Consider the following 144,179-nt stretch of genomic DNA (forward strand, 5'->3'; position numbering starts at 1 on the left):
GGTACCAGGGGGAGAGTTACCAGGGGAAGATGTACCCAGAAGGGGAGGTACCAGGGGGAGAGGCACCCAGAGGGAGAGACACCAAGGGGAGGTGCACCAGGGGGAGAGGCACCAGGAGGGGAGGTACCAGGGGGAGACGTACCCAGGAGGAGACGCACCAGGACCTGATCAGCGGGGAGACAACTCCCTGCAGACAGGTGCCCGTGGGACAGATGGTCTGCATTTTAGTCCAGCTTTGCCACCCACTGATACCTGCCCTTGAATAAGTCATTTGCCTTTTTTGGTTTTCTTTTTCCTCCACTCTAAAGTGATAGAATCAAATCTTCTAGACCTTTTCTGAGGTTACTTCTAGATCTAAAGTAGTACTGTTTTAGGGGCTCAGTGCTTGGGGGAGGGTACAGGGACGGAGTAGGAAAAAGATGCAGGCAGAGAAACCAAGAAAACAATAGGATAGTCTCCGGTGACTGTACAGTATGCACATGAGGGCATGACCTAGTTTTTAAGAAAAGGCTAGGGAGGCTTAGGGCCAGAAATGATGAACTGCAATTTTCAGGACATAAAGAAGGAAGAATTAATAAGAGGTGCCTTTTTAAATTGTTTAGCACTCCCTACATTTTTACCAGGCCAAAATTGTTCTGTTCTCGCCTGGACACCACTCTCCACTGGGGTTCCGTCTCCCTCTTATTTCACAAGCCCCTTCCTGCTTCTCTCTCCCCGTTCTAACTCTGATCCCTTCATTTCTTTTCATTTTTCATGACGATTCTTCCTCTGTGGCTCCTTTGCTTGCTCTCTCTTTCCCTCCCCTGTTCCTTCTCTCTCTGCTCCCTGACCTTTTTCATCAAAAGGAAGAAGTGGGTTACCAGCCACAGCCCTGCATTCCATTTCCTCAAGTGATTCAGATCCATAGAAAGTCAAAGTGGGTCCTGCAGGATGATGTCTTCACGTGCAAAGTTACTGCTTTATCACATGAATGATACATAGGGAATCATTTTATTCTTTTTCAGGGACTCACGTCATGACAAGTGACCATCATTAACCTCAGGCGAAGGACTCCTAGGGCAGGCCCAATGTGTCAGCTGGACAGCAAGCAACTGTGTCTGAAACAAGGAGGCCGCCCAGCAGAGCTGCAGCACTCTCGTGTCTTCACTGGGCCGGCAGAACCCCAGGAGGAGCCTGCCTGTGCTGTGTGGACACAGCTGGACTGAGCTGGCATTTTTCCAGCATGTAGCAAGTTGGGTGTGGGCCAGAGGTTCCTTGGGGAAAAACAGTTCCTCACAGGAAAATCATTTGGCAAAGGGACACACTGTGCTGAATCTGCTGTCTGTCACTTAGAAGCCGGGAAAGGAAGCATCAGGGCTCCCCCACACCCAGTTCCAACACTCAGTTTCTTCCCAGTCCTGATCCCACACTGGAAGATCAGAAATATCAGCACTTTCTATTTATGAAGAGAACCCAGCCTTGAAAGGAAAGCATTTTGGAATGCTGGACGATGGGAGGAGGGCAGATCACAACCTAGATCGACTCTAAATGAGCCAAATCAGGACAATGGGAGCATGAACAAAACTTCTAATCAGCCACGACCAAATAAAAAGAGACTTCCTGGAGAGTAACAGCCAGATGGGAAGTTAATATAGTTGAGACTATTAACAGTCCACCGATGCTCACAGCTTTTTTAACAAGCACACAGGGCCAGGTCTAGTACAATGAGGTAAGAAAAACGTAGGCAAATCTATTTTTCTAAAATTGCACACAGAATGACATAATGTAAGGACAGGTGGCTGCTGAAGTTCACCTAATAATGTCCTTTTTCTTGACCCTCTTCTATCCCTACTCAGCAGCCCAGCTTTCCTCTGCCTATCTATCAGTTTTTTTTATAACAGCTTTATTCAGATTCAATTCACATACCATTCATGTCACCCATTTGGGTGTACAATTCAATGGTTTTAATATATTCAGAGTTGTGCAACCCGTGCCACATTTTTTTGGAATAAAGTTGATACACAATGCTATATTGGTTTCAGATATACAACACAGTGACTTGATAATTATATACATTTCCTGGCTACATTCTGCCTAACACAATAATTAGTGAATAAACTAACCAACAGCCTCCACGAACATGAACCACGCAAACCATGCAAACTAAAACGGGGAAAAACTTAGTCTCCATATTCTCCAGTTGTTGCTTTGCTCTTCAGTTACCATATAAATTAAGAATATTCTTAGGATCTAAAAGGAATAAGCTCCATATCCCTTTTCAGTGTTCACATCTGTTGGGTGTATGCATGTCTAAATTAATTATTCAGAGATGAAGTGTGTTGTGGTGAAAAACTGTAGACTCTAAGTCAGGATTCTGTCTTCAGTTCTTCCACTATCTGTTGGTGTGATATCCTTAGTAAGGCCTTTCTGGCTTTGGATCTCTGTTTTTATTCATCTAAAAATAAGGAACTGAAGTACTTTCCCTCTGCAATCTCTTCCTGTTCTAACATTCTGTGATTCTAAGTTTACAGATAAATTTTGCATATATACATGCCTCTAGGCATACTGTTATTCTTGGAGCTATGCACAATTTGCATTTCATCAGAGAAATGTGCCTATAATCAGTGCTCAACTTACAACCCAAAGAATTTTTTTTGCCAACTTGTTTTATTATAGCGTCAACTTAGTATCTCAGTATGTTTTAGATCTCTAAATGCAGTGGGGGTTCATTGAATAATTGCAATGATCATCTAATTACCATACCTAAAAAAAAAACCCACACAGTTCCTTCCTCCAAGGTGGATGGTTCCAAAGATGGCTGCAACAATATGTCCCAGTCTACATGCTCTTTTGTAAAATGACCTTGCAGCACCTGATTGAAAGATAGAGTCTGTTCCCCCCCCTTTTGAAACTGAGCTGGCCCTTTAATCTGATTTGACTTGGAGATTGTACCAGATGTAATGGCATGTAGCTTTTGATACTAGGTCTTACAAAATCTGCATCTTCAGCCTTTACTTCTTGAGATGCTCCTTCTTGGAGCCTAGCTACCGTGTTGTGAGAAAGCTCAAGCCACCATGCTTAGGGGCCCAGGTGGAGGAAAACTGAGCCTCTGCTAAAAGCTCCAGTTGAGTTCTCAGCCATCATTCTTCACCAACTGCCAACTGCATGAGGCTATTACAGACCTTTCAGCCATCCCAGTGGCCAGGTAACATATAAAGCAGAAATGTTTGGAGCACACAGAAATTTTTTCAAACTTCTTATTGTTTTAAGCCACAAAATTTTGGGGAGGTTTGATGGGAGGCAATTTCTCCCCATAAAACAAAGAGTTTGATATTGGAGCAGAGCCCCATGCCTAATATATGTCAAGCTAGTCTTCCATCCATCTACTTCCTCATTCATTCAAATGAGTATTTATTGAACATCTATTATGCTAAATGTAAGGACTCAAAGAAGACAAAGTGCAGACATGACCGTGCCCTAGCAGAACCTATCATCTGCATGAGGAGACTGACATTAACAGGGAAATCTAATTACATGTTAAATTATCATAGTGATGGTACTACTGAGAACTGGCACAATGCACTCTAGAATGAGGTACATGATTAAAGAACTGACCTCATCAGGGAGGTTAGAAAAGGAAGTGAAGACTAAACTTAGGTCTCAAGGATGATTAAAAGTTAATTAGGCAGAGGGGTGAACAAGAGCCTTCCACACAGAGGGCTCAGCACCTGCTGTGGGCCCATGGCAGGGAGGAGGGTGGTGTGTTTAAGGTCTGAGTCCAGGGCTAAAAGATCATTGCTCTAGATGAGGCTGGAAACTGGTGGGGGCCAGAACTTGTAAGACACTGCAGTCCTCACAAGGGCAGATTTAACAAGGAGGTCAACAAACTAATCCCACTCTGATCAGATTGTCTCCTCAAACCCCAACAGGAAGGCAGCTGGGAGTAATGCAGTGAGAGCAACCTGGAATACACCACACCAACTCCACGTGCAGGGACACCCACAAGTACTTCAGCACTCAGCACATGTGGGCATTTTGCCCGTGCCCTTGTTCCTTGCTACATTTTACTGTATTATTTGTATAGCAAATGGAAAACAGCTCATGGAATACACTGCTGTATAATTTGTATTTTATCTCCAAAAGACTATGAAATCCTTTGGGTACAGGGGCTGTCTCATTCTTCTTCCACAGTATCTTCTAGCACAGTGCTGGGCACATAGCAAATGTTAATAAGTGTTTCCTAAAAATCTAAAATTTAAAAATCTAATAATTTAAAACAATAAATAGCCCCTATCAGTAGTGACCTCCTGGGAAAATTCTACAGCTTCACTTGGAAAGCCACTCCAGCAATAGTAACACTCTTAGGAAAGTCGTGCTGTAAAATGTCATTCCTTTCAAAATTCCTTTATGTACCCAGTTCTTGAGTTTAATCCTCAATAAGGACCAACATTGGCCCATCACATTTTCAAAGAATGCCTTGCGTACATTACTGGATCACCCCTAGCTCACTCTTCTTCCAGTGGAAAAAATAATCTTCTCACCTTTCCTCAAAGAAACCATTTCACTGCTCCCTGGATTCATTCCCAAACCTCCATCCATCCTAAAATTGTGGAGACCAGAAATCAAGTAGACCATGAAATAAGGTCAAAAATGCCTGAGGGACTTTGTGAACAGTCCTCAGAGTATAGGCAGGCTCTCTTTCTCAGTCTGCATATTTTCAGGCCAACTCATATGTGTGCATGTACACACACAAACACTGAAACTTTTTACCAGCTCAAAGAATAAACACTGTTTCATTAGGTGAGTTTCCCAATTTGGCCTGTTGTCTATTCTTCACCAGCCCAGTCTTACAATCTGATTCAACACATCAATCTTTTTTTTTAAGTAAAAATTTTCCCTCCATATTTTTGTAAATTATAGGAGTGAAATGAGCATCAGTATTTCAATTGGTATCCCCACTATCTTCTTCGCATGCAAAGGCACTACACAGACTGAAATAGTACCAAGAAATTCCATCACGCTAATATATCAAGATTTCAACAACAATAAATCAGTAGTCATTCTACAAATAATGAGGCTCTAACACCATAAACAGCTATCAGACATTTAAAAAAAAAACTTTTTTGGTATTTGCATGAAAATTGTCAATTTTTCCAACAAAAAATACTATTAAAATTCCACTTGCAATAATTTTTCATCTCATGTCAAAGAAATAAAAACCCCTCAGTTATTTTTATCATAGCCATTATATAACTCTGTATCATACCATTTAAATGAGATCATGTAAGTAGGATACTTTCTGAACTGTAAATACTCACAAGACATATGTACTATTTTTGTGGAGAAAAAATAGTAAGATTGGGTATATAATACAATTATAACCTAACTGTATAACTTCTGTCCTTAATTTGAATTAGACATTTTATTATACCAGCAAACCGTAGTTTCAGAAAAACAAATGACATATTTGCCTCTAAAAATCTATATTGGTTTAAATTAGTCTCAAAATTATTTAGCATGCAAATTTTTCACATTTTTAAGCCAACACATACCACCACATTTAACACAAAGTTTTACACGCATTATCGCAATCAGTTTTTGGAGTACACTGAAGAAAGAATAACTGAGTAATTTTTTTGTATGTGCTTGGAAGAATAAATCATTAGTTAAGTGATGATGTAGATGAACTCAAACAGCTCATGGAATACACTGCTGTATAATTGGTATTTCTAAGGATTTGCAACAATAAACCACTAGCAAAAATAGACACTTAACAAAATACACAAGATCTCAGTCACATAACTCAAATTTCTAAAGACCAGGAACATATGTTAAATAATCTAAGCACTGCAAAGGGGTCTTTTCGAACAAATTCAGAGTCCAAAATATATTTACTTTAATAATGCATATGCTTACTGCTCACCGAATTAAAGAGCAGTAGTAACTTATTTCTACAGAAAATGAAAATCTGCATAATAAATCTGCATAAAAAGAACTAAATATCCTACATGAACCCTTTAGGAGAGGTCTGAGTTCAATTTCGAGTTTAATGCCCGTTTAAATCGGTGATAATCACTAAAGAAACACACCGCAGCTGCCATCACAGGTTAAAAACATATTGCACAATACTCTGAGTGGTCTGGAGGAAAAAGAACTTCCCAAGGTCACTCCAACAGCCCAGAACGGAGCCTGGGCTATATTGTCTCCATGCAATCACCAAAATCCTCCCAAGTCACCCCGAATGAATACACACCTCGGCAGTTTCTGTTTGAAAGAGAAATCAAGGTGACTCTTGCAGGATTTCTCTAGTACCCAGCAGCTATGTAGAGGTGGTTTCATTTACAGCAGATGGACAGTTCGAAAATTAAGTACCAATTTTCTGTGTCAAGGTGAAAGACACCTAAGCTTTCATCATAACCAGCTATCTTTATAACACACACAACGTACACTAGAACCACGCAGAAGAAAACCAGCACCTATAAAACAAACAGTAAGTGTAGGACTCGGAGCCGAGTGCCAGCCTTCAGTGAACCAAAGAAGCGATCCCAAAGTGAGACCAAACTTTCTGCTCAAACTGTCCTTCTGAACAGGGCTTGGAGAGCTCTCCCAAGACCTAGACAGAGAAGAGTATTCAAAATAGGGGGAAGGAAAAGACACCCTTGGCTCTCAGCCTTATCAAACCAGGTGTCCACCCCAGAGGCTCTGGTTATTCAAAGTCAAGCTGCACGTCTGAAAGACGTTTCCCCACCCACCAAAGGTGCACCCAGAAATACTTTTAGTCTCCAGCTGAACGTCCCTGACCTAAATCTAAACCAGGTCTCCGCCGACTTGCGTCCACACTCGCAGACTAACTTCCCAGGGCGGTGCGGAGACTTCAGAGGCAGCGGGAGGAGGACGCGGCCTGCGCGCCGACCCCGGGAAATGTGCACGCACGGAGCAGCCGCCCGCCGCTCCCGCGCGTAGGGGGTGCGCTCGGCTCCCGGACCCCGGCACCGCGAGCTCGGCCGCCTCCCCAGCCTGCCGCCCCCCTCCCCGCGCCCGCCTCCTACCTGTCTGAGGATGAAGCTCGTGGAAGTGGTGCTGCCATGGGATCTTTTCAACCTGCTCCTCCGAGTTGTGGTACCTCGGGCCACCTGGACTCGACACACGGGGCCAGAGAGAAGCCGGTGAGGACGGCAGCGTGGAGCCGGGCGACCACCCCCGGGGGCCGGAGCGCGTCTCCGGACCGGCTTCCCGCGGCCCCCAGAGCCCGCACCCACATGGCCGCCGCGGTCCCAGGCTCCCCGTCCCCGACCACACTCCCAGCCTCGACGGCGGAGAAGATGCCCGGGAAGAGCAGCCCGCGAGCACCCACCACATCCATTAACAAAGACTGTCGGGGTGCGGGGTCTGAGTCCCCGGCAGGGAAAGGATGCGGGCTGGCGAGCGGGAGCCAGACACGGGCCGAAGTAGGAGGAGCAGAGGTGGGAGGGGAGGGGTGCGGGGGAGGGGCGGGGGGCGGGCCGCCAACGGACGGACGGGACCCCGCGCGCGCGCGCCGGGTACGAAGGCGGGGCGCTCCGGGGCCGCCGTGGAGAGGGGAGGCGGCGGGGCGGTCCCTGCGAGGTCGGGGAGTGCGGCCCGTCCGCCGTCCCACTCTTGGCGTAGAAGGACGTGGTTCACGGCCGTAGGGCCCGCCGGCGCGCGCTGGACGGAGGGCGGGTAGCCCCCGGAGGCACGGAAGCGGCCGGCGGGGAGGGCGCGGGACCACCCACCCGGCCGCGGGACTCGCACCGGCTGCCGGGCTCCCTGCTCGCGCGCTTCGAGTGCGCGACACCTTAAAGGGACCGAGGCGCTTCCCCGGTCTTTTTAATTCTCGGACAAGATAAATTCTTTAAGTTACATTAAGTATTATTAAGTCCATCACAAAATAGTTAGAATAAGGAAAAAATGGGAGTGTCCAAGTGTAACAGGATGAGGAATAAAAATTAGGAATTCTAGACATTGTGTGCTGAAGAATTCTTAACCTTTGCTTGGGGATTTAAGACAGGGTCAGCTGTCATATTGGACACACGTAGGCCCACTGCATTCCTCAGTTCATAGAAACTGAAAGCTTGATTAGTCTAACCCAGATGTTAATCCCAATTGGCAGTAAGAGATATCCAGGGTTCTGGGCCTGACTCCTGATGCCCCAAGTCCCTGGGCAAGATGCAAGACCACTGGGGAGTAGTGACTCAAGAACATGATGAGGAGGCTGGCAGTATCACATGTAAGTCAGGAGGAGAAAGGGTCCAGGCGGGTGTGCCTGATGATGAAATGTACAATGTGCTGGATACACCTTGGAGGGCCTGCGGGTGAGCAGAGAGCCAAAGGCTGCCCCAAGCTGAGTCAGTTACGTATACAAGAAGAGGACAGGCCACAGGGAGAATTCAACTGTAGGCTGGAGCTGTTTTGTAATAATAAGTATAAATTTATAACAGACATCACAGCAGTATTTATCACGTTCAGCATTTGGAAATGCTTGCTATTAGTATGAAAATAGCAGCACTGATCAGAAATTACTACTATTTGCTTGTGGTACAGTTATTAAAATTACAGTCTTCTCACAACTCTTCCCATTTTATTGTCGTCTCTGGGATGCAGTTAGAAAACTTCCTGGTTCTAATTCTCCAGTGCTATTTAGGCTTTTGTTCCTATAAAGCAAATTAAAATCAATAAACTGTTAGTGAGAAAGTACCTTATGCAGACAAACATGCCAGAAAACACAGAGGCAGTGACTATGTGGAGAGAACTGTGCTGTCAAGGAGTTTCTCCTTAGTAACTTCAACTTGGATGCAGCTTAATCCTGTCAAGATTCTGAAGTACTTCTCTTTGTTTCATAAATACTTATCACTTACTATGCACTATGCATATTATGTGCTATATACCATTCTAAGTTTGTTAAAATCTGTAACTTATTTAATCTTCATAAAAATTCAATGAGTTAAGACTCTACTAATTTTTGCATTCTACAAATGAGTAAACTGAGGGACAGAAAGAATAACCAATCTGCCCAATGTCACATAGCTAATCAGAGATGGAGATGGAATTTGAACCCAAGCATTCTGGCTTAACACTCAGTGCTATAAATCACAGTCTTCTAATGTTTCTCAAAAGATAGGAACTATATGTTAATTCTGTTGAATCCCTCTATTCCAATGTCCTATACCAGATCACAAAAGTTTTGAAGTGGAGGAAAGATATCAAGCCTAGCTGGATATCTGATTATACAAAGTATAACCAAAAGTAGCTGAAACTTGGCTGGTTTTTGGAGAGATTGAGATACTGTGTCTCAAACTCAAATTAGACTCACTTTCTATTTCCTTGAAGTATCACAATTCTTTCTCCTACCTGCAAGCTGATTATTTTGAATGAAGTGGCATTTTCTTACCTGGTTGAAATGCCACTGTAAACAGTCATTTTAACAGAAACAATTAATTTGAGTGGATTCACAGAAAAGACAAGTTGGTGGTCAGTTTTATCATGATGATAGGTTACCCTGAGTAATTGTAGTCAGAACCTATTATTATTGCCAAACAGCTTTGCCTTTGTGTCATCCAGAAGAAAGAGAATTGAGTAGGACACTCAGTTGGGGATAGCTGCCTTCATCCCTTCTGAGACTATAAAAAGAGACTGTGCTCGTGTTAGTTGGAAGAGGAATCTGGAGACTCCTCAAGAAAGCATCCCCTCACGTTTAGACTCCAGCTCAAAGTATTGAAATGCCATAAAGGGCTGGAAAATTTAAGATCTATTTCTATTACTCCTGAAATCTCAAAGTGAAGTTCTTCAAAGTCCCACTTCTTTCTAAATGGTGCCCAAGAGAAAAAAGGAGAGATTCTCCTCAGTCTCCAGCTTAGGTGACCTCTTTCTGTACTACCCATCCCAGTCACACTGGAGGATCCAATCGTTGATGGGTTATGGTGGAAGGAGAAAGGAAAAGGGTTTAGGACTTACAACTTCAGTCAGGTGAGGATGAGAGGGACACAGTCAGAAGCATGCCCCTGTGTGTGAGTGCTGAGTTGAATTTTATAGGCTTCTCTAAAACTCATCAACATCCTCTACTTGCAGAGAAGACAATGTGCTCACTTGGGTTATAGTAAAAGAGGGACAGTTAGAAGGTTTTCTACATGTCATAACATTCTGGCTACCTTCTTTTAGTTTTTTGATCAATATATATTGATAAATTTAATTGATGACTTCTTTTTCTCTGCCGGAATTCTTGTACGAGTTACATATATGTTTTTTACACTTCCTAACACTTCCCTCACTCTTGGGCAATCTGTTTCCCACGACCACTTCCCCTCCCCTGCTCCTCTGCAAGGTCTAGCTGAGGGTGAGGGCTGGTAATCACCAGTACTTCCTTCCTGAAGCATCTTCTCTTGGCTTCCATGGGAGTTTCTCCTCTCCCATTTCTGGGGCATTCCTGCTGTTCCTTTGGAAATGCCTCCTCTCCCAGCTGATCCTTGAAAGTTAGGGATTCAGCTCAAGCTTATCTTTTTCTACTTTCTACATTTCCTTTGGATGAATTCATTCATTTTTGGCTTTAATTATAGCTTTGTCCAGCTCCATATCTTTTTTTTTTGGTATCATTGATATACAATTACATGAGCAACATTATGGTTACTAGACTCCCCCCATTATCAAATCCCCACCACATACCTCATTACAGTCACTGTCCATCAGCGTAGTAAGATGCTATAGAGTCACTATTTGTCTTCTCTGTGTTGTACAGTCCTCCCTGTGCCCCCCCACTACCTTATGTCTGCTAATTGTAATGCCCCTTTTTACCCCATTTCCCTCCCTTCCCCCCTACCCTCCCATGTCCCTTTCCCTTTGGTAACTGTTAGTCCATTCTTGGGTTCTGTGAGTCTGCTGCTGCTTTGTTCCTTCAGTTTTGCTTTGTTGTTATACTGCACAAATGAGTGAAATCAATTGGTACTTGTCTTTTTCTGCCTGGCTTATTTCACTGAGCATAATACCCTCTAGCTCCATCCATATTGTTGCAAATGGTAGGATTTGTTTTCCTCTTATGGCTGAATAACATTCCATTGTGTGTATGTATCACATCTTCTTTATCCATTCATCTCCTGTTGGACACTTAGGTTGCTTCCATTTCTTGGCTATTGTAAATAGTGCTGTGATAAACATAGGGGTGCATACATCTTTTTCAAATGGGACTCCTGCATTCTTAGGGTAAATTCCTAGGAGTGGAATTCCTGGGTCAAATGATATTTCTATTTTTAGTGTTTTGAGGAACCTCCATACTGCTTTCCACAATAGTTGAACTAATTTACATTCCCACCAGCAGTGTAGGAGGGTTCCCCTTTCTCCACATGCTCGCCAGCATTTGTTGTTGTTTGTCTTTTGAATGTTGGCCATCCTAAATGGAGTAAGGTGATATCTCAGTGGGTTTTAATTTGCATTTCTCTGATGATTAGCAATGTGGAGCATCTTCTCATGTGCCTGTTGGCCACCTGAATTTCTTCTTTGGAGAACTGTCTGTTCAGATCCTCTGCCCATTTTTTAATTGGATTATTTGCTTTTTGTTTGTTGAGGTGCATGAGCTCTTTATATATTTTGGATGTCAACCCCTTATTGGATATGCCATTTATGAATATATTCTCCCATACTGTAGGATATCTTTTTGTTCTACTGATGGTGTCCTTTGCTGTACAGAAGCTTTTTAGTTTGATATAGTCCCACTTGTTCATTGTTGCTTTGTTTCCCTTGCCCAGGGAGATATGTTCATGAAGAAGTTGTTCATGTTTATGTCCAAGAGATTTTTGCCTGTTTTTTCCTAAGAGTTTTATGATTTCATGACTTACAATCAGGTCTTTGATCCATTTCTAATTTACTTTGTGTATGGAGTTAGACAGTAATCCAGTTTCATTTTCTTACATGTAGCTGTCCAGTTTTGCCAACACCAGCTGTTGAAGAGGCTATCATTTCCCCATTGTATATCCATGGCTTCTTTATCATATATTAATTGACCACATATGCTTGGGTAAATATCTGGACTCTCTATTCTGTTCCACTGGTCTATGGGTCTGTTCTTATGTCAGTACCAAATTGTCTTGATTACTGTGGCTTTGTAGTAGAGCTTGAAGTTGGGAAGTGAGATCCCCCCTGCTTTATTCTTCCTTCTCAGGATTGCTTTGGCTATTCGTGGTCTTTTGTGGTTCCATATGAATTTCATAACTATTTGTTCCAGTTTCATTGAAGAATGCTGTCAGTATTTTGATAGAGATTGCATTGAATCTGTACATTGCTTTAGGCTGGATGGCCATTTAATTCTTTCCTACCCAAGAGCATGGGATGAATTTTCATTTATTAGTGTCCTCTATAATTTCTCTTGAGCGATTTGTACCAGCTCAATCTCTTGAGTTCCATTTACATATTCTATATGCCCCAGAAAAAATAAGCACTGCCAAGGCTGAGCACATCACCCAACAGAGCCCCTGTCTAATTTTGTGTTGCCTGTGTCAGGGATCATGACATCCATGCATCAAGTCGCCCAGCCATCTGAATAAAATCCTCTTATATTCCACAAATTAATGAAGAGATCTTGTCAATTCAATATCCTTCAGTATTTCTTGAATAGTTTCCACATTCACTGCAAGTGTCAATTACCTTAATTCAGATCACTAGTATCCTTCTCTGAGCTTGTTATAACATAGTTCAGTTGATTCTTTACACAATAGCTCAGATGATCATTTAAAAATATTATCTAGTTATGTCATTCATTCTCTTACCTAAACCCCTCAGTGACTCTGCCTTGCCCTCAGTAACTCCTCGGCCTGCTTTACTGATCTTTCCTGTTCACCCACTGCCCCAGTCTTGACAACCCCTAACTGGTACTTGGGACTGTAGTCTGCAGGCCTGCAGGTCAATGTCCATTCTCCAAATCTTTTCATATGAAAATTCTGCATAGAAGTCTTCCTGTTTTGATTTTATTAACAATTCACTTTTCTGAACTGTTGTTTTTTCCATTTCTGTCAGTCTGATTGTTTCAACATCTTCTGTCCTGCTGTGATTATAGCAGTTACCAATGTATTGCAATTTGCTGTTTGCTTATTTTTACCTACATTGAACGCTATTTAAATCAACCTTCTTACAACTGCATAAGTGATGGAACCATTCACTAATACAGAGAATGAAGGAGGACAGATAGGGTAATTAGTTTAACACATTTATCTCTCCTTTCTCTAATCTCTCTATTATGTATCCAATGTGTTTTTTACTTGTTTTGCTTTTATATTAGCTTTTCATTATGTATAAATCTAAAGACAATATGATTTTTGTTGAGAAAAATTATCAAGTCAAGCCTTAAAGCCTACAAAGAATAAGAATTGTTTGGAATGGGAGTAATAAATTTCAGGGGGAAGAATAGTAAGAAATGTTCAGATATTACTTGATGGCCTGAATCAAATTTGATATAACATTTTTCCATAGGTCACAGGAAAAAAATTGAAAGTGTTGAGGCCTTAAAAACACCAGGGAGAAATCTATAAATATCCTTTAAATATAAAGTTCGAAGAGGAAAGTCAATGAGTATATGTGCTTGTTGTTCCCATGGGAGACCACTTCAATTTTTCTTAATTAGAAAATTCAAAAGAGAGTTTGTAATGTGGAATATCTTCATCTTTTTATTATTGTGATGTTAAGCAGTTCCTCTTGTGTTTCAGCTTGCACAGCTCATATTCCTAAATCTTAAATGCCTCAACTTTGAAAACTATTTTTACACATTGCATTGATCACTTATTATATGGATTATTTTCTGCTGGGTTGTATACATTCTTAAGATGCTCAAATAAGCCATTCGATCATTAAATTTCTATTGTGTTTATGTCTGATCTCACAAGTTAGATAATTGCTCCCTCGAAGTCTTCCTTGTAATTCTTTCATTTCTCCCATAGCAAATAAGGTAGTTCCAGACTCATAGCCAATAGTCGATAGATGCTTTTCATTAGTTGAGTACATTTGGATCTTTCTTCTATGTAATGTTTGCAATGCTAATCATCATCTGTGGCTCCATTTAATCATTCATATATAATTATATCAAAAGCAAGCTGCTTCCCCTGGTGATACCCACCTCTAGGACTGTGCCTCTTTCAAATTCATCCAGACTTGTAGGTCAGTTTAGGCTCAGGTAGGACACGCCTGAGCACAAACGCTTGCATGCATGTGCATGCACACATACACACAATTACTGGGTAGAGGAAGATGGAGGGTAAAACTTATGTTGTTTTCTTTAGGAGTAATATATGGTTGATTCCACATCCAGTGCTGTCCCTAATTCCTCCCTACCCACAAGTTTACCCCTCAGAGATACTGTGTGTGCATGGGTTTTAAATGTTTATCTTTTCAACAAATTTTTTGTAATACCTTCTATATTGTCTGCCTTCTGAGGCTCCCCTACTGGACACAGATAGTGGCACTCACTTGTGATAAGTGCCATATTAAAGTTAAATAAAGGGTTTCTGGAGCACATAAGAAGGAATAGCTACCTTGCATCTGGGTGGAAGGAATGGAAAGCCGATACAGAAAACACCCCTCTGGAGAAATAACTGTCAAAACCTGACCGATCAATAGGAGTCAACCCAGTGTTCTGTTTCCTATCGCTGTATTTCCCATGGTTCTAGGGCAGACGGGCCTCAGCAGGCTTTCCGGTTCAGGATCTCTGTTATGAGCTGAATGTTTGTGTCCTCTCAAATTTGGTATATTGAGTCCCTAGCCCACAAGGCGGTGGTATTTGGAGGTGGGGCCTTTGGGAGGTAATGAGGGTTAGGTGAGGTCATGAGGGTGGAGCTCTCTGACTGAGATTAGGGCCCTTGTAAGAAGAGCCCCCAGACAGCTTGCTCTCTCCCTCCCTCCGTGTGAGGACCCAGCCAGAAGGTAGCTGTCTACAGCCCAGGCAGAGAGTTCTTACTGAGACCCCACCCTGTTGGAAGCCTAATCAGGAACTTCTAGCCTCCAGACTGTAAGAAAATAAATTTGTTGCCTAAGACACCCAGTCTGCCGTATTTTCTTACAGCAGCCTGAGCTGATTCATATAGGTCTCTGTTGTTATTACCATCAGATGGTGTTTGAGGCTGGAGTCATCTCAAAACCTTCCTCACTCCCGTATTGGAGGGAGCTAGGGAGCCTCAAACAGTCTGGAAGCACTGGGCTCAATAGGCATTCCCTGTGTCTATGCATTTGCTCCATGTGGTCTGTCCAGAACGGTGGAGCTGAGTTATGTAGGGAAAGAGAAATCGAAGGTGAGGTCAGAGAGTTACAGGTGGACAGCAGACTGATCACCTGGGATCTCGAATGATATTTCACGAATTTTGGATTATACTCTGAGGGTTTTAGGCTGGGGAGTGACAAAGATCATTTTAACAGGGACACTGACTGCCGAGCTGAGAATAGACTGGGGGTAGGGAGTTGGGAGAATGGCAAGGATGGTATCATCCTGGAAGAGACCTCAGTGGCTCTGACCACGTGCCTAGAATACTGCAGGAGCAAAGGGGTTTCTGTTTCTTTGTTTCAGACCAAAGATGGGAAATATTTTAGCATACTTATTTGTTCAGGTGGAAAAATTAGCCTTAGATAAGAAAATACTTCCTTCACTGATATGGAAATAAAATATTTAAATGGCAAGATATGAAAATAATCATGTTGGTGAGTAAAAACAATCTGAGAAACTTCTAGTACAAAGGCCTGTTTGCAAGTTAAGAGGTGAACTCATGAACTGCATAAACAAGACATGGTAGGATGAGAGCTGTCCTCATTCCCCATCCAACACCTTTCAGGGATGTGACCAGGAATATGTCAAAGTTGGCAGCTTTCAGAAGTTATTCTAACCTGTTTCAGACTCTGCTGTAGATACTCACAAGTAGGCCAGGAGAATTTTCTTAATTCATATTAGCATTGTAATAAAAAGATCACATATTTGCTACCTTCTCCCCTTCCTGTTGTTTGGTCCATGGAAATAATTCTGCCACTCATCCTGGAGCTGCACAAGGGAGACACTGTTTAATAACATTAGCACTTATATTTTTGGTGACCTGTCCTTGCCACTTTCAATATAGGGACTTCCAATTAAAATCACAGTGTGTTTTCTCTGTATGGAATATTGTGCTTTGTATGGGACTCTGTGTCCAGTGAGAAGTAGCGTGGGACTTCATTTGTACCACAGTCACCTCTGTTCTGGAGGCAGCCCACTTAAATATTGAGATGTGCTCCAGGGGCAATTAACGTCAGTTTTACATGGTCACATAGCCTGTTTCACATCAAATCATTCCAGACATAATCTTCCAGTTTGCTGCAACTCTTAGTCATGTGCTTCCATTTAGTAACAAAAATAGAGAAATTTAATGTATTTATGGAGACTAATGAAAGATGCTAGGAGGCCTCAGTCTTGGGGTGGGGAGATTTTTAGAGGCCTAGAAACCACTTACAGTCTCAACCATTCTTCTTGCTTCATCCTGTTCTGATTTCTTTGAAAAGTGAAAAAGTTTTGGAAGAAGTATTTAATTCATTCTGAACCTACCAGGTATTTAATCATTCAGTATAAATGCAAGTCTGGGAGGTAGGATTTGAGCAGGAAAAGGAGGAGAGCTTGAATGTAGGGGCACTACTGGAAATCTGAGAGATGTGTTACCAGGCAGAAGTCACAGTGGATCGACCTCACCTCCTTCCTAAATAAGGACAAGCCTGTGTTGATACTAATATTAGTAGCTGAAGAGTTTCAGTCTTATGGTGAAAAATTATTAACAAAAAACAGAGACAGTTTTCAAGATACAATGCAACTTCCTAACATCCTTAAATGGAAGACAGTGTTTTTGTCATTTGGAATTTAGAGTTATTACTTAGAAGTTTTACAGAATGTTCAAAGACTCCCACTATTTCTGCACAGAATGGCTAGATCACTTCTAAGTAATGTACTTGATGTCACACTCTGATAATAAGACTTGGCCACAGCCTCTGCTGGGGAATATTCTACACCCTCCTGTGCTTGTCTGCTTCTGATCTGACCAGGCGCGTTCTGTTCCCCACTCACACATGAGGCAGCACCATGGTCATCCTGTGTTGCCTGCTGCAGTTAGAACTTTGAGTTCTATGCTCTAAGGGACTCACAGAGCTACTGTGAAAATATTCCATGTAACCTCAGACTGTAGTAATTAATTTGAATCTCTAATCTTTATTATCGGGATGTGGTTTGCAAGTGGGAATCCATGCCCTCCTTAGAAATATAAAGAGAGAGAGCCAGGGCTGTCGCTGCATCTGAATTATAGGAGTTCAGACAGTTCCAGGAGAGAAGCAAACCTCTACAGAAAGGATCCTAGAAGAGGGGTGTGAGGGGACAAGTATGACAGCCTCTGGCTTCCATCCCATAGATTTTAAAATTCAGTGCCTCTAGCAGTGTGACTGAAGAAGTTTCCTATTCTCTCATGAGAGCCATGTGAGGACTTAAACTCACAGAGGGAGCAAGAGTCCTTGTGGTACATAGTATTAGATCCAGTAGAATGTTTCAGAGAAAAACGTGCAAGTGTCCAAAGAAGGCAGGGGGCCAAATATGTACATAAGTCAGAATTAGGGGAAACTGATGGGTCCTGGAGCTTGAGGGCACTGAGGGGCGATTTCCAGAGTGGGGGACTGGCTAAGGAGGACCCACCTGACTTGAGGTCCCCAGCCCCACCTTCTCAGCCCAAGAAGGGGGAAAGGACCTCAGAATAATAACAACAATCAACACTTGTGTAGCACTTCCCACAACCTTCAAATTAGGTTATACTTTATTATTTAATAAAAAATAAATTCCTCTGTCTACTCATTGGCAAATAGTGATAGCAACTATGGGATGGAAGCCAGAGGCTGTTACTATGGGATGGAAGCTCTGGCTCTCTTTGTATTTCTAAGGAGGGCATGGATTCCCACTTGCAAACCACATCCTAATAATCAAGATTAAAGATTCAAATTAATTACTATAGTCTGAGGTTACATGGAATATCTTCACAGTAGCTCTGTGAGTCCCTTAGAGCATAGAACTCAAAGTTCTAACTGCAGCAGGCAACACAGGATAAGAATATGAGGTTACAGTGTAAGAATATGAGGTCAGAGATGTTCAATAACTTACCCAATACAGTTTCTTTATTTAGTGACAAAACTGTAAGTAGGACCCAAGCCTCTTTTTATGCTTTTTCCACTGTACCAAATAACTTTCTGTAGCCAGGCCATTGCCTCAGTGTTAAACTAATGTTTAGGAAGTGTTTCAAATTCAGCATATCTCTGCATATTAGTGACAGGAGTTATATTAATAAATTGAATAAACATGTCAAAGCCAGAGGCCCAGGCTTTCAATAAAGAAATATCTGTCTGTCCCTTTCCACCCGGCCTGTCAATTATACCCAACATTGAATTTCGCCTGCCATCTAGTGGAATTTTGACAAACCACATGTAAAAACTAAAGAATTGTTCCCTGCAGTAGATTAACCAATTTGTTTCTGAAATCAAAGTTTTTATCTTCACCTTACACTTTTAAGTGCAGAGTATATCTTATCTCAAATAGTAATTGTTCTGTCATCTTGAATTTTTTTACAATCTAGTTTTGATACCTAACATGTTATGTGATCCAGGAGAATTATATTTCATTTTTTTTCATCTGAATCTCTTTACTTTTCCACAAAATGAGGTTAAAACCTCTTCCAGCTATAAAGTTCAATAGTAGTATACTACATCTGGACTTAGTAACAGTCACTACATTTTATTTTTCTTGGTATTCATACTCTATTCCCATACCTAACTCTTCCCTGCCTTACTCAGATTATTCATATGGATCAGTGAGTTATTAGACCAGATTTATGTGAAAAATTAACAAATGATGTTTTAGAGATGATTAACTATGTCACATATATTATAGGGAAAAGGATAAAAAATACTGAGGGAACCAACTGAATCTACATTTGAAAGTAACTCCTATGACTAGAATATTTAAAAATTTTATTGAATTATCATATAAAATCTCATTTTATCTTCACAGTAGCTCTGTGAGGCCCTAAGAGCAGGTGTTGCTATCACTATTTGCTAGTGAGTAGACAAAGGAACAAAAGTAGTTGATCAATCTCACAAAGGCAGGAAGTTGTAGAAAATGTGTTAGACCTCAAGTTTGTGCTGTGGCCTGCAGAGCAACGTTAGGATCACCTTTGGAGCTTGTGAGAAATGCAGCATCTCAGGCCCCATCCTAGACCTTTGGAATCAGAGTCTGCACTCTCAAAGATCCCCAGGTGATTTGATGCCCATTTAATATTGAAAAGCACCAATCTAGCCCATGAACCACTTGTCAGACCAAGATGTCTTTCTAGGAAATTTAAGGTAGCAGTGTGGTTTTTGAAAAGTATCTGTTTGAATCTTAATAAAAGCTTAAATAAGGGAAAATACTGTTTTCCGTGAGAGGACAGATTTCAAAATAATCAAATCTAGTAAGATATTTAAAAGATTATCTTAGAAATATAATTGGTATGACTCTAGAGGAACAATACCAATTTTATTGTTTAGTGTATTTCTGTCACAGTGTATTATAACTAGCATAAGCTTTTTTTTAAAAAAGCTAGAATTTTCAAGACAAAAAGCACTCAGTTTGACTCAATCCCTTCAATTTACCGATGAACTAAATGAAGTCCATTAGAAAGTTATTTGGAGCTCCTGTCCACTGGTCTATTGCTCTTCAATCAATAAATTTTCTCTTTTGCACATATTGGTTATAATTTGTCTGGATGACTGTTCTTCAGAGCCTGTTCTGTAGAACACCAGTCCTACACATTGCTATGAAAAAATAAGTTTGAGACATAATGCATAACATAGCTCATTCTGAGTGGTGATGTCTGGACCCACCTGGATAATACAGGATGATCTCCCTATAGGTGAAGATCTATAGCCTTCATTATAGTTGTACAAATCCTTTGCCATAGAACAAAACATAACCCAGCTTCTAGGGATTAGGTTATAGACAACTATGGAGGGCCTGTCCACTTACCACAAATGCCAAATCTTTACAGAGGTCTTCTCTGATCACCCAATATTAGGAACTGCTTAACTACTTTCTCAGCCTAATTTTAATTCTTTATTAATGTCTTTTTTAAAAAATTGTTATATAGCTTACTGTAAGTTTAATAAGAACCAAGAACTAGGATCTCATCCTGGAATAATGTCTGGCACATAACAGGTGCTCAATAAATATAAGCTCTCTGAATTTTATTTAAGCCACTCAGTTTCTCAAGCTTATTGTTCATCACATTCAGGGCATATGCTTGTTTGAGAATCTAACAGTCAATGCAACAGGCCAGTTTTATGTTCTATATATATATATATATATATATATATATATTCATACATGTATACAAATTGTATGTGTGTGCACACACCCTCTAATTCCCTCCATTTATCCACTTCAAAATGTTTTATGTAACAGGAAACTTTTGCCATGACTGAGAGGTAAGGTTCAGGCACTCCAATAACTTATTTGCATTTGAAGATTGAGGGCTGTCCACTGAAGTTGAGTGTCGTCCTTATTTAGTTACAACCAAGCATTTTCCCAGGAGTAAAGCGGCTTCTTTTTTGAGCCAACATGTATCTTCTTTATCTTCCTTATATTGTATCCATTTATCCTGGAGCTTTTGAGCTACACGAAATATCCATAACCCCTCTATCACTCAGCAGCCCCACTGAGAAGAAGTACTAAACATTTTTCCATGTTGGCTTTCCCAAATTTGATTTCTGTAAGTCACTGCCCCAAATATTTAGTAGAAAAAACTGTATTCCATGCTTAACTTTAGAAAGCATTGTGTTAAAAGAATAAACGATGTCTTGGAACATATATCATCCTTACATTTTGTGACTCTCTAAGAGGGCTATTTATTTGTAGTATTTCCCAAATACTTCACCAGATACGATATATTTTTATATAGTACTATATCCCAGGATTAGTGTTCTAAGGAACATCATTTAGTAAATATTCCTATAGGATATTTAATTTTCAAATATAAGGATCTTCGAGGTTTCCAAATTTATTAACATAGGTTGTACATAGGCTGTTGGTAGCTCCAAAGACAACTTTAAAAACTTCCAGCTTTGGGGGGATATTTTATTATTGGAAATTGGTTTTGTTTTTATCATAATGTAATACAACTAAATTTCCATGGTTATAACACAATAACTTAATCCCTTCCTCTACTGCATGCCTCAAACTTGTGAGCTGTTTACTGTGTTCCACATAGTCACTTAGGAAACCAGGTTAATGGGAACCCACTGTCTCATCGGCATCACTGTCAGGTGTAGCAACAGGTGACAAGGATCTGAAAGCTTTACAACGTTTCTTAGGAAGTAATGCATGGTACCTATCCACAGGTAATCAGCCAGAATTCATTGCCTGAGTCCTTATAATCGCAGGGGTCAGGATGTTTGGGACCACCAGTGTCTCTGCCCCAGTGAATAAGGCTGTAGTACTGTTTGCTAAATTCTTTTTATGAAAAAGGATCTTTTTATGAGCAAAATTTCCATGGCATTAACAGATTGATACCCCCTGAATGTCATGAAAGATTAATATAAATATTGTAAGATGGTGAATATGGTTTGACACAGAATGAGGAGGCATTGAATGTAAAGGAAGATTAAGGTATTAGTGAGATATCATATGTAAGAGTGAGAGAAGAACTTCAGAAAGTCATGGCAGGGAATTAAAGAAACATTTCATATTCACTTAAAAATGGTAGCTATAGCTATGTAGTCTGGAAATGTGTCACGTGGTATGAAGAGTTAATAAAAGAATGCAGTCACTACCACGCTCAGATGATTAAGGTAAACGTGTCATTGAAAGCCACAGAAGGGAAGGTGATTATTTGAAATACTGAGCACTTTATATGTGCCTCTTCCTGACCTAAGCTTTATCCTCATGCATGGATTAAATGTATGGTTATCTTAATAGTGATTTTTTTTAAAGACCAGGAAATAAAATGGGAGAAGCAAGGAAAAGAGCAACAGCTAAGCATGTTTTTAAAAAATGTACTTTGCATTCATAAGTAATTATTTATAAGTAAAAGGAATTCATGGTTATAAAACTTTGAGAAACACTGAACAGTAACTTTTCCTCTTGGAGATGTATAGCACATACATTTATAGTACATAAAGTTTCTGAGAAGCCTTCCAAGAAAAGATCAGGTGACTATTGTATAGTCACATTTACCAGACTGCTTATCACAGAGCTACACAGAGTAAAGAAGAAACAGCTTGTCACAAACTACTCAGCCTAAAGGACTGCAGAAGGAGGTGCAGTCATTGGTTCTGGTTTTCCTACAGGTCTTGCTGGAGGTGCCAAGAAAGGCAGTCCCTAACTGCTCCTTATTTGGGCCTTTTCTTGTTAATGTTTGCAGTGGCCAACCTGGAGAGATGAATTAATGATTCATTTCCCTCCCCAAACAAAAAGACATGCTCACTGCTTGTTCTCAAAATGGTAAACTCCTAAAACACCATGTTCCTCATAATGATACAAACCCACTATGTGCCCGACATCCATCTAGGCTGAATCACATTTCCCCTGTGAAACTTGGGGTCAAGGGGAGCTGCCAGCAAATATGCTGATACTCATGCTCTTTATTATGTTGTAACAGTCTTTTGTCTCTGTTCTAAGAGTATCATTTGTTTTCTGCCAACATCCATGAATACTACAGGCTAACTTATTAGCTTTTAAGCAAAGTAAATTTAAATTCAGGATACAACAGTACAATGCGGTGGGTAATAAACTTGCAGCTCTTTCCAGAGGTTGATTAAGACTTCTTCCCAGGGCTATTAATTTCATTTGACAGAAGAGAAATATGAGTTATTAGATAATCAACTCAAAGTGCTATACTCTACCAAATTTACATGATCTTAATTAACATTTGAAGGCTTACTCTATTTCATTGACTGTTGAAAGCACTTTAAATGCATTAACTCACTGGATCCTAAAAGCCACTCCATGATGGAGGTACTTCACTTTACAGATGAGAAAACTAAGATACAGAGAGATTAATAAATATTCCACAGGTCACATAGTAAGTAGAGGGGCTGAAATTCCACCATGATTGTGGTGGGCACCACATACCAAATTTCCATCCATCACATTAAGAGAAAGGAGATACAGGAATTTTAGATGTAATCATAATAGAAACCATAACAATTATAACAAAAGTAAAAATAAAACACCTAAATGAAGAGAGATTTTTTGAAATATAAAAAAACCTAAGTTTCAAAGATGGCAGCATGAGAGGTGAGACAGGCCTCCTCCTAAAACAGCATATAATATGAAAATATAATTAATACAACTAATCCTGAAAGAGCAACAGGAAAGAGGGCTGTGCCAGACTGCATACACCTGGAGAAAAGCTCAGACCTCATGGAACAAGGTAAAGCACCAAAGCTGTGGTCCAGCGGGACTCAAGCCCTTCCCCCACCCCAGCTCACCGGCAGGAGGAAGAGAAATGGAGTGGGGAGGGAGTGGAAGCCTGGGACTGCTGAATACTTAGTTCTGGAGATCTGTGCTGGGAGCACAAACCTACATTGCATGGTGCTCTGGTGATTAGAGGGATTGGAAAGCTAAGACAGGCAGAATACCTGGAGACACTGAGATTCTAGCCATTTGTGGAAAAAAGGGATCCATATCTGGCTGCTCTGGGACAAAAGAAAGGCAGGCAGTCTGAGAAACTTTCTAACAGTGATAGGGCTGCTAAAGGGACAAGGACTTCACATAGCTAACTGCTCAGAAGAAAGGACAGGTAGACAATATTTTCTGGGTACACTCTGCCTAGCAGGTTAGGAACTTTCACAGTCTTCAGGTGCTCTAGTCCCCTGTCTGGCTAAGTAGCTCCAAGGCTCCCCACCATGATATGAAGCCTGCTGTGCCTTCCTACTATCCAGTCCGCACCTGGCTCACAAACCAGCAAACCCTGCCTGGCATCAGGCCAGCCAGAGAGAAGCCCTGTCTATAGCAGCTACAAATGCAAAGCATAGAGGCTTATACCTGTGGCCAACTGGTTCAGGCAGTGGAGACAGGCATAGCAGCCGGGAAGGGGAAACAGCTCTTTCCTCCACCCAGGCACCAACATGGCTCCCCTGTGACCTCTGACATTGCTCCAGGGGCTGGGCAGTGCCAGAGAGTAGAGCTTCTGGGCACTAGAGGGCGCCACATACAAATATGAAACATCAAAGGAACCTGGTTCAAAGCAAAATAATACATATACCAGAGATAAAGAGTCAAATGAAACCAAATTCATGAATCTTCCTGAAAGAGATTTCAAAATAAAAATCATGAACATGCTCATGGAGGTACAGAAAAATATTCAAGAACTAAGGGATGAATACCAGTCAGAGACCCAATCATTACAGAACACAGTATCAGAAATGAAACATACAATGGAAGGTTTTAAAAGCAGATTAGATATGGTGGAGATGATAAACGAAATAGAAGTAAGAGAATGGCAATACAAAGAAGCTGAGGCAAAGAGAGAAAAAAGGATCTCTAAGAATGAAAGAATATTGAGAGAACTGTGTGACTAATCCAAACGGAACAATATTCATATTATAGGGGTACTAGAAGAAGAAGAGAAAGAAAAGGGGACAGAAAGTATCTTTGAGGATGTAATTGCTGAAAACATCCCGAATCTGGGAAGGAGATAGTCTCTCAGGCCATGGAGGTGCACAGATCTCCCAACACAGGGGACCCAAGGAAGACAAAACCAAGACATATAATAATCAAAATGGTGAATATCAAGGATAAGGACAGACTATTAGAAGCAGCCAGAAAGAGAAATGAGTTCACATACAAAGGAAAGCCCATCAGGCTATCATCAGACTTTTCAGCAGAAACCTTACAGGCCAGAAGGGAGTGGCATGAAATATTTAATGCAATGAAGCAGAAGGGCCTCAAACCAAGAATATTTTATCTGGCAAGATTATCATTTAAATTTTGAGGAGGGATTCAACAGTTCCCAGTGAGGCAAAAGTTGAGAGAATTTAGCTCTCCAAAACTATTTCTACAGTGTATTTTAAAAGGACTTATCTAGATGGAAGTGTGCATAAGGCTAAATAACTGTCACCAGAGAAAATAAAACCACGGCAAAGGAAGAAGACCAACTAAAAAATACTAACCAAATGCAAAATTGAGTCAGTTCCCACAAAGTCAGTCAAGGAATACATAAAGAGCAAAGAACATGACACCTAACATATAAAGAGTGGAAGAGGAAATAAAAGAAGGGAGAGAAAAAAGAATAATCAGACTGTTTATAATAGCATAATAAGTGAGTTAAGATAGACTGCTGTATAGTAAAGAAGCAGCCCTTGAACCTTTGATAACCACAAATCCAAAGACTGCAATGGCAATATGTACATATCTATCAATAATCACCCTAAATGTAAATGGAGTAAAGGTACCAATCAAAAGACACAGAATGGATAAAAACAGCAAGACCCATCTATATGCTGCCTACAAGAGACTCAGTTCAAACCCAAAGACATACACAGACTAAAAATGAAGGGATGGAAAAAGATATTTCACACAAACAATAGGGAGAAAAAGCAGGAGTTGCAGTACTTGTATCAGACAAAATAGACTTCAAAACAAAGAAACTAACAAGAGACAAAGAAGGACAGACATTACATAATGATAAAGGGGTCAGTCCAACAAAAGGATATAACTATTATAAATATCTATGCACCCAACACAGAAGCACCTACATATGTGAAACAAATACTAACAGAATTAAAGGGGGAAATAGAATGCAATGCATTCATTTTAGGAGACTTCAACCCTCCACTCACTCTGAAGGACAGATCAACCAGAAAGAAAATAAGTAAGGACACAGAGGCACTGAACAACACATTAGAACAGATGGACCTAACAGACATCTACAGAACTCTACACCCAAAAGCAGCAGGATACACATTCTTCTCAAGTACACATGGAACATTTTCCAGAATAGACCACATTACTAGGCCACAAAAAGAGCCCTAGTAAATAAAAAAAGATTGAAATTCTACCAACCAACTTCTCAGATCACAAAGGTATAAAACTAGAAATAAATTGTACAAAGAAAACAAAAAGGCTCACAAACACATGGAGGCTTAACAACATGCTACTAAATAATCAATATATCACTGACCAAATTAAAACAGACATCAAGCAATATATGGAGACAAATGTAAACAACAGCACAATGCCACAACTTTTGTGGGATGCAGGGAAGGCAGTTCTAAGAGGAAAGTATATAGCAATCCAGGCCTACTTAAAGAAGGAAGAACAATCCCAAACGAATAGTCTAAATTCACAATTACTGAAACTGGAAAAAGAAGAACACATGAGGCCCAAAGTCAGTAGAAGGAGGGACATAATAAAGATCAGAGAAGAAACAAATAAAATTGAGAAGAATAAAACAATAGAAAAAATTAATGAATCCAAGAGCTGGTTCTCTGAGAAAATAAACAAAATAGATAAACCCCTAACCAGACGTATTAAGAAAAAAAGAGAATCTACACACATAAACAGAATCAGAAATGAGAAAGGAAATATGATGATGGATACCACAGAAATACAAAGCATTACTAGAGAATACTGTGAAAAATTTTATGCCTACAAACTGCATAACATAGAATAAATGGACAACTTTCTAGAAAAATACAACCTTCCAAGGCTGACCAAGGAAGAAACAGAAAATCTGAACAGATCAATTACCAGCAATGAAATTGAATTGGTAATCAAAAAACTACCCAAGAACAAAACCCCTGGACCACATAGATTCACCACTGAATTTAATCAAACATTCAGAGAAGACATAGTACCCATTCTCCTTAAAGTTTTTCAAAAAGGGGAAGAGGAGGAAATACTTCCAAACTCATTCTATGAAGCCTGAATCACTCTAATACCAAAACCATGCAAAAACACGACAAAAAAACCCCACTACAGACCAATATTCCTGATGAGCAAAGATGCAATAACACTTCACAAAATATTAGCAAACTGAATTCAAAAATACATCAAGAGGATCACACATCATGATCAAGTGTGATTCATCCCAGTGATGCAAGGATGGTACAACATTTGAAAATCCATCATCATCCACCACATCAACAAAAAGAAGGACAAAAACCACATGATCATCTCCATAGATGCTGAAAAAGCATTTGACAAAATTCAACATCCATTCATGATAAAAACTGTCAAGAAAATGGGCATAGAGGGCAAGTACCTCAACATAATAAATGCTGTATATGACAGACCCACAGCCTACATCATACTTAATGGTGAAAAGCTGAAAGCTTCTCCTCTAAGATCAGGAACAAGACAGGGATGCCCACTCTCTCTGATTTTATTCAACATAGTACTGGAGATCCTAGCCATGGCAAGCAGACAACACAAAAAAATTAAAGGCATCCAGATTGGTAAGGAAGAAGTCAAACTGTCACTATTTGCAGATGACATGATATTGTACATAAAATCCCTAAAGAATCCATTCCAAAACTACTAGAACTAATATCTGAATTCAGCAGAGTTGCAGGATACAAAATTAATACATGGAAATCTGTTGCATTCCTATACACTAACAATGAACTAGCAGAAAGAGAAATCAGGAAAACAATTCCATTCTCAATGGCATCAAAAAGAAAAAAATACCTAGAATAAACCTAACCAAGGAAGTGAAAGACCTATACCCTGAAAACTACAAGACACTCTTGAGAGAAATTAAAGAAGACACTAACAAATGGAAACTCATTCCATGATCTTGGGTAGGAAGAATTAATATTGTCAAAATGGCCATCCTGCCTAAAGCAATCTACAGATTCAATGTAATCCGTATCAAAATACGGAGAGCATTCTTCAATGTAACTGGAACAAATAGTTCTAAAATTCATATGGAACCACAAAAGACCACAAATAGCCAAAGCAATTCTGAGAAGGAAGAATAAAGCAGGGGGTATCTTGCTTCCCAACTTCAAACTTTATTACAAAGCCACAGTAATCAAGACAATTTGGTACTGACACAAGAACAGACCTGTAGACCAATTGAACTGAATAGAGAGTCCAGATATTAACCCAAGCATATATGGTCAATTAATATACAATAAAGGAGCCATGAATAAACAATGGGGAAATGACAGCCTCTTCAACAGCTGGTGTTGGCAAAACTGGAAAGCTTCAAGTAAGAGAATGAAACTGGATTATTGTCTAACCCCATACACAAAAGTAAACACAAAATGGATCAAAGACCAGAGTGTACATCATGAAATCATTAAACTCTTAGCATAAAACATAGGCAAACTCTCTTGAATATAAACATGAGCAACTTTGTGATGAATGTACCTCCCTGGGCAAGGAAAACAAAAACGAAAATGAACCAGTGGGACTATATCAAACTAAAATCTTCTGTACAACAAAGGACATCATCAGTAGAACAGAAATACATCATACAGTATGGGAGAATATATTCATAAATGACATATCCTATAAGGGGTTGACATCCAAAATATATTAAGAGTTTATGCACCTCAACAGCCAAAAAGCAAATAATGTGATTAAAAAATGGGCAGAGGATCTGAACAAACACTTCTCCAAAGAAGAAATTCAGATGGCCAACAGGCACATGAAAAGATGCTCCACATTGCTAATCATCAGAGAAATGCAAATTAAAACCACACTGAGATATCACCTTACCCCATTTAGGATCACCAACATTCAAAAGACAAACAACAATAAATGCTGGCAAGCATGTGGAGAAAGGGGAACCCTCCTACACTGCTGGTGGGAAGGTAAATTAGTTCAACCATTGTGGAAAGCAATATGTAGGTTCCTCAAAAATCTAAAAATAGAAATCCCATTTGACCCATAAATTACACTCCTAGGAATTTACCCTAAGAATGCTGGATCTCAGATTCAAAAAGACATATGCATCCCTATGTTTATTGCAGCACTTTTTACAATAGCCAAGAGATGTAAGCAACCTAAGTATCCTTCAGTAGATGAATGGATAAAGAAGATGTGGTACATATACACAATAGAATATTATTCAGCCATAAGAAGAAAACAAATCCTACCATTTGCAACAACATGGATGGAGCTAGAGGGTATTATACACAGTGAAATAAGCCAGGTGGAAAAAGACAATTACCAAATGATTTCACTCATTAGTGCAGTATAAGAACAAAGCAAAACTGAAGGAACAAAACAGCAGCAGACTCACAGAACCCAAGTATGGACTAGCAGTTACCAAAGGGAAAGGGATGGGGGAGGGTCAGTTGGAAGGGAGGGAGAAGAGGATTAAGGGGCATTATGATTAGCACACATAATGTAGGGTGGGGGCACAGGGAAGGCAGTATAGCACAGAGAACAAAAATAGTGACTCTATAGCATCTAAACTACGCTGGTGGACAGTGACTGTAATGGAGTATGTGGTGGGGACCTGATAATGGGAGAATCTAGTAACCACAATGTTGCCCGTATGATTGTATATTAATGATACCATAATAAAAATTAAAAAAATAAGAAAAATAAAAAAAAGTACACTGCCTGTTTTCTCTGAGAGTATTGGGTCTTATATTTACTAAACTGTCTTTAATCCACCTTGAGTTTATTTTTGCATATGGCATAAGACAGTGAGCTGGTTTCATTCTTTTGCATGTAGCCTCCCAGTTTTCTGAACACCATTTATTGAAGGAACTTTTCCCATTGTATATTCTTGCTTCCTTTGTCATATATTAATTGTCCATGTAAGCATGGGTTTATTTATGGGCAGTCTATTTTGTTCCATTGATCTATGTGTCCGTTCTTGTGCTTTTTAAAAAAAAGATGTAATACTATTGCATATTAATCAACTAGGGTATAGTGTAACATTTTTAACTGGTAAATCAAAAAAATCATTTTACTAGCTTAATTGGGGGTATTTGCTTTATTGTGGTGCTCTGGAACTGAACCCACAATATCTCTGAGGTATGCTTGTATTAGCTGCAGGTGTGTAGTATGATTTAATATTGTATACATTGTGAAATGATCACTACAATAACTGTAGTTAATATCTCACTGTACATAGTTGGAAAAGTTTTTTCTTTTGGTAAATTTTAAGATTTACTCTAATAGCATCTTTAAAATGCAATATAGTATTACCTATAGTCGCCATGCTGTACATTACATCCCTATACCTTATGTATTTTATAACTGGAAAATTGTACCTTTTGACCTCATTCATCCATTTTTGTCACTCTCCAATTCCGCCATCTGGCAACCATCAGTCTGTTCTCTGTATTTATCTATGAACTTGGATTGATTTATTTATATTCCATATATAAATCATATGGTATTTGTATTTCTCTGACTTATTTCACTTAGCATGATGCCCTCAAGGTCTATATTTTGTTGCAAATGGCAATATTTCTTTCTTTTTTATAGCTCAATAATATTCTATCATATACACACACACACACACACACACACAAACATATATATGCCACAACTTTATCCGTTCATAATGATCAATATACACATATTGTTCAATATATTGGCTATTATAAAAATGCTGAAGTGAACATGGAGTTGCATATATCTTCTCAAGTTAGTCTTTTCATTTTATTCAAATAAATACCCAGAGAAGAGTTGCTGGTTTATATGGTAGTTCTATTTTTAGTTTTTTGAGGAACATCCATTGTTTTCCATAGTGAATGCATCCATTTGCATTCCTATCAATAGTGCATAAATGTTCCCTTTTCTCCACATCCATGCCAACAATTGTTATTTAGCCATCCTAGTCGGCATTCTGACAGGTGTGAGATGCTATCTTACTGTAGTTTTTGACTTGCAATTCACTCGTGACTATATTAAGCATCTTTTCATGTACCTGTTGGCCATCTGTATGTCTTCTTTGGAGAAATGCCTATTTAGATCTCCTGCCCTGTTTTTAATCTTTATTGTTGTTTTGCTTTTGAGTTGTATGAGTTCTTTTATATTTGGATGTTAACTTTGTATCAGATACCTGATTTGCAAATATTTTCTCCCATTCTGTAGTTTGCTTTTTCATTTTGTTGATGGTTTCCTTTGCTGAGCAGAAGCTTTTAAGTTTGCTGTTGTATCATTTGTTTATTTTTGCTTTTGCTGCCTTTGCTTTTGGTGTCAGATCCAAGCATCATCACCAAGACTGGTGCCAAGAAGCTTATATGGTTTTTCTGAAAGTTTTAGGTTTTCAGTTCTTATATTCAAGTTCTTTAATCCACTTTGAGTTATTTTTGTATATAGCATAATATAGTGGTCCAGTTACATTCTTTTACTTGTGGCTGTCTAGTTTTCCCAATGCCATTAATGAAAAGACTGTCCTTTCTTTTGTATATTTTTGGCTCCTTTGTTCACATATACATGGGTTTATTTCTAGACTCTATTCTTTTCCATCTGTCTGCATGTTCATTTTGTGCCTGTACCATACTGTTTTGATTATTATAGCTTTGTAATATAATTTGAAACCAGGGAGCATGATGTCTGCAGCTTTTTTGTTCTCAGGATTGTTTTGGCCATTTTGGGTCTTTTGTGATGCCATATAAATTTTAGGATTGTTTGCTCTATTTTGTTGAAAAATGACACTGGAATTCTGATAGCGATTGTGTGGATCTATAGATTGCTTTGGGTAGTATGGACGTTATAACAATATTTATTCTTCCAACCATGAGCATGACATATCTTTCCATTTCTTTGTGCCTCTTTCAATTTATTTCATCAATGTTATAGGATTCAGTGTACAGCTCTTTCACCTTGTTTAAAATTATTCTTACCTATTTTATTCTTTTTGATGCAATTATAAATGGCACTGTTTTCTTAATTTCTCTTCTCTTTTCAATGTGCTTGTTTACACTAATAACAACCTAACAGGTTTCATATATTATTATATTCTGAAACTTTACTGAATTCATTGATTAGGTCTCACAACTTTTAGTGGAGTCTTTAAGTTTTCTATTTAAAATATCATGTGATTTGCAAATAGTGACAGTTTTACTTCCTCCTTACCAATTTGGATGACTGTTGTCCCTTTGTCTTTTCTAGCATGGGTGTGTTTCATTTCTTTTTCTTGCCCAATTTCTCTGGCTCAGATTTGTAATACTATATTGTATAAAAGTGGCAAGAATGGGCATCATTGTCTAATTCTGTTATTAAAGGAAAACTTTCAGATTTTCACCATTGAGTATGATGTTAGCTGTATGCTTGTCAGATATGATCTTTATTATGTTTGTATACTTCCTCTGTCTCTACTTTTTTGAGAGTTTTGATCATAAATGGATATTGAATTTTGTCAAATGATTTTTCTGCATCTGTTGAGAGGATCATATGACTTTTATTCTTCATTTTGTTAACATGATGTATTACATTGATTTGCAGATGTCAAATCATCCTTGCATCCTTGAAATAAATCTCACATGATTGTGTATGATCCTTTGGCTTGCTAATATTTCACTGAGGATTTTTGCATTTATATTCATCATGGATATTGGCCTGTAATGTTGTCTTGTGGTGCCTTTGGCTTTGGAATCAGGGTAATACTGGTCTTGTAAAATGAAGTTGGAAGTGTTCCCTTCTCTTCTATTTTCTGGAAGAGTTTAGGAAGGTAATATTAATTCTTCTTTGAATGTTTGTTAGAATTCACTAGTGAAGTCATCTGGTGACTTTTTGTTTGTTGGGAGGTTGTGATTATTGATTTAATCTACTTACTAGTAATTAGTCTGTTCAGATTTTCTATTTCTTCATTATTCACTTGGTAGGTCATATGTTACTAGGAATTTATCCATATCTTGCAGGTTGTCCAATGTATTGATGTATAATTATTCATAGTAGTCTCATAATCCTTTGAATTTCTGTGGTATCATTTGTAATGTCTCCTCTTTCTGATTTTATTGTCGAGATTTCTTGGTGAGTCTACCTAAAGGTTTGTCATTTTTTTGTTTTCAAAGCATCAGCTTTATACTTTTAATTGCCTTTTTAGTCTCTATTTCATTTATTCCACTCTGTTTTTTTATTTCCTTTCTTCTACTAACTTAGGGATTCATTTGTTCTTTTTCTAGTTCCTTTATATGTAATAGGTTTTTTGATGTATCTTGATAAGCATTTATTGCTATGAACTTCCTCTTAGAACAGTTTTTCTGCACCTCATATATATTTGGTATGTTTTATTTCCATTTTCATTTGTCTCAATTTTTAAATATTTTTTATTTCTTCTTTGATCACTGGTTGTTCAGAATGTTTAATCTCTGCGTATTTGTGAATCTTCCACTTTTCTTCTTATAATTGATTATTAGTTTCATACATTGTGGTTGAAGAAGATGCTTGATATGATTTAAGTCTTTTATATTTATTAAGACTTGTTTTGTGGTCTAACATGATCTATCTTGGAATATTTTCCATGTGCACTTGAGAAGAGTTGTATTGTGTTACTTTTGGATGGAATATTCTGTATATATCTGTTAAGTCCATCTTGTCTAACATATCATTCAAGGCCAGTTTTTCCTTATTGAACTTCTCTCTGGGTCATCCAATGACATAAGTTGGGTAATAAAATCACCTACTATTGTTGTATTACTTTTCTTCTTTTATGTCCATTAATATTTGCTTTATATATTCAGGTGTTCCTATATTGCATGCATAACTATTTACAAATGTTATATCCTCTTGTTGGATTGACCCCATTATCATTATGTAATGCCCTTGTCTCTTATTATGGTCTGTATCTTAAAGTCTATTTTGTCTGATATAAGTAGAGCTACCATAGCTTTTGGGTTCCATTTGCAAGGAATATCTTTTTCCATCCCTTTGATTTCAGTTGTGTGTCCTTACATCTGTAGTGAGGCTTTTGTAGACAGCATATTGATGCTTTTTTAAAATTCATTTAGCCATTGTATGCCTTTTGATTGGAGACTTTAGTCCATTTACATTTAATTGATGATAGGTATGTGCTTAGTGCCATTTTGTTTTCTGGCTTTTGCAGTTCCTCTGTTCTCTTTTTCATTCTCTTTATGGCTTGATAATTTTTTAATGGTATGCTTAGATTCCTTTCTCTTTATCTTTTGTATATTTACTATAGGTTTTTTGCTTTGTCATTGCCATGAGGCTCACATATAACAACTTAGGTTATTATCAACTTAAACTGTTTTAAACATTAACATATAAATATATATAAATGTTTTAAACATTAACACATATAACATATAAACATTATTATATATAAAATACAAACTGTAAGCATTATTATATATAAAATACAAACTGTAAGCATTATTATATATAAGATATAAACTGTTATTTATAAACAGCAACTTAAACCTGCTATAAACATTAGGTTTGAATGCATTCTAAAGCTCCACATTTTTACTTGCTCCTTCCCATGTTTTGTTTTTGATGTCACATTTTACATCTTTTATCTTGTGTATCTATGAAGTAACTATTGTAGTTGTTATTTTTTCTGCTTTTGTCTTTTAACCTTCAGTTTTGTTAGTAACAGGTTACTACCTTTACTATGTGTTTATTTTTACCAGTGTGATATATACTTTCATATGTTTTGTTACTAATTAGCACCATTTCTTTTCAGGTTAAAGGAAACCCTCTAACATTTCTTGTTAAGTCCAGATTAGAGGTGCTGAACAACTTCAGCTTTTGCTTATCAGAAAAGTTTTTTCTCTCTTCTTCAATTCTGAATTATAACTGCATTTTTTTGGTAGAATACTCTTGGTTGGAAGTTTTTTTTCTCTTAGCACTTTGAATATATTGTGTCATTCACTTCCAGGCTGAGAAATTTCTGCTGAAAATTCTGCTGATGATCTTATAGGTGGTCCCTTGGTATGTAAAAAGTTGTTTTTCTCATTGCTTTTAAGATTCTCCCCTTGTATTTAACTTTGACATTTTAATTATAGTGTGTCTTAGTGTGGATCTCTTTAGGTTCATCTAAATTGGAGCTTTCTTAGCTTCTTGGATCTGGATGTCTGTTTCCTTCCCTAGGTTAGGGAATTTTTATTTTCATTTAATATATTTTTTGCCCCTTTCTCTCTTTTCCTCTAATATTTCTATAATGAGAATGTTAGTTTGCTTGCTATTGTCCTATAAGTCCCTTAAACTATCTTCAACATTTTTAATCCTTTTTTCTATTTGCTGTTCTGATTTGGTGAGTACTTATGTCTTAAGTTCATTTGTCCTCTCTTTTACTTCATTAGGTCTGCTGTTGAACCCCTCTAGTGTATTTTTCAGTTCAGTTATTGTATTCTTGAGCTTTATCTGACTTTTATTTTATACTTTACTTCCTATCTCTGTTGAAGTTTTCACTGTGTTAATCAATTCTTCTACTGAGTTCTGTGAGCACATTTATGACCATTACTTTGAACTCTTTATAAGGTAAATTATTTATCTATATTTCATGCAGGATTTATTTTCCCCTTAAGATTTATTTATTCTTTTGTTTGGAACATATTCCTGTTGCTTCATTTTGCTTGACTCTCCGTGAGGTTTCTGTGTATTAGATGCAATAGTCACCTCTCCCAGTCTTGAAGTAGTGCCCCCATGTAGAAGATGAATATTTTTGTTCCACCCTGCCTTAGCTCTTGCTTGTCTCTCAAACCTTTCTGATTGTTCAAGCAGCTTCTTTTGTTTTTAATGGTTCCTAGTAGATGAGGGCGTGCCAAGTATTTCCCAAATGGAAGGATCTCAGCCAACATCTTGATTCAGGCTGATTCGAAGCCAGAACCTCAGGCAGCCACTTTTAAAGTATGCCAACATATACAATCCTGTGGAACTGCAGATAAACTGCAGCTGGCCTCCAGAACCAGGCACTCTGGAGGTGTCCCTGGGCAGCAGTCACAAAAATTACCACTCCAGATGAATTTTAATACACATCTAGGGGCCTTCCAGGATATCCTCTGGGGAGAGAGGCTGGCAGATGCCATCTTATGTTCCTCCTCTGCCTTGTTCAAGCAGACACCAATTTCATATTTTCAGCTGCACTCTAGAGTGCGATTACTTCCTAGAGGGGAGCTCTTGCATGCATATGGTGTCCTGGTGTTTGTGGCTGCCACCTAATGAACATCCCTTGATTGCCTGGCTCTGGAGGCTGGGGAGCTGCCATTCCTGGGTCCCATGGGACTGTAACAATTGGAGAGATCGTTCTTGTCAAACTACCACCACCTTCAGGGCACTGCAACAACAAAGAAAAACACCACCAGTTTATCTGGGAAACAAGCTATTTGCTTGTCCAGAAGTTTTGGTCTGAGGGATAGGCTTCAGGTCTGGCACACACCTAGAAATGTATGGAGGCTTTCTCAAGGAACATAGGCTGGTGGATGCCATGTTTGTGCTCTCCCTCTGCCTCATTCCAGCTAGAAAAATAACTATGATGTAGTTCAGACATTGATAATAGGTTAAACGATTGACAGATTATTGTGCATGTACAAATGTAAACACAAATATCCAGCATTTTGACAGAGTGAATATTCAGGTATAACCAATTTGTCCATAGCTACATTTTTTTCCTGAAATGATACCCCATTTACCTCTTTTTTTCTCCTTGAGAACTGAAAACTACATAGACTGTTCTCTTTCTCTATGCACTTATCAGCAATAAGCATTAACACTGGTGTAGATTCTCTAACTTCTGTTAACCTCTTTTAAAATGGTATATATTTTCAAACTTGTTATGAGCAACAATAAGAGCTTTTGTGGTAGTTAAAGATATTTTGGAATGAAAATTTGCCTCTCTACCAAATGATGTAGTTTTTCTATGGAATAAAGCATACAAATTCACCCTACACAGTTAGAAGTATTCAAGCATTTACCCTCTCTGAATACCAAACATTGTTTCCAAGACAAAATAATAAGTCATACATTTAATACATTCCCCAAAGTGCCCTACTCTACTCAGCACACACATGTGCACACACACACATCATGAAGCCTGTTTTTCTTGTGTTTCCTTTAGGGTATATTTAATCCACTTATGTATGGGTTGTCTTTCCTCTTGTATTTATTTTATACAATTTAAGTAGGTATGTATTCTAGTCTTTAAACAACATCAAAGGCACATAAGTCAAAATCTTTTCCCCTACCTAAAAACTATGAGATGAATTACTGTAAGATTTTAAAATCTGAGTCATTGACTGGACATACAGATCTTATGTGAGATGGATATGTATTTCCCTATCCAATTCTTTTGAACAGCTTCTGCTTTACATAGTTCAGTTCCACTTAGTTCATGAATCTTTGTATTTCTCTTAGATGAGCAGGTCCACAAATATCCTAATGCAAAAAATATAAGACACTTAATTATTAGAAGAGAATGTCTCCAATCTCCTCTTACATGTCAGTGTCTTAAAGGGATACTTTCCCCCCCTCCCAGCTAAATGGAAAGACACTAAATCAGTATGCTTTTGAGATTTTCAAAAGATTCCTCCAGATTGGTGGTAACTAACTTGGTTAGGAGTTTTCAATATTTGTCCTAGCATCTAGCATGAAGAGACCAAGTTAATTTTAGTATCCAAGTCAGTTACTAATGCTTCCTCCCATAAACATCTCTGTGTAAAACACAAGACAAAATATGGTCTATCTTTCCTTCCTATGAAGAGCTTTGTAGGAGGAGGGGTGCTCTTTGCAATTAGTGAATCTTTGCTAAAAAGGCAGGATTATTTAACATGACTCCTAATAAGGAAAGATCCTTCATGGTCTAGAACTTAAGTCTTGCTGCAGTAAATGATGCAATCAAATATTTGCTTTTATTCCAGTTGGCTTAAAAAATTAGCTTAGGAGAAAGTTGTCAAGCTTGAATTCAGAAAATTATTTCAGAAGGAAGTATGGATTCAGATAGAATACTTCAAAAAATTAGGGTACATGTTTTGTGATACAACTGGAACTAGATGAAGCACAGGAATTTAAGGAAGAATGTCTTTTAATGGTTGAAACTAGTCTTTCTGAGGTAACAAAGCATATATTACAACAAATATTAATGCATATTCCATTCTTTGTAATCTTCCATAAGATAATTCCTTTATTATCATTTACATCTCTTAATACTAGCACAGTGTTCTGAAGTTGCCAAGGATAAGTATATGTAACTGAGCAGAAAGACTGAAATCTACTCAGACTTCCAGAAGAGCTGCAGATGTAGAAAATGACAAAGTCCTTAAATATGAAGAGCCAAAATGTGCTAAAAATTATGTCCATTGCATAATCAGTGATGAAAAATATAAGCCTGTACTGTTATAAAGAAAATGGTTATATTGCCTGCTGTTGCTGTACAAAGAATTCCATAGCCAAACTTATAAATGGCTCTTCAATAATTTATTTTCCATTCTTAAACGTCTTTGAAGATAGCTGGTGCTCACAAATGCAATGTACTGGCAGTCCTGGGGTCTGTCTGTTGCACCTGAATGGGGACACTGCTAAGAGGGATGATCTTTTCCCCTTGATAAGGAAGACAAGAGTTCCGGGTCCAAAATTTTAATGCATCCATTCCTCTGCTGAATTTGCCACCAAGGCTTCAATTAGTGGTTCAGTACCAGATGAAAATAATTGGTTCATACTTGAGCCAAATCTGTAGAAACTGAAATCAGTTCGATTGTGTATATGATGAACTTTAAAAGGTGCTTGTTTTTTGTAGAAAGTATGGATTTTTAATGATATCTTACAATCCTTTAGAAATGTACTGCTGCTTAGCACACACAAAAAAAATAGTGCCACTTTTTCTTCAACTAGAAAGTAAGGTGTGTTTTGTAAAAATAAAGCATATTAGATCATTATTTTGCAGATCAATATTAACAAAGGTCCTGACGTAGCTGGTGCATAAATGTAGACTTACTTGCTGGCTGGAAAGTAGAAGAAATGTTACGACTTAACCATAAATCAGTGGAAAAATAAAACAGGCAATACTAAAACTTCATATATATCCAAGACATCATACTGTCTACAATTTAGCCCAAATTCTTAATCTGTAATGTTCCCTGATGACTTTATGAATAAGGCAATCCATGTTCCCATTCAGGAAGGATACATGGAAGGCTGCTTCTCATTTCACAAGAGCTGCACATAGCCAGATAAAGAGCTATGGTAGCTAATTAAATCTGCTCTGGATGAACATTTCCACATTCTGCTATGACCTTCATCCATTTAGAGGTGTATATACTACTGCTTTTGAAAGGACTACTGACTTATTCTCTTTGTGATCCATTGAGTAAAACCTACACAGTACATTCAACACCATATACTTTATTCCCTCTTGTATATCCATTTCATTTTTTCAATTGTCTATAAAAATGAAGCCTATTTCACTGAGCATAATACCCTCAGTGAAAATAAGCCAGGTGGAAAAAGACAAGTACCAAATGATTTCACTCATCTGTGGAGTGTAAGAACAAAGAAAAAACTGAAGGAACAAAACAGCAGCAGAATTACAGAACCCAAGAATGGACTAATAGTTACCAAAGGAAAAGGGACCTGGGAGGATGGGTGGGAAGGGAGGGATAAGGAGGAATAAGGGGCATTACGATTAGCACACATAACATAGTGGGATGGTGGGGGGACATGGGGAAGGCTGTACAACACAGAGAAGACAAGTAGTGACTCTATAGCATCTTACTATGCTTATGGAAAGTGACTGTAAAGGGGTATGTGGTGGGAACTTGATAATAGGGGGAGTCTAGTAACCACAGTGTTGTTCATTGTAATTGTATATTAATGATACCAAAAATAAAAAATGAAGCCTTTGGGTAGATTTTTAATCAAAACTGAGGTTTGCTTACTCTTTTCTGATTCTTTTATATCTAGTAAATCAACTAATCTACACAGGTTTTTTTCTATTTATAAAGAAAAAAGATATAAAAGGAAAAGCTACTGCTCTTTACAAAACTGTAACAGTCAAATATTTAAGCAAAACTGATATACTTGTTGACAAAGACACTCTGGAAAGCTTTCACTTCTTCACTTTAACCATGTATGGACCTAAGGAATCTACATTTACATAAAGCATTGATGAAATTTAGAGAATACAGAATTTTTATAACTACTATATTTCCTTTTAAAGAGCATGCTTTCCCCAGAACAAGTTTTTGTTTAATTTGTTTGGCTTTTCAGTGGCTGATCTTTTCTATTATATAACTGGTCATGTGAATACCTTTGCCTAATATCATTTATTAATGGGCTAACAGGTCTTATAGATGATGCAATACTTCCTTTATTATAATGTGAATGTATTAGGTTATCATTTTTAATACATTCATCTAAATAGATAGTTGAAAGAATTGTTAAGTCTCTCTTTTGGTGAATAAAAAAGAAATATTCACCAAAAAAAAATCAGTCTGAAAATTCCATTTTATTTTTTGAAAATCATCAATTTGATAGATTCATACTTTGAAAATGGGTGATTCTGTAACTGTTAAAGCTTACAGATAGAATGAATGCTGGTGAATCCCTGGCTACTGGAAATTCATCAAATTGTATTAGGGATTAGATGTGATAATTGATGAAAATTAGTGTGATCTTGGCACACAGTGAAAGTTCAATGGTTACCAGTGACAGCTGCAGAGTCTCTGTAAGACAGCATGGAATCAACATTCTGGGAGCAAAATAAGACTTGTTTTGAAGTTCTGATTTTCATAGTAAACAGATTGTTTTTATTTAGGTTGTATTTGTTTTGAGGGGCCTGGGAAGGGAGGGCTGATGGAAACTATTGAGGAAGTGGAATATTTACCCCAGGGGCCACACCAATGCCATACCTGATTATTAAAGAAAGTCTTTGTCCATTTAGGCAAAATAAAGCCAGGCATTCATTCCTATTTATGTACAAAGGTGCATGGCCCTAATAGCTAAAACACAGAGGTCTGAACCACTTCTGCAATTTTCTCAGAACTCAAATCTTGTCCATATTTACCTGATTTTTCTTCTGGTTTATTTAGTTTTACTGTGTTGAACACTTTTTCTACTATTCTCTTGTATTATTTAAATTGTATAAATTAAATTGAATTAAATTGAATTAAATTTTAGTCATCCTACAGGGCTTCCACACTAAAACATCTGGGGTTCACACTCTGATTTTGGGCAATGCGTGGCCAGCATGCCTACATGCAGCAGTATTGTTTTTATAATAATGCTATGTTCATTTCAAATTTCCATTTACTCCAGATTTATTTTTAAAATAACATTTTATCTTTATTGAGTTTTTAGATCTTACTCATTTTTAACTTAATTTCCTTTTCCCTTAAAAATTTTTTAATCTTCCCAAATATTTACCATTTTCAATTTTGTATAGCATTTCCAAGTCAATGATATATTACTTGTGATTTTTTAATAATTAACCTAGAAATAATGAAAAGTCAGAATTTTGCACACAATTGTACTAACTTTTTTTCAAAGGTGACAATTTCATCTTTTATCTCCTTTCGCTCTGAATTAAAAATATAAGGTAGGAGCTGCTTGATATTCAGAGGTTTTATTATTCATTGAAGTCTTAATTTACATTCAGCTCCTCAAAATGTGGAGGATGTATTAAAAATGATATTTGACTAGACGTGTCCAGAAATATTTAATTTACAACACCTCTTTGATAAAATGAAAACAAATAACATGTAAACTAATGTTACTGAAGCAATATATATTTTTTGGCATATACTTACTTATTTTGCTTTCTTTGATCTGCATGCACAGTATGAAATCATAAAAGCAACAAACATCACTACACCAACACTGAGTAAGACAATTTCTACCAGGCCAAGGAGATTTATTTTTCCAGTCACTTGTTTTCTGAACATTTCTGCCTTCTCATCACCAATGGTGGCAGTCTGTAATCAAGTTAATAATTAGCATTATTTTGGGTAGATCAGTGAAGCAACCTACTCAAAACCCTCTACTTATGTCTTGCTCTTTTCTCCAAACACTTATATAGACGTTAGTCATCTGTAGCTATAAGACAAGCCAAAGGAATTCCCCATGCGTGCCAAAGAAGGTAATAAATGCCAAATCAGAGTATTTTGAGAGTGAAATCTAATCCTCTTCCCTTTACACATTGTGTAGGACTATTCAGCATACTAGACTTCACTGATCTTCAGAATGGTCTTACTGAAATATTTCCTAATTTTCCAAAGGATGTATCCTAGTTGAACAGGGAAATGGAAAGGGTCAACAGTTTCATTCCTTCTAAGGCCTTATGTACTCTATTTCCTAACTCTGTGACTAATCAATTCCATGGTTTACATTAAAAATATCTTGTCAGGGAACAGAATAATAGACTGCTTGTGCCTACTTTAACCTGGCCCTTATGAGATTGGTTTGCTTTTATTAGCACTATAATATTCAGTAAGTCTAGAGTTATTTGGAAGTCACATACATATATAACTCTTTCTGAACACAGCACTGTGACAGAAAAAACGTTTCATAGGTGCATTTTGAAAGTAATCAAATAATTGAAACCTAACACAAACTTAATTTCTGTATGGTTTGGCTCTCTCAGGTATAATAATATATAAAACTCACCCATATGGCCAATAGAAACATAAATACAGGTACTATATATACATATTCAATTTTAAAACATCAAAACCTTTTTTTAATATACAAACAACTTTACTACTTTTAATGACTAATAGATAAAAATACTAACCTCATTAAGCCAAATAACAGGCACAATATAGTTCCGCTTTAGACCCTTTAATGCACTGTAATAAACATTGAAAAATTATGAAAATATATATTATTTATGTAACAGAAACTTCAGTAATTTCTAGTATAAATAAATGTTCAGAAAATTAATTACTCTGTAATTTAAGTTCCTTGATTTTTGTTTCCTGTAATTATTTTTCACTCTTATGAAACTTTGTGATATAGATTTCTAATCAGATTGACTCTTTCTAAGAACAGTTTTTCTAGCAACTGTTGTCATAGAAATATTTGGACACCTAGTAAAAATAAGATAACACCAAATACTCAAACTAAAAATTTCCAAAATATGTGTAAATACTATTTCAATAAACACTAGATGTAAATCTAAATTACAAATCAAAGCCATAAACATTTAATGACATTAAGCCAAAGAGAAGTTGAAAATTTTATGTTCTCTCCATTTCCCTTAATAGTTTTACTCACAGCCTTTTAAGAAAATAGTAAAGATAATGTAATGGTAACCCTGTTCAAGAGACTCACTCAATTTTTTTTGATGGCTTGACCAGTAAGTTGATCTGCAGTCGTTTTGCAAATTGTAATGTGAATCCAGTTATCTAAAAAGAGAACAATTGCTAACTTCTTTTTAGAACATTATTTCATAACATCCAAAACTTATTTTTGTTACACGGAAATCAAGGTAAAACTATATTACTAGACACCTATGAAATTTATTAAATAATTAGACAAATGAGTATACACACCTGCATATACACACACATGCAAAATTTCTTTGCCCAATCTAATGTCCAGGTTTTAGTTAATTATGATATTTACCTGAAATTGTTTTGGGGAATGAACAATACTGAAACATAAGAGCTCATATAATTTTATTCCTGAATGACGGTCAAACATATATTCAGTCGGAATCCACATATAGTGTCTCTTTATATAAGCAATACTCACAATTAAGTATAAAATAAGCTTAAAACAGTAATTTTTATCAGATTGTTTTAAGCCAATTAAAATAATTTCCATTATTGGTATTCCTGACCAATGAACTATTAAAATGGTTTTAATATTAAAAGTTCCATATGCTGAAAAATAAAATTGAACTACTTTGACACTTCTTTTCATATTAATTTAAATCCAATAAATGTGGCTGACAGTTAAAAAAATCAATAATATACTTGCTTACAGGTTCAACATCTAAGTATGTCCTATGTTCTTCTTCATTTGCATTTAAACCTTCAACAGTTTCTGCAATTTCAGGACTTGCATGGAGAAAATGAGGAAGTGAAATGTACACAGGTTTTCCTGAAAACAAGTTTTAAGAAACAATTGGGGATAAATTATTTTTCTTATTTCACATACCACTCAGAAAAAATTACCTTGAAAATAAAGCTTTTAAAATAAAATAATGCATAATAAAACTAATTGGTGGATGAGGAGAATTATAGAAAAAAGTAAAAAATTCTGCATCACCCTATTAACCTGTCAGTTGACATACTGTTCATTACTTAGGTGTTAATTTTCAGTATGTAAAATACAGTTGCTGAGCACAAAGTTTCAACCATATATGTTCATGTTTCAGGCAGTGATATGTCTATTGACTGAGAATTTGTTTTTCTTTCTTCATTCACACCCACTCCAAGATGGAGGTGAGAGAAATAAAACAGACTCCATTTTGTGCTTAAGTCAGTTCTTATTTCAGAGACATAGTGAAAAGTTATTTTTATTTACCATTTTCCAGAGAAGAAAAAGCTAGACAAATGGCAGCTGGATAAACTGGGATGCTCAAAGTATTCTGAGAGTTATTTTCATTTTACCCTAAATCTTAAAGGAGCACAGGAATTTTGCATAGCAAAAGGTATCTTTACCAAAAGGAAAATATTATGAAATGGGAGAAAACATTTGTAAATGACATATCCAATATCCAAAATATACAAGGAACTCATAGAACTCAAAAAACAAATAGCAAAAAATAAACCCTTATTTTTTTAATGGGCAAAGGACCTAAATAGACATTTTCCAAAGTAGTGGAGGGAAATAATTGGTATGGCTTTACCTAATAATAACTAAGTTTTGCAGTATTGAAATACAATTGGGACCTCAAAAACAATACAAAAAAAATTTTTTTTTCTACCACCATGCTTACCTGCTGTCCTTATTGTTGTGTCTCTCTAAATTTAAATTTTTGGTGGCAAGGGATCCTGGATAAAGGCTACATTTTAAACAATACTACAAATGATGTCATGGACTGTGATACTGAGAACATTTGCTCACCTTCTTTGCATTTGCTGATGTCTAGCATACCGTATAATGTACAATTATTTGAGATAACTTTTTCTGTACAGAAACAATGGTTGTCTGGATTTTGAAGTGGAGATGCAAAGGCCAGGGGTGGAAGAACAAATCTGAATACAGTGATTCCTTTCAGATTAATTTCATCTTCAAACACAGCATAGATTGACCTAAACACAGAGAAGAAAGAGTTGTATTCCAGGAAGTTGAACTATATTCTGGAGATTCCTTTTTTCTTATTTTGAGATTTATATTCTTGCTTTAACTTTTAAAAATCACATATTCTTGTTAGAATTTCATATGATTATTTAACTCTTAGGAAAAGAGTTCTTGTAGAAATTTTAAGGCATACCAGAACCCAACACCTGAATATAAACTATTCTTACCTTTGTTCTTGAAAAGCTTCCGAGAGCAATTTTTGCTTGTGGACTACCATGGAGTATTTTTACTGGAGACATTTTTCATTGTTTATTTCCTCTGTAGATTAAATGTTTGTATGACTTCCCTCTAATCCTTCATTTGTGCCCAGTTTAAATGAAATAAAATTAAAGTTCTATATTTTAAATCTTAATCCTGGAAAGAAAGGCTGCTGGCTCACTGGGGTTGTGTGCGTGTTTGATATTGATCTTGTACGCCTCTATCACTTACCAAGTGCCCACCATGACCTAAGCCCTGGGCTAGGCTCAATACATACTTCTTACAATCCTATATGAAGAAACACTGCTCTCTTAATTTTACAGGTAAGGAGATCCAGAGATACTAAATGCTTGCCCACACCACACTGTCAATAGGAACAGGGCTAGGATTCAAGTGTACTTGCATGGGCTCCAATGGCTGCGTGGTGCCTACTGGGCCTCTCAATTAGAAAAGACACTGTAGGGGCAGTGGAGCACGTCTTTAGCATGGTGCCGTGACAGTGGTATCTTTTCTGGACGTCTTTAGAAAGATTGGGCATGCCTTCTGGACTTGACTTTCATTAAACATACTGGTAGTTTAGTAAAAGAAAGGAAAAGTAGTTCTTGCTTAGAAATGACAAAGAAAATGATTTCCACTATGTAAAATATCCTTTTAAACCCTTCAATTTTTTAAAGAGCTAATAAACACATTATGAATTCCGTACTACATCTATTCTTAATGAATCAAGAAAAAGTTCCCTAAATTTACTTCATTTTTCTCAGATACTGTGATTATTAAGTATAAGCTTCTTGGTTGGTGTTTTGTCATTTGGGGAAAAAAATAATGCAGAACAATACAACCGTGTCTTTGTCTTACCTGCAAATGTCAGAGGAAAAGAATTGCAATACCCGGGTCTTCTCAACAAAAGGTGGAAATGAGGCTGCATCTGTTTAAAAATCAAGCCAGTGGTAAGGGATTAGATCTAATACGTGTCCTAAAATGTTCTAGAAACCTCTAATATTCCAGTACAGTCAACAGAAATATAATGCAAACTATACACACACACACACACACACACACACACACACATATATACATATAATTTTACAATCTTCTAGTAGCACATTTTTAAGTAAAAAGACAAGGAACATTTTATTTAAACCTGTATGTTCAAAATCTTTCAACATGTCATCAATTTAAAAATTGACAAAATCTAGTGTGTATTTTTCAGTTACCGCACATCTGAAATTGTACTAGCCACATTTCAAGTGGTAATAATTGTCATGTGGCTATCAATTACCATATTCAACAAGTCTGTATACTATACACATTTATTGATATTTAGTTTTGTATCAAGTTTTCTTACTCCTTAAAAATAAATGAAAATTAAAAAAAATAACAGCAAAATCACATTATTAAAACTGTGATTGTGTTTCCTCTTTGAAATCCTCCACCCCAGCAATCGAGCGGCACTTTTCTTACCATGAATTTCATGTGTAACTTCTGTTAGGTCCTCATTGTTTTCATTTTTTATAGTGATTCATTCATCTGCTCTAATAGCTGATTAATATTTTTAAAATCATTTATTAAGTTTTCTCACTAAATAGAATTTCCTGTAAATGGTTTGCAGGAAATACCTATCACACACAAAAAGGATTTTTTGAGTTTACTGTATTTCTACAGTGGTTATAATCCAGAGCACACACTGGATGTATTAAGAAATAATTAGATAACTCCTCCATTTGCTTCTCAAATTAATATCACCAAATTGAGCCACCACTGAGTATGTCTGTTCAAAATGGTAAGGTCCATCCTTTAATTATGCAGTCCAGGTTCTTTTTCTGGTAAGTGCTTCAACCTTGTCATCTTAGTACATTTCTCTTACACTTTTGAGATAAATGAGATACAATAGAAGATCACAGTGAACAATATCCAGTTCTCTGGATATCAAAGATCACAGTAATATCCAGTTCTCTCCTTACATTGAGAGAACTGGATATTAAAGTTCAGTTTGAACTCCCCAGTTAGGTCCCTGAATGGCAATTGTCTACAACTGCCTTCCCAACACCTTAACCAATATAGGAAAATATGCTGAAAAGCTGTAAAAATCATTATCTGAAATATCATCGAAGAGAATGCCATAATTATACCCAACAGTCATCACAGGCAATGACTACAAAATTGCTGACCCTGGCAGGGCTTTTTTTTTTAGCAATCAAATGCATATCAGTATCTCCATTTTATCTCTCTTCACAGTGACTGAAGAAAGTAGAAGTACTTTTAAATCATGATGAAAACACACCAGAATCCTTTCCATTTCATTAGTCCCTTCTCTGTAGTGCCGTAACTGAGAATCTCTCTCACAGGCATGACACCAAAGAGTCCTCAGCCCTGTCCAGTCTACCTCTGCTCCTCATTTGTTTTGCTTCTGTTTTCTTCTTAGATACTTTTAACTTCATGCCTGTTGCTCACGTATTCATATCATTGTCGTTCATGAATCCTTTATCTCTCTCTCCTAGAGCTTCTCTGCAACATAGCTTTGGACAGAATTGTTTAATAATGTTTTTTTCTGAAACCCACAAAGAACCCTTTACTATTTAAGGAGCAGCACAGTGTTTTTCTCTCAGTATCTAAGGACTGAAGTATTATGCTTATGTAATTACTGTAGTTAGTAGTATTGAGACACTTGACAATTTATTTGCAGAAGTGCTTTACTTAGAAAGGAATTTCTTCACCCACCCCATAGCTCTGAGTGCTACAGAGCAAACCTAACAGTGCTGTTGTGTTTTTCTGTAAGAAAATGACAGCATAATTAAATGAACATGCAAAACTTAACAATACCTTTGGAAAGACAAACATTCCCTGTGTTTCTGTTTTATTCCCTAATAACTTTGTATTTAACTTTTTTCACATTTATTATATTTCTTTCTGACAATGTATTTTCTCATTAACTTTGTAAACATCTCTTTTCCAGTAGTTGAAAAGTTCACCCCAGATTTTAATTACCTCATGATATTTGATTCCCATTGCTTATTAAAAATGCTAATTCTTAAACTAATAGGCATATGAGGCATATGTGTACTTGCTTTTCTTCAAGGAAAAGCCAGATCTAATTACACACTAAATCTAAGTTCACAGTTCTTTCTTTTTCCCCAATTCTAATTCAAAACGCTCATTTTAAATATTTTTTCATGGTTAGTAGACGTCTAACATTGTTAAAATCTTTTTGTTTTCTCCTCTTATTTTGACCATCTTATTTATAATAGTTGACTCTGTCTTGCAACTTTATTGATTCTACCTCAGCTTGAAACCACACTTGGAATTGTGTTTTACCTTTGGTAGTTACCTTGATTTTTTTTATTCTTTCAATTTCAAATTATTTGTATGGTATTTATAAGAGAAGTGAGCAGTAACTACTTTTTTTTAACTGTTTACTCCATTGCTAGGGAGACAGGTCATTAAAGTTTTTACAAAGCAAATGTTTCCGTGGTAATGTGGTAAAGGCTAATTCTAGATAATTAATCTTCAGAAATTTCATCACATCAAACAGACATTTACTAAGCCTATAAGAATAGATGCTCTGAATTATGCCATATGGATAAAAAGATAGGTAAACACATATCCTCAACCTTCAGAACGTTGTAGGTATGATGGTAGGTTTGTGGGAAAGAGGAAGGTGGGTTCATTGTGATTATTACCACAATCAAATGCCCTCACCTGTGCCATTAATCATGTCGCAGTAGCTTGGCCAGTAGGAGAGAGTCCTTAGGAACAAAAAGAAAGAAAATGAACACTCACATTTCAAGAGTACCTTTCTCATATAATTATGATTCATACTTCTGTCAAAATAATAAAGATCAGATGTGACAAATACCAAGTTTAAGAACTATTCCAAATCATTCAGACCCTGTTTTGTTTGAAGCTTTCATCTTGTTGGGATGAATTACATGCCTGATGCCATTAAGTGGCCAGATTATGCAATAGAAACTGCCAAATGTTGATTAGATACTATTGGGAATAGACACAGCTCTGAGAAAAGAAAACTGAGTACCTTTTTTCAGATATTTATATCTCTGCTTAGGGGAAAATTCTTTTCCAATGGAAGAAATGGATTATTTGGTAGTATGTTGGGTGCTCAGACTGAATAGGAGGAAATATTAAGTAGGTAACTGATGTAAGCTTAATACGAGGAAGAAGAGAAGAGTGGGGAGGAGAAAAGAAAAGAAGTAGATGTTTGATCAATAGCGAGTAGAAACATGTAAATGAATTTTTTCTTTTTCTCCCTTCTAACTCTTGTAAGAACTGGCATTAAAGTAGGACAGATCTTATTAATTTATAGTCTGGTGTCTAAATAAGATATATGGATGTGTATCTGGAAGTAACAAAAACAATTGTAGAAATATTTTTTCTGCATCCACAGCCACGTTTTGGAGATGAAAAAGGTTTTTTTCCTCTCCTAATATATCACCCACTGAGAGATGTCAACATAAGCTGTTGCTTCTTTTTGAAACAGTTTAAGCAGTTAATCATACTCAGTCTTGCCATGATCAGTTAAATTAACCCTATAATCTGAAATTATTCTGAAATTCTTACTCCAATTGGGAGCACTTAGCAACTTTCCCCAAAACCTCTCTATAATATTGAAATGGTGGAAAGGCTCATGTTCCTCAATATACAGTGATGTGATTTCCCCTGAAGTCAGCATGTGGAAGTGCTTGTTTTACTCCACTGTACTTTCCTATGAGAATATGTGACTGACTCTGCAGAGGAAGCACTACATGGTGGATATTTACTGTTGCATGGACTTTTTTAGATAGGGATCCAGTGTGAGGCAATGGTAACTTACATTAATAAAAAATTTTATACTCTTTGATTTTAATTACTGTACTCTTTTTTCAGGAAATAACTGGTGTAAAGCACATCTTTTAACTTTGAGCAGAAGAAAACAAGCTTCCTCTCCTGATGCTTATAGGGATTCTTCTGGTTTTACACATCTAAGTTATGTATATTTCAGATGAATAGGCAGGAGCTAGGAAAAAAGAAGAGATCACAGCTATTTGACTGTGTCTCATTCTATTGTCACTTCAAAGGAGTTGTTATGCTCTTTATTTTCAAGATTTTTTAATGTAAATTTTAGAACTGTGCTTGAAATACTGATTCCATTTTTGCTTTGATAATTTTTTTAGAAGCTCAGTTCTCAGTATAGAAATTATTTCAAGAAGTTTTGAAGGGGAAAGTCATGAAAGCTTTTGCATGGATCCATTAAGCTTCCATCTTTACAGATCTATTAAGTCATGTCACTGGAATGAACAATTATTATGTCATAAACTCAATTAAAAAAGTTAAAAAACTACCCTAAACTGTATTTTCCTATCTGCTAGATGATAAGTTGATGTGCTGATTTTCTTTACCTCTGTAGTTGTGTGGTTGTATGTGTGCACTGTGACACAGCGGAGAGGGAAACTGACCCTTTGAATCTGTATACAATAGAATCTGTAAATAAAGGCAGACCGAACCTTAAGTGGGACTGATACTCACCAGCTTAGTGTGACCGTTTGTCACAATTAAATGGTTAACACCTGGCAGAACACGACTCCAGGGTGGAGATACAGACAGGTCTGGTTCATAGACTGGTGCCTGTGCCTTTACAGGTACACAAACAGCACCCCTGCCTTTTTGTTCCCTGGTAACACACACACTCACTTTACCTGGATACTTACTTTTTACCTTTATAAGTGTCAATTATTGCAACTTTGCTTATGTCATCTTTTCCACTGAAAACTTTATAATATCCATCAGCAGTATCGTTGTACTGAAAAGATACATACAAGAAAAAATTACTTCGGGAACAAACCCTATTTTCCAAGTTAAAAATTATGCAATTACCTTTCACATCTCAAACACTGATTACTTGTAATCATTTTATATGGTTTGAGATATATATGCAATAAAGTTTTTTAATTATTGTCTTTAACATTTTTAAAAGATAGAATAAAAGAGGTGCCTAGCATTAAATGGTGGATGCTGAGACAAAGAAGAAAATATCAAAAGTTGACATGATCTAAACTCCAGTACTCTTTGTCATAATTAAGTTTGAAAGGCAATTTTGACCACTACTCCTATTATATTGAGGTGAAGAGATATTGAACAAAACCTATGAGAACAATGTCAGATTTCTAGAGATAGTCTAAATGTTATGAACTTTAATAAGTGGTTATTAAAAATTAGGTATACAAAACTAAAAACAGGATTAGCCAAGGACAGAATTATGAGTATTTGAGTTAAAAATAATCTTTGATTCCTTAAGGCTTTCTGCACTCATATTGAATATATAACCTTGCAATCCTAAACACCGTCTAGAAGTAAAGTAACAACAGTGAACTGGAGAATATAACTAATATCACATAGAGAGTTGAATGAAATCATAGTCAAAATTCCAATTCAAAGGTCAGTTTGGCCTATTTAAATTCCAAACATTAAGCTATAACTAAGTATATTGCCAAGTTTATGGTTTCCTTAATCTCCAAACCACCCTTCATGACACTGTAGACCAGTGGAAGTTATTATGAACAAAGTCCATTAAAATAGGACACTGCTGATTTACCAGTCTCTGTGTGCAAATTTATGCTTTTAAATTTACATTCAAACACATTTTGTAAGAGGTCTAAAGAAGGAGGAATGATAGGAGGAGTACATTTAACACAAAAAATATGGTATTAAACTTGATTCTTTGAAAAGGAAATCAAAACCAAAAATCATGTTCAAAAGCCTTACCAACTTAAAACCTCATTTAGACAATGGAAATCCAATTAAATCTCAATGTCTTAATATAAATTTAGTTGTTAAATTTAGATAAGTATATTTTCCCAACTCAGAATGCTGAAGCTGTGTGAGAGACTTAAAAAAAAATTAGAATGTATATTCCCAGATCAGAAAATAGCATCAATGCATTAAATTATAAAAGTATGAATTGTCAATGCCATTGTATTTATCCAATTAAAGTATAACAATATCGACATTCATATTTGGTACTCACAGGAAAAAAGAGACCAACTGTTGTAGCAACGGGGTATGGAACCAAACTCAAGAACGGATCCTTATAGCCCCACAATAGTTCTTTCAAAGTTCTATTTTGAAACAGAGAAGATTTTGACTTCTTTATAAGTGAATTGAGTAACACTTGAACAAATGCATTTGGATAGAGATGTGCTGCAGCCTACAAAAACAAAAAATGATTACTGTTTAAAACACCAATTGCAGTATCAGATTTTTAACAAATAAATGGATTAAATACTAGAAGTTTAATTAAAACATTTTTAATTGTAACTTTAAAATTACTACCAAATCTCGGCAAGGCTAAGTGTCATTTGACCCCTATGTGATTACATTTTTCTCTCTGCCTCAGTATCAGCCACAAGAAGATAGTATTCAAAGTCCAGTTTTTTTACTGGTATACTTTAAGTGGTCTTTGATTCTTACATGACTTTGTTACCTGTCCAAAAGACCATAATTCCATTCAGAAAAATGACACAGAACATGTTTGTAAAAATGACAAAATAAATAATACCTAATGACGGTTTTGGTCAAGAGATTAATTATAGTGGATTCTCGAGTATTTCAAAACAATTTTGTTGTCTACTCACTGCTACAGCCAGATTGAGAACGGTGAAACTGTCATTCTCTGTTCCAACTGACAGTGAAGGTTCAAAGATGGCGCCATTGGGCTGTAGGAAAGAGACTGTGTGGTTCTCAGAGTCATGGGTTATATTTTCCTTGGCTAAATAACGGACTCTGAAAAACAAGAGTAAATAAATTCAAAATAGTTGTCTCAAGTTGACATTAGATCTCAGATGCCATTCATTCATGCAACAGATACTTTCTGAGTACATACACTAAGTCAGAAATTATGGTAAACAATTGGTTTAAAATGATAAATAGGCTAATGCTAGGTCTCCAGCAAGTTAGGGGAGTCTTAAATTTGCATAGTGTTGGGGAAGGAATAGGAGGTATTATGGGAGTTTACACAGTCTATGGGAAAACAGATACAAATCCAGGCTTAGGATGGTCACAGTGGGGTTAAGGGTCAAGACACATTTTGGTAGTAATCCCACATAAGTGGTCTGAATGACAAACAGGGTAGTTAGGTAAGATAGGGTAGAATGTAGCATGTATAAGACGGGAAGAACATGGTGTATTTTTAGAAATGCAAATTGTTGAATTTGGTTGGACTAAGAGTGTAAGGAGAATGGTGGGAAATAAAGCTGCTGAAAAAAGCAAGATCTCATACCTAAAAGGGTTGCATCTATGCTCAAATATTTAGCTTTTATCCTGAAGGTAAGGAGGAGAGAGTAGAGAGCAGAGGAATATTAAAAGCACATTTTCTTACATTAGAAAGAATGCTCAAACAGCCTAGCCAGCACCAGCTTTAACATATTTTCTAGTTTCTTCATAAAAATTAAAGATAACTAATGGAGTATAATTTCCATTTTACAGACCAATTCCCCACCACTCTTTCCCCCATATATTGAATGTCGAACAGTTCTAAAGTCCTGGATCTGACATCTCTATGTTGCAAAGTACCGTTATTTAGGAATGTGGTGAAGGGTGTTTATTGTGGAGAAAAATCTTCTGAGTGTTAGACAGTCACTGAGATAAGGTCTACATCATTCATCGCACTATCATATATTTGAATGACTATTGAGTAAGTGAATAGTAACTAAGGTAAAGACTGAAAAATACGGGGCTGAAATGTAAAAAAAAATTACCCACCACATTTCACTCATGTATAAGAGTTTTTATTCCTGTAATGTAAATGCAATGTAGACTCCTCTAGGTAGGGAGGGATTGCGAGTGCTTGTATTCTCAGTGTTTGGTACATGGTGGGTTCTCAATACATTTTTTAAATTAATTAATTAATTAATGGCTCACATACTTTCAAAAGAGAATTTATAAGAAGATAGAAAGATATTTTTCTTTTAATACAATTTCATCAAAGCTTTATTACTTATTCTTGGAGTATTGTAGACAAAGAATATCAAAATCTCAAACACCAACCAGGACAGTCTGTTATTAGTCGATTACTACTTTATCTTAAGAGTAGTGTATTTTAAAATTATATTAAATTTTATTAACATTTAAAGTTGAAGTGCTTTCATTTTTCAGGAACATTTATATATATACATTATCTGTATATACATATATATACATATATATATATACACAAATATATATACATTTATGTATATATAATTGAAATAATATTAAAATAATTGTGAACCAAATTCTAGGACTTAAATTGTAGTTACAATATTTTACCAGTAGATGGCACTCATTAAAAGGAAAAAATATTTTAAAACGAGTCCTGTGTATATTTTTTATTTTTCTCAAGTCTTCTTAGTTCTTTTTTTTTTTGCTCTTAATAAATGGCAGGATGAGGATACAATAATATTGTAAATAATTAGTAGTTATAAGATTCTTAAAATTAGTTACATCACACGTGTTCTCATCATTTTTCAACTCATAAAATGAGAACTCTATTTCTCTACAAAAGACATCAAACAAGAAGAGCAAAATAACTGTGTTAGTTTTCTGACCAGTGATAATTAATATAGAGAAATATGGCATTGCATTTGTTCCTCGCAAACTATTCATAATTTAATTAACACTGCCCACCTACACGCCATCGGAAAATATTGTTTGTGCCTAAATAACTTGAAATAGTTAATCTTTTAAACTAAAGAGTTTATAAAGCCATTGGTGTGGCGCATCTGGCGTCAGGAGAAATTGTCAGCTATAGACAATTATGTTTTTTAATGTTCCATGCATCTAGTTTCAATCTAGCTCAGACCTTATAATTAAAAACTCTTTAAATAAGATACAGCTTTTTTGCATAATACAAAATCCAGATTGAATGCAAAAGAGAGATGTGACATCATAGAACCTCTGTCTGTAAAAAGATATTATATTCTTAGTTTTCATCCTTGTTTGCTTAAAAGCAATGTAAAGTATTCTATGCATATCGACTAGGATAGTATTTTTATACATCTTGAAAATGTCTACTGAATGTATAAATATTTCTGGCACATGCAATTTCATACTTAAAATGCAATTAAGTATAGCTAAAATATTTAAGTGACCTTTTCTCAGATTGATAATAAAACTTAACTGTGTTGATTGTAGAGAGAAAGCCATACACTTTAATTGACATTTATATATTAGTCCATTGGTGAGTTTCCTGTTTGTCTAAATAACTTTGTACTCTCATCCATTTCACTCCCAAACAACATGTCACCAACCATCAAATTTATTCCTGAAAATGAATTTGAAATCTAAGTTTGGAAATCTAAATTTTAAATGTCAGGCTTTTATATCATATATTTCAATATTAATCAATATGGGAAGTTCTTCCTTAAACTAGTTCCATTCCACAAGAACCTGTATAGTAAAAATACTTTATAAAATATAATCTTCTTAGTATTCTTTCATTCTTCTCCTGGAAACATCCTCCCAATCTGCCTACCACCCCTTCTCCAATCTATGCAGTGCCGATGGGACATTCAATCAAAATATCTTTTTAGCCCCAGAAAAGTGGCAAGCTACTAAGTGCTGTGAGAGTCTCTCTTCTGCACTTTTCAATCTTGGACAGATGGCATAAAGAAACTCAAGAGTTCATTTATTGCTGTGTAGATCAAATGTCAGCAAACTATAGTATAGCATAAGGGTCAGTCTCCTATTTTTATAAGTAGTTTTATTGGAAAGGAGCCATGCTCACTTGTTCATGTATTGGATTTGGCTGATTTCACACTACAATGGCAGAACTAAGAAATCAAATGACCCACAAACCTAAAATATTTACTCTCTGGCTCTGAAAGAAAAAGTGTGCTGACCATTGACCTAGATCATTAGAACTTCTGTAATTTAAATTTTTTTTATTGAAGTATAGTTGATATATAAAATATTACAATATATTCTAATATACAACATAATTATTCATCAATTATATACATTATTAGTCACTAGCGTAGTTACTATGTGTCAAAAGAAAGATGTTACAGAACTGTTGACTGTATTTTCTGTTTTACTTTCATACCCGTGACTAGTTTATATTATGATTGAGATTTTGTGCACCTTTATTCCATTCACCTATTTGACTCAACAATCCCAACCCTTCCCCATGGTAACCACCAGTCACTTCTCAGTATTTATGAGCCTATTGCTGTTTTCTTTGTTTTGTTTAGATTCCCCAAAAAGTGAGATCGTATAGTATTTGTATTTCACTCCCTGGCTTATCTCACTTAGCATAATACCCTCCAGGTCCATCCATATTGTCACAAATAGCAGGATTTCTTTTTTCTTTATGGATGAATAATATTGTGTATATGTGCCACATCTTCTTTATACATGCATCTATTGGTGGACAATGTGGTTGCATCTATATCTTGGCTATTGTACATAATGCAGCCATAAACAGGGGTGCATCTGTCTTTTCCAATCAGAGTTGGATAAATTCCTGCAAGTGGAATTACTGGGTCATATGTTATTCCTATTTTTAGTTTTTTGAGGAAACTCCGTACTTTTCCATCCTTGTTGCAAAAATGTATATTACCAACAGTGTAGGAGGGTTCCCTTTTCCCCACATCCTTGCCAACACTTGTGGTTTCTTGTCTTGAGTAGTGGCCATTCTGACTGGTGTGCAGTGATACCTTATTGCGGTTTTGATTTGCATTTCCCCAATGATTAGCTATATGGAGCATCTTTTCATGTGCCTTTTGGCCACCTGTATGTCTTCTTTGGAAAAAATGTCTATTCAGGTCCCCTGCCCATTTTTTAATAAGATTACTTGGTTTTTTTTGGGTGTTGAGTCATATGAGTTCCTTATATATTTTGGATGTTAACCCCTTATCAAATAAATCATTTATGAGTATATTCTCCCATATTGTAGGTTGCCTTTTTGTTTTGTTGATGGTTTCCTTTGCTGTACAGAAGAGTATATTGATTTTGTGTCCTGTGACTTTGCTGAATCCAGTTATTAGTTCTAATAGTTTTTTGGAGTCTTTTAGGTCTTCTCTATATAATGTCGTATCATCTGCAAATAGTGACAATTTTATTTCTTCCAATTTGGATGCCTTTTATCTACTTTTCTTGTCTGGCTGCCATATCTAGGACTTCCAGTACTATACTGAATAAAAGCACAGAGAGTGTGCACCCTCATCTTCAGTTCAGTGTACATTCCTGAACTTAGATGAAAAGCTTTCAGCTTTTCACCATTAAGTATGATGTTAGTTGTGGCTTTGTTATATATGGCTTTTATCATGTTGAGGTGCATACCCTCTATACTCATTTTGTTGAGAGTTTTTATCATGAATGTTGAATTTTGTCAAATTTTCAGCATCTATTGAGATGATCATGTTGTTTTTATCCTTTTGTTTATGTGATATATCACACTGATTGATTCATGAATATTGTACCATCCTTGCATCCCTGGAATGATGGATGATCCTTTTGATGTATATTTGAATTTTATTTGCTATTAATTTTGCTGAAGATTTCTGCATCTTTTTTCATCAGGGTTATTAATCTGTTATTGGGATTTGAGTCTTTGTCTGGTTTTGGGATTAGAGTGATGCTGGCCTCATAGAATGAGTTTGCAAGTATTTCCTCCTCTTCTACTTTTTGGAATACTTTAAGAAGGATGTTTATTAGCTCTTCTGTAAATGTTTGGCAGAATTCACCTGTGATGACATCTGGTCCTGAACTTGTTGGGAGTTTTTTAGTTACCAACTCAATTTTGTTACTAGTAATTGGTCTGTTTATAATTTGTTTCTTCCTGCATCAATGTTGGGAGATTGTACATTTCTAGGAATATGTCCATTTCTTCTCGGTTGTCCAATTTATTGCATATAATTTTTCATATTATTATCTTATAATTTGTATTTCCATGGTGTCAGTTGTAACTTCTTTTTCATTGCTGGTTGTTTATTTGTGTTTTCTTTTTTTCTTGATAAGTCTGGCTAGGGATTTGTCTATTTTGCTTATTTGTTTGAAGAACAAATTCTTGTTTTCATTTTTTTTTCCCTGTGGTTTTCTTATTCTCTATTTCTGCTCTGATTTTATTATGTCCCTCCTTTTACTAACTTTGGGCTTTGTTTGTTTTTTCCTTTTCTAATTCCTTTATTTGTGAGTATAGATCATTTATTGCAATTGTTCTTGTTTCTCGGGGTAGGCCTGTACTACTATGTACTTCCCTCTTAGAACTGCTTTTGCTCCATCACAAATATTTTGAACTGTTGTGTTTCTATTTGTCTCCATGTATTGTTTAATTTCCTCTCTGATTTGTGCATTGATCCATTGATTATCTAGAAGCATGATTTTTTAGCCTCCAAGTGTTTGTTTGTTTTCTTCATGTAATTGATTTCTAGTTTCATACCATTGTGATCTGAGAAGATGCTTGATATAATTCAATCTTTTTTAATCTATTGAGGTTCTCTGTGTCCTAATATGTGGTCTATTTTGGAGAACATTCCTTGTGCACTTGTATCCTGCTGCCTCTGTTGCCTTATTTATTTTCTGTCTGGAAAACCTGTCACTGATGTAAGTGGGGTGTTAAAATCCTCTAATGTGATTGTGTTTTTGTATATTTCTCCCTTTAGGTCTCTTAGTATTTGTTTTATTTATTCAGGTGCTTGTATGTTGGGTGTATCAATATTTACAACTGCTATATCCTCTTGTTGGACTGATCCCTTTATCATTATGTAATGTTCTTTGTCTCTTATTATTTTGTTTTGAAGTTTAGTTTGTCTGATAAAAGTACTGCTACTCCTGCTTTTTTCTCTTTTATTTGCATGAAATATCTTTTTCCATCCCTTCACTTTGTCTGTGTATGTCTTTAGTTCTGAGTCTCTTGTAAGCAGCATACAGATGGATCTGGTTTCTTTATCCATTCTCCCACCCTGTGTCTTTTGATTGGTGAATTCAGTCCATTTACATTTAAGGTAATTATTGATAGGTATGGACTTCTTGCCATTTCATTCATTGTTCTCTGATTCTTTTTGTAGTTCCTCTCTGTTCCTTTCTTCCTCTCTTACATTCTTCTCTTGTCATTTGATGGTTTTCTTAAGTGTTATGTTTGGATTCCTTTTAAAAAACGTTTAGTGTATCTATTTATGTTTGTGGTTACAAGGTTCATAGTTCCCTAAATATATAACAGTCTGTATTAAGTTGATGGTTGATCAATTTTGAACACATTCTCGAAGTACTAATTTTTTATTCTTTTTCCTCCTCCACACTTTGATGTGTAAGATGTCATAATATACATCGATTGTGTATCTCTTGACTAATTTTGCATATAGCTGATTTTACTACTTTTGTTTTTTGAACTTGATATTTGCTTTGTAAGTAATTGGTCTATTACCTTTATTGTAGGTTTATTTTCACTGATGAAAAATATTTAGACTTAAGAACATTCCACATAAAGAAGACCCTTCAACATATCCTATGAGGCCAGTTTAGTGGTGGTGAATTCTTTTAACCTTCATTTATCTGGGAACTTTTTAATCTCTCCTTCAATTCTGAAGATAACCTCACTGGGTAGAGAATTCTTGCTTGTAGGCTATTTCCTTTTAATACTTGAATATTTATACCATTCCCTTCTGGCTGGAAAATTTTGGCTGCAAAATCTGCAGTATTGCCTTATGGCATTTCTTTTATAGGTAACTGTCTGCCTCTCTCTGTTTTCAGTACCCTCTCTTTATCCTTAATCTTTGTCATTTCAATTATTATATGTCTTGCTGTTGTCTTCCTGGGGGTCATCTTGTAAGGGGCTCTGTGCACTTGTAAGCCCTGGATATCTATTTCCATACCCAGATTGGAGAACTTTTCAGCTATTATTTATTTAAAGATACATTCTGCTCCTTTCTCTCTCCTCCTATGGGACCCCTATTATGTGAATACTGTTTCATTTGGAGTTGTTACACAGCTCTGATTTTATTATGTCCCTCCTTTTACTAACTTTGGGCTTTGTTTGTTTTTTCCTTTTCTAATTCCTTTATTTGTAAGTTTAGATCATTTATTGCAATTCTTGTTTTTAGTAATTTTCTTTATTCTCTCTGTTCCTCAGTTTAGTTACTCTACTGATTTCTATTTTCCATCACACTGAGTCTTTCCTCTGCTTCTAGCAGTTTGCTATTCATTCCCTATATTATATTTTTCATTTCTTGTATTCTTTAGCTCTGAGTGGCTCTTTTTCATGTTTTCTGTCTCTTTGTTGATGTTCTCACTGAGATCAGCAATTTATTCTTTCCCCCAGTTCAGTGAGCATCTTTATGACTGTTACTTTGAATTCTTTATCAGGAAGATTGCTCATTTCTACTTCATTTAGCCCATTTTTCTAGTGTTTTATCTTGTTTTTTTGTTTGGAACATATTCCTCCACCTTCTCATTTTGTCTGGGTTTGTTTCTTCCTTTGTATTAGGTGATTAGCTATGCTTATGCCTCCTGGTCTTGAAAGTAATGCCTTTATGAGGTGGCCATCCTGTGGTGCCCAGAAGCTCAAGACTCTTTGCTCAGCAGCGTATGGTTCTGTTTTGCAGCTGAGCTGCAATTACTGTTGGTGGGCTGTTGGTGGGGTCGCCTTTCTGCCTGTCTGCCAGCAGTGGCTGATCCCCACAGCTCACCTCTGTCTTCCTGTGTGATGTGAAGCACTTCTGCTGGGATTCATTGTGGGTGGGGCCATCTTCTGACTGCTGAGGCCTCTGTTCAGAATGTGCTCCCCAACGAGTGATTTCATAATCACTCAACTTTTTGTTTAAAAATCTAATGTGTACAGGTCTTGGAATATGCGGGTTAATTAGGTTAAAGTGAGGAAAGTGCCTTAGGTTTTGCCCAGGCATGCTTGCTTTCTTAATACTCCTGCCACAGCTACTTAAGTACCTTAAAATAAAAAGGATTTACTTTGATTTTAAGAATATTCTAAAGGAATTACCAAGTACATAGAAATGGGGTAGACTGCTGTATATAAATATACATTATATATATATATATAAATTAATATATATATATATATATATATATATATATATATATATATATAAAATTAATATTTCAATCCGGGCAACTTCATGCATTGATCCATGTCATACCTTGTTGATCAAAGTTTCAGTGAACTCACTTTAGCTGCCATCAAATAGCCTGTGATTCTTCTGGAGGAAGGACATTCTTCTACACTTCCAATTTCAACTGAATTTAGGATCTAATCTATTGGGAGGCAGTTTCACCTCCAAACAAGGGAGACTTTCAAACTATGAACTATGAGCTTTTTCTGAAAGTAATTAGTTTTCCCATTAGTTAAAGCATCTTAGCAGCTGTAATGACTCCAGTTTAGTGACATTATGAAACAAGATAACTCCCAGTTGATTACAATTCCTTTAACATTATTATATAAATAGGAGTTTATTGTCTATAAACTTTAGCTATAAATGCAACTTCCGTTCTCCAACCCTCCCCTCACTGCCTCTCCAAGTAAATTAAGTATATCTAACTTGCCCCTTTTTATCCCTTAGAGAGATAGATTAAAGCCTTTAAGAATACATTTATATTAGCCGTCATATATCAGAGGAGGATGAGAACTAGATTCAGTACTATGTTTGTTTCCCTATATTCCAATATCCTCCAAAGTAAAAAAATACAACCCACTAAACAAACAAAAAAAATAACAGAAAACATGAGTTCCCAAGCGCTAACAATTATTATTCTCTTTCCTCATATGTATTCAGTTCACTCAAGTTATGATTTTTTAAACAATTATGCTTAGATTCTCATTAGGCCACATGTCAATTCTAGATTTTCACACATCATGGCTACAGCTTTCTTTTTTTCAAACAAAATATTCATAGACTTTTAATGACATAACTGTTTTTTTGGGGAATATCAATGAAAACCAAGTCTTCTTTCTCAGTTGTGAATAGTCATAGACGTGCGGAGAGACAGGAGGCTTGAGGATAATTTCTAGAAAAGAACAGACACCCAAGGCCCTCTGCAGTTTGTATATCATGTGCTACGGCAGCAGACACTCTCCTTATAACTACGGTTAATTCATTGTATTTTGAGTGTAAACTGTCAATCTAGAAACACTAATGCATGGAGAGGAAATCAATTCTATAATCACAGACTATCTAAAACAGATAACTAAGAATTACAAGAAATCATTATGAACATGAAATTTTGTGATAGGAGTTGACTATGGTTTATAACTAGTTATAATTATCCTTGAGGAAAAAAATCACACACTTGTATAACAAATGATGCAGGACTTAACTGTGTTCCCATATGAGTATCACAAATATATTTCTAATCTGTGGTTAAAGTTAATATTTTCAGCACCTCAATCTTCCCTTTTCTTACACTGATAGTTGGACAAGACACTGTCTATAATTTAAACAGGAGAAAATGTATATGAAAATCTAGCAGTTACCAGATCTGTGGGAACATGGACAAATTGCATAACAGCTGTTGCTCTCAGTGTTTTTAATTTATAAAGTGCAAAGTTCTAGCTAATCATTTCCCTCATGTTCTAGCAGTCTGAGATTCTATTCAAAAGGTTGTTAAACTATTAGGGTGCATAAGATAAAGGTATAGAATATTCAGTCTCAGTACTGGAAAAAATATGAGTATGAAACTACTAAATAAATATAAAAACCCATATGACCTAAAAATTAATTTGAATAGAAATCCTTTAGCAGGTACTGTAGTTATGTAAAATCAATATAATGCCATGGTTATCAAAATTTAGTCTGTATCAGAATCATCCATTTATAAAATGCATTTCTGGGCTCCAACCCAAGAGTCTCTGATTCATCTGGTATGGAGTGAGGACTGAGAACTGCATTTCAACCAAGTTCTCAGATGATTCTAATGCTTCTGGTCAGAAACCACACTTTGAGAACCACTGATCTAATGTGTACATTCAATTTTTAGGATTTAAAATACTCTGGTTTTTAAAATTCTGATAAATGTTTTTTCCATTCAGCATGCACATTTCAGTTTTTTTGAGAATTATGCTGCAAGTGTCATGACACCTGTAACTTCTTAAATGTAGGGCAGTTATTTGAGGCTGGTAAATTCATAATAAAATCTGTATTTCTTATAATTGCTAAATGCTTAGGTGAGGATTCTATATAGATAGGAACAAAATATTTCAGTGTATATTATTGGCAAGAAAAATGTAAATACATTTTAGTACAATGGCACTGTCAAGTGGAAATCTTTTCAGAAAAACATGGTAAAGGAAAGAGTGCCACTTATTTTGGGGGATTCACATACCTGTATGTGTAAGGACCTCGTTGCTTAACCCTGATGTTGCTGCTGTTTACCATCACTTCCTGTGGATTTTGCACATCAAAGATCCAAAACTGTCTGTAAACATCTGAGCCTGTTTTAACCCAGTTTTGAAAAGCAATTGTACCTTCTTCAAGGACAACTTCCTATGAAAAAGAAAAGTGGGTGTTATTTTTTTGTAGTAAATATGGGCACTTCTGGGAGTTTATAAGCTTAGTTAGCCAACAAAAGGACCAAGTTCAAGTACCTTGTTCATGAGAACCTTTGCAACCTTGTCAAATACTTGCAACAGAAATATTTTCAATAAAGTATTATAGCAAGCTCTTCTAGTTAACCTTTTGCAGATAGAATCAATTAAATACTGCAGACATGTCTGTTTATTTTAAGGCAAGCCATTGGCAAGCTTTAGAGAAACACTATTGCAATATTTCAATAGTTGGTAGCACAATTTATTAAGCAAATTTTATTAAAGCTGTTCCAAAAAGTTCCAACAGGTTGAACATTGACTTCTGCCCTCAGTGAGCTGGATTCACTAGGAAAAACAGAAAAACAGAGAAAAATGTAGTGGCATTGGAAGCTTTTACTTTTTTCTAAAAGTTGAATGTGTAAAGAGATCACCACTGAACATTTATTAAATAAAGAAAAACAAGCTTCTGGATGAAAAACAGAAATTTTTGACTTCTCCTTTTCAAAATTCTGCTCAATGTGGCTTCCCTAGATATTTGCAGTAACCCAATGGTGCATGTTTCCAAAATTTACCACCAGTCTAATTCATTATTATTGGGGTTACTACTTTTTAAATAAGAGGATGAGATAAGGAAGTTGTTCTACTCTTGCTTTTTGGAGTCCATTAAAAGTCATTGATGGCCCTTGTAGTGAAATGAGAGAATTAAAAAACCCTGTGTTAGAAATCTGTTCCCTCATTTTATGAGCTGTGGGACTGAATGGAAAGTCCCCGAACACCTCAGGGTCAATTTATTATCCGTAAAGTGAGGGAGTGATCATAGATGCTCTTGCTTCCTTCTGTGGTTTTCACTATCTGAGCTGAAAGTCTAGGAAGCTCGAGTAACTAGAGCAAACAAAGGTGATTTTGTAGCAGGTGGTATTTCCAATTAAGAACCTTGGGAAGAATGCCCAGAATGGAAAGCTCCAATTTTGTGCTAGAGGAAGAGGAAGGAAAGTGTTTCAAAGAAAATGAGCCTAAGAGACCCATGAATGCAGGAACAATCTGACCTATTTGTTTCCTTCACCCGGAAATGTCAATTCATGGAATGATGGATCAGGAAAGTACACTGAACATTATGACATTTTCTAGTAGCACAGGCTGTGGCTCTGAGAAACCACGTAGCTGGCCCAAGGGACCCCAGATAGTGGTAGAATCATGATGAGAATTCTAGTCTCCAACCCTTAGACTAGTCCTCTTTTACACCATGCCATTATTGTCTTTATTTTTCTTCTGTCACCTCTGCACTTAGTTGGTAGAAGTCAAATTAAATTTCATATCTGCAGAATACTCTATTTATTGCTCAATGTAGAAAATAAGGAAATTCCTTAGAGAAGAACAGGACACCACACTAAAATGCTATTACAAAACCCTATGCTGTTGCAATGCATTTACACTGGGAACACTGGAGCTGCTGAAGTGAGGTTAGAACCTATTATTTTGACAACCAGTTGACCTTGAAAAACTTATTTGTTCCCAAAGTCTTAATTTCCATATTAACAAGCCAAATCTTAAGACAAAGTTACCTATAGATGAAGGTATTGTGGTTATTTTTCTAAATGTAAAGGTGTTGGATGAGGGTATTGAAGATGAAATCTACACAGAAGCTGAAAGGTATTAATTTACCCATTTCAAGAGGCTTAATGAGGGAAAACACATAAACATGCAAATTATTACTCTGGCACTATTAAGAATCTTAAGAACTAACGCAATGTCAATTATCATGTATAAGGCACATATTTTATCCAATCTTAATGAAAGGAACTCAATAAATGTTATCAAATTGAAAAAGGACTGTGATAGACTATAATTGGCAGCATTGAAAACCTCCTTAACCCTAATACTTGCGCCTCTGATATCAAAAGACATTGTTAAGTGTATCATGCCTTACTTCTAAAGGCCATGAATCACTTTGCCTTATTTATTGATCTGGAGGTATTTTTTTTTTTTTTTCTATTTTTTCAATTTTTTATTTCAAGATAATTTTAGATGTACAGAAGTGTTGCAAAAATAAAAACAAGGTACAGTTCACAAATTTGTGTATCTTTGTTCAGGGGTCATACTATTCATTGTAACATTCCAATTTTATGGTGTAGCACAAAAGTTACATTTTTGAATACTGCTTTTATGTCTGGCTATTTTACTAAAGTCTTATATTTAAAATTTGCAGGGTTTTTTTGGGTCTTTTATGTGGACAGTAATATCACCTGCAGGTTGTTTTTTATCCCTGTTCTTATTTTAAAAATTATTTTTTCCTACTTTTTAAAATTAAGGTATTATTGATACACACTCTTACGAAGGTTTCACATGAAAAAACAATGTGGTTACTACATTTACTCATATAATTGGCCTATTCTTTTAATTTTTTTTTTTTTTTTTTTTTTTTTTTTTTTGAGAGGGCATCTCTCATATTTATTGATCAAATGGTTGTTAACAACAATAAAATTCAGTATAGGGGGGTCAATGCTCAATGTACAATCATTAATCCATCTCAAGCCTAATTCTCGTCAGTCTCCAATCTTCTGAAGCATAACGAACAAGTTCTTACATGGTGAACGAATTCTTACAGAGTGAATAAATTCTTACATGGTGAACAGTACAAGGGCAGTCATCACAGAAACTTTCGGTTTTGATCATGCAATATGACCTATAAACCATCAGGTCAAATATGAATATTCATTTGATTTTTGTACTTGATTTATATGTTGATCCCACATTTCTCCTATTATTATTATTATTTTTATTTTTAATAAAATGCTGAAGTGGTAGGTAGATGCAAGATAAAGGTAGAAAACATAGTTTAGTGCTGTAAGAAGGCAAATGTAGATGATCAGATGATCAGGTGTGTGCCTATGGACTAAGTATTAATCCAGGCTAGACAAGGGCAGCAAGACATCCACGGATGCAGAAGGTTTCTCTCAAAGCAGGGGGGGTGAGGTTCTGAGCCTCACCTCTGTTGATCCCCAAATTCTCACCTGATGGCCCCCCTGCGACTGTGCCTGTCTTAGGTTGTTCCTCCCTTGAGGAATCTTACCCGTCTCTGGCTAACCAGTCATCTTTGATCTGGAGGTATTTTTAAAAATGGGAAAGTTTATATACAAAGAGTTGAAATCCACAGAATTAGGTCATCAACACCACCTATTTTTTCAGAGGTAAAAATAGGTCCTAGGGAAAAGAGGTGTCTGATTCAATGTTATTTGACAATTTAGTAGCAGATAATGGAGAAATTAGGTCTTTTCACTCCAGTCTTATCTAGTTGCTGTACCACCATGATCTTTTCAGAGACAAAGAAGAAAATATTGAAACAGTCAAAATAGGAGTGCATTTCTTCTGATTCTAACACTATTATATGTACTAGAAAATAATATAACTACTCTTTGAGTACCAAGTTCCTCTAATACGTCACAAGTTCCTCTAATTTTAGGAGCAAAATATTTCGTGTCCTTTTTGAATTTAAAACTCATTTTTTTTGCACAATCTACATCTTTTTTTAATTGAAGTACATACAATAAAATGCACACTTAGTGTACAGCTCAATGCATTTTGACATGTGTAAACAATCACATAACCATCACCCAGAGTAAGATATCATATATTCTCACTGATTTCCCCCCACTTCACCTATTTCACCCGTCTCCTCATCCCCCTCCCCTATGGCAAACACCAGTCTGTTCTCTGTGTTTGTGAGTCTATTTTTGTTTTGTTTGTTCATTTGCTTTTTAGGATCCACATGTAAGTGAAATCATGATATTTGTCTTTCTCTGTCTTATTTCACTGAGCATAATGCCTTCTAGGTCCATCCATATTGTTGCTTTAAGTTGGATTTGGTCTATCTAGCCTATTTTGAAAATATGTCAAATTTGAAGTATAAAACTGATATTTATGTGCACAGAAAAAGTAATATGATTTAAGATCCTCTCACTTCACTGATGTGTACCTTAGTATCTGACTCTGACTTCATACAGAGTATCCAGTCTGAGTAATGATTGGATTACAACTGATAACTCTCACACTGCATGGTCTCTAGCTGGGTTGAAAGCCATTTACCTTGAAACTGTTATTTCATTACATTAATTTGAAAGTAAATGTTTAGAACAGTAATATCTTCTATGTAGTCACAGGCTCACTTGATTATTACTGTTTGAGGAAAACAGTACTCATCACCATGACTGGCAAATTTAATGTAATTATTAAAATGGTCTTGAAATCTTCCTATGTGTGGAGTACAGAGTGCAAATGGAGAAAATATTCAAGGATCCCATAAAGAACTAAGACACAGAATCACGTACAGCAGATTTTAAGCTATGAGTTAGATTCCCTTTCCCTACCCCCACCCTGACTAAGTATAGTGGCTTCTTCCCTCAAACCCTAAAAGAAAGTTATAGGAATGAAACTAGATGCTGTGAGTTAGATTCCCAGTTTGGTCAGTTGCTAACCATTTACACTGCAGCTGGTCATTTAATTTCTTTGAACCTTAGTTTCCTCATCCGTAATATAGAAATGATAATAACATTAGGTTGAACCATATGAAATTAGTATTTTGGAAAGTCAAAATAAGTTGAATATGGTTTGAAAATAAGTTGAATTATTCTCATAATTACATATATTAATAAATGTAAATACTTAGGACAGTGTTAGTACATAGCAAGTACTGAACAAATGTTAGCTACTATTATTATACAAGTCCTTTCTACCCTTTAGAGGGAGAACTCTAATATCATTTACTCTCCAGACCATTTTAACTGTTTTATTCATAGTATTTATTTAGTATCTAAGCCAGTCATATGGCAGTAACTCATGTAGTGTGCTATGACACTTCTTTTTCTGCTGTTTAATGATCTTTATTCTCATGCCAGTGAAATCAAAACGTCCTTAAAATAAGAAAATGTAGTTTTCATCCTCCCCACTCACTACTACAATTTGTTCTGTTTAGGACCCCATGTTAAAAAAAAATCTCATTTGTGTATGTATTATGTGTGTATATGTGTGTACACATGCTGAAAGAGAATGAATTAGAATAGTAGTGACAGATATGCTGAATCAAAAAATGACTTTAGATTATCAGGTCATTAAATAGAACTCAGAATAAAAATCTGGTGAAACAGATTGGATGTAATATGCTTCTGAAATCCAGGAAATTAGCTCCCAAAAATTTATGTGAGAACCTAAAATGTGAGGTTTTGTATTTGGCATGAAAAGTAAACTATGTTTATATTAAAATGGGCTGGAGGAAGAAAATTATATATGCTTACTTGCTATTTCTTGAAACATTTTTTAAGATTTTTAAGTGATTTTATTATTGCAGTTAAAATGCAAATGTATGTAGTATTTAATTAATTTTTACACTGCTCTTTTAATTTAAAATTTGTTTTGGGTTGTTTCATGTTTCATGTTCTCATATATTGTCATTAAACAAAAAAATTCTATAAATTATTTTATCATACTTGGAAATATTAAGGCATATATCATAAATATTATATATATTTCATTATTAAAATATGGATTAGTGATTCAAAATATGTACTATTTTAATAAATTACTATTTCAATTTATCTGAAAGCATTTCTTACATGCTACTAAAAGATCATTCTTTTCAAGAATGGGAGAAAAAAATGATGGCATATTTGAAAAAATTAGTCTTTCAATAGGAAAAAATCTTTAATTTCCTTCTTGGTGTTTTATAGTTAATATTGTAGGGAATTAAAACATTTAAAAGTATCTGTTAACAATATTCACGAAGCATTTATCAAGTGATAATAACAATGTGATAAATTATCTTTTGTAAATGGTAAAGAACTTTGACCTTTTGCCAAAGTGCTTTGCTAGTTTCCACATTTGTGGCAACTCATGCCATTGACTTTTAGTCTATCTAGCAGATTGCATAAAACTGCTGGCTCCACACAAATCTATTAGGAATCATGGTCAAAAATACTGGTAGAAAGTTTTCAGCTATAATCCACAAAAAGCATGAAGTCCCTAGAGAACATCCCTTGAAAATAAAGAGTAAAAAAGTGTATATTAGAAGTAGAGTTTCTGGACTATTTTAGACCACTTCAATTGCCAGGTGTCAGGGTCCCATCTTTTAGAACTGGAAGGCATCATGGCGTTCCAACTCTATACCTTATATATATGGGATGACTTTTCTGATCTTTTCCAATTAAGCACTTTCTTTTTTTTTAAGTGGTATTTATATACAGATAAAATTTTCACAGGTTACTGTTAGTCAATTAAATGAAGAAAGTAATCTTCAATGAGTTTCAATGGTAAACAAAAACTGACCAGTACTAAAACTTTCATAACTTGTAAAATAACAGCATTAACCTAGGTGCTTCTGAGCATTAATTGATCAAGTGCTCTGAAGACACATGGCCCTCTGGTATACATATAATTCAGAGATTTGACTCCCACTATATGCCAAACAGATACATATGCCAATCTCATTTTTAAAATAGTTTTGTAAAGAAAAAAGAAACAGTCTTATATAAACAAAGAAAATTTCCAACATCTTTATGTGACTAAAACTAACAAGGTCAAATGGCTGTATGGAAATCTGAGAGCAAATTCAGGCTTTGTCTTAAATGTATCACAGACCCTGACCATTGAAGGGATTTGGATGATGACTGTTAGTCTATGGCTATGTAGCAGGCACACAATGTAAGCTATCATTTAACGGATTTGGGAAGGCATTTGTCCCTCAAATTTCAGTTTTTGTGGCACCTCCTTTTTCTAGAGTCTAGATCCATACATACTCTTCCCTTTTGTCTTGTAAAAGATTGTACAAGTAAGCCTCATTTTACCATCAAGAAGGGGAAACACTCTGTTTCTTTATTTTATCCCCCATATTACCTTGCCCTACTAAAATCATGCTTTCAAAGTCATTAGTGACCATGTTCTATTACTTAATTTTTATCTGCCTGAGAACATTTAATTTCTCTTTCTTTGAGTTCTGGCCTCCCATTCACTTCAAAAATAGTTACACTCTTTTATTTCTTTACATAAAGTCATTGCTTTCTGTTTCTGCCCTCCTGCCTCTGAATTATGCACAAATACTGTAGTAATCTCTTTGCTTTTTTGTCTCTATATTCAAACTCTCTGGAAAGCAAATCTACTGTTTAGTTTTATCTGTAGTCTCTATAGTAATGACCAAATGAATCTGAGCTCTGACCTTTAAATACACACTGCTTGCTGATCATATCAAACCACCTATAAAACTTCTTTTATTCTCCTAAAGTAAGCATCTCAACTGGACATCTCACAGTTTGTAGTTTTACTCCTCTTTCCCAAGTGAGTCTCATATCCAGACTGCCAATGCACCCATCTCCCACCAGTTCTCCACCACCCCAGCCCACAGTGCCTTTTGCTATATAATATGCAGATTGCGCAGAGATCATTCTGAAAGGGAGTCTGAAATTCTCCTTGGAAGTGTCCATGTCCAAACAGTTTTTCCTTGAACTCTTTATACTGTAGAATCATAGTGTACAAGACTGCGTGTGTGTCATCCACTCTCCTCTTGGTTACATGTGTTGGCAAGTTGATTTTAAGTCTTGTGACTATAAAATAGGTACAATAATAGTACCTTCTCATTGATATTTGTGAAGAGTAAATGAATTAATATATATGAAGCTCTTAGTAGCACTAAATAAAAGCTAGCCACTTGCTATCAATCTCTAAATGAAGGTTTTGCTATATCTTACACTTCAGAAAACACACACCAACTACTATTGCCTCTCACATCATCCATTAAACATTCTTCTGCCTGATGACCTCTAAATCTTACCCTATGTTGTTTTTCTCATCTCTTTTGTTAATCCCATATCTTTGGCACATTCCCTATATCCTCCCTTCACTCTTCACAGCATTTGTTTGCAGTTCCACAATTGTTTTTCGTGATATTAATCAGTCCTTTGACACATTTATTGCAGCCCTTTTGGACAGTCAAAATTTGATCCAAAATGCAATTCAAGACTCACCTTCTTCCTGAAGTTATTGAACACTCTGAGAAGTTTCTCTTTCTAAATAGCATTTATTTTTTCCATATTATATACTCTAGATTCTAGTCTCACAGGTCTCTATATTTATTTTGAAATATGCTTTTCCCAGTTAAATCTTACACTTGTTGAGATAGTTTTTTTTACTCTCTCTGTTGCTAAGAAAAAGCAAATTTTTGACATGTCAAAATTTATCTTCTCATGGTGAACTATTATAAACTGAAAGATAAAAAAAAAAACTAACATAGATTATGGCATCTCACATACCACCTAATGGCCTACGTACTAATATTGTTGAATGAAGAAAGAGAAAAACAGATCACCAATATTCAGCTACTGACCATCAATTATGACTCTGAAAAGAATATATGTCGTTTAAAATGCTTTGCAGTGGGAGATTATATTTTTTATTCTGGAGGCTTTTCCAAAAGATAAGCCATAGTCTGTGTGTTAGCACAGACACTGATTCTGTTCTTTCTCCAAAGAAGCCCCAAAGGGAAAGCACAGTTTATAGAGCAGGAAGGGTGTTGAGCAATGGTCATCTCACACTGAACTCTACCTCACCATCACCTGTCTTCATTGGCTTCATTGAACTAGGTCAAAAATAATATTTAAAAAACTGGAAATTCCAAGAAAGGGGATTATATTCAGTTTTTGATATTTTTTCAGTTAAATGCATGAAATTTATAATCTTAATAGAAAAGATAAAAAAAGACTGTATCATCACTGAGCAAATATAGCATGCAAGTATAGGAACTATTACCTTGAGAATGTTCTGTTGTCTTAGCTTTTAAAGTATAATGGGGCAGTGAGATTATTCTTTTTACTAAAAAACTTTAATCATTTTAGCTAAAGAAAGAAACGCTGGAGAATAATAACTTCTTGTCATGACTAACTAGATGTGAAATTAATACTTACATTACTTTTCAACTAAGTCACTGCTCCAGTCATATAAAATGATATTTATTTATATTACTAGTAAGAGCAAGACATCTAACATGGATGCATGGATGAGAGAAACAAAGGTCTTGGCACTAACAGAGATTCCAGTGTGAATCAGTCAGTAAAGTCCGATTCATTTTATGATTTGACTTTGGTTGTTTTCCATTGTGAGCTATACTTATCAACCCTCTGATTAGCCCATTTTCATTTAACCAGGCTGAGCCAAGGCGAGCACTCAGATGTTTTATTTCACCAGCATTATGTTTAAAAAAAAATAGACATACATGCCTTCAGGCAGAGTACACACTCTCAAGTTCAGAATAGTCCCTGTTCTTTATTTTATCTTGTTCTTGGCAGATTCACTATTTTTCTTTAAACCCCGTCTCTGAGCTCCTGAAGCCATTTGAATGTGCCATCTTTGGTGTAGGACTTCAGCAGATCTGCTTCTCTTTATTCGAGTTCTTCCTCTCCCTTATCAATTACAGTTGGTGAGTGTGAAGCTGAGTAGAAGGAACTAGGGTGGGAGAGGAATTCTAGTTTTTTGTGCAAAGCCAGTCTATTGAATCACTCTAATTTTAGTTAAAACTACAGTCAACCTGTTTCATGTATATGTCCTATGTAACATTTCTGAAAATATTTTCTTAGAGTCAAATATAAAGCATCATAAATAGGGAATATTTATAACACAATCATATGTAGAAAGCAGTGAAGAGTCCCAGTTTTACCAAAGATTCTGCTTCATTTTTAAACACTATTATGTTTAAGTGAGACTGTATGTATGTGTATACATGCTTCACATACATACATATGTATTTTAAAAACATATACATGTTTTTACTTTTCTTAGTTGTACCAAAGTACAACTACTTTTCTAAATGTATCCTCATAAAATACACTTATTTATGTCTCATTCAAAAGCATATCAACACAATCTTCAGCCATAATTAAAAGCAATTATTTCTACTGACCAGCATACCTATAAGTAGTTTTTATTAGCATTTGGATATTTATACCTAAGATAGCAATACACTTGTGTAAAATATACATTCCACTTTTAACCTTTCTCTGTTGTGCAGAATTGTCATTCATAACCACCTTTGTATTGAAGACACAAAGTTGCAGGTTACCATGAATGGAAAGAAGGCACCCAAAGCAAAAAGAGAAAGACAGAATAGATCAGAATGACAAGAAATAACTGTTAGACTACTTTACCTTTTTAATTGTCTTCTCAATTATCATGTCCCCAACTGGCATTAGAATACCTCCAAACACAGCCAAGACTGCTCCAATGACAGCGCCGGCAATGAGCCCACAATTTCGATCACAGCCCATTTTTCGTGTTCAGGGAAAAAATTAAGATTCAACACCTGCTCTCTTTAAACTCTCAGGTCTGATTAAAGTGGTTCTTAAGAAGTCTGGGACTATTACTAGAAAGAGATCATAAAACAGAAGGTTAAATAACAGTTCAGAAAGATCAAAGTTCAAAGAAAACACCCAACTGAAACAGATAATTTTGCCAGTTATAAATAAACAAATGCTTTTCTTTTTGTTTTACAAAACTTTCTATGTCAGGTCCTCCCCACTTGTGCTTTTAACTACCTACCACTGGTAAAAATGAAAAGAAAAAAATGGCCATATAAAATATTTCTTCAATATTCTCCTCTCTAATTTATTCTCCTCTCTAATTTTCTTCCTGCAGGTAACTAACATCTTGAAATCTTATCTAGGAAGAACATGCTTACTTTATTTTCATCCTCATTTACTGCCCTTCAGTCTGGGACACTCAGATACATCCTCACACTTTGTCTGACTTTTCTACCCAAATGTCCACACCCTGCCTGGTGTTTACATCTGTAAACTGAGTGTGGGTGGACTGATGTCTTCTCCATCTAGGAAGAATAGTAAGAGATGTTTTCTTTACTATACCTTATTCATGAATAAACAGCAAAATATGGATTTTATAGGAGATGATCTGATGAGTCTCAGAAATTATCAATTCTTCTAATCATTTTGTAAGCTCTCTGTTAAAACAAAAAACATGGATAAATTGGGAAAATCTGTCAGAAAATGAGTACTAGAATACTCTCTGACAGCACCAATAGTCATTATTAAAAGAAACTCTCATTTTCATGGGTACTGAAATCATAACTGAATTGTTTTCTTATAAACAATGTTGAAAACACTGAAATATTTTAAATAAGTGTACTTTACTTTCAACTTCCTTCTTAATAATTGACTTCCGGAGAAGCTGCAGGTGCAAAGAATTGGAATATGTGTAATGTAGAGCATGCCTAGTTTTAATGATAGGCATTGCTTTGTTACTAGTCTCAAAGCTTTTTTTTTATTATTCAGCTGCAATATTGTTCATTTTATCACAGACAATTGATTCATGCCAATTCTGTCAAAATCAACTAGCTTTTGCCAGCATATAATTAACCTAGTCAATCTTATTTTTGGTATTTTTACATAGTATGTGGTTATTTCATTACCATTGGAAGAAAATGATGTGTAGAATGAGTGGATTCTGCTATAACCAAGTTAATAAGAATTTATTACAATATTTGAAGACATACTTATTTGAGCTACTTTGGTTGTAACAACATTTTTCTAAATGGGGTTGACCTGACACAGATAAAGCCTGATGTTGGACATGCTATGTGGCTTATGAACAAATATACTCAACTTCAAAATGCCCATGGCTGAGGAAAACATAAATGCCAGAAGAATGGAGGTCATAGACAAAAAAGAGTCACACAAAAATATTTTGTCACTACTGTAACTGTAGTAATAAAAATTGTAGTTTGTTATGGTCTCAGATTTTCCCAGTACAGCTTTGTTGCAAAAGAAGGACAACTCTTATGATTTTAATAGTACTTAGTTCCACTTGAGAAACCATTTAGGTTTTTAAGAATGTGACTTGCATAGCTAATGGTAAGAAATAAGGAAAATTATTGACAGTTCCCCAAAATGGAGAAAAATGAATACTACAAAATTTTTCTGGGGCAATTTTTATTTTTATTTTTTCTTTTTTGTGATTTTCTTTTACCTTATGCCTAGGATACTTCAACTGTAAAAAAGGATGCAACAAACTCATTCACCCTGAGGTCCTGGTGGCTAAGCTTGAATAGTCAATAGTGTCGCATGTTTCCCCAATGTAAAAAGAAAACATGTAAGACTAAACAAGTGACTTATTTTTCCTGTGGAATTCTATGTCTCGCTGAGCAAATGGGGTTGACTTTTTATTAACTGCATGAGGGGTGAGTGCAGAAACGCCTCTCTCTGCTTCTGGGATCACGTAACATGCTACCTCCTATGGCTTCAACCAGGATTGTCATAATACAACGGAATGAGTGATTTAAAGCTGATAATAAAGTCTGGATATTATCATGTAGAATTTCTGTTGCAAAGTATAATTGTACAGCTCCTTAAAATTTTCTCAAAACATAATCTTTTAAACCACCATTGTAATTGCTAAGTAGGGAATATCATTGCAGGGCTCTATATGCTATGAATAAACCAACAGATTCAGGGTAGTTTACTGAAGGCCCATTTCACAGACCATGCCCCAACTCTAATATATATACAGTTGTTACACTCAAGGTAGCAATAAAAAATACAGGGCTGCAACCTGGTGTCACTGACATAAACAGATTAGAAATTAACCCAAAAACTGATTTGCCTTCTCTTGCCAGGTGACTATGGGCAAGACACTTAATCTCTCTATACCTCAATTGTGAAATAAGATAACTTAGATGAGATCAGCAATTTTAATTTAAGCAGTTGAACTGGTTCTTCCCTCAGGTTCTTACATGGAAGATGAATAGGCACAGTGACTATGAGGGTAACAGTGGTGGGAACCCAGAGACCCTGATTCCTAACCTGGTCTCCCAACTGCCACCTGACACTCTCCTTTAGGAAGGTCTTGGAAAATCTCTGAAGAACTCTATGATTTTGCCAGTCCATTTGAAAATTGGGACAGGCAATCCCCAGTGCCATATTCCAGCTTTGTTTATGTAACATCAAGAATCTGCTTTAAGAAATACAATGCAGGGATTCAATCATCTCTTTTGGAAAGTTATTTTATATATGCTTCACTAAAATGTTTTCCATATCAATGTCATTTGTAACTCTGACAGATGGAATATAAAATATTTAAAAATTGCATTTTTTGTTGCTAACATAGATATATGTACATTAATTGTCCCTTTCCAGATCCAGTGCCATAATCTAGTGAACCTATTTGACATTTTCTAGTCATTCTCCTTTATTCAAGCAGCCCTGTGTACTATAGGGTAGAGTTTCTGCAAGTGGCAGAGTCTCAGGAATGCCCCCAGGAGGACATGGTCTCCAGTGGCCCCCCTCCAAACCTGAAATCTCATGATTATGACATCTAAGGACCCTGCCCCCAAAGACATCAAGTAATGAGCATGCCTCAGTACTGCTTGGGCTTTGTCTGCTTTGAAATTAAAACAGAAGTGAAATGGTGCACACATCCCTCTATGGAGTTAAATTCATCGAAAACAGAAGTGTCAAGTAATTCATTCTGTTGAATCACATGGTTAGACAGTTACTAGTCTAACACTGGCCTGGATGATATATAAGCAAAGATACAAGTATTAATCTAACATTACTTCACACATTACTGGTATTTTTGAGACAGAAATATTGAGATTATCTACTTTTTCAAATTTTCAACTGATTGATTCACTTTTGTTACCGTAATGTAAGTTCCAGTTTTTTTTCCCCTAACAGCAGGCAAGTTATTTGACATTACTTAGGACCATTTTTTATTAATCTTCAGTGCCTTGGCATCATGACTAAGCATTGCTTTCATAATCATACTTTATCCTTATGCTTCGTACTACAAAATTACAATAAGTTTTATTCACCTGAGGCAGAGGAGGGCCAAACACATTGTGCAACACCTGCACTGAGTACAGAAGAGAAATGTTCCGGTTACACGGCATATTCTATTCAGATTTTCCATTCATGCTTAGCTTCAGGAAAAAAATGTAGTTTGTTCCTACTTGTCTCTCAAATTTAGCTGAGCACGTAAAATGTGTGTCTTGCATACTGGGTTTTCTTACTAACATACCTCCTTACATATTAAAACAGGTAATTAATTTCACTTGCTAATTTTGGATTATATTTTATTCTTTATTGTTATTCCTCTTCATAAGAACTAGACAATGATACTTGTAATAATTGACTTTTTGTTTAAAGCACTTAAATTTAAAAAGCAAAGAATAATCACAGGCACAGGAAAGAACATTAATTTTTGAGACTTACATAAAGAAGGAAAATAAAAAGGCATATATTAAGATACCACTAATCATATAACCTTTGTTGAGTCTATAGGGAAATAAGCTATAATCTATCAGTTTATAGATTATAGATCCTATTCCTTTTGGAGAATTCACGAGTACATCTTATTCTCTTGGGCTATCTTAGAGGAAGAAGAATAGAAGTTTACTTTTTCTTTTTTTTTATTGCTTCAATGAAGTATTTCTAGAATGAACTTATAAGCATTATGCCTTTCCATATGTTGGATACCTGGTGGTACAACAAACTGAAACTGAGCCATAAGAAGCCTCTTCAATAAATAGGTCAGAAAATCAGAGAAAATTCCCCCCAAAATCTGAAATTATTCCCATGTGTGGATAAAGCTGTGTTCCCTGGGAAATGCTATGCAAATAATGCACAGCTGGCCCAAAGGTAAAATTTCTTTAGATGTAAACTACAAAACTTGGAAAAGTTTTAGATTACAAGAATACTTGTACCATAAATGAATGCCAGGACCTGGATGACATTTTCCTACTCACGAGGGAGTATTTCAAATTTCCTATTCTATCCCTAAGCCTTCCTTCTACTTTTAGACTAAAAAACCAGACCACACACCTCTCTTTTCTACCATACACACACTGTTATTCTTTTGATACTCAGTCTTCCTCACCTAATGAATATAGTCTCTGTCCACAAAACCCACTTTTCGAGTTTTGGTGGATTAAACAACAGGTTGAATATGGATGATGAAATTTAGCTTTCAAAATTAAGCTCCTTTCACACTCCTACACTTTATGTAGGTGTGTTTACAAAGCCCTGATCCCTTAGACATGAATAAGATGCAGATTTGAATCCAAGCTAGTTAAACTGGGTGTAAACCAGTCATTTGGACCTGGTTATGTTTCATGTGGAAACAGAAGGTCATTGGAACAGTACTTCACAAACTTCTGTTTAGAGATAGAATGCTCCTTTCAAATAAGGTTCATATGCAATCCCAATAGATAAAGGTAGTTAAAAGAAAAGATAATCTGATAAAAGGGGGCAGGAACTGTGGCCCTTTCCTCTTCCAGTCACACCACACTTGGGCTCTAAGTCATCCCCACAGAACCCAAGGGCACAGAAGAACATTTTTAAGTAACTAGATTAGGAGATCTCAAACATATTTTCTTACTGAAATTACCACAATCCTTTAAATTCATATGTGTATTTCTATCCTATCAAAATATAATAGAGAAATATTTTACAGACATCTATAATATAAAACAATTACACAGTTTACTAAGTCATACTTTTCAAATATTACCATTTACAAAAAAAAAAACAGCAGTAGACTCATAGACACTGAGAAGGGACTGGTAGTTACCATGGGGGAGGGGTTGGTGTAGGGGCTTAAAACAGGCAAAGGGGATACGGAGGCACAAAATCTCAATCATACACAAATTAGTCATGGGGATTAAAATAGAGCACAGAAGAATATATTCAATAATTCTGTAACGTCTTTCTATGTTGACACTACTTGGAGTGAGCATTTAGTAATGTAGATTACTGTCGAATCACTATGCTGTATACTTGAAACCAAAATAATATTGTATATCAACTATACTTCAACAAACAAACAAACAAATAAAACTTGTTTTGGAGGTAGTCTTAAAAAATTAAGACAATAAGTACATTAGACTTCATGTATTATACTAAGGATCTTTCTAGAAACAAATTTGGAGTACTTTTTGTAGTACTTGTTTACAGGGATTACTATAGGTTTGAAATGATAATTTTAGAGTCATATAACTTTAACAGGATTATCTAGAGCAATTCTCTGAAACCTAGATAGGAATGCCATTACCTTTATTCACCCCCAATTCTACTATAAATAGTAAGATACTGTATGATTTGCAACAGGTAAGATTCTGGGCTCCTAAGTTAAGTAACTGAGGTTCAGTTCTGGATCTTAATATTATAGTTTCTCTATGGATTGATTTTCTTTAAAATGGGTATATTACATATCAAATAAGTTTGCAAATGTCAAATAAAATTAAACAAAATAGTGTGAAAAATTCCTGTCATAGCAAATATTGTTATTTTGAAATGCTATTTGAAGTTTTGAACAACTATAGCTTAAAAGTAAAATGTTATTTCACATTGGCCAAGTAAAGTACTATTCTTTAAAAAAATCTAGTAAGGTAGTTTACATAAATTGAATGATTATTTGCAAAACACAGTAAAATCTAATGAGATTATTATTTGTTTTAGAATATCATGTAAATGGAAAGGCAGCTACTAGCTTTAGATCAATGCCACTGGTAAGTCTGAGCCATGACTTGGGCCAGTGAACTAAAACAACTTATGATTAAATCAGAATATAGTTACAAAATTAGTTCCTTCAAGAACAAAACTTCCACAAGACTCAAATGTGTCTGATTAAACATGGCCAAACATTTTCATAAAAAATGAGGTGTCAACTCTAACTTCCAAGGTAAAATCCAAGTTTTCAGTACCCTCTATCTAAGTACCTCTCTAGTTGTACTTTGATATTCTTCCCAGGCTAACCTGTTATCTGATCACTGTGTGTTTATTGTTCTGGTTTAATAATGATTCTGGTAAATGAAAACATTTCTACATATTTTTTCTCTCATAAAATCCAATCGACCACTGGATTCTACCTAACAAAAATTTTTTCAAATTTCATTTTGGTTATTTTGTGAACCAATATTAAAAGCAATGTCTTTTTTAGATTCAAAAGACATTACTAACTTAAAACCACATAGGAAAGGACTGAAAAGTACATGTAAACATTTGAAAAACAATTTTTATTATGTTACTTGGTGCTTACAGAAATTGAGATGAACTCTAGAAAATTTATGCCATTTACAGTTATGCATGAATTAACTTACTGTAATTCAATTAAAACTTAGTTTCCCCAGAATGATTTAGCCTTTATTTAAAGGATATCATCATTCAAGAAAATAACTTGCTAATATTTGTAATAAGCTTCCTAAATAGCCCCAAAACTTTAACTTTGGTTTATTTTTATTCTTCCACCAAATTTTATATAATTTAATTAAATCTTGAATCATTATTTGTAATTAATATACTTTACTACTCCCAGTAGCAATTACAGAATATTTTTTCATTAAAAAAAATGCTTACTAAGAAAATATCCAAAATTCACACTGCATTTAATTGTATTGTTAAAGTCAGATTCACCAAAAATTGTGCAATTCAGATACAAAATTAAACTAATGATTCTAAGCAATAAGCAGTTAATTACATACTAGAGAGTATGTTGACATGAGTGGCAAGTCATTTATAACAATCCCACTATACTGGTTTTCATTTATGGTCATTGTCAAATTTAAATAAAAACATGAATAGCCTAAGTATATAATCAAATTAGATTGTAAATCATTTTAAATATTAATAAATGTTTACAAATAAACATAAGATTTTAAACATCAAGAGGTAAAAAGTCATTGACAATTGGACAAGGTTTTAATATTTTTTAAATATAAAATAATGTAGGAAGATTGATAACTTGGAAACAACACAAATCTAATTCTCAAATTAAGTCTGGTGGCTTTAAGGAAACAGTTACTGCTTTTTGTTGTAGTAGTATATAATCTCTTAAGAGTATTTATATAGAGGTGTCTACCATTCAGAAGATTGAAATAATTTCATTTAAAAATATCATATGACTTACCTTTAAAAAGGCTAAGAAGGCTTTTCAATCAAATGCTCCAATACAGAACAGACCAAATGGCATTCTGCAGATAAACCCTACACTGTAATCATCACTACATAAAGTGTGTGGGTTTAAATATGCTTAAAAAAAAAAAGATAACAACGTCAGATCCCAGTGAGAAGCTTGCTGCCAGAGGAATTAAAAAAAAAAAAAGTGGGTGGGGGAACCCACACATGTCACGCAACTGATATGGCTCTTAAGGCTCTATTTTTATGTCGAGGACCCATTACCTATATCTGAGATACTTAGCAGCACTTTTTTTTTTTGGCCATTTCCCCATCCAAGTCAGTCAGAGGCCAGAGAGACAAAAGGAACTGACTTGCTGAGCTGCCTCTTATATATCTGCTTTGCTACAGAATCATTATTCCAAATGATGAACTGGGTCTGGGTGTACAAAGGGTAAACTGGGAGGAATAATTGAGTCTCACTTCCCCATAGTGATACAGCTTGTGAAATGCATTTCATGAAGTTTAAATAAAATGCATTTTCTATACAGCATTAATCTGAAGTACTTTGTGACAATTTTGAAAACAGTTGGAGACTGTCAATCAACAAGGGTGACAAACAGACTTTTAAAAAGGAAATAGCCTATTGTTCTAACTGGAGGCTCTTAACCGTTTGTCATTTTTCTGTTAGTTTTACAGAAGTTCCATGAGGACAGCAAAATACCCTTATGAACACCAAAAAATTAAGTTAGATTTCTCTTAAATTTCTTCAGTCCAAATACAACTATTAAATAACATTTAAATAGAGTTACAATTTAGGATGACCTATTATTTAATATAGAAAAAAATGAATACTTAAGTTACTTTAAAAGAACATCATTATTTAACAATGTAATTCAAATAGAAGCACTTTGGGGAAAAGAAAGATCCGCCCAGTGAAGACCCCAGTCTCCTGAAGCAATTCTCAGAATCACACAGGCAAAAGTCAAGATCTTCAGAAGGTTAACCTGTCATCTGTCAGGCCAGCTAAATAAATGGCTCCTACTCAAAGTTGAAATTAAACAACCTAACAATAACAGGCAGAAATATATTTAGTTCATTAGATCATATCTAAACCAGTCCTTATCACTGGGCTGCTTGGGCCGCCCCTTCCTTGGCTGTGTTGAGTCCCTTGATTTGTCAGCCATGCACTGAAGGAATCTGAGACCCTCTCTTTTCTGCAAGCACTGCTTTCTTTTCCCAGGGTAGTTTTGCTGCCTATAAAGCTGCTTATAAAAAAATACTTTAGGTATATTGGGATTTTGAAAAATTTTTGAAACCACTTAATTAGGATAAAGGAGAAATGGCCTTGCACTATCTCACTATGATTTATGCATTTCTTGTTAAAAGAGTAATTTATACAGAGATTACAGGTAATTTAAAAAGATGATTCTCTTTTTAACTGTGAACTTTTATCTTTAGTGTATGAGTAAAAAAGTAGTATGAAGGCTAGTTTAATAAATGTTTTGATTAAGAATATCTATTTTATTGCATTTAAGCTGCTTTGATATATTTTCTTACCAACCTTAATTCTCACTTATACCCACCCCCACCCCCCATTTGACAATTCAGAAATAGCTCACCAGCACAGGAGTTCAGATAAGACCTATTTTAAACACCATATTTTAAACATATTGGAAGAATACTTAAATTATTATGAAAATATGAACACTATTAGAGAAAGATATTGCAGAAAAAACACATTAAAAATAGGTGCCTACATTGACCTTGAACTTACTTGGATCACTATTTAATCAGTAGCCTACTGCGATCCAAATCCTCGGACTGCCTCTGAGGAGGGAAACGTCACTCCCACGAGCAGTCCAAAGAATCACATTTACATTCCCAGAGGCAGCTGCTAACTGTCCAACTCCACAGACCGCAGTTCCTGAGTAGCTTAGCACACAAGACCTGGAAAGCGCACAGCTAAGGAAAATCTGCAACCGTGTGTATAGTTTTAGAACACAATATACACCTTGAACAATAAGGCAGGAAAACACAGCATCCATTTCAGAGTGAAGTATGTTGTTTGGGGTATTCATTTTAAAAAGATTTAAGAAGATTCTACAATAATTTGAAGGGATGTATTTGATATGAAGGTTTACCTTGCCTTAGGTAAATCCAATATAGCACTACATAAATTTACTAAAATGAAGGATAAAATTTTCAATATACTAAAGTCAGCTTGGGAACAATTCTTTGGCAAGTCTTTTTGTGTGAGAGACCACACAGAGCATGGAATCCGGCCGATGTTAAGTGAATCTTGATGTTACCAGGAGCTAGTTCCGTTGACTGGGAATTAGAAATTTAATTAACTACTTACTAATTTTTTCAATGAAAAATAGAGAAAACTGAAGAGAGGGCGATAATAAGGGCTAGCTGAGGTACGTGGTGTGTAGCTCTTGACAGGGACCTGATGACTGAGCATGCAGCCATGCTCCCCTTCCCGTCAGGCCCCTGTCCCTTCTCCCTTCCCTGCTGTCTTCTGCAGACCACTAGCCCCATCAGACATACATCTGACTGATTTTTTGTCCTGTTTCTACATCAGCTAGAATGTAGCCATTTATATTTTAAAATATTTATGGTAATATCTTCATTCATCTTTCTTTTGTCCTTTCCTTATTAATTAGTCAAGAAATAGTCTGACATTTGACAATTTTTAAAACATTTTGATTATTTTTAATTTTACTGTACTTTTTAATTATTGAAATTTTCAATTTTCATGCCATTAACTTTCACAGTAATTTCCTTTTAAGAATTATGCCATGCATTGAAAAGCTTTCTGTTCAAGAAAAATAATAAAACTTCCTTCTAGCACTTGTATGGTTTTTAAAAATCCTTTACAACAGTATTTTTAGATAAGCTGATTTGTGGAATTTAACACATGAGAAGTAAAACAGGAAGAGTGTAAGTAAGTTGAGTAACAAAGATTGCAACACATTTGAGAAAGTAGATGATAGCTGCATTATAAGAGTTCTGGAAGAGGGATCACATGGCCACGTTCTAATCAGTTTCATCAACAGTAATAGGATTTGTGAATTGGGCAACACACAGTCCTCATATTTTTTATTTCCCTTCTTCTCAAAGAGGATTAATTATACAGCATCTACTTACACCCTCAAACTTACAGTTGGATCAGATGGTAGATTTAAATTACAAATGTAAAGTTGTATGCAACTTCTATAGAGTGGATGCAATTTTTTAAGAGATTCATTTGTTTTTTTACAGTTTATCAAATGAAAAGAATTTTAGTATAATATGCATTGCAATTCTAGACTGTATGGGTAAAGTGAAGACTTGCACTACAATGATGACATAATAAGAGTTAACACGTACTGGGGGATCACTAGCTGCCAGCTGTTGAACTAGGTATTTCACATGCATTACCTTGTAGACCTATGATAACACCCTCCTAGGCTCTTAATAAAAGCTGAAGTCACACTGTTAATATACACCCAAACAAGGATTAAAACCCAGATAGACTGAGGATCTTTTCTGAAAGAAAAAAGAAAAAAGTTTTGAACCATACCTAATTTTACATATTCTTTTCAATGCATTTATACAAATGAACTATTTTAAATAACCTGATACTATGTTGAGAGGAAAATAATATCCAAAAACAATAAAGAATGAACAGTGAATACAGTCTGTTAGGTGGCCATTAACAGAATTATTTTTAGATTAAATAAATAAAATCCATTCTGAAGACTTGTACACTATCTCACAACATTAGTTACCAGTGTAGAATTATAAGTAAAATTTGTTTTATCACTTTAACCCTTGGGAATAACTATGGAGATTTATACACACACACACACATATGCATAGGTATATAAACACATGATTATATGTGTGTGTACAAATATATATATGAACATACATCTCTTTTTTCAACTGCTTCCTTTTTCATTTATAGAAGTTTTAAACCAGTGGCATGTTCCACCTGCTTTATATGGTAAAAAAAAAAAACAACTTGTCACACAGGAGTAAAAATAAATAAATAAATGCACACATACACACACACACACACACACACACAATTTGAAAAGACAATATTAAATGTACAAGACGTTAATAATATCATGTCAGTAAAAGCTTGAGAGACAAAACTGGAGTTTCTAATATCACTTTTCAAAGAAAATGTGAAGGATATTAATAAAGATAAAATTCAGAATATCAGGATGATTACAGTTTAGATTTAAACCATGTGATCTAACGAATAAAACACAGGATGAAAGCAAACAGACCGCGTTAAGAACATAAAGCAAACTCCCTGTAAGCTTAACAGAATCCATGATAGGAGCTGTCTGTGAATAAAAGAGAGTAAAAAGAGAACTCTGTATTTGGAGAGTTCTCAAGTAGGCAGGGCCAGATCAATATGTAAATTTCATAGGCCATCTAAAATGTTGGCAGACCTACTCTTGACTTGAACAGTTGGCAAAGCTGACTTAACTCTCTAATGAGAGGGGGAAAAAAGTCAACATTTAAATGATACTAAGAAACGTAAGGAAATGTTATGATCAGCACAGTTGTCTGGGTAATTTGTACTCACATAGTAGATGGGAAATTATTAGGGGGAAAAAACAGAAATAGGCAAAAGAATAACTAGATCTCAAAGTAGGTATAGTAAAACAGGAGGAAAAAGAACAATAATCAGTAACAAAAAATAAGCACTCAGTTAATGAATATCAAATAAGAAAGGTGGAGAAAAAAAATGCATGTTCAATTAATTTGAGATATCTCAGGGTAGAAATACAGCAGTCACTGACTTGAGGGCATAACAAATTCTAGTGTTGAGAAAGGTAATCTGTACTAGAGATAATCCCTGATCTTAAAAATGAAAATAATTTTTAGAAACGTTAGAGAAATCACCTTATATTAACATTGTCTCATGGCTTGATCAAAATAATGTTTTAAAATGCTAAAATAATATCAGGCTTTTAAATTCGGTTTAAATACCAGTTAATAAAGTTGAAGATGTAATGAATGTATAAAAACAGAAGAACTTATATAAAGAAATCAGATGGATGAGGCTTAAGGTGATTTCGTTCCATTTAATAAATACACATACTAACCACACCAAGTCTGTCTTTTAAAAACCAATTACAGTGTCATATATGCCATCTGACAATCTGTTACCTTATGTTTAAAGATATACAACATGCAGGCATCAAATTACTGAAAGAATTAAACATACATACATGCATGCACATGTGCACACACACAGACACACACTTTTTTAGGGACATGGAAGCATATCTAATCAGATTCCTTTTTAAAGCTGGAAAAAACAGTTTCTCCAAAGCACATTACATAACAGTAATTTATTTTAAAAATCCCACATAGAAATAACACATTTCTGATGACTTTCTGTTTGTTTGAATGGAGAAATTTGATCCTTTGGCCCTGGTACTTCAAAGAACCGTTTGACACAAACCCTGCATCTCAGGGACAGAGCAGCTTCTGCTAGAAGTTTTAAAGGAAGACAGAACAGTCTACCAAGCCTACAGTGAAATCAAATCATCATTTTTCTGGTTGGTTCTCAGTGAGTTTATGGGAAGGGTTTGCTCTTGGGTAAGTCTGAGTTTTCTGTCTTCCAAGAGACCCGTAGGTGTGGTTTATTGTGCTACTTCTCAAATAGAACCCCTTAGGAGAACTCAGAATATAGTCTTAAGATTTCCAAGAATCCACAGTATTCAAAGTGGGAACATCTTACTCTCAATGTATTTTTCAGTATAAATAAAACCTCATATGATCGTTTGTAAAAACAACAAACCTTTGTATGCACACACATATGCACCTACACAATACTTTGTGTGTGTGTGTGTATCTCATAAAACTTCCAGAAGCAACTGTTTACCTGGGAATATTATGGATCATTTTAAATGCTTTTTTGACATATTTCCATGAGCATATTACAGAAATCCTAAACATTAGAATCCAGACAGAATAAAAAGTGGCAGACCATTATTCCACAATGTGCGAGACAGATACATAAACTCCGAAAAATTCAAAAATATCAAAACCCTGAAATAGTCCCTCATGTGTCTCTGTGATAGTTGGTTATCTGATCAAATGGAAGAAATTACAACTTGTCAGAAGTCAAGTAAAATGTTCCCTTTGGAATTTCCACACTTAAATTTTGAATAATAGAAAGTTTGACTTACCTGTTGAACTTCATTTTGCTCCTGACATTTTAATAGCAGCATTAAACTTTGCTTTGCATTATGGGGCATTGACAATGGGCTTGATAAAAGAATTTACCTTGTGGTTAAGTAAAATGAAATCTTCCACCCTTCTAACTGAACCAGATATATGTAGTACCAATCCTGTATTTTGTGCAAATGTCTGCCATTCTCACAGTTCTCCAAAAACACAAAACATGTTTACTGTGACCATCCCTTTCAGATTCCTGAACGTCACTCTTATTTTTTGTTCTGAGGTGGTAATTTAAGTAAACAGTAGGTTGTGGAATCTGGATTGCTGTGGAATGTCACCCTTAAATGACTTTACTAGTCCTGTTAGTTTTGCACTGCTGAGTTAGAACATCTATCCTCAGAAGCTGCTACAGCACAATTGTTTTCTTGGCTTTTGAGCCCCAGGGTCTGTCAGTTGTAGTATTTAGGGAAGCAAACTCTCCTGCTCCATAATGCCTCCAGTTCAAGGACAAAAATATAAATGTGAATTGAGGTGTTTATTGTCTAAGTATGTTTCAGTGTGCTCTGTGAGGTTCCTTTTGTTAACGACACAGTGCTTTCCTGTTCAGAGCAAATACACTGAGAATATCATTGTTTCCCCTAACTGCATGTGCAAGGCTTGGAGCAGTAGCCTCCATGTATTCCAAGGACTAAAAACATATTCTGGACCTGATCCAAGACTGTTGCTAGGCTTGTTTTTCCTTGTATTTTCTACAACTCCTCAGGGAAAACTGGGCAATCACAGTAGGTTGGAGAAAAGAAGGGTATTGTTAATAAAACTCGGAAGTGAATTAAGTCCATAAAAACATGGAAACCACACCATTTCATTCAACCCAAAATTAAAACCATTTGATCTTTCCTTTGTTATAAAGAAATATGTCCCAAAACACTGTCTTTATAATAAGCGTTGATATAGACTTCTCTCTTTCACATTCTTCTCTTTCTCATTTTTCCAACTTTTCTTCCTTGCCTACCCTACGTTTATCTGTCCTAGTTGATATTTATTTGGCTACCTGACATATCATTTTTATCTTCTAATGTTCTTTCAAATGATACATGGTTTTAGAGATGGAAATTTGGAATTGTATCCAAATTAACTTATTCCAGTTGCACCTACAAAATCAGTTATCCCTAATTAGCAGAAACCTTGAGTTCATTTGGTCATTCACTTCTTTTATGAATATGCTCACATTATCCACTGAACAGATACTTCTATGTATTGAAAGGCATCAATTGGCAGTTCAATATACAATCGCAGGTTTCCATATATTACCAAAAAATATGTTAGTTAAAACTGCCATTATCCTGCCACTTATTCATAAAGCCTTATTATTTACCATCCTATGTAGTAGAAAACTTTTAAATTCTTCAAACTATGAGACAAAAGATGAAGTTCTAATTAAATATGTTTTACTAAACTTTCTCTGGTTTATCTCCCATATCATTTAGGTTAAGGAACAAAATTCTGTGCTGATTTTCTTTTTTAAGTCTTTTGTTGCAAATTAATTACTTGAAGAACCTTTACTTTACATGATAAGGCATTCTATCATTGAATATGTCACTGTTTCACACAGTCTTCATCCAATTCTAGGTGAATACAATTAAAACTGAGTCTGTTTCTTGAAAAATCCCAATACTTAAGTGTTAAGACATATTTGAAGTGATTGACTTCAATTTTTAGTTAAAGATAAAACATAATAAATGAATCTGTCTAAATTCAGTCATTTCAATTGGCAAAATCATAATCTTTAAGGGATATTTCAATATGCTTCAGAATTTCCTGAAGAGAAGATAGTAACATTTCTTCAAGAACTTAACATCCTCAAATCCTTAGTAGATCCTGTGAATGAGAATCCAGAAGCCATGAGCAGCTTTCCCTTTTAGAGAAGCTCTTTAATATTGAGTCCAGATTAAAGATTCAAAAGCTGCTTCCACATTTCAATTTATATAGCATGTATTAACATGGTATGAACATGTTACCTCTAAAAATGCCAATGTTCTATTTAATAGTTCCTTTATTTAATTAAATAGGGAGTGATATAAGAACATGTATTTCTCCCGAGGACTCACAAAAGCTATGCTCTTTGTTCAGCATTGGTGGGAATTGATCTTTCCCCTATCATCTCTCCCCCAACCCCATCCTCTACACATAAGAATAAGGAAACAAACATGCTCATGCTCCTGGGTGGGGATGGGCATCTTAGAATTTCAAGGAAAGTCAGCCTGCATCAAAGTCAACACCCTAACAAAGGGAAGAGCAGAGACCAATAAAAGAAAGAGCCAGCTAGGAATTTACCCTAAGGAAACAAAATCCCTGATTCGAAAAGATATATGCACCCCTATGTTTACTGCCACATTATTTACAATAGCCAAGTCATGGGAGCAACCTAAGTGTCCATCAGTAGATGAATGGATAAAGAAGATATGGTACATATACACATTGGACTATTATTCAGCCATAAAATGAAAAGAAATCCTGCCATTAGCAGCAACATGGATGGATCTAGAGGATACTATGCTCAATGAAATAAGCCAGGCAGAGAAAGATAAATACCATACGATTTCACTTATTTGTGGAGTCTCAAAACAAAACAAAACAAAATGAACAAAATATCAGTAAACTCAACAGAGACTGAGAAGTGACTGGTGGTTACTGTGGGGGAGGAGCTGGGGTGGTGAAAAGGGAGGGGGAGGGGGATAAAGGGGCACAAAAATTCTCGATCATTGTATAAATTGGTCACAGGGATGGTAGTACAGCATGGAGAATATAGCCAGTGGTTCTGTAACATCTTCCTATGCTGACTGATAGCAATTGCACTAGCGCGGGTGAAGATTTAATAATATGGGTAACTGTTGAACCACTGTATTTTGTACTTGAAACCAATAAAAGATTGTATATCAACAATACTTCGATAAAAAAATAAATTAACAAAAGGGCCAGCAGTTTGATCCCACAATGCCTGAAGAGTACTCACTCTGGAGTTTTCACTTTTGTGAGTTGCAAAATTGATATTCAGCTAGTTTGAGTTGAAAGCATCCAGACAAATACCCTGAGATTCTATGTAAAACATGGACTTTAGATTACATGTATGGAAACGCTAAAACATCTAACCAAAATTCTAGCTCATTAAATGTGGTCAAGAAACATGACTTAACCAATTGGCCTCTTAAAAAAAGGAAAGAAAAAGTCCCTGCAATATAGTTTTCTGTACTATATGCAAAAAACAGATATTTATATAACAGTAAGCACATATAAAATACCATGTAATCATTTTTTTATTCATCTATATATCTCCAGAACACTTTAGAGTCCTACTCATAGGAAATGTTAAAAAAGCTCAATTCATCATTTATTTGTTCGTTCATGAGTTGCAAGGCAGTAAAATCACAATGAAACTCCCTGCGATGTAGTCACTGAGAATGTGTTGGTAGCATTTACTGTTACACTCCAGATTTTAAAATAGTATCTGACACATGACAGGGGCTCAAATATCCATTGAATAGATGTTGAAGAACCTACACTAAAGGTATCACAGCAAAAATTAAAAAAAGACATGAGTGTGTTTAATGCTTTGGTAGGATAGATGGTACTTTTACTTTTCTAAGTTGTCTGGTAGCAAGTTTAAAAAGACTAGTTATTGAAGGAACAAAACAGCAGCAGACTCACAGACTCTAAGAAGGGACTAGCAGTTACCAAAGGAGAGGGGTGAGGGAGGGCTGGTGGGGAGGGAGAGAGGGAGAAGGGAATTGAGGGTTATTATGATTAGTACACATGGTAGCACAGAGAAGACAAGTAGTGACTCTGGCATCTCACTACACTGATGGACAGTGACTGCAATGGGGTATGGGGGGGGGACTTGATGATACAGGTGAATGTAGTGGCCGCATTGTTTTTCTTGTGAAACCTTCATAAGAGTATATATTAATGATACCTTTAAAAAAAACTAGTTATTTTCCAGACATGCATTTGTTTATATTTAGTACATACCAAACATGTAATGAAATGAAAGGAGACATAGTCCACTTGAAGCAAAAATCTGATGGTATGAAACAGATAACCTGATTCTTTTGCATTAGAAAATAGTCTTATAAAGGGCTTTACTTATTTCATTCCACAGGTAACGAGTGTCTAACTGCAATACAAGGAGGAATGGCATGCTCCTATGCAATAATCTTTCATAAGCTTTTTAAATGATCTAAAACACAACTGCATTTATGCGTCTATTGCCAGAAATAGGCATGTTGATTAAAATGAAGATTTCTAAAATTAAAATAATTCAATCACATCCAAAACCATGATTAAATATTAAATGCAGATCATTGATAAGTGGTAGTAGTGAGTTTTTTTACTATTAAAAATTATTTCCAAGTTCCTGAGTATAATATTCATTCCATCGTCCAATTTTTATATGCCAATCTACTATCCCTTTATGGACTAACATGTGTGATCCCTTGCTAAGAGCTTAATTCCTTTGGGTTATTTAGTAGATTGTTCTGGACTGCTTGTTTACTGTGTTAAAAAATAGTGGATTTCTGACTACAAAATACTTGTCTGTTAAGGGTGCTAATGTGGCCTAGTCATTGAAGTCTTGAACAAGGACCTCTGGGAACTGACTTTTCTGTTCTGATGGCACTTAATTCAAGAAAAACAGCTTGAGTTCTGTCTTTGTGTTTGTTTCCATCTGTGAGATAAGATACATCATTAACACGGGCACGTCCCAGCTGAACTGACATACTAAAGGATTCAGAAAATCTATCAACTGTGTAATTGTGTAGAAATGAATAAAGTGTAACCAAAAATTGAAAATATCATCAAATGCCATCTTGCTGCATGAAAACTTGAGTCAGACTTACTCTTTCACACTCAAGAGAATCTTTAATGTGATGAACTCTTAAATAACAAAACAAAATGCATAAAGGACCAAACCCATGAGAAAAGGACAGTAACTAGAACCTTGGAGCAGTCTTGTCTCAGGAGAGGCTACTGGCTCTACCTCTGCTATTGACTCTGATAAACACACAAGAACTGGACTCAGTAGGGAAGTAAGATAAATCCAGTGCTTATGTATGAAGAGGTACAGAGAAAACTGCAGTTCATATATAGCACGGATATGTAAAACAAACAAACAGAAAAAGAGTATCATTAAAATCTGAAAACATCCCTACAATTAGAAAGGCCAAAATAGTTGAAAATGTACTGCAGGAAGCAAATACTCAAACTGAGGATGAGAGTAGGTACCTAATGTCTTTTCTATTTTTGCAAAATGGTGCAGTTCAAATATATTAATATTCTAATATATTTATATATAAGATTACATCGTATATGACTTAAGGCATAAGATTTTAAAGAGAAATAATAAGGTAACACATTGATATATTTATACATACATGTGAATAAGGAGTTAATGTAAAATGAAATCATTAAATGTACTATGTTTACATATATGGAGAAATACAAGTCAAATTTATATAGCCTTTTTATAATCACATAGATTATACACTTACTACTCTTGCTTTCTCATGTTTTTAATTTAATGCAATTTGATGTACATAAAAAGTTCAGGCAATGAGATAGAAACCAGCACATGCAGTAAACTTGAGAAAAATAAAATTACATGGTGAATTTAAGCTTCATTTTCATGTAGTTGCTACATATAAAAAATTAAAAATTACTATTTGCAAAATTTTGTAAATTATAACATTATTAATTTGGTTATATAAAAAATAGACAGCACTGATATGATGGGAGACCTGACCTAAATATTCTTTCCAGCAAAATATGCAGATTTGGCACAATGCCAGCTAAATTAGTTTTGCATTCAGTGATAAATTGGGTCGCCATAGCAAGCCCATAGTCACTGAGTTTCTAAGCAACCTAAGACTCCACAGACTTCAGGTACTTAGTAGTCCACTGATCTTTCATCATCCTTAAGGGAGAAATAGGCAAACTTGTGGTACCAAACTCAATGGAGGATTCCCTAATTACCCAGTATAGCAATGACCTCTATAAAATGTACCCGGTATGGATACCAACTTATAAAATAATAATATTTGTACTGGAGCATAAATAACTCCTCAAAGTGCTAAGTAGATGAAATTAGGTAGAGAAAATGGTCAGTACCTAGTATGTGTTGGGCAGACAAATAATTGTTTATTGCATAAACAAGATGCCACACATAATACAACTATCTAAAGACAAAGTCATTTACATAATTCTGGCATTCATAAAGTTGTTGCCTTTTAATATAAAAATATGTTTAACAGTATTACTATACAACATGTCAGCTCGTTTTTTTTCTAATTATTTATACTTAGGTAACATACATAATTGTAAATCAGTAACTGCTTGTAATCTTGTTCTGAAATATTTAATTATAATTTGTCTAGAATTCTTAAATAACAATATTAACTACCCAAATGTTAAATAGAATTGCATAGTTTTGAGGCACAGCATGGTTATGAATTATATGTGAATGAGCTTGTATTAACATTTCCTCTACTTGTTTATGTTAAATATTTTCTTCATCCTCTCTCTTCACACAATACTCACTGAGGCACACCATTGTCTCCAATGCTGTCTTAATTCACAAGACTCAGTTTCCAACTATTTAAGACTACAATGAAATAAACTTAAGGCATACAAAAATATTGTTCATTTCTACAGAACATTGTACCACAGTGTAGGCTGAAATAAAGTGTACTTAATAGAAATGGTTATCTGCAAGCAGTAAAATGATTATATCTGTAAAATTATACCTAATTTTGGTACCTGGTTTTCTATGCACCTCATTATCATTCTGTGTAGCTAGTTCTTACCATGAAAACCTTCATAGGAATAATTTGTAAACTGAAAACTGACTTTAATTTAATGGTTAATTTTTAGATGCTACTTCCTATATCCTGTTAGCTACTATGTCAAAGACTTAGTAGCCCAAGTCAGATATACAATATGATGGCCCCAGTTCTCTAAAGTAAGGGTAAAATAAAGTTGCAAAGTCACTTCTCAAACAAATCACAGCAGCCACCTGTTGATTACAGCCATGTGAGGAATGTCAGCAGTAAGCGCTACCTGTGACCGCCACTGGTGACTGTTGACAATAAGAAGTGGGGAGGACAGATTCTTTCTCCAAGACTGAGAAGACAACTACTCTGCCTTATAATCACAGTATAATAGAGTCTAAACCTACATAGTATTTATTATAATTGCATCTTCAGGTAAAAAGTGACTATCTACAATTGAGCGATTTCCCTGAACATATATATTCTTAAGAACAAAAGATAGCTGCACATGAATTTGCCCTTTTAGCATGCTGCTCTATTAAGATATTCCTCCATTGTTGTGTGTATATAACAAGTGCATGTATGTTGAGGGGGGTGTTGTATGTCCTCATTACTTAGTATTGCAGTTATTACTGACAGGATCATAGTTAAAGTTACTATACCTAAGTTCTTCCATTTTCTTTTAGATATTTCTTATCTAAAAGTTGGGGTCAAGGTGTCTGATTGTCTATAATATCTCATATACTCTACTTCCTGAGAAAAACTGCAAATATAACTTAAACTGGATAGAAAAAAGTAAAAATCAGATCAGAGTAAGAGATTTTAGTATTGCAGGCACCAGTTGAGTCCTACATTGTTAGGCTAAATAACTTCACAGCGATTATACAGGCGTAATTACCAGTTAGAAGTCCGATGAACAAGTGCAAGGCCACCAATGTTAACTCCCTTTCAAAATGCTGGTTGGAAGACAACGGTGTTAACACTGATGAATCTGGTGTGTTTGCCCCAAGTGCTGGGTCAGATCACTGCTGTGTGTCAGTCAGCCCCACCTCCAAAGAGCCCAGAATGGCTGTGGAATTCTGACTGACAATCCAGGGAGGCAGTGGGATTCCTGAACCAAAGCAACCCCTGCAGCCTTGTTTGCCAACCTCTCCAGCTTGAAAATGAGCTGCTCTTCTCCCCAGCTCTTTCCTTATAGAAAAAAAAGAAAACAATTTAATCTGTGACGTTTAAAAGAACACAGAAGCAGTTCCCTCTCTAGGGATGTCCCTACTTATTTTCTCATAGCAAGTCCCTGGACTCTCTTCATTCTGTGTCTTTGTTATAAGACTTTACAGTCCTCCTAGGAACCACACAACAACATGAACACTGGCCATGAGGATAAGGAACAAAGTACTGGTGAATATTCTAGGTTGTGGGAAGCTAGAGAAGAGAGCAACTTTGGGCAAGGCCTTGCAAAACAAACAAGTTCAAGTTTACAATGGTCATGACACTCTTTTGCCATATATGAGAAGTAAGAAAGCAATATTTGGTGGGTATACTATTATATATACAGCTGATAAGAATTTAAAAAATTAAAATAAGGACACTGAAAACAAATTATTACACAAACAACATATGACTTTTTCCCCATATCACTTAAGGCAATAATTTTCTGGGGATTAATGTTGACATGTACCCTCATATACACATTTATTAGTCAATGAAGATTTATTAGGTGACTGCTATGTACTCAGAACTTTGCCTGCCACAAAGGGAATAAAAGGATCACCCTGCAGTGAGGTTTTCTGTACAGTACTTCAAATATTTCCATATAAAACACAATGTGTAAGTACTGGGTACTTTTACTCTACCTTCTCAAAGTGAACAGCTACCCTAGTTGTGAACATTCATTCTAGGGCTGTCTACTGAGCATGTAAGTGAAGTCTGTAATTTAGTTATCTGTAGCCTGTAAAATATGGAAATGTGCATAAAATTGTAGCAGTGAGGTTTCCACTGGTGAAATGAATGGTTTCAGAGGTTTATTAATTGGCTAGAAATATTGCCAGCTACCTCCCTACCTTACATCACAGGTTGCAAAACATGCCCAGTTGCCTGCGTCTCAGTTCAGAAATGGCCAATTGTCTAGCTCCTCATTTCAGGGCATTCCTGGTTGCCTCACTAGACAGTTAGCTGAATTCTGTAGTAACCATGTTCAGGGTGTGTCTCTGATGAACGTTCCATGCAAGAACTATTGGGACACCGAAAAGGACAGAGAGCAAGGACTTCATGGAGCACACGGAATAGGCTGTTTGCTGTTTGCTACTCAACTGCTTTGGTCAGAAGCCATCCTGAGAGGGCTTTCACTGTACCTGTTTTGGAGAGATCTACAGCTTTCCCTACTGCTTATTTAGTAAGGGAACCCCATCATAAGGTGTGAGTAAATTGGCTCGGGTAGTTTAGCAACACTTAACCTTCAAGGGGCTCATATTCTAGAGATGTAGCTCATACACAGGACAATTTTACACACAGATTCTAGGGTGGAAGACCACGGTCTCGTGAGCTCATAGGACATCCACATTTATTCAGTTATAAATAGCTGTGACTCTTAGTTCAAAGACCTTTCACCCACTTCTATGTAAGACACATTTTTTTCTCTCCGGTCATGAGCTTCATCTTGCAGAAACTGAATAAATCTTAGGAACTGCCTCCTCCTAGCCATTGAACAGATGAGCTTTCAGAGACTCCAGGAGCCAGAAATGCTTGTTCTGTATTGACTTAACGGTTATTTAAAAATGAAACCAAAAAAACCCTTAACTACAATATTGCTTTCTTTTTCCCCTTATGCTCCTATTTCCTCCAGTTTTTACCACTTTTCCCATATCTTCTTCCAAGTCTGGCCTGATATTTGCCAAAGTATTGCTTTAATTTTCTGTGTCTGATATTCTGTGTCTTCTTCAGCAGGTTACTCAATTTACTATTTAATTTCTGAATAATTGGAACAAATTACATGTCCTTTCAATTCCCATATACTACACCCTGTTACTAGAGTGAAGTTAATTTTTTAGAACTATTCTGGTTCCAGTACTCTTTTCAATTCTCAAATTTTATTTGAAATATTTTTAAGGTTTTAAGTATTTGAATTATTTAATTTAAATAAAATATTTCTATTAGTATATTCTATTTCTTCCCCTTTATGTGGGACAACTTGAAATGATAAGGGAGAGGAAAAGTATTTATTATAATACCATGGGTCAGGTGTCATGCTAAATGTTTCCATGTGTCATTCAAATCTACAAAAAATTCTATAGTCAGGTTAACCACGTTTTTCAGAGGAGACAACTGACACAGGGAAAATTCTAGAATTAGTATAAAACTGGTAACCTTGAGTTTATGCAGCCAGGTAACAAGTAATATCAAAGATTAGCAGAAGACATAAAGATACGTGGTTACATATAAGCATTTCCTTGTCCATATCTACATCCTTACCTTTTGTTAATATAAATCTCTCAGCAGATATGTTTTGCTATACTACTTTGATATCTTAGAATTATTTTCATTATTTTTATATACAGATTACAGGTAAATTTTTTGCACACAATTATTTGACTTAATAAATTATTCCTCCTTGGCACTGATATTCTGGGTCCAGAAATTATGAAAATAAATAAATATAACTCTAGCATTATGGAGTAACAGACAGACATATAGAAAAGATATAAAAGTTTATGGGGCAGTGGAGGACCTATATGCAAGACAGGGGAGGTCTGGCAAGGAGAAGTAATAAACTTTACAGAGGAACTGTTATTTCAGCTCCTTCATCAAGTGTGAGTCAGAGACTAATTACCATGTTTGACCAACACAGAGAATGGTGAAGGGCAGAAGACATTCTCCATCGTTAGAAAAATACACCAGAAGCAAGTGACTTCAAGGAAGAAAACAGAAAAGCTTGTCATGGTATCATAATTTCAAATAAGATTAGAGAAAATTCATTTCAAATTAATTGGGTACCTGCTATGTTCAGGCACTAATAGGGAAAACGAAGGTAGTTTCACCTTAAAATTCAAAAAGCAATTCACATTAGACTGACAAAAGTTATAACTTGCATAAAGAAGGATAAGCAGGAACTAAGAAACTGGCTTTGAAGCACAAAAATTATCCTTAATACTGAAAAAAAGAAGAAAAACATTTTGGGCATAGTTTATAAGCATCTTTGTTATGTTTTTTGGGAGCTTTATAAAGAAAGGCTCATTTAAATTTAGAAAATGAGGGCAAGTATGTTGACTGTCATAAAACATATCAATTTAATTAAAAAATAATGAAGACTAAAAGTAAAGGTGTATATATTGTATACATATAAACTTCAGAAGCACTTTAATGATGTTTAAAATTTAAAACTCATCAGACTGAATACATCAAAAGATACGTGTTTATGACAGCTACAGATTTCTTTGCTGTATTATGTAAATTTCAACAAGATCTTATTATATTTATATGTCTTTCACTTTGGATAATGCATATCATTTCTGTGAATGTTAGGGGTTAGAGAAAGCAAACATTCATATTCAGACCTAGGGAAACAAGAAATCTGAGGTTATATAAATAGTAATAGTAATTAAGATGGAAACTTAAGTAATAGATTATTACTTAAAGAAATTAAATGCAGGAGGAAATTTATTTCCATCTGAAAGCACAGAAGGAAAATATTTTTAAATAACAATGTATTGGGTCTTCTATTTTTCATCATAAAACATTCTTAAAATATGGATAATCTATATTGTAGCACTATGTCATGGAAGCTGGCTTTTTAGAAGTATCAATTTTCCCCTAATGTCACTTTTTCTTAATCCCAGATCACTCATTTTAAAATCTACTCTACAGAAGCCACCTAAATATAATGCTTTCTGGCCATATTCATTTCCAAGCCCTCCTAACCTTACCAGAAACAGGTAACATAAGGACAGCACACTCTCTCCGTGCATGAGCCTCTGGCTTCTGTCAGGCATTTTGTCCTGGAGTCACTCCCTCTTCTCTGTTGCTCAAGTGGATTAGGTAATAAAAGCAGTCTTGCTCTCCTCTATCAAACAGGTAACTCCCAAAGTCCCTGGGGGTAGAGACTAGATTCCTTTTTCCTGAAACTTTGCTGAGTAACATTTAAATCCACAGAGAAGTATTCAGATATATGGGCCACCTTCTAGAATGACACACGGGCAAATAATTATTTAAATCTAATTGTAAATGCCACCAAAATGCTATCTTGTGTCCCTTCCTCTTTTAGGCTAAGTAAAGCCAACACTGTTTCTGGTGAGTACATTAAAAACTTGTGCTTATCTCCAGAATCTGACTAGTGGGCAGGTGTCAGAGTCTCTGTGTGTGTTGGTTGACTTATAAAACAATTACACCACCGTTTTTATTCCTTGTATCATCACTTTGTATTTAACTTGTGAAATAATAATCTGACCAGAAGCATAGTTTTTGAAAAACCAGAATTGTGTCATGTTGTCCTAAAGGCTAATGCTGAGAATGCTTACTACAGACCAGACACCATTCCAAGAACTATACATGGATTATCTAAATTAATCTTCATAATAGCCATTTGAAATAAGTATTATTATTATCCCAATATTACAGATGATAAAAGTAACAAAGTACTGATAGGCATAAGGACTAAGGGTTAAACAACCCACTCCAGGTCCGAGTGCTGAGTTACAGTCACACCAACTGGAATGCTTTTCTCTGTAACAGAATATTCCAATAAAAGTGGTTCGATATATGGGGAACACGTATGTGCTTGTCAGGTAATAAATACTGGGTAATAACTTTCAGTTTCCAAAATGCTAGCTTCCCTCCAAAGCAGTCTTTTAAAAATCCTGGGCTGTTATACCATCTCAATACCGAATTATTTGCTCAACTGCATGTGTAATCAACTCAAAATAAAGACCAAAGAAATCTCCCATCCTCTAGAAGGACCTGTTTCTTTAAAGGGAGAAAATGTTACATGTTAAGATTTCAAAATCAAATCAAATTCAAAATGAAAATTAAGTCCACATTTCCATCACTCCAGGAACAGAACTGTACCTGTCCTGACAAAGGGAATGTGAAATATAAAATTAAACTAATAGGAAACAAAGAAAAGCTATCATGGTAATCTGGAAAGGCTTTTTCCATTTATTTTGGGAAGAAAGCACTATCATAGTTGAACATTTTGGGAATGGCTGTATATTACTGACATGGAACTGAGTTTCATAGTCACAAACACAGGTGTGCAGAAATAAAATTCTACTTTTCTAAATTTTTTTATACCCCACACTTCCATTCTATCTGATCCAGCATATTTCATATAGTCATTTTAAGAAACTTTCCATTTTCGATATTTCTCAGTCCTTTGAGATTTAGATCCCCACTGTATTTTTCTCAGCAGGTGTTCTCTCTCGAGGAGGAGAAGAGGGCACAGAGCATACCCTCTCCACACGGTGTGGCTGACCCTTGGTCGGGCCATGAGCATTTTGCAGATGGTGTCCCTCTCCCTCAGCTTACTTACACAACCTTCTAGGGCCTTAACCACAGTATTCAGGCCCAAGGGACTCCATGATTCTGCTTCTAAACATAGCTGCCTACACACCACACACAGCCCATGATACCCCACTGCTCCAGTGCCGTGATCATTGCAATGTTTTCTAGTTGTTCTCTCTGAGCAGTACCTCTGCTCTGAGATCCTCATACATGTGTGCCTGTGAGCAGAAGGGCAGAAAGACCTTGCCTGTTGGAGTGAGTCTGCAGCAGCCAGGTCACAGGAGCTTTCTGGGATTCCTTCACATTTAAGCTCCTGTGTTCCCACTTCTACCCAAGTTTATGGCCCTTTTATCTATTTGGGGGATGGTGTTGAGAGTTATGATCAGGCTAATTATAACTACCTTCCAAATCTTTATTAAAACTCAATAGTAACATGATGTCACCTCCTTGTCTCATTTTACAGCTTCATAACTTGCAGTCTGCAAAAAAGGTAAAGAGGGTGGGACACAAGCATGTAGATTAATACCTCACAATATCATTTTATCATATAATAAAAACTGTACATTGTGGGAAACAAACACAAGATTTGTTTTTGTTTAGCTGAGGGAGAGATCAATGGGACTTGAGATTCTAAAAATATGTTCACAGGACTCTTAGATCCCTAATCTTGTCTAGAAGCTAAGGTAGAAGGAAGTGTGATTCCCAGCAATTAAAATTAAGTAATTGCATAAAGCACTTAGCACTGTAATCGGAAATATGGAGAAAAAGGCATGTTAACGACCTACACCTGGTTTGACATGAAGGTCCATGTCCACAAACAGAGGGAAGCATATTTCGACCAGGTTATAGGAGACTCCAATGTCTGCACAGAGTCTAGCAAAGGAGATGAAAAAGTAATGACAAGGTGATTTTAAGTTTAAAAATCATGACTGCAACCTGTGGTAAACATTGCAGACTGAATACATTTTCAGTTGTACCTGAAATCTCATTAAAATAATAGAATTTACAAAAACATGGACATTTGTGTTCAGACCAAAGATTTAGATGTGAAAGGATGGGAAACAAGTCATTATTTAGAAAACAAATGGACTAACGAGAATTGCTCAGCCGACCCTACATTGTCAGATTTTAAACATCTAAGACTAGAGCAGAAAGCCAATAAGAAGCAAAAATAATCTGCTTTATAACCCCAAACAGAGCATAAACCAACAGCATCAGGTGCCATGGAAAACAGGACTAAATTGGTTGAATATCTTTAGAAGTCCTAAACCCTAGATCTTCCTGTGTATTCCACACAGCCTACCTACTCTCCTTCCCCAACCTGTCAAAAGGTAGGGAGTTTCCTCTTTGGAAACAACAGCTAGAGAACACTTAACATATAAACAAAAGGCCCAGCTAAGGGCTGGAGGGAGATCCAAGCTGAAATAAGTTTAAGTGGAAGTTCACACTGATTCCTTTTCCACTGCCACCTCCAGAACTCTAGTAAGCAAGAGATCACTTGCTGATACCACTTTTGGATGGAGGTGGCGGGGTGGGGGGAGGACAGTGAAATGGCCTGGACCTTACGTGATCTCCGTGGAAGGGAACTGGCCAGTACAAGTATAACATGAGTCTCAGGTTTTAATACTTCTGAAATGTCCAGTAGCCACATTTAGAGTACAAATTAACATGTGATATTAATTTTAATTTATAAATTATTAGGTCCAATATCATAAATAATATTTCAAATAACAGAAAATTATTAATGAGATATTTTACTTCTTTTGGTACAAAGTCTTGGAAATCTTATTTTGATTTTACTCTTAACAGCACATCTCAATTTAGACTAACTGTATTTCAAGTCTTCTCTCAATAGCCACTGGTGGCTAGTGGCTACCATATTGAACAATGCAACTCCAGAATAAGAGCCATATTTACTGGTCGTAATTTTAAATACAAATGGAAAATCACCAGACACTTGAGGAACACCTCTGATATGCAAGACAAATTTTAAAACAAATAAACAATAGGGACGAGTACAAGAAAAGGGAATAAAAAACACTAAATATTTTTGTGATTAATGTCTTCACACAACTGAGAAAAGATATTGCATCATGAAACTAGTGAAACAGAAAACCATGAAATAAAAAAAGCAGAGAAATAAAAGGCAGCAATCTGGAAATTTTGACTTCTATAATGATTGTAGAAATGAGTCAGCAAAGCAGTAGGATTATCAGAGTAGCAGCATTTGAATACAGAGGAAGCATTAGATACATCAGAATAGTGGACTAGATCCAACATCTGTATGGTGGCATTTCCAGAGAACATAAAACTAGACACAAATGGGGAAATAAGGACAGAATGCATGAATCCTTTCCAGGATTGAAGGACATGTCTCCAAGAGGTCAAGAGGCCACCCACTGCAGCACAGTGGATTAAAAAGGCCACAGGGAATGGCCTCCTGCCTGTCTTCACATATCAGAATTACCGAAAATGAAAAAAGAGTATTTTTTAAATTAAGGTATTGATATACAATCTTACAAGGTTTCACATGAGCAACATTGTGGTTTCAGAATTCACCCATATTATCAAGTAACCCCCCACCCCATTGTAGTCACTGTCCATCAGCATAGTGGTACATAAGTGGTACATATACACAATGGGATATGCTTCTCTGCCATTTGCAGCCTTAGCCAGTCTTGTCTTCCTTCCTCCTAGATAAGATTATTAACATACCTCATTGTGAAATTACCCTACTTCCCAACCACATCCAATTCAGAACAAATCTCTGCTTCCTCAAAGCCTTCTCCCACCCCACCCAAGCTCTATGAGAGATTCTGCCCCCTCCTGCTGCATCATGCCGGCTCCCATGGCACACTTCTCTCTCTCTGCAGTGAGTAACGAACTCCGCAGATGTCTTCCTGCGATCCTTGGTGGAAGGGCACTGCCAGTCCTAAGGCATCTAAAAAGTTCCCCTCTTCATGCCAATGTTTATAGGAGACTCTGGCATACTTGGTAGCACATCCCCGCAAAATTTAGAGAAGACTAAATGGAACGTTAAAGAAGGAAAGTCAGAAGGTGCCACAGTGATAAGGAAAAGGAAAAATTATTGTCAGTGTGCGAAATGGCACTGAACAAAGATTGTGAGGTCAGAGCAGCTGTGTCTGCACAGAGTGAAAGGGCGAGATGAGGACACAGGCCAGGGTGCAGGGCAGGCACGCCAGCTGCTGAGGGGCCGTGAGACACTAGAGAGCTCTGTGGTCTGGCTGTCAAAGAAGCTGGAGGAAAACTTTAAGTCTCCATCACCAAAACCTCACTAAGGGAAGATGTCACAGCCACTCCACTGAAGATTTTATACTCTTCTCAGATCTACAAAAGGGGACATAGGAATAGCCTAATATAATTAGGGAATTAATGACCCTCCCAGTAAAGGGCTATCAAGATAATAGTAAGTGAATTTTAAATAATTTCTTAAAAGGGATTAAGATAAAGTCTACATCTGGAAAGGATTAAAATTTTAGGTAATCAGTGAGGTGTGAAGTACAGGGTAGGAATGTAGATAAGTAAACAATTTCTAAGGTAAATTTCTTATGAGTACTGAGGTAAACATTTTTGGGTATTCCTGTACACACTTTTTTTTTAAGATCTGCTGTGTTCAGGCAAGTCTGATTTAAACAGCTGTTAAAACTGAGCTGAGTGCTATGAGATACCTCTCACTCTTCAGTCTCCAGCACTCACTTGCCAGTCCTTGTTTTCCAAAAGAAGGAAGGATTTAAAACTAGATCACCGTCTGAGCCTGGCTAGGCCACCACAGAAAGTTATATGAAAGTTATATGCTGTGAATTAAAGTAGTGGCTGGGGGAGGAAGAAGTTGGGAAAGGTCTTGGAAATACTTAGTAGAGAAGGAAATATTTAGAAGGCAGAATGAATACCTCGGGTTGGTGAATAATTAGCTAGGTAGAGGGTTGGAAATCAAGAACAAGCACTAGGCCTCAGGCTCAAGCAGCAAGAGGAAAGTTAAGAAAGGGGAGGAAATAACAGGACTAGATCTGGGGGTGGGATGAGGCTAGGCTACCTGGAATTTTCACTAATTAGCTGCAATATTCTGGGCCAGTTTCTCAGTCTTTCTGAGTGTGTTTACTTACTCTTCAAATGAGGATAACATTACCCACTTAAAAATTATTGTGAAAATTAAATAATAATAGTTAACCCTTCTACAGTACATACTCCCTTGCTTAAGTATTAAGTATCCACTTGTTTAAGTATTTTACATATAGTAACTCACTTATTTTGAACAAATGACAACAAATGACCTACAAGGTAGGAATTTTTATTACAGAACTTGACAGAGGAAACAGAAGACACAGGAGGTTTACTAACTTGCCCAAGATCACAGAGCTGAGAAGTGGCAGATCCAAGTTTCAAACCTTTTCAATTCCACTACAGAGCATGCCTTAGCCAATAATTTACAATACTTCTCATTAAATACTAATCATTTTGCATAATTATAATTCCTTGCAGGCATTTGTAGATTACAATTAATTATTATAATTTAACTTAGCCATTTATTTAGAAAGTATTTGCACACTACATGTATGTACATATATTTCACTTAACACTAAGATAGATTCAAGCATAGTAAGCGACACACCTATCTTAGGGTCGTTCACAGTTTAATTCTGAACATAAAATGTACATCATGAATCAGAACACAGTGCACAGTTATGTGTTAAAAGAAGTTAGATACTTCCGACTCAGGACACAGAGCGGTCACCAAGAAGCATGTAGATATGTGTGAGTTAGAAGCTCAGGGAAGAGATCAGGGCTATGAAATGCAGAGTTGGGCCTCTTCAACATCTTACAGGTGAAACCATAAAAAGAGATGAGACCCCTTAGTAGGCGTTGATGGGGCAGGGGAGCCTAGAAAGGCAGAAAGGGGACTTCGGGAAGGACAACGCAGCTGCCAGGCAAGGGTATCAAAAGCAAAGCTCACCGTGTCTCTGTGGCCTCTCAGTCTCCATTGACCTAATTAACGGATCTTAGTTTAAGAGTGTGCTAAGAAATGTCCCACTTCTGACACTTGCAGCTTTTGCTGGGAACAAATGTCAGCATTGTAGAAGCTGCTGAAAGTCTACTTCCACTCCTAAACCTCGGAAAAAGCTAAGCTTCATAGCTGTTGCTCTGCCATGTTAAATAATTAGTAAGTAATTTTCTTCATACAAAAGACCATTCAGATTGTTTCAATTGCTTTTATTTATTCTACAGGATTTCAGCTTCAGAAATGCTCCAGCTGTTACTATGTACAGAAGTTCTGATGCAAGATTTTAGAAACAAAATGGCACCTTTAATACTCAGGAGGAATATTAATGGAGTAGGAAGGATACTGGGAAAAATTATAGCAAGCTTCCTTTCTGTTTGCCTATTAATACCAGGATTCACTTTTTCCTTTGCTCATCCTGTTTCCTGACTTCATCTGGTTAGGCATAGAATTTTACTCAACTATTGTAATAAGACTGGGGTGTAAGGATGCAACACACGGAGTTCTGGGAGACTGAGGCAAAGAACCTTTCAAGAGGTCAGGAAGAACCCTAGCCAAGGGACGGAGAAGAAAAAGAGATGATAACTGCACCTCTATCACCAACTGGCCACTACTCCCTTTTTGTACCCCCGCCCAGAAGGGTTTGGCATGCGTGATTAGGCTAACAAAGAACAACTGCTATAGAGGCTGTGGTCGTCCCCAAAGTGAGAAATAGAGAAATGACAGTATCTGCCTGGATGCAAGGCTAGCAAATCTTGAAGATGACCACGGGACCCAGAGTGGAACTGCCTGAGCCGAGGGTTTCTCTAGCTTTATAGCCAAGCTTCGTGCAGGAACTGAAGACATCTAAGAGACTGACCACAGAAGGGAGCAATCTGAGCTTGGCACACAGACTGGGGAAAAGAATTAGGACTTTGTGTTATTAGATGAAACAAAGTTCTTGGACTTGACTCACTGAGAAATGATCAGTGTTTGTGAGCTTACATACTCAGTGTAATGTGAATTATAAAATATTCTCTATTAAATGTCATAATTTAATAGATGATATGCTTTATACTACAAACAAAAACTAACAAAAATCCTGACAAGCTGGGAAGGGCAGTAATGGTGCTGGTGGTGATAAGAATCCATGAAACTCCCTACCTGAGGATTTCTCACACTAGGCTCTACATAGATCTATGTATTATTTTATGGTAGGGATTTTTGCCAATTGGGGTATTTAAGAAAGAGCCCTAAGAATAAGAGATAGAAGAAATAGATTTTGAAGTTGTTTCAATAATTAAAACTTCTTAGAATTTTAGTCATAGTCCTTAAGCAACAGTGAACATTTTGGGCTAGATTTAGACATAATATTTTTGGGAAAAAATGAATAAAATGTATTGTTGAGTGCTTACTATGTGTCAGGCACTGGGCATTGCTGATAGTAAGTTACAAATGACCCCTACCTTCGGGCAGTTTACAGCTGAAAGTGGCAAAGTACGACTCTAAGTAACAGCAAAGGTCTGAGAGCAGTGCCCTTACCTCTGCATGTCGCCCTTACCTGAGCTCAGCGCCCCTGCAGTGTAACTGCCTGTCCGTGTCTGCTCAGATGTGACTTCTGACCAAACAGCTCTAACAAGGATGAGGCTCCTAGAAACTAGAGGCCTTCCCCCAGGAGACCAAGCTAAAATTTAGATTAGTGTTTGTCCCCATTCCAGATAAAACAGTTTCACCAAAATTTAACACAGGGCACTATCAGCCATAAAGCTTGGAGTGCACACAGCAGTTGGTCATTCTGTTCTGGAAGATATTCCCTGTATAGTGGGTTAGCTGCTTAGCATTCTTAGAATAAATTATACATTTGAAAGGCAATGGCAATGAGCTAAGAGTGGACAAGGGAAGCAGCCCTGCCCAGTATTTTCCTCTTACTTCTTCTGTAAATACATTAGTCACTTGTTTGGCCTAATTTCTTCAGGAGTTGGTGGTTCACTAAGGGGTCCGTTTGTGTGCAGTGGCGGGGTAAGTGTCCACAAAATTCACTGTGTCTTCATCATTTATGAAGTTCACACTTGTTTTTTGTTGTAACTTTCTTCAAAAGGTTTCATTACACATAAACAAAATTAGAACCACTACCTGAGGAAAAGATCCTGGATCCCTTATAAATACCTAGCACAATATTGTTTCCAATAATTTTCTCTAGAGCCTACAACAGGGTCTGACCCACAGTAAGCCCTTGTATTTTTCAATAAATATCTCAGTTAATAAGTGGATCTGAAAGATAGTGACTCCATCCAAAATAAGTTTTTAACTATTTTAGGATTCAGTTGTAAAGCAATAAATAACACTTGCTGAAAATATCTCATGTATTTCCTAAAAATTTATGCCTACTCTAAAAATACATTGTTTTTAGTGTCCAGGCCATGGGACCATTGTAGTGAATAAATTAACTTATATTTCTTCATTTCTAAAATTTCCTAGAATGAGATACAAGGACTCTTACAATGGCGTCTGTTGCATAGGGTAATAATGAAGTTCTAAATAAAACAAAATGAGCCTCCAAATGTATTTTGATTAGACGGTATTCTTAATTTTTAAAACCATAACATACCTACTAATATTCTTTTTGAGTTCCTACAATTAAAACTGGAGAAATGTAAGATTTATATCTTACATTGGAAGATTAGAGAATGACATTAATAAAGAGATGAAACTAATAATTAAAAAAACTGTGTTTATTCCACTTTTAGACTTCACAAGTACTGCAGGGTGAACAATGCCTTCTTATTTAAGCCCACTCTGGAGTCCTTGGTGAACGTAGCCAAGCTGTCTGCTAGGCCCCTTCCATAGTGCCTGCCAATTTGCTGTCATTTCCTCCTTCAGATGATAGTGTTTATGTGACAAAAGTTCTCTGGGTATATTTCAAAACATCTTAAACTATTTAGCAGTATACTACTAAACACCTATTTAAAAGTATTATTTAACCTCCACATGGCTAAATTTGTCAGAAGACACAAAACAGAATTTACCTCGCTCTTCTCCATAAAGAAATGGCTAGAAAGCTCACTGTGGAACCAATGGCATACTAATTGCCCTTTGTAAAGAAAGAAGTTTTCTGTGGCTTAGCCAATTTCTGCAGGGATATACAACACACAAACAGTAAAACTAATTATTTACCAAAATATATTTTTTATTCTCTCTCTGCACTTCATGCTAGTTTCAGACAATTTCCCTTTCCTGATGAACAATTCATTGTTTGTAATTAATAAGAGAATCACTTTGGGTTAGGCATTATTTAGGGTTCCAGTCATCTGATGGCAGCACAGCATTTCTCTCCCACCGGTGTCCGCAAGCCCCCCACCCCTCCTCCTTCTAGTACTTCCCTGCTCTGCATACCACATCACTCCTTTTAGGTGGTAGTAAAGTGGTGCCTTTACAGTTTTACAAAAAGCAACCAGACACATATAAACAACTGACCAATAAAAAAATTTTCCCTGTTCATTCATTTTAAAGTCATTCTTCTTAATTTCAAAATTTTGTGATTATTTTTCAAAGTATTTAACTTTGAGGTTTAGTTTATAAATACTAAGAATATCAATTCCATGATGCAGAGAAAGGGGAACCCTCCTACCCTGCTGGTGGGAATGTAAACTAGGTCAACCATGGTGGAAAGCAATATGGAGGTTCCTCAAAAAACTAAAAGTACAAATACCATTTGACCCAGGAATCCCACTCCTGGGAATTTACCCAAAGAATACAAGTTCTCAGATTCAGAAAGACATATGCACCCCCATGTTTATTGCAGCACTATTTATAATAGCCAAGATATGGAAGCAACCTAAGTGTCCATCAGTAGATGAATGGATAAAGAAGATGTGGTACATATACACAATGGAATACTATTCAGCCATAAGAAAGAAACAAATTCTACCATTTGCAGCAACATGGATGGAGCTAGAGGGTATTATGCTCAGTGAAATAAGTCAGTCAGAGAAAGACAAGTACCAAATGATTTCCTTCATTTGTAGAGTATAACAACAAAGCAAAACTGAAGGAACAAAATAGCAGCAGACTCACAGACTCCAAGAAGGGACTAGTAGTTACCAAGGGGAAGGGTGGGGCAGGGTGGGGGTGGGGGAGGGAGAAGGGGATTGAGGGATATTATGATTAGTACACATGGTGTCAGTGGGAGAGTCATGGGAGAACACAGTGTAGCACAGAGAAGACAAGTAGGGACTCTGGCATCTTACGACACTGATGGACAGTGACTGCAATGGGGTTTGTGTGGGGACTCGATAATATGGGTGAATGTAGTAACCACATTGTTTTTCAAGTGAAACCTGCATAAGAGTGTATATCAATAATAACTTAATAAAAAATTTGCAAAAATTAAAAAAAAAGAATATTAGATTCCTTAATTAGTAATCTTAATTAGCAATTGGTGCTGAAAGCAAAAATAGCCATAGTCACACCAACAGCAATATACTATTGTGTATTTCTTTGCTCTAAGAAAAATATTCTTCTGCTTAATCTGCCCCCTCTGTGGTCTTACATAGTCTTTTGCCGCTGATTTGTCAGCTCCTTAAAGCCTTTTTGTCTCTTGCTTAACAATGATTCTTCCAAGTTCGGGAGCTTACCTTTTTCCCAGGTGAAAATTGTTTTATTATCCTCAGGTGTTTACTTTCTTTAACTCTCAGAACAGTTAACTGCAAAGTTGTCATTGTCCTTTACAAAAGGATCCGATTCCAAATAATTAGTGTTTGTGTTGTACATCATTTGAAAATATTTCTCCTTTTCCCTTGTCAGGATTACAGGAGTCTCATATATTGCCCCACAAATACCACTTTTATTGTTTCATCAGATAAACCTGGGAACAAGGCTGGTTGCCTGTTCTCTTCATCTGACCCAGATCCCTCTTGAGTTCTGAGCTCTCTCACAGGAAGTGAACAAGAAGTTAACACCTTTATAAGTGTCAGTCCAGAATGCTTTCCCCAGAATTCAGCATTGCTCCAAGCAACCATTCTCCAAAGAATAAAAGGAAGTGACCTTCTTTAAAGGTAAAGAAGCCTACACTCCCACACTTTGTAGGACAGGGTGGAGAGTGAGAGGGAAATGCTTTTTTTGTAACAGCATTTAATTTGGTCTTTAAGTAAGTATCTCCTTAAGTTTTCTTTCTGCCTGAATACTGCTCTGTCATTCTTTGCAGTGTTGCCTGGTCTTATATAGCCATATTATAAAACATACCATGTAATAACGAAAATTCTATGTAACAGAATCCCCTCCCTGCCCACAGATATCTAGTGCCCACAGTCAGTACAATTTCTATGATCACTAGTGATAATAAGTTTATGTATGGAAAGACTTTAGTTTTCTTCTTTCTAGGAGGCAGCTTGTTAACAGGATTGGGTCTTTCAAATTATCTCTTAAATATACTTGTCAGTTTTGACAATGCTCCAAAAATCATTATCAGAATCCCACAAATAAAGGTCACTCAAATTCCAGTCTCACTAAAAAAAAAAGACTTCTTAATTAGGAAGAGAAAAATCTAATTGGTCAGATTTTTAGTATGTCCTTTTCAAAAGAGCAATATTTTAAAAAGTTGATGAAAAGGTAAACAGAAATTTAAATTAAATATGAAATCAGTTTAGTTTAGCTTAGGACATGCCAGATCAGTTTTAGACAATCTGAAGGAATAAAAATTTCCACTAAAATTATACTTTTAAAATAATTACAAGTTTAAGTTTTCTGATATTTTTTAAATAAAAGGTACAAAAATGTACAAGTGGAAATTTAGAGACTAGTGGAAATGTAAAATTCAAGCATTTAAAGTCTATTTCTTCATCCATTTAGTTGAGAGCTTATAAGTCTGTTAGAAGAAGCATTATAAATTATTGCACCAGAGAGTATTTATCTCTTTAAAGAGTTAAAAATAATAATAATATTTACTAGATGATAGTCCATCAACTATAAAGACATTTATAGACAACACCCCTGAATAAAAATAATTCTGCTCACCAACTTCTAGAGGCGCTTGCTTGCCCAGATGTAGGATCTTAAGACTGGCTTCAGAGAGAGTGTTGTAGGAGGAGACACAGAAAAGGAGCACATAATTCCCACAGCACGGCTGCTGAGAACTCAGAACAAACAAGGCACAAGGTCTGGAGCACTCAACTGTCTTTAGGGTCATCCTGACATCTGAAAACCGTTGACATCCTGAGACTCACAGTACTGCGGACACATGCTTAACACAAGATAAATATAGATCCTTGACACCTGGGCCAGATGAAATGGAAGTTAACTTGAAAAATCTCTGATTTTATGGCTTAGTTGAGGAAGTAAAACCCTTAATCCTTTTCCTGTTAAAACCGGTTGTGCCCTGTTGAATAGACAGTTACTGGGCTTATGAAACATGGGACTTCAAGTAATTAATCTTTCATCAGCTTGCTTCTCTTCATGATTACCATTTGTTGTGATAGTGTAGGGACAGGTTCAGACATTCCTTTCTTGAGTATGAAATAAACATAACAGTGAATATGAAGTATTAGTTATTCAGCAATCTTTTTATTTAGTAGTTTTTGCTGGTGAGTCATTACAATGTGAGTATCTGTTAGATAAACTTTCCAGTATTTTTTCTCTACAGTTTATGTAGTAATTTGGTCCTTTTTTCTTTGCCTTAATTAGTGAGGCAGAAAGTGTCATGCAATGCTGAAGTGCACTGATTTATCTTTTGGTATAGTTGGATAACATAGGTGTGGATAAAATGAGAGTTTCTGTGGCCAGGATTCTCACCTGGCCCTGGTTGACTAGCCCACTGCACACCTGTGGGCAATTTGACTCTCTAAAAAGAGCTCCACCCAGTGCCCTGGGCCCTGCAGTGGCAGGGCTGCAAGGCTGCAGGAGAGCAGAGTAGAAGCTGGAGTGGTGGCAGCGCCGAGGACAGAGGCCCAGAGGACGGCTGTGTTGGACGACTGTGCAGAGAGGCCCAGAGGCAGAGACCGGCTTGCTGCCTGCAGACTCACTCTGAGTGAAAGGGATTCTAGTGACTGATCTGCCACCTGGAAATAAACCTGGGTATAACCCTTTCACCCCAAGAATGTTTTGCTGTGGATTCCTTTGGTCACACTGAATCCATAGCGAACTTGCCTGGGGCTGAAACCCATTGGCAAGACAATAGTAGATTTAATTTGAATTTTGCTTAGTACTATTAGTAAACATATGAATATGGCTCTACCATCAGCCTGAGCAGATCCTATGATTTAAGTTATTACTCTGAAAATATAATGGTGAGATTTCTAACAATAAACCACTTTCTGGAATTCATATATTAAGAATCCCTAATTCTATAGTAAAACAAAATGAACAGAGAAATTAGGAAAGTCATCCTGCTCTCCTGAGATTTTGAGGCATTAAATATTTGTCATCAAAGAAAAATGATAGATTTGGAGTTAACACTTTCTAAATGAAGTTGATCTGTACCCAGTATTACCTATCATCACAGAAAGGTGAATGATACTTTCAAATTACCAAAACTGGTATCTTCTTATTTTAGTAATAGGTCCTGTGTACTGAGCATGGTCTATGTGTGTGGCACTTTGCTAGGTGGAAATCACATTATCTCATTTTCTTTCCCTAATACCAAAATATCCTTTCAAATCAGATTAATATTTTCAGGTCCCATTTAACATAAAAGAAAACAAACTCAAAAGGGAAGACATTGGCAGTGGACGCATGCTAATAAGTGGTTCATATGAGAGTCTAACCTATACAACTTTGGCTGAAAGCATGTTTCTTTCCCATCCTGTTTTATACTTACAGGCTAAAAACGAGTTTCATCCCAGTTTTATCTGTATCAAACTAGCTATCTTATGAGAGATTCCAAGGCTTCTTTAATTTTTTTTTAAATAAAGGTAGGGAAAATACAGAAATGTCCCTAAGGAGTATTGCTGTGACACAGGAAATCCCCAGAAGCATTATGTCCCTAACACAAGGAAAAGACAGACCTATAAGTTACAACTCCAGGGAGAGGTATTTCTCACCTCCTGCATTTACATTTTACAACTTGTCCTTGTCAGTTTGCACAAGCAGAGTTTGACCCACCAGAGCCTGGAGGCCTGTCCTGCCAGCCACTTCTCAGCTGTAAGACCAGGTTTGGAAGCTGGAGGTTGGACAACTGGCATAGGGGAGGGATATGCAGGTGGCAAGGAGTCAGGTGGTGAGGTCAGGTGAGCAATCCAGGGAGATTTCTGCAATGATAAGTTGGGGAGTGGGTGCTCACAGAATATGACCCTTTTCATTAAGGAAAATAGTGTGTATAAAAAGTTTCTCTATTACTTGAACTAGGAACTTGTTAAACAAAATGTTTTATCAAATAAGTGAGAAGACAAACTAAAAATTCAGTGAATTCAGGCTCATACACTTCCTATGAATCCCAGTAACTATCATAGAATGCCTCTGACACTCTAAGCACCATCTTCTTTGAATATAGATTATGTCCTATGAATAATAACAGGAAATCCTGAATTTCCTTTCCATGAGTTATATATTCCTTATCATAAAGTGGTTTACTCCTTGCTGGGCCACAACTGTTGAGGGTGGTGAGGAGGGGCAAGAATAATGGTGGACAAGCTAAAACAAAGACTATAGCTCTGGGGTAGTAGAACAACACCTCTGACCACTCTCATCCAGAGAACTGTCAGAAATTTTCTTTACCAACTATTTCAGAATTAAACATTTCATTACAGCATGTCAGTTAAACCTAGGACTCCCCCTCCCAAACTGGTTACCTCTTTAGTGTTTATGAACCTAAAGTTCTGAACTTACAAAACCAAAACCTCATCTGATGATTGTTACACAATTACTGGCGTAACTTTAAGGCATTAAAGCTGAATCACCAATCTTGCTGCTAATAGCAGCTGCTGCCAGCTGTTGATAGAATGCCCCTCACAAGACATTATGAAATTTCCCATTTCTGTGAAAATCTTTTCTCAGAACAAATAATTCAATTCATTTGTACATATGCAAAGTACCATCAATACATTGGCAATAGTAGGTACTGTATTCTCCTTTCCTAGCACCTCCCCAGGCCTGTTTCTTGATGCCTTCAGGGTGTATTCCTCTGTCAGATGTCTGTCTTCTTCAGACTACCAGCATCGTCTCATGTGCCTCATCAGGTATTATTAACAGCATTGACTTTATCCTCTACTATGCTGTGTTTAGGACTTTAAAAATTAATAATACGATGCTTTAAAAAAGTTGCCTTTACAGAAATTCAAATTTTAAATCAAAGATTTTCCCCTTATCTTATATTCCTGTCCATTTATGTAAGAGCTAAGAGTAAACTCTCCTTGAAATCCCAGCTCTCTAACATAACAGGGAAGGCATAATTTGTGGCCCTGTCAGGAAAATTTGGCATAAACCCCTGTACACACTTGAAAACAATGAGAATATTCACCAAGATATTTAAACACATTAACCTTGCTAACTTTTTTAGGAAAAACACATTAGGAAAATGCCCTTGGATTATTATCAGCTTGCCTAAAGTGTATATTGGGTTAATTTGTAACTAATTATATCAGCACACTCTTCTTACCATGGTTTTCTGTTTGTCTTTTCAGTATCCCATGTTATCATAGAATAAGTAATTTCACTCAAAGACATCATTCCTAAAGAGCAATCTCCTGCAGGAGAGAGCTGTGACCAAGGCTTACTATTGTAACTCTGGGGAGAGTAAATCCCAGGGTAAAATACCTCTAAAACCAAAATCAGTCAAAGGGAGAAATAAAGTTTAAAACCCATTTATTACTTACAAACTGCGGTCAGGGCTGTCTCTTTCCTGCTCCTGCAGAAGCAAGTGAGAAACTTCCCCCAGCCTCTCAGGTTCAGATAAGCCCTCATCACCCAGGTAATTACCCATTGCTATGGAGATGAACTACTTCTCTCCACCCCTTAGGAATGCCTGTTCATATGGAGATGCACTAAAGCCAGGTGAGAGATTCTGGAATATTACAATTTTACCCACAGGCTACACCTCCAGAAATCTCACTTTACAATCTACTCATTTTCCCTCCTCCGCAATGGTTCCTGGGGGAGAAAACTGGAGCATTGTGACTAATGACATACAATAGCAACAGCAATAACATCATGACAATCTTCAAGCTAGAGGATTCAGCTAGGTTCAAAGTCTTATGCAGATTAAGTCCATAGCTCGCCCATTTAACAGGCGGTCAGTAGCTGAATAGGTAGAGTTCAGAGCTATCATAATGTGGCAGCTACAGCCAAGGGGCACATACAGGCTACAAGGACTGTAGAAAAAAATAACCTTAAGGGCAATAACATGTTTTAATGACACCAACATAGGCAAATCTTGTCTGTCAGGTAGGATACATGCCAGTGAGTGGTCCTGTGACAGGACAGTGGCAGGAATGGGATCTCATCCTGGTCTGGTATACCAGACTTTCAACCCCTCCTTGTGGGAGTTACAGATGGGTCAATATATAGGGCTACGGGAGGTACATGCACTGGTCATAAAGATAAAACAAAACTTCCCTGAAAGAAGTTCTTACCTCTTGGATGTCTTGAGTACACTACTGTGATCTTTGGGGGCCACTCTGCTGTTACTCCAGGAATACATGAGGCCAGCTTCCAGGCCTTTTCCCCAAGGTGGCAGAAGGGCCAGGGCCACATCCATTCAACAGTGTCCCAGGGTTTAATGAAGTAGGGACTGGCAGCAGGATGTTGCTCTGCTAGTTATATCCTATCTTCAGTAACTCCTCTGGTTTGCACATGCAGTTGTATAGGAGAGGCAGCAAGGTGTGCTAGCATATCCACAGGGCTCAAGGCTCCTTTTTCATGGCTTCTCATTCAAATGCCATAGCACTGTCCATAAGCCAACTGAACAGCCCAGTAGACTATTGGTGTCCAACTTTTCAACAAACAGTTGTACCTCTCTATCATGCCTGTGCCAGCAGGGTTATATAGTACATGAAACTTCCACTTTATTCCTAATTGCTGCACCCATCCTTGTAACCCATGTCCAGTAAAGTGGGTGCTTTGATCACTCTCAATCACCAGTGGCCAGCCATAGGCTGCAAAGAGATGCTCTAGGGCACTCTTGTTGGTTTGTTGATCTGTACAAGATGCAGGAAGAGCAACCAAGAGTCCAGTAGCCATGTCCACACAAGTCATGGCAAACCGATATCCTTCTGATATGGGCAGAGGCCCAATATAGTCTATCTGCCACCACCAATGGGCTATAGTCCACATTGCCTTTTGCCTCATATGTAACAAATGCTGATATAACCACTGAGCTCCATCAGAGGCAGGGTTTCCTTCTAGCCAGCACACCTGCTTCATCATTTCCTGGGAATGCCAAAGGCAAATAGCCAGACACATGATATATGGTAATTGTCTTAGTCTGACCAGAGGCCCATAGGTCTTGCCACAACTCTTGCCCACAAAGGGGCTGGTGACCAACCATCCAGTTGGCATGGTACCATTTCGATAGCCACAGGGTCAAGCCCCGATAGATGGCACAGCTCTCAGTGCAGACAACTGTAGGGGTGGGCTCCTGGGTGATCACAAGCCATACTACCCTCAACTCAGCTCATTGGCTGCTCTTCCTCTCTCCATCTGCCATCCATATTGTCTGTCTTAGGATGGAAAGCCACAGCCCTCCACTTTGGGGGCTGCCCACAACTGGAGCTGTCTGTTTACCAAATATCTTCAGGTATAGGGGCTTCTCCTTCCTGATAAGGACTCTCAGGTACCAGTGGATCAAAAGCAAGTTCTTCCTGCTTTCTACTGGTATAGGTCACTGGCCCCAATAAGTGTTGGAGTTCTCCACTTAAGTGGCTAGTAGAGAGGGCACTGTGCCTCTGTAAATATGCACCCCATTTGACCAGTGTAGGCACCTGTGCCACACCTCTCTGTAGCCTTTGGGTCCAGTCTTGCACCCACCTTGTGAGGGAAAGGTAGTTATTACCTTGGTAGGAGCTGTTCCGGCAATGGGCTCCATAGCCAGCAAGGTGTGGTACACAGCAGCCAGTTGCTTCTCTATCAGGATGTACTGGACCTCTGCTCCTTTCCATAGTTGTGACCAGAATCCAATAGATTGGTGTGTCCATCCGTTCAAGCTGCTGCCAGAGGCCCCATCCATAACCATCTTCGGTTACATGAACATCTAGCTCACAGGGCCTTGATGAACCCATTACATTCAAAGCCCACACAGCCCTAACTGCTCACTTAGCAGCAGTGAAAGCAGCTGCACATGTTTCATCCCAGTCCCACCTGATGCCCTTTTGTTCCAACTGGTATAAGGGCTTCAGAATTTGTGCCAAGTGTGGGATAAACACTCTCCAGTAGCCCCAAAGACCCAAAAACTCTTGTAATACTGCCACATTGGTAGGGGAGGGAAAGCCTGGCCCTTGTCTGTGAGTGCTTCACAAATAGCTTTGTTCTACCCGACCAGACAACCCCCAAGAATTTTACAGACAAACCAGGTCCCTGAATCTTGGTGCTGTTCACAGCCCATCCTGTCTCCTGTAAATGTTGCAGCAGTCTAGGAACTGTCCCTTCTAAATCTGAAAGAAAATCAGACTTGGGCATAGTGTCATTGATGTAGTTATAGAACTGCAACATTTGCAGTTTCTTACATGTGGCCAAGTCCTGGGCTACAAGTCCATGACAGATGGTGAGACTATGGAGGTATCCCTGTGGAAGGACAGAGAATGCCCATTTCCAGCCTTCCCTCATGAAAGCAAACTGTTCCTGACTTTCCTGTGCTATGTCAATAGAGAAGAAAGCATTAGCAAGGTCTACTACATAATGATACATTCCTAGTTCATGGCTGAGGGTGTCCAGAATGGCTGCTATAGAAGGAACAGCATGCAAAGGGGGTGTGACTTTATTCAGTTCCCTATAGTCCATGGTCATATGCCAGGAGCCATCTGGCTTTTTCACTGGCCACACTGGGGAATTAAAAGGACTATGAGTGGGCTTTATGATGCCCACCTTCTCCAACTCCTGTAGTTTCTCCAATTTCCTTGTGCACCCCTGGCAATTTATACTGCTTAGTATTTGTCACCTGCCAAGTTACAGGCAGAGTTACAGGTGGGTACTTAGCCTGTCCCCTCAGAACTGCCTTTATCATATGTACCCTCAGTCTGAACTCACCTGCAGGGGTCTGTAACCACAGGCCCTGCAGGATGTCCATCCCCAAAATACATTCAGGGATAGGAGAAATGTACACAGTATACTCCTTTGGGGGTAAAACCCTATCCCCAGTGTGATTTGGGCTTTCCTCACTCCATTTGCCTTACCCCCATAGCCACCTATCACAGCTAGGGTCCTGGGAAAATACTCAGGGTTGCCATAAATAAGAGAACACTCAGCTCTTGTGTCCACCAGCACCAGGACATGTTGTACATTCACAGGGAACCAGTGAATTGCTAATTCTACATGTGGTCTTCAGTCCCACCACATCCCCCAAGATGGGGACCTTGACCCTCCCCTCTGGTGAACTGTGATGTCCAATCATCCTCCTGTCAGGGTGAGGGCCTGGGTGAATCCTGAGTACTGTCCCCCAGGAAGTTATGCAGGAAAACAGGCTGGTCATGAGGCCTTGACTCTGGTTTCTGTGTACTGGAGTTCAGCGGTTGGAACTGTGCTGCTCTGGCTTTAATTGGTACCACAGTTCTAACAAGATTCTATTGGGCTGCCAATCAAGTTTTTCTTTCACTACCCCTGCCTTTATCAAATCAACCCACATCTGGGTCCTCGAGACCTTCACAGGACCTTTTGTACCTCTCCTTTTAGTCACAGCCCGTACTTCCCTCCGTGCCCTTATTGTTTTAACCTCCCCCAGATCTGCTAAAGTATGAGTAGCCTCACTTATGGCTTGGCTTATGTGAGGGGCAAGAGTAGTCACTAGGGACCCAAAAAGAGATGTGAGAGCTATATGCAGCACCATATTTTTCATTCCTATAGTGAACAACTCCTCACCGGGGCCCTGAGGGTCCATATTATAGATGATATTTTTCATGCCCAATTCCTGCAATACCTATTAAAGCTCTACATACTTTTTCCAGCTAGTGGGTAAGTATGGTAAATCACCCTGATCAGGCCAAACTGCCCTGATGGCAGCTGTCAGCCATTCCAGGAGTGTCTGATTCCCTGAGGTGTGACAGGCATTTTGCAACCACTGCCAGAGGGAAAGGTGAGTCATCAGGGAAGCCAGTCTACTCATCTCAGAACCTGACATAACAATGTTTTCCACCCCGATATCCCAGACATGTAAAAGCCATGTAGGCCGAGATCCCAATGGGTCCTGCCTATACTGGATGCTCAGGTCCACCAGCTGGTCCTGGGTATAGGGTGGGGAATGGAGTGCTCCACAACCTGGTGGAGTGGGGCGGCTCCTCCCCCTGAGGAGCCCATGGTTGTTTTATTTTTATTTTCTTAATTACAGTCCTACGGGCCTTTAATACAGGAGAGGCTGGTACCTCAGGCAGTGGCCTCAGCACCAGATCACCCATGGCCCCACCTCCTCCTCTTCTCTCCCTGGCTCCTCCTCCATCTCTGAGGCTGAAGGCGCACTCTTTCCTCCCACCTCCCCACCCCACCCCCCACCCCCATCCTCCACCTCCTGCAAGGTGGCTTTCCTGCTGCCTCCCCCCTCGCCCGTTGCTAAGGAATCTTCCAGGAGTATGACCTGTCTTTTCAATAACTGTCTCTCTTCCTTAATTGCATCCCATAGGTTATCGCCCAGTTCTTCCAAGTGATGCTGAAGTGTGTCTCTCTCCCACCTAAGTCCCTCCCCTTGCTAACCCTCTTGATAATCCTTTCTCCTCCATAGCCTTCTCTCTCCTGTATAACATTTTCCACTATCTCTATGAAAGGAGACCCTACAATTCCAGCTGCTATGCTTAGGGCCTCAAAGCAGTCTTCTGTCTCACGGAGGGCTAATTCTGCAGCTTACGGTGTCTCTGCCCTTCCCCAGTTCAGGACCTGTTCTGGGGAAAGCCTCACCCCTCTAGGAAGTGTTTTTCTCTAGACCAAGTCCCCACTAGGGGCTCCTAAATTGGAAGCCCCACAGATGGCCGGACAATAACAGGGGAAGCTGCACCCTCTGCTGCTGCATCCACTGGGGCCTCCCCACTATCCATGGGGGGTGTCTGGGTATCTCCCCATCATCTCTAGGGGCAGCCCTCTCAAAGGTCATACCCATTTAGACAAATTTTGGTTTCAGAGGTCCTGCTGACTATAGCCAGGTGTAATTCCAGGGGGAGGAAATCCAGGGGCAAAATACCTCTAAAACCTCGAAATCAGTTAAAGGGAGAAATAAAGTTTAATACCCGCTTATTGCTTACAAACTGTGGCCTGGGGGCCATCTCTTGCTCTGGCAGAAATAAGTGAGAAACTCTCCTCAACCTCTCAGGTTCAGATAAGCCCTCGGTCACCCAGGTGATATGGAGATGAACTACTTCTCTCCACCCCATAGGAATGCCTGTTCATATGGAGATGCCCTAAAGCAAGGCAAGAGTTTCTGGTATATTACAATTTTACCCACAAATATATTCATCTTTTCTGCTTAACTTGCTCTGCTCAAATCTATACATGTGTGAAATGTCATCATTCTAAACATCAGCTTAAGGTAAAGCTTTTATTCCTATTTCCTCTCAGAACTGACTTCAGAGGAGATTGCTGGCTCTTTGTTATTCAAAAATAATGAGAATTAATGGATATCTGTACTATTAAAATTAATCTAACAGAGTAGTAGTGATCTTAAGTCTTCCTAAAATTGCTAAACTTCTATATACTTATTTTTTTCTCCCTTCTCATATCATCTTCATTAGTTGTAAAAGTTGTATCAAGAATTTCCATGAAATATAGCCCCAAAGCAGCTTTCTTCTAAGTTGGATGGGTGGTCATTTAATCACTTATAATTCAAGAGCAAGTCACATTAAGATTATGTTTATGTGTGGGGTATATTATATGTTTCTATGGGAAAAAATGGTGAATAGTCAGTTTATACTCTCAAGTATCTTATTGTTTAGTGAAGGGAGACCAACACTATTTAACAAATCATCACATATTATCTTATCCTGGGATAAATAATGAAGGGAAGTTTCACTGTGATAAGCTAAGCTGAAAGGGCAGAGAGCTTTCCCTAATGTACATATACAGATATATGTTGGCAGCCGTGCTCAGAAAATAGCGCCCCATGCAGGGCAGCCGGAAGGCCCCGAACTTCCTAATGACAAATCATCCCACACCACTAAACTACATGCTAATTGCGCCTTGGCATAAGGACCAATGAGACCCACCAAATGGTTATGCTAATAAGGCATATGGAGCCGCACCAACCAGGTCAGAGCATGAGAACTATATAAGCAAGCCTCTCCTTCCCCTCTGGGTCCTGCCCAACTCATTTGTTTCACAAAGAGCTGAAGAATAAAGCTTTCTGCAGAAGAATCCTGCTGTTGTTGCATGCTGTTCTTGCCAGCGAGGACAGGGCACGCGACAAGTGGTGCCGAAACCCGGGAACCAGAACATCACCGGCACAGGGAGGACCCTTCAGACATCTGGAGAGGATTCAGAACTGCAGGTCAGAAGAAAGCCCGGAGGGGTAAGTTCCGAGAGGCTCCTGCTTTTTAGGATGATGGTTGATGGTTCTCTGTAAATAAGGAGGCACCATGGGGAATGCACCGTCATTAGTCACGGCGCTGCAGACAGCTCTCAAAGAGCGAAACTTGAAGGTCTCCAGCAAAGTCTTAGGATCTTTTGTGAAGGAGATAGACCGTGTGGCCCCCTGGTTCATTTGTTCAGGGTCCCTCTCAATCCCGAGCTGGGACAAACTGGGGAAAGATCTTGATAGAGAGGAGGAGGAGGGTAGCCTGAGGGGAGGCACCAGGCCCCTCTGGAAACTGATTAGAGCTTGTCTGCAAGATGAGAGATGTGAAAAGGTAATAAAAGAAGGTCAGAGAGCATTGACAGATATCCAAGAGAGCATGTCAGAAACGGAACGGGAAACAGAGAGCGCGCGCGGCCGAAAAAAGGCCACAAAAACGAAGGTAAAGAAACCTCAGAGTGAGGGAGAAAGCCCGCCTAGGGCAAAAGCGAAAGAGCCCCGAGAAGCGAGTGACGATCGCCTCGGAGAAAATAGTAAATACCCCTGGAAAGAGTTGAGGGACCTCCAACTCTCCAATAGGGAATCTGAGGAGGAATTAACGTCCGCAGAGGAAGGGGAAGAGAATAAAACCGCAGAGTGCAGAAGTAAGGGAACCAGCAAAGTTGAAAAGCGGACCAAGGAAAAAATGAAAGCAGGGTGTCCCCCGACGCCCGTTGCCCCGCCACCGTACGTGAGTGGCGCACTCTCCTTTTGCCACCCAGATACTCTTCAGGCAATTAGACAAATGTTTCCTGTATTTGAGGATAACGGTGTACGCTCTCACCAGCCCCTGAGCCATAAACAAGTTAAGGAGTTAGCAGAATCCGTTCGGGCTTATGGAGTCAGTGCTAACTATACCATAGCACAAGTTGAGAGATTAACAGAGACAGCCATGACACCCGCAGACTGGCAATATGTAACTAAGGCATGCCTTTCTAGTATGGGGCAATACATAGAATGGAAGGCATTGTGGCATGATATCAGCATGACCCAGGCACGCGCAAACGCGGCCGAAGGACAGCCTGCATGGTCATATGATATGCTGACGGGCCAAGGACAGTGGGTAGCCGACCAGACCGCCTTCCCCTTACAGGTATATGCACAAATAAACACGTGCGCCGCCAAGGCATGGAAAGCCCTCACCAACAAAGGAGAAGTATCAGGCAATTTGACAAAAATTATTCAGGGGCTGAGCGAGCCATTTTCTGACTTTGTCGCTTGTATGACAGAGGCCGCAGGCAGAATATTTGGAGATCAGGAACAAGCAATGCCCCTAGTGGAGCAATTAGTGTTTGAACAATGTACCAAGGAATGCAGACAGGCGATAACACCCTGGAAACAAAAAGGGATACATGCCTGGTTGAAAGCCTGTAGAGAAATAGGAGGGCCACTCACCAATGCGGGCCTAGCCGCGGCCATATTACAGAGCCACAAACAAGCCAGGATCACTAACAGAAGTATCAAATGCTTTCAATGCGGGAAATTAGGACATATAAAGAGAGAGTGTAGGAGCCCAGCTTCAGAACAAACAACCCAAAAGACCCCTGGGTTGTGCCCTAAGTGTAAGAAAGGCAGGCATTGGGCCAATGAGTGCCGGTCTATTAAAGATATAGAAGGGAAACCCTTAGAACTGCCAAAAAACGCCCAGAGGGGCCCCCGTCACCAGGGCCCGCAAATATATGGGGCAACCAGCACGCAAGTGTCATTCGGGAACAACCAGGCCCCCCAAGGAGAGCCACTTCAGGTTCCGCGAGATTGGACATCCGTGCCACCACCAGAATAGTGTTGACTCCACAGATGGGAGTTCAGCCTATCCCTTCAGACTTTAAAGGCCCCCTACCACCAAATACCATTGGGTTACTCCTAGGGCGCTCTTCTGCTGCATTGAAAGGCCTGGTAGTTCATCCCGGAGTCATAGATCAAGATTATGAAGGACAGGTAAAAATCATGTGTTCGGCTCCCAGAGGAATCTATCCTATATCCCCGGGAGACCGCATAGCCCAGCTCTTAGTTTTACCTAGTCTCCACGCCAATTATCCTGCTACCAACACGGAGAGGGGAGAAAGGGGCTTCGGCTCCTCTGACTGGGATTCAGCCTTCATAGTATTAGATTTAGCAGACAGACCAAAATTAACTCTTCAAATAGAGGGAAAGAGCTTTGAGGGAATCCTAGACACTGGAGCAGATAAAAGTATTATCTCTGCAACCTGGTGGCCCTCCAAGTGGCCTGTGACCCAATCCTCACATTCATTACAAGGTTTAGGATATGAGTCAAGCCCTTCAATTAGTGCCAAACCATTGAAATGGCGAGCCCCTGAAGGACAAGAGGGTACAGTCACCCCTTATGTACTCCCTCTACCGGTCAATTTATGGGGGAGGGATGTCATGAGAGACTTAGGCCTCAAACTCATTAATGAATACTCCACCCCTGCCCAAGGCATGATGATGGACATGGGATACATCCCTGGCAAGGGGCTGGGGAAACACCAACAGGGACACATAGAGCCCATCCTGCCCAAAGTAAAGAATGACCGTCACAGCCTGGGTTTTTCATAGGGGCCATTGAAGATGCCATGCCCATACCTTGGCTCACAGAGGAGGCCGTATGAGTTCCTCAGTGGCCCCTATCCTCTGAAAAATTAGAAGCAGCTCATTGCTTAGTGCAAGAGCAGCTCCAAGTGGGACACCTAGAACCCTCTGTGTCCCCATGGAACACACCCATATTTGTAATCAGGAAAAAGTCAGGATCATGGAGGTTGCTTCATGATCTGAGAGCAGTAAATGCTCAAATGAGAATGCTTGGACCCGTACAACGGGGACTGCCACTCCTCTCTGCCTTACCCAAAGAATGGAAAGTGCTCATAATAGATATTAAAGATTGTTTCTTTTCTATACCTCTAAGCTCCAAGGACAGGGAAAGATTTGCTTTTACTTTGCCAGCTATTAACCATGAACAACCCGATGCCAGATTTCAGTGGAAGGTCCTCCCTCAAGGAATGGCAAATAGCCCCACCATATGTCAACTGTACGTTCAGCGAGCGCTAGACCCAATTCGTAAGACCTATCCCACGCTAAAGATCATCCATTACATGGATGACATCCTTCTTTGCTCCCCACAACCAGCGGAAATAGAAGAAGCATATATAGATCTCACTAGATCCCTAGAAAATTGGAGACTGAATATAGCAAGCGAGAAGGTCCAAAAATCTAGTGTTAGCAAATTCCTAGGAGCAACCATTTACACAGATGTAATTTGCCCCCAAAAGCTTGAGATAAGACATAATCAATTGCGAAATTTGAATGACTTCCAAAAACTCCTAGGGGATATTAATTGGTTGCGCCCATACTTAAAGATACCCACCACTGAATTGACTCCACTATTTAAAACCCTAGAAGGAGACCCACAACTAACGTCACCGCGCTCCCTCACACCTGAGGCATTACAAGCCATTCGCAAAGTAGAACAGGCTTTGATGACAGCACAATTAAATAGAGTGCAATCGAATGAACCCTTTGAGTTGTGTGTCCTTCCCACCCCAGAGCTGCCAACAGCAGTCTTATGGCAGCACGGCCCACTGATCTGGATTCATCCCCAAGCCTCTCAGGCTAGGACAATAGAGTACTATCCAGGAGCCGTGGCCAAACTTGCTTTGAGAGGAGTAAAAACCTCCATGACACATTTCGGAGAGGCTCCAGCTAAAATTATAACCCCTTACAGCGTAGAACAGATACAAGTATTATGTGCTATGAAGGATGATTGGGCCATACTTGCTTACAGTTTCTCAGGAACCTTTGATAATCATTTCCCTAAACATCCCCTCATCAACTTCGCCAAAAATCATCTCCTAGTATTTCCTCGGGTCACTAGCTAACCCCGCTGCCTCATGGAAAAACAGTTTACACGGACGGGTCTAAGACAGGCACAGGTGCCTATGTCCATGATGGCAAAGTTGTGACAAAAGGCTACACGCCTGACACTCCACAAATAGTGGAATGTCGCATAGTCTTAGAGGTCCTACAAATCTTTCCTGAACCTTTAAATATTGTGTCTGACTCCTGTTATGTAGTTAATGCAGTCAAATCTCTAGAAGTGGCCGGGCTAATCAAAGCGTCCAGCCCAGTAGCCACTTTGTTCAAACAGATACAATCAGCACTACTTCATAGGCAATCTCCTTTGTATATAACTCATATCAGAGCACATTCAGGCCTTCCCGGGCCTATGACCCAAGGCAACCACCTGGCAGACCTCGCAACCAGAAATATAGCTTTTCCCCTGCTAGACCCTATCACCACAGCTTCAAAATTCCACACACAATTTCATGTCACTGCCAAAACGCTGCGCAAGCGGTTTAGCATAACCAGGGCCGAAGCTAGGAACATTGTCCTTAGCTGCCAACATTGCTGCAGCTTCCTTCCCACACCTCATGTTGGGATCAACCCCAGAGGTATTAGGCCTTTACAAGTTTGGCAAATGGATGTGACGCATATTTCGTCTTTTGGGAAACTGAAATATGTACATGTATCCGTGGATACTTGTTCAGGAGTCATCTTTGCCTCCCCATTGTCAGGAGAGAAAGCTTCCCATGTCATCCAGCACTGCCTTGAGGCTTGGAGCGCATGGGGGTTACCACAGATTCTGAAAACAGACAATGGCCCAGCCTATACCTCTACAAAATTTGCTCAATTTTGTCATCACATGGGGATAAAACATATCACTGGCCTTCCCTACAACCCACAGGGTCAAGGGATTGTGGAACGTGCGAACCGCACGCTCAAATCCTATTTACTTAAACAAAAAGGGGGAATTGAAGATATACCCCCCACACCAAAAACTGCCATAGCCCTAGCACTTTTCACTATAAATTTTTTGAATCTGGATGCTCAAGGCCATACAGCAGCGGATCGCCATAATCAGTGGCCAAAAGACCCACAAGAACTAGTAAAATGGAAGGACGTGTTATCTAACCAATGGAAGGGCCCGGATCCAATCATAATCAGATCCAGGGGAGCTGTGTGTGTTTTCCCCCAGGGTGAAGAAAATCCCTTCTGGATCCCGGAGCGCCTAACGAGGAAAGTCCTAAACAAAGGAGATGACTTCGCTGTACCTCCTGACCCTGCTCCTGACACTGGAGACCCCGACTCAGGGAGTATTGAGATGGGGAATCCTGTCTGCCTTTCCTAAGCCTATGCCTGTCCGTTTCAATGCAGCCGTTTTTCCGCGCTTTTTCACTACCAATACTAGTATGAACTTGCCCTACTTAGTTAAAGACACCCTAGTAGCTCCCCTGGGAGAAAACCGATCCTTCATAACTAATGGGTCATTATGCTTCACCACTCAGAATCTAGCTGGCTGTATCTCCCTGAAACGGAGGAAATACGGATGGTTCAGTGACATAATTCTAGAGGCCAGTAGCCTCCCCGTTATGTCAGCTAAATTTGAAGGGCCTAATAAGGAAGGGAGCCCGCCCTATAAGAACATGACTATCCACCAGATGGTTCTCTGGATCAATGGCACATTTGTACACTCTCCCAGGAACAATTCCACCGACAGGCCTCGTCAACCCAAATATGCCTCCCATTGTGTGGGCGACTATGAGGGAGAGCTGTGGCCCTGGACTGACTGTCAGTCAACTGTAGTAACGTGGGCAACTGAGAGGCAGGAGTTTACCATCTCCCCAGATATGGAGAGACGGCCAGCCAATGAGGCTTGGTGGCCAGTAAAGGTGCTCGAAGGCGAGTTTCGTCAGCAGCTGAGCATGAACCCCTTCCATAAATGGATGCTGTGTGGAGTCAATGGCTCGTGTACCGACCTCTCCCCCTTTTCCGCCCTCCAGGGTGGGGGAATCGGTGTAAAAAATATCACCTTTTGGTGCGAGAATAACCACATGCGCGCACACTGGAACATGATCATGACCCATAACAACGAGAACTACACGTGTTCAGCAAAATCAGGTCCAGAGTCACCTAATTCCCTTTTTCCACCTTCTCCAGTATGCGTATACCCCCCATTTCTGTTTATCTTATCCAATAGTAGCTTTGACTCCTGCTCCAATGAAACCTGCTTTCTGTCTCAGTGTTGGGATGCGCGTAACTTTACCAATGCTTTGGTAGTCCGCATCCCCCGTTGGGTCCCTGTTCCCGTAGACACCCCTAACACCATGACTCTGTTTCGAGAAAGGCGCGATTTCGGTGTTACAGCCGCCATAGTGCTCCTGATCTCCGCGACCGCGGTCGCAGCCACCGCCGCTGGTATAGCTTTAGACACCTCCATCAAATCGGCTACAGAGCTCAATAACCTTGCAGCCTCAGTAGCTTCTGCCCTGGACCAACAGTCCACACTTGATGGCAAACTGAAAGGAGGAATAATGATCCTCAATCAACGCATAGATCTCGTGGAGGAACAAATGGAGGTGCTCTGGCAAATGGCCCAATTGGGATGTGAGCGGAAATATCGTGCCCTCTGCATCACTAGCATTCAATATAAAAATTTTACACGGGCAGCTAATCTGTCACGAGACCTGTCCCAGTATCTTTCAGGAAACTGGTCCCAAGACTTCGATGGGACACTAGAAGAGCTGCGGCGAGAAATTATCCACATCAACTCCACCCGTCTAGATATCTCCGTAGCGGAAGGACTCTCTTCCTGGTTCCTCAGAGCTCTCTCCCACATCAAGGAGTGGGCGGGCATGGCTGGGATGGGCGTGTTCCTGCTTGGAGGTCTCATGCTCTTACTCTGGTTGTTATGCAGACTCCGCAACCAACATAAGCAGGACAAGGTGATCCTTGCTCAAGCCCTAATGGCGATAGACGTTGGCGCCTCTCCCCAAGTGTGGCTCAACATGCTTAAGAAGGAAGCTCGGCTTTAGCTTGAGGTAGCTCTTGCACCCTGAGCCCATGTGGCACTGCACCAGGCCCGAGTACCTCAATGCTTAATCACAGCTTTCTTTAAGAAGCTCATGGTGCAAGAGGGTTGAGAAAAAGGGTCCAAACCCTTTGTACCAAGCGGTCCCAACGCCAGCCAGAGGATGCGAGGCAAAGCACTGCAAGAGGTCTTGGACCCCTCTGAGAGGCATGCCTGACTGCATAGGGGTAGATGCCCAGAACCCCTCTCCAAAAAGGGGGCATCAGGAAGTATGATGGAGGTCAGGCCTCTGTCTCCGCCTCTGCTGGCAAGTTCCGCCTTGAGCTTCTGTTAGACAAAAAAGGGGGAGATGTTGGCAGCCGCGCTCAGAAAATAGCGCCCCATGCAGGGCAGCCGGAAGGCCCCGAACTTCCTAATGACAAATCATCCCACACCACTAAACTACATGCTAATTGCGCCTTGGCATAAGGACCAATGAGACCCACCAAATGGTTATGCTAATAAGGCATATGGAGCCGCACCAACCAGGTCAGAGCATGAGAACTATATAAGCAAGCCTCTCCTTCCCCTCTGGGTCCTGCCCAACTCATTTGTTTCACAAAGAGCTGAAGAATAAAGCTTTCTGCAGAAGAATCCTGCTGTTGTTGCATGCTGTTCTTGCCGGCGAGGACAGGGCACGCGACAGATATATACATATAGGAGCACATTATATACAGATTGAGCAGACAACCGAGTGGCTTGACGGAGAGCGTAGGGAGGAGTAATAGGGCTGATGCACAACTGCCAAGAAGAGCGTGATGTCATGGGGATTTGTAGGCATCTAACCTGAGAACAGTGGGAAGACTGAATATCTTTAATCAGAAATACGTGACTGGATCTGAATTGCATTTAAAAAACCAACTCTGATAGCAGCATGGCTATTAGATTGAAGAAAGGTGTGCAGAAACCACTTCGGCAACAATTACTGCCTTTAACGGTAGCTTAGCCTAAAATGTATGTAGAAAAGTGGAGAAAAAAACATGGATTAAAAAAAACTGTGGTGGACTCCAAGACAGGATTAGCGGTTATGAAAGGGAAGGGGGAGGGGAGGTTGGGTGGGGAAGGAGTAAGAAGGCGATGAAGGAGTATTGTGATTGACATACATAATGTGGGGTGGTCACCGGGAAGGCAGTACAGTAGAAGACAAGCAGTGACTCTATAGCATCTTTATATGCTGATGGACAGTGACAGCAGTGGTGTATCTTTTTTTTAATTTGGTGAAATGTATTATAAAGAATATATGAAATGGAAAACTCGAGGACTCTTAGTCCCTTAGTCTTGTATCTCATCTAGGAAGGTAGTGGGTGATGTCAAAGTACAGTGGGAAAAACTGAAACTGAATTTTAATAAATGAGCATTATTCACAGTAAAGCTTGGAAGAAATATTAACTTAGGATTTGTATCTTCCTCCCCAACACTTCAACACAAGTTGAAGCCACATAAATACCACACATAGGATGATGCTGTACTCAAAGGAGAGCAGGTGAATGGGACAAAAACTGCATAGTGGCTATTGCATAGCTAGTTGTATTAGAGATATTGTCATATTTATTATTTTTATAGTTATTTTATGTTCTAAAATGAAGGGCTTTTTGGTTAAATACCTTTCCTAAGGATCTATAGGTAATAAATGGCAGTGTTAGAATTCAAACAAAATCTGTCTGACTTTACAATCAATTTATTCTTCAACAAATTTTGTTGTGCCTTTCTCCTTTCAATTATGTATTTATTCATCCATTGATTCATCTATACATTAAATTTGAGTGAATATAAAGTACTAACTTATTATTTTAAATATATGTTTTTATTTTTTCACTGACTAACATTTCAAAGCTTTTCTGAACTGTGGCCATTTATATAGTTATAAGTCCTTTACTACTTAAAAATATTATTCATTTCTAATAATATGAGATAAAGAGTTAGATTTTAATTATATTAGTAAATTATTAAGGATTGTATATTCTTTAATACAGTCATAATAGAAAACTAAATTTGAATTTTTTCTGACAAGGATATTTTACTTCCATATAATTAAGTCATAAAAAGCATAATTTGTAAACGTATAAATAAAAATGTTAATAATACATTTGTGTTTAAGTACTAAATGTATAGTAAAATGTAAGCTGAAATTTAACTACTTTTTTCTGTCATCCAATATAGACCAAAACTTTGATATTTGGATTTCTGTCTTCCACACTTTTTAAATGTGTCATATTGTTTTTATGCTTCTAGTGTTTCATTTCTTAATTATGAAATAAGAGAAAAGGTTGCATGATGCTTTATAAAACTACCTCTCCATCAATAACATTATTTGAATGTGACATATTTTTACCTAACAAAATATTAAATATATGTGATGCTACATATTCTCTTTCATTACTGATCTTGAATTGCTAGAAACAACTCTTCTTGCTTTACTGCAATGTGAAGCAGTTTCTGAATGTAGAAACTACATTCTGAAAAACTGAATGCAATTTTCAAATCTGCTACAGATGGTGCTGATGGAAATCTGCAGACGTACATACTTTCTATCCTCTACTTATAGTTGTGGTTTTCAATAACCTTAGGTTTCTCAGTATCTTTAACCACTGATTTAGGAAATAGTTTTTAAAATAAGAAAATCAGTAGTTTAAAACTGAATAGAATTTAAATCTCTTATAGCTAGCAGTGTTCATTGTTGATAAATAGAATGCATACTCATTCAATAACCACTAAGATCTCAAACTTTTTTTTATTTCTTAGGCAGTTATATTTCTAATTGATTTTAAAATAGAAATCAAAACAGACATATTTACCATCTTTATCATTGTTAATCCCTGACTATTTTAAGTCAATGGTTGGGAAACTGCATTACAATAATAAGACAGGTAGCTATAAGTGTATAAGATATTTTAGGTTGTAAGAAAGACCCTTAGAACAATATTCAAGATATCCGGGCCACCTTTTGCCCTAATATTACTATTATTATCTTAAACTTTCACATTCTCTTACCATCCATGACCTTCCATTTTTTAATGCACAAATTGGCACTAAATTACCAGGTTTCTGTATTTTACCATTGAATTCTAACCATATAATTGAATATTCTTTGCCATACCATTTTCTGGGTATCATATCATCTAGATACTCATAAAGAGTATTTTTAATTCAGTAAATAGTTGATAACAACTTATGATTAGAGGAAGACAGAGAACATTTGTGTCAAGTCAATCTACCTTATTAGTGAGTTCAGGGCATAATTTCTGATCCCTGATTCAGCTGGTGACTCAACCTGTATCCAGAAATCAATCACAACTATAAGGGTACAAGGAAAAGGGGCTTCATATCTATCAAAACTGAAATAGTTTTGGCATCAAGCCTAAAGACTCAATAATAATATTACATAACAAGATGTTTTTATATTTTTGTGTGAGATAAAGTTCAAAAACTATTTAATAATTACATAACACATGGCAATAGTCTTCAGCATTAGGGATAAAACAAGCTGGTATGTTTCCTGATCATACTTGTTTTATTATTGAATTTAGGCACTGCAGTCATGGATTCCTGAAAAATATGAGCTAATTCAGTGGTTTTTATCCTTTGCCATTTCATATTTAGATGTGATATCTCAGGATAGGTGACACCAATAGCAGCTTTCAGTTCTTTGTGTCAGAATTTTTATCTGTGATAGAGTTTTAGTTTGCTTTTTTTGAGAAGTTATGTATTTTATTTTTGTCTTTTCAAGCACAAATATATAGATGGACTGAATTATACACAGCATTCAAAGGACTCTGTTGTTTACTATTGGCTGACGGTGGCTAAAATGGCATAATGAAGCAGTGATCAGTCTGACTTAATATAGGCTACATCAAACCCTATCTGAAAGTACACAGACTTAAATAGGAAATTTTAAGGAAAGGCTATAAATTTACTACATGCCTGTTAGTTCAAAGTGTAGATAAAATATAGAGATCAAGGCACAGAAGACTAGGTACGTTGTTATTTGCATAAAGGTCAAATGTCTGAAGCTGTATGGATTACCCCAGCCATAAATCTGTGGAAACTCTTTTTACTGATCCCTCCAATTTTGTTAATCTATTTGTTTCTATGACCACTCATTCAGCAGTGCATGTGATGTGAGTCACTAGCATGTTTTTTAACCCTGGATCCTTGCAACCTTTCTTTGGGTGACTTTTGTTCTGACATACATCATGACTGTGGTGCTTGAGGATATTTTCTCTTTAATATTCCTTCAAATACTTCAACAGCTGTTGCAGGGAATGACAATACACTCATGGGGCCTACCATGCTTTTTTCCAAAAGGAAGACTGCAGAAATTATAAATGTTACGCGATATGCCTCGTGTAAGTGCCACAAACCAACAAGCAGGCAGATGCCAAGAAATTGAACATCTAATTTCTTTCCTTTCACTTTCAGTTTAAATAGCCTGGAGCATTTCAAAATTTAATCCAGTCAGACCTGATAGTGCTTATAAGGGGGAATACTGATTCTCCCTCTTACAAGATGTGTAATCATAGGCCACATAAACTCTCTAAACATTAATTTTATCATTTGTAAAATGTAGTTGAAAGATGATAAATTAATAGGATATGATTAACTTGATTTTTATAGTAGCCAGCACACTCCTGGATGTCTTCTGATGGTGCATATTTTATATTTGTTCATATAGAGCAGAAGTCACATCACAAGAAGCATAGTGCAATAATGTCAGCACTTTTGTTTTTTCCCATTAAATGATACATAATAGAAAATATAATGATACAATGAGAATATTAAGCCATGGGAATAAGTCAAGCCCTTAAAGATAATTAACTTTATCTAAATATTAAAGTAAACTAACAATGCAAATTGGAAAGTTTCCCCATTTGACATTTTTTCCTCCAAATGAGGATCACAGTTAAACAAGTTGGAGAATGTTGTCAATTTTTTTCTCAGCCTCATCTGGTAAATCCATACACTCTGTTTGTTTCCTCTTCTTTTTTCCCTTTCTACATTTTTTCCTTTAAGCTTCCTTCCTTGTCCCTGAGACTCTATACGGAGCTTCCAGCTTGAGGACTCTACACTGAAATGTTCCTCAAACAACTGCACGGAAGATATTGTCATATATGTGTTATGACAGAAAAAAGGAAGCAACTAAGAAGCTAACCTGATCTAAAGGAAACATCTGGCCCCAAACTTTAGCGATGTACTAAAAAAGAAACACAGACCTGTGGATAATAACAATGATCACAATGTAGAAATGGGTGAATTTAGCAGTTAAGATTTCAAGGCCTAACTCTTATCACGATCTATATGAGATCACTCCATCAAGGAACTGAAAAACCACAGGAGACAGTTTTGCACATAAAGACTTTACTGCAAACAAAATTCACAAGGCAGAAAATACTTGTGTTTCTTAATGGACAAGTTTGTATTTTTTAACGGACAGAGCAAGTATAGTTAGGCCTGTGAATCTTCCTATCAGCTTCTCTCTTCCCATAAAGTTAAAAGTCAATTATGTATTCATTTTGTTCACAAGAACAATATCTGAAAAATCATGATTACTGTGGTTTTTGTCCTTTGACTTTGTATTTGGACTGGTTTTTGAAAATGGAAATAAAGTATAGTGACCTTATATGCCCATTCCTCTAGCTTCTATGTTTATCAATATTTGCCATTTGGACAGCAAATCAATTTTAGATATTTAGTCCAAAGGCCTTGATGAATAGTAAGGGAAAAATGGAAGATGTATAAAGAAATGAATGGATGTGTGAATACAGAAAGTTGAAAGCTAAATCAGAATTAGATTGGAATTGCAAAGACCAAGGGAGGAGTCACTAGGAAAAAGCGGTCATGAAATGTTATGTTTGCTTTGCATGTATGCCAGTTCACAAGCCAGAAGCAAGTGACTGGATTTTGCTATCATATGCTACTTAAACATTAAGATGTATGTAGGATCCAAGAGACAATAAAAATCACTGAGTCCTAAAAAATATCACCTCTGCTTGTCTTGATGATATTGCAAATGAGAAGTCTATCCCACTCTCTTAATGTCACTAGGGGCTAAGTCACATTATGATATAAATGCCCTTGGAGGTCTGGCTCAGTTATTTCCCAGTCATAACTCCGTGTTAGTGAGTTTACCCTTGTTTAGCACAGGGCCTGTCACACTGGAAGGTTTTTTATGAAAAAATGACTGGACAACTTATTTCAATGAGCTGTGAAAGGAAACAAGCTGCTAGGTACTAGACCAGAAAACAGAGACTGATGTTGGACCGAAGAGTCATTGAAGGGAGGGCTGGGACTACTCTGAGGACAAAAGCAACCACTTTATGCTAATCAACCACATCAGCTCTGGGTCAATGAGAGATGCACTTTAGCTTACTCAATGACGTTAGCAAATCTTCCCACATGCCAATGAGCAGGAAAACCCTCAAAACCGAAGGTGTATGTAACCAGTGACTCCATCCTTTCCCAACTTTGAAAATCTTTCTAGCCTATACAACCAACCAGGACTTCTAGACCCCCTACTCCTTTTGCCCATGCTGAGAATTTCCCTTCTACCTTCACAGGAAGAAGCTACAGAAAATAAGTAAGTTGGGCAGCGATCTGATCTGTAAAAATGTTGAAAACCGAAAATATCCAGAGGATATTGGTCTTGGATCACTAGCAACACTTAGATTTTTTCTAGAATGTATAAAAACCCTTTAGATAGGGAGCTTAAGAACCAGAAAACATATTTACATCCCTACATTATGTGAGGTATCTCAGTGTATACCTTGAATGGTTTCAGGGAATTAATTAAAATTGTAGTCATCTAGCTTTCCGTTGAAAATGCTGTGAATTTGCACATTTTCTCTTGCAGTCCTTTGAACCTCTACCTGACAAACAACATCACACATGCTTTTCTATCGTGGTTTCCCTCAGGAGGGGTAATCAGGGCAACTACAGGCATACCTCATTTTGTTGCACTGCACTTTATTGCATTTTGCAGATAGTGCATTTTTTTTTTAACAAATTGAAGGTTTATGGCAACACTGTATAGAGCAAGTTTATTGGCACTGTGTTTCCAACAGCAATTGCTTATTTCATGTCTCTGTGTCATATTTTTGCAATTTTCACAATATTTTAAATGTTTTCATTATTATGTTTGTTAATGGTTATCTGTGATCATTGACTTGCTGAAAGCTCAGATGATGGTTAACACTTCTTAGCAATAAAGTCTTTTCTAATTAAGTTCTGCACATGGTTTTTTAGACATTGTGCTATTGTACACTTAATAGACTGCAGTGTAAACATAAATTTTGTATGCACTGGAAAACCAAACAACTCGTTTGGCTTGGTTTGTTTTGATATTTGCTTTATTGTGGTGATCTAGAACCAAATCCTCAGTATTTCTGAGAGGTATCCCTGTACTCTGTCTTAAAATTTTTCTTTTTACTATATTTATATAACTGAAATGTAAGAGATGGAATCCATATATATTATCAAAGCAACTGCTTTTTTTGCCTCACCAAGAACCTAAATTCTAGATAGAACTTCATTTGATATAGTTTATCAGTAGGATTGGTGTTTTGCTACTTTTCTTACAAGTCTTAGGAATTTCCTTCTTAAGAAAGTTTGACATCTACAGTCATGTTATAGAAATTTCTAGTAATTTTGTGTCATAGTTTAAAAAATATATCTGTTCTAAAAACATAAATGAAGTATGTTCAGAGAATATTACTGTTGTTTCCATTTGTGTGTTGCTGTTTCTAGCCATGTTGTAAAGCAGAAATAAAGAATAAGTTGCTCATAACAAAAATCAGGCCAAAGAAATTTTATATAAACACCAGTAGATTCTCCTTAAGGAAGAATGTACACTTAGTTGAGCATTTGGTTTCCCATAAAAGCTGGACAAATAACTGTCAGGCTGCATAGGGACTTTATGAACCCCTCTAGTCAGAGAGGCTGTTTCTGCTTATGAGTTCCTGGAAAATTTACTGTCAGTGATGGTTGTTTAAAAGCTACCAAATTTTGCCTTGTGCTAATAATTATCTTTATCTACTAAGCTGGCAGTCCCTGGAGGGAAGGGACTGTGGCTTTTTAGTCATTTCCCTGTCAAAACAGAGTGGGTACTCGATAATATTTTTGAATGCATAGATTCATCAGCAAATTAATGGATCAATTATCAATCAATAGTTGATCCTCTATACTATCAGAATCATGAACAATGAGTTTCCATCATGTACAAGGATTTCCTATTACACAATCAAGCAATTTCAAAGCTTAAAATAAAGCTAAACTACCTTTCCCCTGGGATCTCAGAATTCTCTCCACTGTCAAGCCAAAGTTAGTGACTACTTATGTTTACATTCACTACAATAGGCTAACTTTTGAGAAAATGTCTTCTGATGACTTGTGACTGTAAAAACCAGACTGACTGACACAATACATAACATAATTTGAAGTGAATGCAAATTAATAGTACTAACTCAGGTCTCACATGTGGCAGATGAGAAAAGTAAAATGCCTTTCTCAAGTTTCCACAGCTATTAGTGGACGACTCCATTACAGACTCCTGGTCTTTACACTATAGTGAGCTTGTGTCTCCAAGCAGTAACTCAGGGCTTATGTTCCCTCAATGTACAGTTTATATCTAATCTTTCACTACTACTATTCCTGCCTGCTACACTCCACCTTATCCTGGTAGCCAACTGTTACCATTTTGATCCTTAGAACCACAGTTCTGAATGAGAAATGAACATCTAATGGATCATCCATGAATCTTTATTTTCTAAACACTGTCACTGATTTCCCAATACTCAGCTGCTTCAACTCACCTTTTTCATAGACCAAGGATCAACTTTTCTCAGCTATAAAGGTATAAGAATTCTGGGCCCTTGAAGGCTTGGTTGTAGGTTGTTTGGATTCTTAACATGGCCTTGGACTAATCACCATGTAAATTTGAAGCTGAGATGTACAATGGGCCTGAAATTAGAAAGTTTTTTTTACTATGCTCTGTGCTGTCACAATATTTAGGAATATATATATATATATATATATATATATATATATATATATATATATATATATATATATATATATATATATATATACCAAAATATTTCCAATTGAGGCAAAGCCTAAATGAATAAGGACTAAGTTGTCATAATGACTTTAGTATGACTATTTTACTTTTATCATTTCCTTCAAATCCTACTTAATAACATTGAATTTCTTTGTTTTTTAATACTATATAATAGTTGATGTTCAACCACTGTGAAGCAGTAAGAAATAGCCTCTTCACTGGAAGAAAATACACAAAATCTTTAGAGTGGTCACCTTTACTTAGTGGAATGAAAAATACATATATATGTTTTTCATTTTAAGTATTTCCCTAATTATATTTAAGAAACATGCTCATCTTTATATAGAAAAATATTAATTTTTAAAAATAAAAAATTTATGACAAGAAAGATAAGATGAAAGCTATGATTTAAATATTTTTCCAAGAAAATAAACTTTGTGCTACCTGCTAGAGTTACCTTCTTAATTTATGTGAAAGCATAAGAACTAAAAATATAAATGTTTACTTAGAATAAGAAATAGAACTGGAAATGCATCGGTAAACAACATTCTTTCTACTATTTTATTATAGCTACTTTATGAACACTAATTTATTTTAAAATTAATCATTCAGTTTGGGGGAGTTGATCGTGTGATTGAAAGCTCCTTAAAGACTTACAAGAAATAGCATTTCATTTCCTTCCTAACTTGTTCTCCCTTTTTTTTTCCATTGTGTATCTTCTTCTTCAGAATTATCCTACCAACTCCATGATTTCTACAGCCTTGAAGAAAAAACCCCTTCAAGCCCAAGAACTTTGATTGATAGAGCAACTGGAATGACTTAAGAACAATTGTCTTCCACCTGGGAGGTCCTGTAAGTGAAAAGGGAATACATCTCATCTTAATTTCTTCCACATCCAGACATCTCTAATACATCCACTCCCAGAATGTTTCATTCATATTATTAAAGCTATTTAGAAAATCTTGGGAAAGATAACTGGTGACAGTAAGGTCTCTGACAGCAGGGGTTGAGTAAGATGATTTGAAAGCATCATCTTGAGGCTCTTTTACAAGGGACAGGTAGAAAATGTTAGTTCCTTACCCAAACATCCCTTACCATAGTCATTTTCTAACTTTCGCTGTATATGAAATGAGAGAGTACTTATGACCCATTTTTTGCCAAATATGCAAAAATATTAGCAAACAGTCATTTGAGGGTGAGCAGGAAATGGTGCTTGATATGGGAAAATGTAATATGAAGTGAGACACCTTTCCTTTCAAATTTTTAAAACAAATGACATTTCAGAGATTGCATTAAAAGAACATTCTAAGATTTTTCCCAATTCTCCTATAAATCTCTGAAACACAACCTGTAAAAAACGTGGGAGAAGAACTGAAGTACAGTCAGTATTAGTATTAGTGTTACTGTTACTATCCCCCAGTGTACTTTGTCCAGCATCACGGTATCTGATTATATGATTGCGGCACATACACAAACGTGCTGTCATGCCTCTGCCTCTGGCACCTTGGACAACATGCTCACAGCAGAGATTATCATGTGAAGCTCTAACTATGTCTATTTAGTTAATGAGCTAAGGCCTAGTTGCAAAAGGTGCTTAGGAAATAGAGGAAAAGACAGAGAAAAATGGAGGACAACAACATTGCAATGAACAAAGGGATGAAGAAATGGGTACAGGATGAAGGAAAACGTGACAATGTGTTACTAAAATCATATACTTAAAGTCTGAATTGTAGTTATGACTTGCAAGGAGCCCTGGACTCTTGATGCCATTCTGTCATGGCCATCTCCAGGAGCCTGAGGAAAGCCTCTTGGGAAGCTCTATGGGCCTCAGTTTTCTTGTCTGTTAAATGGAAATAAAAATATTTGCCTTGCTACCTTGCAGCTTTATTGTTTACTGCAGAATGGTTCAGTGCCTGTAACAAAGTCTGATGCCAAGCAGGAGCTCAGTATGGCTGTGGACACCCAGAAATGAACCCTTGCAAGATAAAAATTCCCAGGGCTCCTCCTAAGCAAAACACTGAAGAAAGTAAATGTTTACTTTGATTCCTTGGCCTCCCATTCTTGTAAAATTCTTCTATTCTAGATTTGGAATTTCTCTTCTCCCATGACTGAAAGCTTGTGTATCATTTCCATTTGTCCCCTCTTTTGAAAACATACACTTACATTGCTTAAAATTTATGGTAGGCAAGATTTAATCATGTGTCTTAAGGATATTAATATTCAATGCTTGGTTTTTACTGGAGAAGGTACACTTTATTTTATAGCTAGACCCCATGTTGTAAATTATCACTACACTGCTCAAGTCAAAACAAGGTAAAGGGACTGATAGAATGTAACCTCAGATTAAGTACTGGTGGCAAAAGGAACTGGTCAGAGAGAGCTGTACGGGGAGAATAGAAACATAAGATATACAATCAGGACTGTCTACAGAGCTGGGGTTACAGCACAGAGAAGGAAAACAGGAATATGAAACAAAATACCACTCTGTACTCTGCCTACAATCAGGTTTCCTTGGGTTGCCTAATGTCTAAGCCTGAGGCATCCCAGACCCAAATTCAGTATATGTTTTTAAGGTCTATGTAAGTAGAGAATAGAGGAAAAAGCAAAACTGTCACATTTGCAGATGACAAGATTTTTTTTTTCATGATTCCACTTTTATCAGATAATAGAATAGTCAGATTCATAAAGACAGAAAGTTGAATAGTGGTTACCAAAGGCTAGAAGCAGGGGAGAGTGGGGAGTTATTTATTTTTTATTAAAGTATTGTTAATATACAATCTTATGCTGATTTCAAATGTACATCACAGTGCTTCAGCAGTCCCTGTGATCAACTTACATTGTGATTTCAAAATATTATGTCCTTTTATTCCCCTCTGCCTCCCCACTGCAATCAACCCCTTTCCCTTGGTAACCACTAGTCACCTCTCAGTGTCTGAGTCTACTGCTCTTAGTTTATGTGAAAGTATTCTGGAAAATGTTCCATGTACACTTGAGAAAAATGTGTATCCTGATTCTTTTGGGTGGAGTGTTCTTTAGATGTCTGTTAAATCCATTTGGTCTAATGTATTGTTCAGTGCCTCTGTTTCCTTGTTTATTTTGTCTTGTTGATCTGTCAATGTGAGTGGTGTGTTATAGTCACCTAAAATGAATGTGTTGCAATCTATTTCCTGGTTTAAATTGTTAGTATTTGATTTTCATGTTTAGGTGTTCCCATGTTGGGTACATAGATATTTATCATGGTTATATCCTCCTGTTGGACTGACCCCTTTATCATTATGTAATGTCCTTCTTTGTCTCTTGTGACTTTCTTTGTTTTGAAGTCTATTTTGTCTGATAAAAGTACTGCAACACCTGCTTTTTTCTCCCTATTAGTTGCATGAAATATCTTTTTCTATCCCTTCACTTTTAGTCTGTGTTTGTCTGAAATGAGTCTTTTGAGGCAGTATATAGATGGGTCTTGTTTTCTTATCCATTCTGCCACCCTATGTCTTTTGATTGGTGCATTCAGTCCATTTACATTTAAGGTGATTATTGATGGATATGTACTTATTGCCATTTTATTTATTGTTTTATGGCTTTTTAAAAGCTCTTCTCTGTTCCTTTCTTCCTCTCTTATACTCTTTTCTTGTTATTGATGGTTTTCTTTGGTATTATAATTGGACATCTCTTTTTTGAAATTTATTTGTGTGTGTGTGTATATGCATGTGTGTGTACTTATTGTAGGCTTTAGTTTTGTGGTTACCAAAGGTTCAAGGATAGCTTCCTTACTATATAATAAGTCTATCTTAAATTACTAATTACTCTATTTCAAACACAATTTAAAGGTATTTTTTTTGTTTTTCTTATTCCTTCTCCACATTTCTCATATTAGATGTCATACTTCTATACTTTTTGTGAATCCCTTGACTTATTTTGTGTATAATTGATTTTTCTTCTTTTGTTTCAATTTCAGTCTTGTTTGGTGGTTAGTTGGCTTACTACCTTTACTGTGGGTTTATTTTCACTGGTGAAAGCTGTTTAGCCTTAGGGTCATTTCTATCTACAGCAATCTCTTTAACATATCCTGTAAGGCTGACTTAGTGGTGGTGAATTCCTTCAACTTTTATTTATCTGGAAATTGTTTAATACCTGCTTCAAATTTAAATGATAATCATGTCAGGTGGAGGATTCTTGGTTGGAGGTCCTTCTGTTTCAGTACATTAAATATATTATGCCATTCCCTTCTCGCCTGTAGAATTTCTGTTGAGAAGTTGGTTGATAGCCTGATGGGATTTCCTTTGTAAGTAATCTTTTTTCTTTCTCTGGCTTCTCTCAATACTCTCTCCTTATCCTTGATCTTTGCCATTTTAACTATTATATGTCTTGTTGGTGTCTTCCTGGGGCTCCTTTTGTTAGAGGATCTCTGTACTTCCATGACCTGAGTGTCTATTTCCTTCCCCAGATTGGGGAAGTTTTGAACAGTAATTTCCTTAAAGAGACTTTCTATCCCTTTGTCTTTCTCCTCTCCTTCTGGTACCCCTATTAGTGAACATTGTTTCATTTGGATTGGTCACACAGCTCTCTTATCATTCTTTTATTCTTAGAGATACTTTTAACTCTCTGTCCCTCAGCTTCTTTGATTTCCTGTTCTCTAATTTCTATTTCATTTACCTTCTCCTTTACATGATCTAATCTAATTTTAAATCCTTCCATTGTATGTTTCATTTCAGGCACTGTATTCTTCATCTCTCAGTGGCTCTTTCTCAGGTCTTGTATCTCCTTGTTGAAGTCCTCCCTGAGATCTTGAATACTTTTCTGTAAATCCATAAGCATGTTTATGAATTTCATTTTGAAATTGCTGATTTCTGCTTCATTTGGCCCTCTTTCTGGGGTTCTGTCCTGTAGTTTAGTGTGGATCATATTCCTCTGCCTACTCATTTTGTCTGTGTTTCTGTGTTTCTTCATTTGTATTACATGGCTCTGCTATGTTTTCTGGCCTATAGAGTAATAACTTTATGAAGAAGGTGTTTCATGGTGCCCAGAAGATCAAGATTCTTTATTCTCTAGTGCCTGGTTCTATTTTGCCAGGGTGCCAGCTGTTGACATGTAGTGGGTGGGGCCACATTTCTGTCTGGCTTGTGTAGTGTCTGAGTCTGGGCAGGCAGTTTGCTTTGGCCAAGCCTTTGTGATCAGCTCAGGAGTCTCTGCTGGTATCACTGTGGGCAGGGCCACCCTCTGCCTGGCCTGTAGCAATTGTGGGAATGCAGGGATAACGGGGTGTGTGGACTGA

General features: G+C 37.1%; 2 protein-coding genes and 1 pseudogene across 8 annotated transcripts in view; all 3 read right to left on the reverse strand.

Moving 5' to 3' along the window:
* Positions 1-9,417, reverse strand: part of LOC140850254 (uncharacterized) — a 9,644-nt gene extending 227 nt beyond the window's left edge. Inside the window, exons 1-4 of the mRNA XM_073240002.1 lie at positions 9,389-9,417; positions 7,334-7,850; positions 7,029-7,112; positions 1-6,592 (exon numbers count right to left, since the gene is read on the reverse strand). The exon at positions 1-6,592 is cut by the window's left edge and continues 227 nt beyond it. Of these exons, the coding sequence (XP_073096103.1) occupies positions 6,503-6,592; positions 7,029-7,112; positions 7,334-7,850; positions 9,389-9,417 (720 nt within the window). The 3' untranslated portion in view covers positions 1-6,502. The remainder of the gene's footprint in view (positions 6,593-7,028; positions 7,113-7,333; positions 7,851-9,388) is intronic.
* A 28,508-nt stretch (positions 9,418-37,925) lies between these two features.
* Positions 37,926-112,580, reverse strand: CD36 (CD36 molecule (CD36 blood group)). 7 transcript variants are annotated; one of them, XM_073238933.1, is made up of 16 exons: positions 112,307-112,579; positions 101,700-101,777; positions 74,750-74,844; positions 74,036-74,250; positions 63,656-63,816; positions 52,984-53,131; positions 52,377-52,556; positions 51,061-51,152; positions 49,058-49,104; positions 46,217-46,286; positions 44,927-45,114; positions 43,839-43,957; positions 43,184-43,257; positions 42,645-42,699; positions 41,662-41,826; positions 37,926-38,859 (listed from the first exon to the last, which is right to left on the reverse strand). In XM_073238933.1, exons 4-15 carry the CDS (start codon positions 74,153-74,155, stop codon positions 41,662-41,664), a joined length of 1,419 nt encoding a protein of 472 aa, XP_073095034.1. In that variant the 5' UTR covers positions 74,156-74,250; positions 74,750-74,844; positions 101,700-101,777; positions 112,307-112,579; the 3' UTR covers positions 37,926-38,859. The 7 variants fall into 7 exon arrangements, with proteins under 7 accessions (XP_073095034.1, XP_017532802.1, XP_017532801.1 ...); XM_017677313.3 differs by lacking the exons at positions 101,700-101,777; positions 112,307-112,579 and adding exons at positions 77,713-77,753; positions 81,804-82,137; XM_017677312.3 differs by lacking the exon at positions 101,700-101,777.
* LOC140850290 (U6 spliceosomal RNA) lies at positions 65,906-66,001 on the reverse strand (annotated as a pseudogene).
* Positions 112,581-144,179: the final 31,599 nt, after the last annotated feature.

This window comes from Manis javanica, chromosome 6, assembly GCF_040802235.1.
Source record: "Manis javanica isolate MJ-LG chromosome 6, MJ_LKY, whole genome shotgun sequence".
Classification (NCBI taxonomy): Eukaryota; Metazoa; Chordata; class Mammalia; order Pholidota; family Manidae; genus Manis; species Manis javanica.

Bases quoted from the DNA above. Each gene is read 5' to 3' on its own strand.
- CD36 (XM_017677312.3), bottom strand. From the start codon at position 74,155: ATGGGCTGTGATCGAAATTGTGGGCTCATTGCCGGCGCTGTCATTGGA. The intron at 51,153-52,376 runs GTGAGTACCAAA...GTATCTTTTCAG, and splicing joins CAGTTGGTCTCTTTTTTCCT to TACAACGATACTGCTGATGG. The intron at 49,105-51,060 runs GTAAGTATCCAG...TTTGTTCCTAAG, and splicing joins GACACTTATAAAGGTAAAAA to GACTCTCTCCTACTGGCCAA.